Source organism: Pleurodeles waltl, unplaced genomic scaffold, assembly GCF_031143425.1.
Source record: "Pleurodeles waltl isolate 20211129_DDA unplaced genomic scaffold, aPleWal1.hap1.20221129 scaffold_73, whole genome shotgun sequence".
Taxonomy (NCBI): domain Eukaryota; kingdom Metazoa; phylum Chordata; class Amphibia; order Caudata; family Salamandridae; genus Pleurodeles; species Pleurodeles waltl.
In genome coordinates, this window is record NW_027150394.1 from 2297267 (window position 1) to 2441445 (window position 144179).

The 144179-nt window shown below is 47.1% G+C and overlaps 1 protein-coding gene across 2 annotated transcripts; it reads left to right on the top strand.

Annotated features, from left to right (window-relative positions):
- The first annotated feature begins 19708 nt into the window (after positions 1-19708).
- On the top strand, positions 19709-94983 carry LOC138281245 (uncharacterized). 2 transcript variants are annotated; one of them, XR_011200888.1, is made up of 9 exons: positions 19709-19822; positions 56709-57038; positions 59287-59544; positions 65842-65961; positions 67780-67878; positions 68509-68661; positions 71457-71567; positions 78757-78840; positions 91924-91944. XR_011200888.1 is itself a non-coding variant. In XM_069219567.1 (9 exons), the coding sequence occupies exons 1-9, from the start codon at positions 19765-19767 to the stop codon at positions 92694-92696; spliced, it is 1362 nt and encodes a 453-aa protein (XP_069075668.1). In that variant the 5' UTR covers positions 19709-19764; the 3' UTR covers positions 92697-94983. The 2 variants fall into 2 exon arrangements, 1 of the variants encoding a protein (XP_069075668.1); XM_069219567.1 differs by lacking the exon at positions 71457-71567 and adding an exon at positions 92549-94983 and having other exon boundaries at positions 91924-92035.
- Positions 94984-144179: the final 49196 nt, after the last annotated feature.

Below are 144179 nucleotides of genomic sequence, written 5' to 3' on the forward strand. Positions count from 1 at the left end.
ATAGCTCGTCTTGTCTCTTTATACATTGTGATTTAATCCAGGAATCTCTTTCATCCTCCCTGACATTACTTTGTAGTGCTTTTAGTTCTTCTATTGTATCTACGACCTTCAAGGCAAATGCTTCAGCTGGTTCGAGTTCTGGTTCACTTATTGTATTCCAATCATCCCTTAGCAATATACAGTTCAAAGCGCAAAATCTTGCGACTTGATCTGCATAGGCATTTCCCAGAGACACATAGTCCTGTCCTTTCGTGTGAGCACTGCACTTTACCACTGCAACTTCAGCTGGCACTTGAATGGCATGTAACAACTCCCTTATTCTCTCCCCATTTTTCACTGGGGATCCTGAAGAAGTCAGGAAACCTCTCTGTGACCACAGTTGTCCAAAATCATGCACAATCCCAAACCCGTATTGGCTATCAGTGTAAATGGTGACTTTCATCAATGCAGACAATTGACATGCTCTAGTAAGGGCCACAAGTTCTGCTACTTGTGCAGAATAGACTCCTTGGAGCCATCCCGCTTCCAAGACCCCTGTCACAGTACATACAGCATATCCTGCTTTCAAAATTCCCACCCCATCTCTTAGACATGAACCATCAACAAAAAGAATTTGGTCATTTTCATCAAGTTTTGTATCTTTGATATCCGGTCGGGGTTTTGTGCAAAATTCAGTCACCTGAAGGCAGTCATGCTCGACGTCTTCAGCGTTCTCAATTTCAGCATGTTCTCCAGGAAGCAAGGTAGCTGGATTCAACGTAGTGCACCTTTTCAGCTGCACATTCGGTGAGCCCAGAATAGTCGTTTCATACCTTGTGAGTCTTGCTCCAGTCATGTGCTGCGTTCGGGAGCGGGTCAAAAGTATCTCAACTGAGTGAGGGACCATGACTGTTATTGGGTGTCCCATCACTATTCCTTCACTCTGAGTGAGGCTGATACCAACTGCTGCTACGGCGCGCAAACACCCTGGGAGTGCTGCTGCAACCGGATCCAGAGTAGCTGAAAAATACGCTACTGGTCTGTTTACGCCACCATGGGCTTGAGTCAAGACAGACAAAGAACATGCATCACGTTCATGGCAAAACAATGTGAAAGGCTTCGTGTAATCAGGCATACCTAAAGCCGGAGCCCTGCACATGCACTCCTTTAATTCAACAAAAGCATCCATCTCATCCCCTTTCAGTTCGATCTGATCCAAGGCATCCTTCTGGGTCAATTTCAGTAGAGGCTTTGCTAGAGACGAGAAGTTGGGAATCCACTGGCGACAGTATCCCACCATTCCCAAAAACTTCCTCACCTCCTTCCTTGTCTTTGGTGGACTCATTTGAAGTACACTGGTAATTCTTTCCTTCATTATTTTCCGTGACCCTTTCTCTATCTGGTGACCCAAGTATTTCACTTTCTTCTGACAGAACTGCAGTTTGGAAGGAGACACCTTGTGTCCATTCCCTCCCAAATGGTTCAACAGAGCAATGGTATCGGCTGTGCAGCCACTTTCTGTTTTTGATGCAACCAGTAAGTCATCAATGTACTGTACTAGGGTTGACTCGAATGACAATTCTAACTCTTCCAAGTCTTTCTTTAGAACCTGATTGAATATGGACGGTGACTCAGAGAACCCTTGAGGAATTCGACACCAACTGTATACTCTGTCTAGGAATTTGAAACAAAAGAGGAATTGGCTGTCCTCATGAAGAGGCACAGAAAAGAATGCTTGTGACAAATCGATGACTGAGAACCACTCAGCTTCGCAAGGGATCTGAAACATTATCACAGCCGGATTCGGTACAACAGGGCAGCACTTGATTATGATGTCATTTATTTTTCTCAAATCCTGTACAAGTCGGACTTTCCCACTTGGCTTCATTAGTCCCATTATCGGTGAATTACATGGGCTGCTTAATACTTCTTTCAGTACTCCCTGCTTCACAAATTCGTCAATGAGTTGGGCAACTTTCATGAGGGTATCTTGTGGCATGTGGTATTGTGGGGTCTGGGGAAAGATCGCATTGGGCTTTACCATCACTTTTACTGGTTCTACTCCTTTCATCAATCCCACCTCTTTCCCTGTCATGTCCCACACTTTCTTTCCGACTGTTTCCCGTAGTTCTGCTGGGATATCTTCTTCAGTTATCATTGGTAAAAGACAAATCAGAGGATACTCTTCGTCAACTGTTTCTATCTCATCCCCCTCTACACTGTCCTCGTCTTCCCCATCATTGCTCGTCTCTATTGTTATTCCTTCGTTTGAACATATGATCGAGCAACCCAATTTACACAATAGGTCTCTTCCTAACAGTGCAATCGGGCTTGAGTCACACACCACAAACTGATGTACCCCTTGATAGTTACCAATGTTGACTGGTATCGGATCTGTTATTGGGTTCGTCAGATGCCTGTTTGCTACTCCCACCACTTGAACTGTCCTCCCTGAGAGTGGCAAATTTGGTACTTCACTGCTCTTAACAGTTGAACGTGTGGCTCCCGTGTCAACCAGGAATGAGACACGATGACCCATTACTCTTCCTTCTACGTACGGACCCCTTTGATCAACTTCTAAAGATGCCGCAAGCACACAATCTCCTTCCTCTTCTGAGCTTTCACTCTCCCATACATTGTTTATTCCACTCTCACTGTGTAATGGGAACTGTTGTACTGTGCCGTTTGTGCTCATTACCTGACCCGTTACCTGTGGAGGAACCATCATTTGCTGCTGACTCATTGGTGCCAAAGGTATTTGCATTTGCTGATTAGGTACCATAGGTAACTGCTGTTGCATCGGCTGCATCTGCGTCATCTGCACACGGGGCATCTGCATCTGCTACGGCTGCATAGGTTGTAATCCCTGCAATTGGTTTATGGTCTGAAAATTTGGGTTTAGACCTCTCATTTTTGGTCCTCTCATTGTCTGAAATGCATTGACATCATTGTTTTGCTGACCAACACCTACACCTGCACCTGCACCTTCCTGCACCACCATCGGACACTCGCGTTTCCAGTGACCTACGTTTCCGCACGCGTGACACGGCATCACCTTTTTCATTGCCTGCACACCCGCCACAACAGTGTTCAAATCTGGACCATTATTCACAAAACCTCCTCTACCTCTGCCTCTGCCCTGTGGCTGAAACGCCATGTTTCCTTGCAACTGCGGCTGCTGTTGCTGAAACACCATGTTTCCCTGCAACTGCGGCTGCTGTTGCGGTACCTGCTGTTGGAACCCTTGCATCCCTGGCAACCCTTGCAAGCCTGTCTGAGCCGCCTTAAGCTGCATCATCATCACCTTCTCTTTCAGCCTTTTCTGTTTCACGTCAATTTCGTCGCTACAGTATTTCGCATAAGTCAAGACTTCATCAATCGGTTTCGACTGCCAGCAGATCAAATGCGATTTTATCATCTGACTTATCTCTGGTCTCAGCCCTTCCACAAATCTGAACACAAAATGAAGCATATCCTTCGCCTCGATTGCTTCCGTGCCACTGTAATTCTTGAACGCCTTCAACAACCTCTCATAGTAACTATGAATCGATTCTTTAGCCTCTTGGGCAGTTCGATCAATTTTCTGCCAATCCACATTTTTCGCGGCAACCTTCGTCTTCAAATGCTCGATCACCTTATAGTACAGACACATCACCATAGGTGATGGTGCACCGTCTCTCTGTCTCTCTCTGGTTCACTTGTCGGCCAACCTACAGCTCTTTTGCAATCCTCCCACAAATCTGCCGGAACCACAATCTCGAATAAAGTGTTCAGGTCTTCCCAGAGACATTTGGCAAGCTTCACAAACCTATCAGTCTGTTGATACCATTCGATCGGCTTCTCTCTCAGTTTGGGAAAATCATTCGTAAAAGACTGAATATCGCTCCTGTGCCATGGTACATGTACTAATTTTCCCCCTGCTGTCTCCCTCATTGGTAACATAGTTACTGTATCACTACTCTGCGGTCCTTTCTCATTGTGCTCTGTGGCACTGTCCCTCCTCTTATCCTTCCTCTTTACCCATCTGCTTTCCCACTTGTCCAAGCACCTCCACACTTGGGCACTCTGCAACAATTCTCTAAGGTGTGCCTTCATGCCTGCTGACCTCATGTGTTCAAAATCTGTGGTCCCAAAATCCAACCTGTAGCTCCTGCTCAAGTGTTTCGTCTTGCCTATGTCAATCCCATTCCTGTCTGCTACTTCCTGCAAACTTTTATGTACCTTGTTTACTTCTCTCGTGATCTTTGGACATAGATACCTCAACTCCTCTTCCGTGTAGGACTCCAACCTGTTCACGCCCATATTTCCTTCCACCAATTCTTGTGCTTCCATGTTCAGCCTCATCCTGCTCAAGTAATCGTCTCCTTTCCCACTGTCTGAACTTTGTGTGGAATTTAGACTGTTGAACCACTGTGTCAGCTGTTGCGCATTTACCCCCATCAGTGTAGCATTCACATCGACTGCCATCGATGGTTGTGGCAACTTTTCAGTGTTCGATGTTAATGGTATTATCAGTGGGGGGCTCGACCTCACCAGTGTTGATTGAGCGCATACGGGACTAAACTCCATCAAGGACCCAGACCCAGTTGGCTGAGCCACTATCGGGGTTATCCCTGGAGTGTTTTCTATGCACTTTCTTTCTGTCCCATTCTGCAGCATTGGTCCCTGACTGCTCATGCCTAAGTTAGGCTGACTATACAGAGGTACCACTGGACCTACGGTAATGGGCAGTGATATTGCATCTGGATTTTGTCCATTTCCCATATTCTGAGGCATGTTCATCCCCATATTATGGGCCATCATTGCCGGCATGCCCATCTGACTCCCCGTCATTTGAGCATGAACATTTCCTCCCTGCATCTGCTTTTGAGGCATCATAAACTGAGTTGATTCAGCTTGTGCCATTGTTGGGTTGTAACCATTCTGTACGCCCCTTACGGTTGGATCTAGAACCATCCCTCCATTGTTGTCACTGCTGTAGTACCCTGGCATCTGCGGCTGATAATGTTCTGCTGGTTTCAACACGGGCACATCTGGATACATTCTCCTGACTTGCGGTATCTGTGGGGTGAGCAGTAAGCTCGGATCCTTAGATCCCGATGGTACTCCTGTATTCTGCGTTTCACTGTTCTGTACCGATGCCGGAGGGGCAGAACTGGTACTTGGACCTTGTCCATTCTCTGCATAAGGTGGTGGACGGTCGTTCAGCAATTGCATTATCAACTCCTCATCCTCTAACTCCTCTTCTCTTCTCAACTTTTCCTCGTCCTCTCTGTCCTTGGAACACTTCCTGTCTGTCTTACAGGTAGCTTTCTTACCTGTCTCCTCTTCATCCTTAGTAATTGCGGGGAACAATTTTATTCCCTCCAATACATCTGACCTCCACACCTTCTGCGCATTATCCCACCTAGCATCCGCTAGTGACTTTTCTACCTTCCTCATCCTTGTTTCAAACTTGTTTTTCTGTTGCTGTCTAGCCATGAGTTCCCAGATTGCTAGAGCCTCAAACTGTGCTGGCCTTGGAGGCACCTTCATGTCATACATCGTGAATCTCAAGTTCTCTAGGACCCTTATATTGAATGTCCCATGTATCGGGAATGCTACGCTCCCATGTTTCTCTGTCCACTTGTGCCATTGCTTTAGCCAAAGACACGGAGCTACCCCTTTTTCCTCCATTACAATGTAAGCTGGTGTACCCTCAGGCGGCGTTTCCTCTCCTACGCTCGCTTTAATGTATGACTCCCCCTTCATCGCACTCCTGAATGCTTTAAGGAATTTCATTTTCTCGTCTTTTAATTCACAAATTTTATAATCAATAGATCACTGTTATTCCACAAGATTTGTAATCAATAGGTGACTTTAATTCCCGGAATACTCTTCACCTGCCTTTCCCCTTCCAATCGAGTGCCACGGACTGCGTCCAATCCGTGCGCGACCCTTCTCTCCAACCAACCTATCCCAGCGTGGCTCTTAGTGACGTCACACTCACACACTGCGGCTGACAAAGCCTCGCGGCTAGTCCTCCTTCACTCAGTTCCTCCCGTAACAACTTTTTGCATATATCGCGAGCTACCAAAACTAAAACAGATCTGTCGGTTTACTACAGGAAGGGTAACACAGTCGCTTCAGGACCTTAGGGACCTTTCACTAACCTCGGCCACTATTCGATCTCTTTCACCAGCCTCGGCCGCTATTCCGTCTTTCTCAGTCCCCACATTCGCAAGCAAATCTGACCCGCAGACCTACTCTCAACTTGTCAATGATCTGTTCTAGTGCACTTAGAATCTTGTCAAAGCCCGAAGTCGAAGTTTCTTTCATTCGCTAACACACGTACCGACTCGTTGACCACGCCCGATCAACCTACTAAACCGCCCAGACCACAACATGGATCAACATACTCCGGAGTCTCTTGACCTCGCAGGGCCCGTCTCAACAACAACAACCACGTGGACCTTTTTATGCACAAAGCGCCAGACGCACATGAAGTTCGACGACTTCCCTACTCTCACACTCGGAGCCGCACCTCCGCTATCTCTATGAAGTTCGACGACCTCTCTACTTCTACACTCGGAGTCGCACCTCCGCTATCCTTAAAAGAAAATCCTCGCAACCTTTTCACACACTCTGCGGCAATAAGCTGTGCAAGCGCAAAACCCTAACTTCACTCATACCATCACTAGTACCGCCAACGCTGATTCCACATCTCCTTTCTCTCCATTCGCAAGCTTCGAGATCCCGGCAAAGTCGCGGTGGACCTAGCCCATCATCATCTTGTCAATTATTTTCATCCAAGAAAATCTAATTCAACTTTTCGAATGAGGCCTCAAAATGCGTAACCGTTAGTTCGACACCATGTACTCTAATGGTACAGGGTCCCAAAAGACGTAACCGTCCTCTGCTACCATGTACTGATAGAGCGGAGCGGAGTAACAATTTACCTACGTTTGGACGCTCTTTAGGCCGATGAATCTTTTGACTTAGTGGGAGCTCTCTGTACTCTTATATCGATCAGTCGCATCCAATCAATAATCAATAACGAACATAAGCAACACCTTGAACAACATAACACTTAACAATTAGTCCAGAATACATTTCGGCGGACCCTGACCTTTCAGCCAGGAATAACCACACCAGTTTATTGCAAAGTTAGTGAATTTATTTCCCTATATTAACAAAGCTAGCACAATATAGATGTGTCTCAACACCAAATGATAAACATAAATGAACATTAATAGCTGTCCATATCGTCGGAACAAGTGTAATCTATGTAACATTTGAATCACAAGGCATTCGATAGTGGCAATGCAAAGCACTAATACGATAATCTGCAATGGGCTAATTGCGTACATTTAGTCAGCATAACAAGATCTCCAATTGCATCGTGCGACATATGGAATCCTCATCTAACTTCAAATTAGCATCAGCATGTGGGACTTCATGCAAAAACAATTTAGCAACATCAATTAAGAAAACTCCTAGCTAGGGTCCTTATCAAAATCAGCAGTCGGTTACCTAAAAGGAACACAATGCAATTTTACAATTTCCTTTCATATTTACCAATTCCAATCAGCAATCAATGAATTCTTCATCTCACAGGTATCGTTTCTCGATCAGCATGGGACGGAACAAAGGGGCAGGGGTGAACGGGGCAATTGCCTCACGGCGGCAAAGTAAGGCTACTACTTCATGCAAAGGGGCAAATCAAAGTTAAAGTCTCTAGGGCAAGAATCATTAAAGTCTCTTTCTCTCGATTAGAGAAAGCATCAAAGTCTCTCAAAATGGCGTCGCAGCAAAATGGGTCATAGTAGCTACGAAGTCAAAATGGCGGGATGTCCGAAGATAGAGAGAGAGCTTCCCTCTCGTGCACCTGGGTTTTATAGACAACAGTTCAAGTCCAGTAGGGTCTCCATTGGAGGGTTCATAGGTTAGCTTCAAATTGACCAATCAAAAACGACAGTTCTCAAGCTTTTACTTAATCATACATTATCCTTGGAGATGGGTACGCAAGTTGCAACATTGTCTCTCGATTAGCTTACTCTCAGAGCCTCCATTGTCCGCACCTGCAAGCCGACCTTGAATTAAGGAGAAAATATGCCATGCTGGCACCAACTTTAAGATAAGCATGTGAACAGTTTCTTGTGGAAAAATACAGCTCCAAGCAAAAATACACGTTTAATAGCACGGTGGAAAAATACGAACATCTAAACCGTGAGACCAGGCAACTAGGCCAAAGCCTCCGCTAAAGTAATGCTAAGCTAAGGCATTTCAAATAAGCAAATCGTAGCACACGTTTATGATTATGTCGGATTAGTGCAATTCTAATACACCACGTTATATAAAGCACGCGTATAAATGATGGCAAACTACTCTGAGGGCACATTTTGTCCCCGTACAATCTTCATTAATTTGGTTAATGTCACACACGATTATGTCAGCACTACGTTTATGCATTAATAAATCAAAACCTTCATTTTCTGCTTCATCAATACTGGCTAAGATGCCAGAACTCAACGAAGGTGTTATGCATGCCGCGGGGCCACTTGTTAGCTATGTTTAATATTTCACATCGTCTAGTCCACTTCACAAACTGCTTGTTTCACATGTGGAACCACAAGTAAACTCTGCTCACATGTTTTGTGAGGCTTTATTTATTCAGACACATCCTGCATTAAAACAAGCATTGGCAATGCAAGGCGTTGTGTCTTTTGTGTAGCAAGTGGAACTGCTTGTTTCACATGTAGAACCACAAGTAAACTCTGCTCACATGTTTTGTGAGGCTTTATTTATTCAGACACATCCTGCATTAAAACAAGCATTGGCGATGCAAAGCGTTGTGTCTTTTGTGTAGCAAGTGGAACGTTTTATGCAGAGCTTCAGAGCACCACAGACGTCCACCATTCCCAGTAGCAGTGCAGCCTTCCCTAAAGCAAAGAATATTAAAGGACAGGAGGCAGCGGAGGGAACATCACACGATCCTCTCACACATGCAGGACTCACACAACACGGCTAGCTGTCACACTAAAGAGGGAGTGAGAGGAGTTAAAGGGCTTCTGTGTGCAGGACCTTAACACACATGAACATACAAGAACTAAACCCATTGCAAGAAACAGGCGAGCGGCTCATGGAGCTAAAGTACATGTATGTACTCAAACTGTCTGATGAACCCTGACCCCCCCAGCAGGGGGTGCTTCATCAGTGGATGTCACATCTTACACTGGGAAGCATCCGAGAATACCACTGCTTACTGGTTGTGCAATCTCCTAGTTACTTGTCACCTACTTTCAGTAAGATTATGTTCCTCAAGTTGACATTCATGTTCTGCCTTTGTTAAACTGCTAAACCTGTATACATGGTTCTAGTGACCTAAAATGACCTAAAATGATTTTTTTTCTGTTGTCTCTCTGCCAAAAGATTAAAAACGGAGGTATATAATGCATTCAATATATCCTTTTTCATAAGATGGGGTATCAGCAGTGGAAACCATCCTTCTTTACAGAACAGGTACACCTTAGGCAGGAAGAGTGCAAGCTTCCCTCCTTCAGAGGGCAGGCAGGGGTCAGCAGCAGTGCAGGCTTACCCCATCAACGGAAACTGTGCACGCTTTGTTTCCTCACACAACAGGCTCATCATAGTCGAGGGAGAGCAAGCTTCCCTCTCTCCTAGAAGACAGTAAATACAAACATCCGTACCCCCTAGAGCGGATCTATCAGGGCAGACTAGGACAAGCTTCCATCTCACCAAAGACAGCAGGTACAGGCCTCTATTCCCCATAGAACAGATCCAGCAGAGGAGACTAGCACACGCTTCCCTCTCTCACTGAACACTACAGGCTTCCATTCCCCCTTAGAACAGATCGAGCAGGGCAGACTAGCACAAGCTTCCCTCTTTCACAGAAGATGACAAGTATAAGCTTCCATTCCCTGTGGAACAGATCCAGCACGGCAGACTAGCACTAACACAAGCTTCCCTTTCTCACAGAAGACAGCAGATACAACTTCCATTCCCCATAGAAAAGCTCCAGCAAGGCAGACTGATACAATCTTCTCTCTCACAGACGACAGCAGGTACAGGTTTCCATTCCCCCTAAGAATGGATCCAGCAGGTCAGACTAGGACAAGTTCCTCTCTCTCACAGGTGACAGCAGGTACAAGCTTCCATTTCCCCATAGAACTGATCTAGCAGGGGGGCTGGTGCAAGCTTCCCTCTCTCACAGAAGACAGCAGGTATAAGCTTTGATTTCCTGTAGAACAGATCTAGCAGGGCAGACTGGTACAAGCTTCCCTCTCTCACAGATGACAGCAGGTAGAGGCTTCCATTCCCTGTAGAACAGATCTAGCAGGGGGCTCGTACAAGCTTCCCTCTCTCACAGTGCATGTACATTTAAGACATGTGACATGCAGGTCACAGACGGATCTCTGCTGCAGGAGCTGAAGTCCCTGGGAGGAATGTGTGGGTGGATGAGTGGGTAAGTGAATGTGTGGACTCTGACAACAGCCTCACTTAGGTGATGTTTCATGTCAGCGTCCTGACGTCCTGCTTTTGTGGGAGGCCCGCGGTGTGTGTTGATTCTGTGACTTTCCACGTATTTGGAAGTCCTCGGCAGGTCATTGTTGTTACAAAGTATTATTGCTGTTATGAAATGTGTCCTGCCACAACTTTATTTAAATATAGTAGCATTCAGTGTCATTCCCTCCTCCCCCATAGTAATCTCTGACAGGCCACAGATTTTAGAATCGTCTTTAAATCGCTTCCTGAGTTTTATGTCGACTGGATGTTCATGGGAAGCCCCTGCAGTCCTCTCTCTCTCTGTTGTTCTTTGTAGTTTTCCGGAAATGCCGCAGTTGAGTTCACGGCTGATGCAAGCCCTGGAGGGGGCGGGGGAGTGAGCTGCTGAGGCGGATGCTCGAAAGCAGCTTTAGTCCAGCAGAGCCAGTTAACACATCTAACAGGGAGCGCCTCGAAGCGCACGAAGCCCATCTCCATACCCAGAAGGCTTATTAGGAGAGCTTGGGCCCCACCAATAACACGTGTGACACGCACAAGGCCACTCAAGGACAGGTGTGCACGAGGCTTCTGTGTCCCCAGAAAGACGAGGAGTGATGCAGTCTCCCCATATCAGAAATGGGGGGGGCGGGGGGGGGGGGTCATAGGCCGCCTCTCAGCAGGCAGAGCCAGGAATCCTCACATCCAGCGCAGAACAATTGATTACCTCGTGCAACACCTGCCCTTTAAAATGCACCGAGCAAGACGACTGCCCCTTTCTTCTAAAATCAGGCCACTTTGAGTAATTTACAAGGTTTGAGTCTTTTTTAATACAATAGCTACATATCTTTTAATTTTCTTTTCGCCTTTCTGTTTGTGATGACGTAGTATATTCTATTTTGTATAGTGCTGGCGGAGTCATGAGCCTCTTCAGGGCACTAATAAAAATATAACATGATCAGGAATCTTCGAGATCCCTCCATGTGGTTTATATATAGAATTGTACTCTGTAATTCATAAATGTACATTCATGTAGAACTATGGGTTTCCCAGAGCTCTGGGTGCCAGACAGGGGGTGGTAACACTGTGCCAGTCTTTCTTATGGGGTGAAGTGATGTCCTTACATCCTGTTTAAGCTTCGTATTCCTCCGTCAACTATTTTAGGATGTCTGTGATTTCAGGGCTCAAAGGAGGGCTGCAGTCAGTGCTTAATTTGAGCCGGTGCTTGAAGTGCTGCGCACCAACTTATATTTCATCAACAACGTCTGGCTCAGAACAAAAGAGAGAGAGTCTGGCAGCAAAGGAGGAGGAAGAGAAAAGAGGGAAAACAGTGACAAAAGGAGAAAGAAGCAAAGACCAAGAACCCGCAGGAGTGAGCTTAAGGGGCGGGAGAGTTTAGTGGCAGATGACAGAGGCAGGAGGTGGAATTAAGAATGAACAGCTTGGGTATTCAGCACCCCAACATTCACCATTTCTGAGAAAAACATTGGGACCCAGCACCCAGTCCTTCACATATTAAGCACTGAAGCGAATAGAAATTGGGGAGAAGCTATTCACTCCCTATAGGATTGTTTTCAGAGTTACATAACACCCTACAAGCTTCCTGTGCATAAATTTGTAGGAGGCTGGCCTGGTTTGTAGTGGGTTCCTAAGGTACTTAACCAGGACCGTTATCCCTTATTAGTTAAATGTAGACAGCGTCTAGAAGCCAGGCTCTCTAGTGGTAGCTGTGGGTGAGCACCCAAGGCTTATCTAGGAGACATGCAAAGCTCTTGCAATATCACTGTAGTCACAAAGCACTCACACGCATAAAATACAAATACTAATTGTTACAAAAATAAAGGTACTTTATTTTGGTAACACAAATGCCAAAAATACCTTAGAGACTATACTCCCTTAGGAGGTAAGTAATATACAGAGTAAATACACTAGGATGTAGAAGTAGCTGTAAAAACAGTTAGAAAACAGTGCAAATAGTGAAAATGACAATAATTAGAAATGTGCCTGGGGGAACACAAACCATATAATATACTAAAATAGTGGAATCCGAAAGTCGGTTTCCCACCTAGGCAAGTGTAGTGTGTAGAGGGGCACAGGAGTTTAAGAAAACACCAAAGGTAAGTAATAGAACCCACCCCAGAGCCCAGGAAATCAGGTGTAAATCACTAGAACACACAAGAACATGTGATAGAAGATAATGCAAGAATCGGAAGAGACTGCAATACACCAATGATGGATTCCTGGACCTGAAGACCTGTGTAAGGGGGGGACCAAGTACAAGAAGCACAGAAGAGTCCAGGGAGAACAGGAACTCCTGCTAACATGGATAAAGGTGCAAAAGAAGAACCAACAGTGAAGAACAACAGTGAGTACTGCACCCAAGGAGACGGATGCAGGTTCCTGGTTGGTGCAGATGATGTGCTCACGCCAGATGGATGATTGCAGTCTGGTATGCATCTCTGGATTCCGCCAACAAGCCTTGGCACATGCAAAGCTTGCAGTTAGCGGAAAATGGTGCTGCCCGGAGGGACCTGGTGGCCTCTACCCAGGAGGAGGAGGCAGAGGGGGCTCTCAGCAACTCAGAGAGCCCTCAGAAGACCAGACAGCGTGCACAGGAGTCCCACAGCACAAGGACAAAGAAGGTGCAAAAAGAGGTCCACGCAGCACTACACAAAGGGATTCCACACCGCCAGAGAACCACGCAGGAGGGTGTGTGTCACAGGAAGAAGTGCTAGGGGCCAGAGCTGCACGGTGCACGAAGAACTTCGTGAAAGGATGCCAAAAAGCCTTGGCACTGCAAAACACACTTTGCACAGGGGTACTGTCTTGCGTGGGGAGGCAAGCTCTTACCTCCACCAAAGTTGGACAGCTGGACTTCAGGTCCATAGGGAACACTTCAGTCCATCACCCATGTCGCTGGATCCACTCACTACTTCAGGGGAGAGGACCCAAGCCATCGGTTGCCGCTGTAAAGAGGTGCCTGCTGAAGCAGGGAAGTGACTCCTTCACTTCAAGGGAGATTCCTTTGTTCTTTTGGTGAAGGCTGAAGATAGGCAGTCCTCGGACGATGCACGACCTGGAAACAGTTGCAGTTGCTGGCAGGAGCTGAAGATACGATGTTGCAGAAGTCGTATTGGCTTCTTTGATGCAGTTTGTAGAGTTCCTGGAGGGTCCAGATGCAGTTTCTGTGGTAAGAAGGTGAAGTAAAGGATGCAGAGGATTCCTGCTGGAGTCTTGCAATCCTAATCTGAAGAACCACCCAAGAGAGATCCTAAATAGCCTTGAAAGGGGGATTGATCAGCTAACAGGTTAGCAACTATCAGGGGAGGGCTCTGATGTCATCTACTGGCACTGGCCACTCAGATGCTCCCAGAGTGCTCTGCCAACTTGAAATCCAAGATGGTAAAACCTAGGGACACTTTAGAGGAGCTCTGAGCACCACGGTTATGGGCAGGGGAGTGGTCACTCCCCTTTCCTTTGTCCAGTTTCACACCAGAGCAGGGACGGGGGCAGTCCCTGAACTAGTGTAGACTCAATAATGGAAGGAGGACTATGTTTGAAATTTAGATGAGTTGCAAATGTTGCAAACTCATGTCCATTGAATGGAGGCGCATTGGCTATCTTGACCACCTAGGGTATCTCCCAGGCCGCAAATACTCATCTAGAATTGTAATGTGACTTTGGCTTTGGTGGATGTCACTTGCCTAGCTATCAGAAACCAGGAGTATTCATCCATGATGACAATAAATGTGTTTTCCAGGTTGCAATGGACCGAAAAAATAAATTGCAACCTGGCACCAAGCATTTTTCTGTTCAGTTCAGTACTTTTATAAAACACCTGATATCCAGGCACTCTATGGTACCTGACAAAGAACCCGACCCTGAAGAATAGTCAGGTTTTCCACCTCTTCTTGAAGGCATCGGAGTTTGATTAATGCTTGAAGTTAAGGCAGGGTTGAAGCCTGCTTAGCAGGGGTAAAGGTCATGGAGCTCTGTAACCAACAAAAAGAGTCGAGACAAAAAGTTGGTAATTTCCAACACAGACATTTTGCTCCGACAGTGAAATGTTTGCGTGTCTCTTTCACCCTGTTCAGTTTAGAACATACTGCTCTCAGTGGACGTGGGGGGTAATATTGACCTTCTGTCTTGGGCTGTATAAGTTTAAAGGCCCTTTCCATCGATATCGGCCCTCTCCTGTTGGTCTGGCCTATAAATAAAGGTTGGGCCTTTAAACTGGCATATCCAATGGCTGTATAATCATACAACGTATTCGGGAGAAAGATAAGATCAGTAGAGGTAGTTCAGGGAATCAGAAAGAAAGCAGTGTAACTCCAATAAAACAGCTGAAGTGCTGTCACAGATGAAATTATGAGATATAGTTTACATCTGTGATATTTGTAGGAAAGTAGCCTCTTTTTGGCTGGTTACCCCCACTTTTTGCCAGCTATTAGTGTGCTTAGACTGTCTCCCTGGGATCTTGCTAACCAGGACCCCAGTGGTTGTGCTCTCTCCCTCTAAATTTGGTTGCCTAGAACCTTTGTGCACTCCACAATTGGCATAATGGTATCACCTTATAAGACCATAGCATATAATACTTAGGTACCCAGGGCATTGGGACACCAGGGGTTCTCTATGGGCTGCAGCATGTATTATGCCACTCATTGGAGCCCATGAAAAATGTGTCCGCAGGCCTGCCATTGCAGCCTACGTGAAAAGGTGCATGCACCCTTTCACCTCAGGTCACTACACCAGGTCACTGTAAGTCACCACTATGGCATGGCAGGGTGCAGGTGCCTATGTGTGAAGGCACCCCTGCATGAGCAGAGGTGCCCCTACGAACCCCAGTTCCTTTGTACTGGACTTGGTAAGAGCCGGGAAGCCATTTTACCCGTGTACTGGAGACAGGTATAATGTGTCCAGCTATATAGTGGTAGCTCCGAACCTGGGCTTGTTTGGTATCAAACATGTTTGGGATTGTATCCCAATACTGTTGCCAGTATTGGTTGCATGATTCCATACACTCTGGGGGCTCCTTAGAGGACCCCCCAGTATTGCTCCTACCAGTCTTCTGGGGTTTTCCAGCTAGCCCATGCTGCTGCCACCCTTCAAACAGGTTTTTGCCCTCAGACTTCTGGACCCCTTCAGGCAGGGGAAGGCAGAACAAAGGATTTCCTGTGGGAGAGAGAGGCAACACCCTCTCCCTTGGAAATAGGTGTTAGAAGGCTTGGGAGGGTGTTTTGCTTTACTGCTGGCCGAGCCAAGATACACACACTGAAAAGAGTCAAAAGTAATTTCTGGAATGCACTTCTTAGTCTGAAGAAGACATTTATTATATCACTTCGCAGGGCTTGTGAAGGAAGGTCAGTATAACCGAAAGTGAACTTTTAAAATGTGCAACAATTAAAGTGAGAACATGTACAAAGAATCTTCAATCTATAAACAGCAAATATATATATGCAAAGATCCAAACACCTATATTGGTATATGTATTCATACACAATGCAAAGCAAATAATTAATAAAAATGCATCACCCTGGGGCCTATCTGGTGCTTCATCCTTCTCCTACCAGCAAGTCTTTGACCCCGGTGCGACGGCAACGAGAAAGAGAGAAATCTACCCTGACAGGGAATGTATCAGGCATTCGACGTCTCAATCCTGATTGAGGTCTCTGAATCTCCCACTGTCGACCTGGGTCTCGTATATACCTTAAACAAGCGAGGAAGGAGATTTCTAGAAAACCCCTCCCGCTCTGCAAGAAGTATTAAACAATGCTGGCTATTTTAGATCAGGGTTGAAAGAAACTGGCCAGTTTCCCAAGGTGTCTCCCCCATACCTAAGCCGTTCCCTGCTGTACCATAAACCTTATTCTAGTACATCCTTATCTTGCTGAGTGACTCCTCCATGTTGTGTCCTTGCGCTTTGGTGAGAAAAGAACACGCAGACATGTAGAATAGAAAACACGTTGCATAACATGTTTTTTACGGAAAGATACTCGCACTTTTAACGTGGCGTTGAAGTTATGGCTAAGTTGAATACAAAATGGAGTTTGTAACTTGTGACTGCTAATGTGACGGTGGACAGCTAAGTCAAGTGCAAAGTGGTGCGACACGGAGTCAGTGGTCAAAACACAAATATCACTACAGAGGGGTCGCCTCCCCAAGCCACCTGTTTGCTTTGAAGGGCACATTTGGTGCCATCCTTGCATAAACTAGTTTGCACCAGTCCAGGGACCCCTGGTCCCTACTCTAGTGTGAAACTGGACAAAGGAAAGGGGAGTGACCACTCCCCTGTCCATCACCACCCCAGGGGTGGTCTCAAGAGCTCCTCCAGGTGGCCACTCAATTCAGCCATCTTGAAAACAAGATGTGCAGAGGCCCCTGGGAGCATCTAAGTGGCCAGGTCAGGCAAGTGACGTCAGAGAATTTCCTGATAGGTGGTCACCGTGCTTGGTGACCAAACCCCCTTTTAGGGCTATTTAGCGACTCCCTTTCGAGTGGGTCTCCAGATACGACATGCAAGACTCCACCAGGACTCCTCTGCATCACTTACTTCTACTTCTGCCCACTGGAACCGCAAATGGACACTTCAGAAACCGACAAGACAGCAACTCCCGAGACGACCTCACCTTGCAAAATTGTTTCTCCGTCTCCTTCTAGCAACTGCAGCTTTTCCTGGCTGTGCATCTTCTGGAGCCAGCAAGACTTCAGCTGCACCAAGAAGCTAGAAGGAATCTCCCTTGGAGTGAAGGAGTCACTCCCCTGCATCTGCAGGCACCTACAGCAATGATGTCCGGCTGTGTGGACCTGCTCCCCTCCAGAACTGCGTCGATCCTGCATCACAGATGGTCGCCTGGGGTTGTCCTCTTGCCTCTCCTTGCAGGACGGTACCCCTGTGCACCGTGACTCTTGCAGCAACCAAGGCTTGTTGTTTCCTGCTCCAACGGATCTTCAGACTCCGAGTAGCCCCAGCCTCGTGTGCCAGCAGTGTGGCATTTTGTTAATCCTTGATGTTTGGTGAACCTTAAGAGGCAACCGGCGGAGGGCAGGAGTTTCTAACTCTGTGCTTGACAGAAGACCTTGGGGGACCCACATGCACGGGGTTTACAGAATCAAGGAGCCAACCAGAATCCAAGAGGGCCACCGGTGCGGTGGGTATTTATGAACAGGGGCCGGACACCTGTTACCCCAAATGTCTGATATGTTCTCACAGACTCTGGATTCTCATGTGCCCAAAAATCTAATTGTATTCATTTATTTAGAGAGTTTTATAAAGTGCACACTTGACCCATGGGTCTCAGAGCGTGAAACCGTGAAACCGTGAAACCGTGAAACCTTAGACACACAAGAAAACCTCATGTAAAATACCATACTCACAAATCACGTCATACGCATAAAATAAACTCGAAGTCCAATACCATATCGCCTCTTCGCTATGCGTGATGGCACACGAAGGGCTGAAGTGAGGGCCAGGATCAGATGAGGTGAGGACTCGGCTGCCCCCATGACCGGCTGAGTCTACTGGTGGACGGGAAACCCACTGAGTGACCCTGTTCAGGGACCAAGGGATGACGGTCACTAGAGCCGTATAGTCAAGGGGTGGCCCTCCTCCTGGTGCTTGTCATAAATACGTGGAGAGAAGGGTGCTCGCCATCAACCTAAAAGTTAGAGTAGGGTTGGGAGAGTTTCAGCCCTACCAGCTTTCCCAAGGCCATGCGTGATGTGCTGCTGTAGTCCAGGATTTTTTATTGGAAATCTGGGAGTTGTAGTCTTGTTTATCCCATTATAAAACGTGACTTCAAGTCCCAGCATTCAAAGGAAAAAACCTGGACTGGAGCAGCACATCACGCATGGACCTGGGTAACTTGACAGCTACGGAGTTTAATAATCACAAACGTATTTTATGTGCCGACCAGAGTTACGCCACTTACCCTCACTAACTACTTTGAGCAAACCGGAGTCGTCCTCTCCAGCCGCACACATTTAATGTGTGTACACGGGCTACCCCCTAGCTTACCCCACATATCTGATCTGTGCACAAGGCAGTCACCTGGAGGCCCCGGCCCACCCCACTGACAGAGGGGCAGCAGGGGGTGCCTTCTTTATGTGCCAGACGTAGCCAGACCCTCCGTGGATGTGCACGATTCCCTGAGTAAGCAATGGATGGTTAACTGGGCGACATGTCGTAGGAAAGGCACCATCACAGGCTCAACATCCTGTGATCCTGGGCAAATCACTTAATCTACCTCCTGCCTAAAAACATAAATCTAACTGGTGCTCGTGTAAAGCGCTCCAGTGCCCTCGGGTCGAGTTGGTGCTATATAAGATTACAAAAAAACAAGAACTAGCATGCCAATAAGTCTTGGCAATCTGAGAGCTATAGGCATTGTCAATGTTAATGTCTTGTAGCTGTGTGTTGCGGAGTGGATTTATGTGGTGTGGAGTGGAATTATGTGGGTTGGCATGGAATTGTGTGGTGTTATGTGTAGTGGAATTATGTGGCGTGGTGTGCTTTGGAATTATATGGCTAGTAATTATGTGGTATTGAGTGTAGTGGAATTATGTGGAGGTCCCTATGAGATATATTGGCTTTGTTTGAGTGCAGTGGTGTGGTCTGGAGTGGAGTGGGAGTGTGTGACATACTGTGCTGTGGAGTCACATTGTGTGGTGTGGAGCGGTATTGAGTGGGTTGCACAGATAGACCTATATGTTGCTACTATTAGTGAGCACAGAATGGTGGTGTAATTAGTGGGCATAGAAAGGTGGTGGTTGACCCCCCTCCAGGTGCTGAAATTGGGCTGTGCTATGTTTTTTTCCTGCAGCATTTTCTAGCACCTAAAAAAACCGCATTTCTTGATTTACAGTTTCTTATATAGCGCTACGCAGCTCTGAAAGGAGTCAGTGCGCTTTACTCAGGGATTACATAGTAAAAGTTAAAAAGCGCAATCTACATTTACTGTAACCATGGGTTTTAAAGTTTAAATGAGCGCTGAGAGGGGTGGAACCAGCAAGAGCAGCATGAAGGGAATGAGATCAGGAGGGGGAGCTCACGTACGGGAGAGAGCTCAACATCCCTATACCTAAGTGTGGAGACCTTCCCTGAGGTGGCGTGATGGTATGAAGGGTCGTGGGCGGGTGGGAAGCGCGGCGTCGCAGGCCGCCTCCTATTGGCTAGGGAGGAGGTCTGACGTCAGAGCTGTCCCTCCCACCTGGATCTCAGTCTCCGCTCTCCCATCATTCAGCATCTGGCGCTGGAGGCTGCGGTTGTGAACAGAGCAGCGGAGCCCGAGGGCGCACAGCGGCACCATGGGCACCCCGTACGGCACGTGCACCTTCTGCGCCCTGCTGGGGCTGCTGGTACCAGGTAATGCAGGGGTGACCCGAGTACTGCCCCGGCTGGTAATACTGGGACCACCACATCCTAATACTGTTCACGGCTGGTAATACTGGTGCGACCCCCCACATCCTAATACTGCCCCTGGGGTGCTGCTGTCATCAGGTAATGTAGGGGTGACCCTAGTACTGCCCCTGCTGTTAATACTGGAGCGACCCTCCACACCCTATTACTAGGGCGACCCCCCACATCCTAGTACTGCCCCCCTGGGGGTGCTGCTGCTATCAGGTAATGCAGGAGTGACCCTAGAACTGCCCCCTGCTGGTAATACTGGGGCGAGCCCCCACATCCTAATACTGCCTCCTGGGGGTGCTGCTGATATCAGGTAATGCAGGGGTGACCCGAGTACTGCCCCCGGCTGGTAATACTGGGACCACCCATCCACCACATCCTAATACTGTTCACGGCTGGTAATACTGGGACGACCCCCCTCCCCCATCCTAATACTGCCCCCTGGGGTGCTGCTGTCATCAGGTAATGTAGGGGTGACCCTAGAACTGCCCTCTGCTGTTAATACTGGAGCGACCCTCCACACCCTATTACTAGGGCGACTCCCCCCCACATCCTAGTACTGCCCCCTGGGGGTGCTGCTGCTATCAGGTAATGCAGGAGTAACCCTAGTACTGCTCCCTGCTGGTAATAATGGGGCGACCCCCCACATCCTAATACTGGCTCCTGGGGTGCTGCTGCTATCAGGTAATGCAGGGTTGAACCCCCCCCCCCCCCATGCACCCCAGTACTGCACCCCGCTGATGATGAGGAGCGCAGGTAATACTGGGGTGACCCCCTCTGACCCCCTGCTGCCGTTACGCCACATTCTCTTCCCTGTTTCTGATTCAGGTGCTGTACTTGCGGATGCAGTATGTAAACACGCACACCCCATACACCCCCCCCACCCCCGCATCTCATTCTCTCTCCTTCTTCCCTCCCTCCGCTCTCCTCCTGCGCGCCCCGCTCTGTTCTGTTTGATTTTGCCTTCTGCCTTCAGGTTCCGGTATTTATGTGAATGAAACACTTTTTTTTTTTTTGGGGGTGGGGGATGATCCTGCAGCGACCCTTTAACTGCTGCGAGGTGGTGACTCACCTGGCGCCCTGCCCTGGTGTGTGTTAAACTCCCTCTACGTTTCATTGCCTGACGCCCCTCTGCCGATGGCTGCCACCGGGGGGGGGGGGGGGGGGGGGGGGGGTGTGGAGGAGCTGCTAATGTGACTCTGCCACCCCCGCACACTCACCAAAGCCGAGGACCACTCCTTACTTATAAAATATACCGTGTGCTGTTGTGGCCACCGTCAAAGTTCTACAGGACACAACAGACACAGCCCACACTTTCAGATGCGAAGTCTAAACACCGTTTCACTCGAGTACCGAGAAGTACAGCAGAGGGTGTACTGGGCATGTCTGCGACGGCACCGTGGGCATGTTTGAGGGTTAGAGCGCCTTGCTGCTAGGGCATCTGGGAGCAGCTGTTCGTGTGCATCACTGTGGCACATGTGACGTCTTCAGGCGCTTTCTTCATGAACCAGAGGAAGTATGAATGCTGTGCGGGTTACCCTCATATAAAGAGTCAGCATATAAAGCGATGCTGGGTAAAGCTGGGGTTCGGCAGCTATGCCGCCGTCCGTGGACATGGTAAAGTTTGGGCAGACCGCTTGCTGTCACATGTTACCATGTCATGTCTGCCACCCAGAGGGCAGTGGCATAGAGCGGAGTAGTGCAGAGTAGAATAGAGTGGCATCAAGTGTTGTAGAGTACAGTGGCATAGAGTGCAGTGGTGCAGAGTAGAGTAGAGTGGCGCAGCGTACAACGGCGTGAGTGGCATCAGGTGTTGTAGGGTACAGTGGCATAGAGTGCAGTGGTGCAAAGTAGAATAGACTGGCGCAGCGTACAATGGCTTGAGTGGCATCAGGTGTTGTAACGTATAGTGGCATAGAGTACAGTGGTGCAGAGTAGAGTGGCGCAGTGTACAATGGCGTGAGTGGCATCAAGTGTTGTAGAGTACAGTGGCATAGAGTGCAGTGGTGCAGAGTAGAATAGAGTGGCGCAGCGCACAATGGCGTGAGTGGCATCAGGTGTTGTAGAGTACAGTGGCATAGAGTGCAGTGGTGCAGAGTAGAATAGAGTGGCGCAGCATACAATGGCGTGAGTGGCATCAAGTGCTGTAAAGTACAGTGGCATAGAGTGCAGTTGTGCAGAGTAGAATAGAGTGGCGCAGCGTGCAATGGCGTGAGTGGCATCAGGTGTTGTAGAGTACAGTGGCATAGAGTACAGTGGTGCAGAGTAGAATAGAGTGGCACAGCGTACAATGGCGTGAGTAGCATCAGGTGTTGTAGGGTGGCTTGAGTAGCATCAGGTGTTATAGGGTACGGTGGCATAGAGTGCAGTGGTGCAGAGTAGAATAGAGTGGCACAGCGTACAATGGCGTGAGTGGCATCAGGTGTTGTAGAGTACAGTGGCATAGAGTGGAGTGGTGCAGAGTAGAATAGAGTGGCGCAGCGTACAGTGGCGTGAGTGGCATCAGGTGTTGTAGAATACAATGGCTTAGAGTGCAGTGGTGCAGAGTAGAATAGAGTGGTGCAGCGTACAATGGTGTGAGTGGCATCAGGTGTTGTAGAGTACAGTGGCATAGAGTGCAGTGGTGCAGAGTAGAATAGACTGGTGCAGCACACAATGGCGTGAGTAGCATCAGGTGTTGTAGAGAACAGTGGCATAGAGTGCAGTGGTGCAGAGTAGAATAGAGTGGCGTGAGTGGCATCAAGTGTTGTAAAGTACAGTGGCATAGAGTGCAGTTGTGCAGAGTAGAATAGAGTGGCGCAGCGTGCAATGGCGTAAGTAGCATCAGGTGTTGTAAAGTATAGTGGCATAGAGTGCAGTGGTGCAGAGTAGAATAGAGTGGCGCAGCGTACAGTGGCGTGAGTGGCATCAGGTGTTGTAGGGTACAGTGGCATAGAGTGCAGTGGTGCAGAGTAGAATAGAGTGGTGCAGCACACAGTGGCGTGAGTGGCATCAGGTGTTGTAAAGTACAGTGGCATAGAATACAGTGGTGCAGAGTAGAATAGAGTGGTGCAGCATACAATGGCGTGAGTTGCATCAGGTGTTGTAGAGTACAATGGCATAGAGTGCAGTGGTGCAGAGTAGAATAGAGTGGCGCAGCGTACAGTGGCGTGAGTGGCATCAGGTGTTGTAGGGTACAGTGGCATAGAGTGCAGTGGTGCAGAGTAGAATAGAGTGGTGCAGCACACAGTGGCGTGAGTGGCATCAGGTGTTGTAGAGAACAGTGGCATAGAGTGCAGTGGTGCAGAGTAGAATAGAGTGGCGCAGCGTGCAATGGCGTAAGTAGCATCAGGTGTTGTAAAGTATAGTGGCATAGAGTGCAGTGGTGCAGAGTAGAGTGGCACAGTGTACAATGGCGTAAGTGGCATTAAGAGTTGTAGGGTACGGTGGCATAGAATACAGTGGTGCAGAGTAGAATAGAGTGGCGCAGCGTGCAATTGCGTAAGTAGCATCAGGTGTTGTAAAGTACAGTGGCATAGAGTGCAGTGGTGCAGAGTAGAGTGGCACAGTGTACAATGGCGTAAGTGGCATTAAGTGTTCTAGAGTATAGTGACTTAGAGTAGAGTGATGCAGAGTAGTTAATGTGAAGTGTGGTGGCACAGAGGGCATTGGTTTTCAATAAAGTGGTGTAGAGTGCAGTGACCCAGAGTGGTGATGGGAAGATTGCAGAGGCGGCTCACAGGAGGATAAAAGGGGCGGGTGGCGCACGGCCAGGGGATGACAAACAATATAATAAATAAAGTATATCTTTCTTGCAGCACCACTCCTCGGTCCTCGACTGCAGGCACATGCTCCCAGTCTGCCCTGTGTCCAATCCTAACGCTGCTTTCATGCTGTTGGCAGCATGAAAGCTGCTGTAGGATTGGACAGCGCGCCCAGCCAGGGCGCTCCGAGGCAGAGTGGAAGTCTCTGCCTGCTGTCTCCAGCCCGGCAATGCAGGTTGGACAGAGCCTAGTGTGCATGTGCGTTTGGCCAGCCCAAGACGGCCAGCCAAACACACATGTGCACAAAGTGGGAGGGCTGTGGCTCCCCCTCCATCCCTGTCATCGCCCGTGGCCCTGCCCCTTTCACAAGAAAATGGTAATTGTAGGAAAGTACCATCTTGCCTGGCATGTTACCCCCATTTTTCACTGTATATATGTTGTTTTAGTTGTATGTGTCACTGGGACCCTGTTCTCCAGGGCCCCAGTGCTCATAAGTGTGCCTGAATGTGTTACCTGTGTAGTGACTAACTGTCTCACTGAGGCTCTGCTAATCAGAACCTCAGTGGTTATGCTCTCTCATCTCTTTCAAATTGTCACTAACAGGCTAGTGACCAATTTTACCAATTTACATTGGCTTACTGGAACACCCTTATAATTCCCTAGTATATGGTACTGAGGTACCCAGGGTATTGGGGTTCCAGGAGATCCCTATGGGCTGCAGCATTTCTTTTGCCACCCATAGGGAGCTCTGACAATTCTCACACAGGACTGCCACTGCAGCCTGAGTGAAATAACGTCCACGTTATTTCACAGCCATTTTACACTGCACTTAAGTAACTTATAAGTCACCTATATGTCTAACCTTTACCTGGTAAAGGTTAGGTGCAAATTTACTTAGTGTGAGGGCACCCTGGCACTAGCCAAGGTGCCCCCACATTGTTCAGGGCCAATTCCCTGAACTTTGTGAGTGCGGGGACACCATTACACGCTTCACAATGGTAACTCCGAATATGGCCATGTAACATGTCTAAGATCATGGAATTGCCCCCTCTATGCCATACTGGCATTATTGGTACAATTCCATGATCCCAGTGGTCTGTAGCACAGACCCTGGTACTGCCAAACTACCTTTCCTGGGGTTTCACTGCAGCTGCTGCTGCTGCCAACCCCTCAGACAGGTTTCTGCCCCCCTGGGGTCAAGCCAGGCTTGTCCCAGGATGGCAGAACAAAGGACTTCCTCTGAGAGAGGGTGTTACACCCTCTCCCTTTGGAAAATGGTGTGAAGGCAGGGGAGGAGTAGCCTCCCCCAGCCTCTGGAAATGCTTTCTTGGGCACAGATGTGCCCAATTCTGCATAAGCCAGTCTACACCGGTTCAGGGACCCCTTAGCCCCTGCTCTGGCGTGAAACTGGACAAAGGAAAGGGGAGTGACCACTCCCCTGACCTGCACCTCCCCTGGGATGTGTCCAGAGCTCCTCCAGTGTGCTCCAGACCTCTGCCATCTTGGAAACAGAGGTGCTGCCAGCACACTGGACTGCTCTGAGTGGCCAGTGCCACCAGGTGACGTCAGAGACTCCTTCTGATAGGCTCCTTCAGGTGTTAGTAGCCTATCCTCTCTCCTAAGTAGCCAAACCCTCTTTTCTGGCTATTTAGGGTCTCTGTCTCTGGGGAAACTTTAGATAACGAATGCAAGAGCTCATCAGAGTTCCTCTGCATCTCTCTCTTCACCTTCTGCCAAGGAATCGACTGCTGACCGCGCTGGAAGCCTGCAAAACTGCAACATAGTAGCAAAGACGACTACTGCAACTCTGTAACGCTGATCCTGCCGCCTTCTCGACTGTTTTCCTGGTGGTGCATGCTGTGGGGGTAGTCTGCCTCCTCTCTGCACTAGAAGCTCCGAATAAATCTCCCGTGGTTCGACGGAATCTTCCCCCTGCTACCGCAGGCACCAAAAAGCTGCATGACCGGTCCCTTGGGTCTCCTCTCAGCACAACGAGCGAGGTCCCTCGAATCCAGCAACTCTGTCCAAGTGACTCCCACAGTCCAGTGACTCTTCAGTCCAAGTTTGGTGGAGGTAAGTCCTTGCCTCCCCACGCCAGACTGCTTTGTTGGAAACTGCGTCTTTTGCAAATACTCCGGCGTCCGTGCACTGCCGGCAGAAATCCTTTGTGCACAGCCAAGCCTGGGTCCACGGCACTCTAACCTGCATTGCACGACTTTCTAAGTTGGTCTCCGGCGACGTGGGACTCCTTTGTGCAACTTCAACGAGCACTGTTTCACTCATCATTGTAGTGCCTGTTTCTGGCATTTCTTCGGGTGCTACCTGCTGCTAAGAGGGCTCTTTGTCTTGCTCGACGTCTCCTCTATCTTCTGGTCTAATTTGCGACCTCCTGGTCCCTCCTGGGCTACAGCAGCATCCAAAAACGCTAACCGCACGATTTGCAGCTAGCAAGGCTTGTTGGCATTCTTTCGGCTGGAAAACACTTCTGCACGACTCTCCACAGCGAGAGAAATCCGTCCACCAAAGGGGAAGTCTCTAGCCCTTTTCGTTCCTGCAGAAACCGCATCTTCTTCTGTCCAGTAGAAGCTTCTTTGCACCCGCAGCTGGCATTTCCTGGGCATCTGCCCATCTCCGACTTGCTTGTGACTTTTGGACTTGGTCCCCTTGTTCCACAGATACCCTAGATTGTAAATCCACAGTTGTTGTATTGTTGGTTGGTGTCTTTCCTGCATTATTCCTCTATCACAACTTCTTTGTCTTTTGGGGAACTTTAGTGCACTTTGCACTCACTTTTCAGGGTCTTGGGGAGGGCTAATTTTCTAACTCTCACTATTTTCTAATAGTCCCAGCGACCCTCTACAAGGTCACATAGGTTTGGGGTCCATTCGTGGTTCACATTCCACTTTTGGAGTATATGGTTTGTGTTGCCCCTATCCCTATGTGTCCCCATTGCATCCTATTGTAACTATACATTGTTTGCACTGTTTTCTAAGACTATACTGCATATTTTTGGTATTGTGTACATATAACTTGTGTATAACTGCTATCCTCATACTGAGGGTACTCACTGAGATACTTTGGCATATTGTCATAAAAATAAAGTACCTTTAATTTTAGTATATCTGTGTATTGTGTTTTCTTATGATATTGTGCAAGTGACATTAGTGGTACTGTAGTAGCTTCACACGTCTCCTAGTTCAGCCTAAGCTGCTCTGCTAAGCTACCATTATCTATCAGTCTATGCTGCTAGACACCCTATACACTAATAAGGGATAACTGGGCCTGGTGCAAGGTGCAAGTACCCCTTGGTACTCACTACAAGCCAGTCCAGCCTCCTACATTGGTTGTGCAGCGGTGGGATAAGTGCTTTGAGACTACTTACCACTCTTGTCATTGTACTTTTCATAAGAGAAAAATATACAAAACAAGTTCAGTGTGTGTACACATTGCTAAAAAGTTTTGCTTTTCCTCTTTTCACTCTTTTCAAATTGCTGAAAAGTACTTCTAAACTTTCAAAAAGTTCTTAAAAGTTTAAAAAGTTTTTTTTCTGTCTTTCTAAAAAGTTCTGAAAACTTTTTTCTCTTTTTCTATCACTTTAACTTTCTCTAAAAATGTCTGGCACAGGCCAAAATGTTGATCTGTCCAAACTTGCATATGACCACCTTAGCTGGAAAGGAGCAAGGAGTCTCTGTGTAGAGAGAGGTTTGAGTGTAGGGAAGAATCCTTCCTTGGAATTGTTAATTAACATGCTTAGAGAAAAAGATAAGGCCATAAGTGCCCCATCTGTTGAAAAAGTACCTAATAGTTCCCAATCTGATTCAGGGTCTCCCCCAGGAAAAGATTCAGGAAAGAAACTTCCTAGCCTGCCCATTACTAGACAGTCTAGCATAGTTGGTAATGATGGAGAGCCATACCATACAAATAGTGTTGTCTCACATCATAGCAAAAGCATTTATTCTCACCACACTGGTAGTGATGTTTCTGTTAGCCAAGCTGTTAGGGTGGCTTCTGTAAGGGACAGGTCTCCTTCTGCTCATTCTTCTGTGTCTAAGAATGTCCCACCCACCAACCCTGATGACCGAATGTTAGAGAGGGAACTCAACAAGTTGAGAGTGGAACAAACCAGACTGAAGCTTAAAAAGCAACAGCTGGATTTGGATAGACAGTCTTTTGAACTAGAGAAAGAAAGACAGAAGTTGGGTTTTGAAACCCATGGTGGCAGCAGCAGTATTCCCCATAGTCATCCTGTAAAAGAGCATGATTCCAGGAATCTGCACAAGATAGTTCCCCCTTATAAGGAGGGGGATGACATTAACAAGTGGTTTGCTGCACTTGAGAGGGCCTGTGTTGTACAGGATGTCCCTCAAAGGCAGTGGGCTGCTATCCTATGGCTATCATTTAGTGGAAAAGGTAGGGATAGGCTCCTTACTGTGAATGAAAGTGATACCAATAATTTCCATGTTCTTAAGAATGCACTCCTGGATGGTTATGGCTTAACCACTGAACAATACAGGATAAAGTTCAGAGAGACCAAAAAGGAGTCTTCACAAGACTGGGTTGATTTCATTGACCATTCAGTGAAGGCCTTGGAGGGGTGGTTACATGGCAGTAAAGTTACTGATTATGACAGCCTGTATAACTTGATCCTGAGAGAGCATATTCTTAATAATTGTGTGTCTGATTTGTTGCACCAGTACTTGGTGGACTCTGATCTGACCTCTCCCCAAGAATTGGAAAAGAAGGCAGACAAATGGGTCAGAACAAGGATGAACAGAAAAGTTCATACAGGGGGTGACAAAGATGGCAACAAGAAGAAGGATGGTAAGTCTTCTGACAAGGGTGGGGACAAATCTAAAAATGAGTCTTCATCAGGCCCACAAAAACACTCTGGTGGGGGTGATGGGCCCAAATCCTCTTCAAATCAGAACAAGGAAAAGAAACCATGGTGCTATTTATGCAAAATAAAAGGCCATTGGACAACAGATCCCAGTTGTCCAAAGAAAAGCACCAACGCTCCTACCACTACAACCCCTACTGCTACACCTAGCGTCCCTATTAATAGCAGTGGTGGTGGGAGCAAACCTACTAATAGCCAATCCAAGGGAGTAGCTGGGCTCACTATTGGTAACTTAGTTGGGGTTGGTCTTGTTAGGGAGACCACAGAGGCTGTGTTAGTCTCTGAGGGGGCTATTGATTTAGCCACCTTAGCTGCTTGTCCCCTTAATATGGATAAGTACAAGCAGCTACCCCTAATAAATGGTGTTGAGGTTCAGGCCTGCAGGGACACTGGTGCCAGTGTGACTATGGTCATAGAGAAACTGGTCCACCCTGAACAACACCTACTTGGTCACCAGTACCAAGTAACCGATGCTCACAACAACACACTTAGCCACCCCATGGCTGTTGTTAATCTCAACTGGGGGGGGGTTACTGGTCCAAAGATAGTTGTGGTAGCCTCAGATTTACCTGTAGACTGTCTACTAGGAAATGATTTGGAGACATCAGCTTGGTCAGATGTGGAGTTGGAGGCCCATGCAGCAATGCTGGGCATCCCAGGGCATCTTTTTCGCTTTAACCAGGGCTCAGGCCAAAAAGCAAAAAGGACAGGGAAGCTTGGATCCTGGAACAATGGACCAAGTGCTCCCTAAAGCTAGGGCTAGTAGAAGCAAACCACTTTCTACTATCCCTCCCTCTACAGTGGATTCTACTTCTGAGGAAGAAGAATTCCCTCCCTGTGCAGAACCTACACCAGAGGAGCTTGAAGCAGACACTGCTGAGCTTTTGGGTGAAGGGGGGCCTGCCAGAGAGGAGCTGAGTGTGGCACAGCAAACCTGTCCCACATTAGAGGGTCTGAGACAGCAAGTTGTCAAACAGGCTAATGGGGATGTCAGTGACTCTCACAGAGTTTACTGGGAGGACAACCTCTTGTACACTGAGGCAAGGGATCCTAAACCTGGAGCTGCCAGGAGATTAGTGATTCCTCAGGAGTACAGAAAGTTCCTCCTAACACTGGCTCACGACATTCCCCTAGCTGGGCATCTGGGACAAATGAAAACTTGGGACAGGCTTGTTCCCTTGTTTCATTGGCCTAGGATGTCTGAGGACACAAAGGAATTTTGTAAGTCCTGTGAAACCTGTCAAGCCAGTGGCAAAACAGGTGGCACCCCAAAGGCACCCCTTATTCCACTGCCTGTGGTTGGGGTTCCCTTTGAAAGGGTAGGGGTTGACATAGTTGGCCCCCTTGACCCTCCTACTGCTTCAGGCAATAGATTTATCTTGGTGGTAGTGGACCATGCCACAAGATACCCTGAAGCTATTCCTTTAAGGACCACTACAGCTCCTGCAGTGGCAAAGGCCCTCCTGGGAATATTTTCCAGGGTGGGCTTCCCAAAGGAAGTAGTATCAGACAGAGGAAGCAATTTCATGTCTGCATACTTAAAGGCCATGTGGAAGGAGTATGGTGTAACTTATAAGTTCACAACACCCTATCATCCACAAACAAATGGACTGGTGGAGAGATTTAACAAAACTCTCAAAGGCATGATTATGGGTCTCCCTGAAAATCTCCGCAGGAGATGGGATATCCTTCTACCATGCCTCCTTTTTGCCTACAGGGAGGTACCCCAGAAAGGAGTGGGCTTCAGCCCCTTTGAGCTTCTTTTTGGACACCCTGTTAGGGGTCCACTAACACTTGTGAAGGAGGGTTGGGAACAACCTTTCAAAGCTCCTAAGCAGGATATTGTGGATTATGTACTTGGCCTCAGATCAAGGATGGCTGAGTATATGAAAAAGGCCAGTAAAAACCTTCAGGCCAGCCAAGAGCTCCAGAAGCAATGGCATGATCAGAAGGCTGTTTTGGTTCAGTACCAACCAGGGCAGAAAGTGTGGGTCTTGGAGCCTGTGGCCCCAAGAGCACTCCAAGATAAATGGAGTGGTCCCCACACAATTGTTGAGAAAAAGGGTGAAGTCACCTATTTAGTTGACTTAGGCACTGCAAGGAGTCCCCTTAGGGTACTCCATGTAAACCGCCTGAAACCCTACTATGACAGGGCTGATCTCACCCTGCTCATGGCAACTGATGAGGGACAGGAAGAAGACAGTGATCCTCTACCTGATCTCTTCTCTTCCACAGAACAAGATGCTCTTGTGGAAGGTGTAGTTTTGGCTGATTGTCTTACTGCTGAGCAGAAAGATAATTGCATAAATCTCCTAGATCAATTCTCTGAACTCTTCTCTACTGTGCCAGGTACCACTTCTTGGTGTGAGCACACTATAGATACTGGAGACAGCTTGCCTGTCAAAAGTAAGATCTATAGGCAGCCTGACCATGTCAGGGACTGCATAAAGCAAGAGGTCCAGAAAATGTTAGAACTAGGAGTGGTTGAGCACTCTGAAAGTCCATGGGCTTCTCCTGTGGTACTTGTACCAAAACCCCATTCCAAAGATGGAAAGAAGGAAATGCGGTTTTGTGTAGACTACAGAGGTCTCAAATTGGTAACCAAAACTGATGCTCACCCTATACCCAGGGCAGATGAGCTCATAGATACACTGGCATCTGCCAAGTATCTAAGCACTTTTGACTTGACTGCAGGGTATTGGCAGATCAAATTGTCAGAAGATGCTGAACCTAAAACTGCATTTTCAACCTTTGGAGGACATTACCAGTTCACTGTAATGCCTTTTGGTTTGAAAAATGCACCTGCCACTTTTCAGAGGTTGGTGAACACAGTCCTGCAAAGGCTGGAAGCTTTCAGTGCAGCATATCTGGACGATATAGCTGTCTTTAGCTCCAGCTGGGATGATCACCTGGTCCACCTATGGAAAGTTTTGGAGGCTCTGCAAAAGGCAGGCCTCACTATCAAGGCTTCAAAGTGCCAGATAGGGCAGGGTAAGGTGGTTTATCTGGGACACCTTGTTGGTGGGGAACAGATTGCACCACTTCAGGGGTAAATCCAGACTATCATAGACTGGGTTCCCCCTACTACACAGACTCAGGTGAGAGCCTTCCTAGGCCTCACTGGGTATTACAGGAGGTTCATTAAGAACTATGGCTCCATTGCAGCCCCTCTTAATGACCTCACATCCAAGAAAATGCCTAAAAAGGTATTATGGACAGCAAACTGTCAGAAAGCTTTTGAGGAGCTGAAGCAGGCCATGTGCTCTGCACCTGTCCTGAAAAGCCCTTGTTACTCTAAAAAATTCTATGTCCAAACTGATGCATCTGAATTAGGAGTAGGGGCAGTCCTATCACAACTTAATTCTGAGGGCCAGGATCAACTTGTTGCTTTTCTGAGTAGGAGGTTGACCCCTAGAGAAAAGCGTTGGTCTGCCATAGAGAGGGAGGCCTTTGCTGTGGTCTGGGCTCTGAAGAAGTTGAGGCCATACCTGTTTGGCACTCACTTCATTGTTCAGACAGACCACAAACCTCTACTTTGGCTAAAACAAATGAAAGGGGAAAATCCTAAATTGTTGAGGTGGTCCATATCCCTACAGGGAATGGACTATACAGTGGAACATAGACCTGGGAGTAGCCACTCCAATGCAGATGGACTCTCCAGATATTTCCACTTAGACAATGAAGACTCATCAGGTCATGGCTAGTCTTATTGTCCTTCGTTTGGGGGGGGTTGTGTAGGAAAGTACCATCTTGCCTGGCATGTTACCCCCATTTTTCACTGTATATATGTTGTTTTAGTTGTATGTGTCACTGGGACCCTGTTCTCCAGAGCCCCAGTGCTCATAAGTGTGCCTGAATGTGTTACCTGTGTAGTGACTAACTGTCTCACTGAGGCTCTGCTAATCAGAACCTCAGTGGTTATGCTCTCTCATCTCTTTCAAATTGTCACTAACAGGCTAGTGACCAATTTTACCAATTTACATTGGCTTACTGGAACACCCTTATAATTCCCTAGTATATGGTACTGAGGTACCCAGGGTATTGGGGTTCCAGGAGATCCCTATTGGCTGCAGCATTTCTTTTGCCACCCATAGGGAGCTCTGACAATTCTTACACAGGCCTGCCACTGCAGCTTGAGTGAAATAATGTCCACGTTATTTCACAGCCATTTTACACTGCACTTAAGTAACTTATAAGTCACCTATATGTCTAACCTTTACCTGGTAAAGGTTAGGTGCAAAGTTACTAAGTGTGAGGGCACCCTGGCACTAGCCAAGGTGCCCCCACATTGTTCAGGGCCAATTCCCTGAACTTTGTGAGTGCGGGGACACCATTACACGTGTGCACTACATATAGGTCACTACCTATATGTAGCTTCACAATGGTAACTCCGAATATGGTCATGTAACATGTCTAAGATCATGGAATTGCCCCCTCTATGCCATCCTGGCATTATTGGTACAATTCCATGATCCCAGTGGTCTGTAGCACAGACCCTGGTACTGCCAAACTGCCTTTCCTGGGGTTTCACTGCAGCTGCTGCTGCTGCCAACCCCTCAGACAGGTTTCTGCCCCCCTGGGGTCAAGCCAGGCTTGTCCTAGGATGGCAGAACAAAGGACTTCCTCTGAGAGAGGGTGTTACACCCTCTCCCTTTGGAAAATGGTGTGAAGGCAGGGGAGGAGTAGCCTCCCCCAGCCTCTGGAAATGCTTTCTTGGGCAGAGATGTGCCCAATTCTGCATAAGCCAGTCTACACCGGTTCAGGGACCCCTTAGCCCCTGCTCTGGCGCGAAACTGGACAAAGGAAAGGGGAGTGACCACTCCCCTGACCTGCACCTCTCCTGGGAGGTGTCCAGAGCACCTCCAGTGTGCTCCAGACCTCTGCCATCTTGGAAACAGAGGTGCTGCCAGCACACTGGGCTGCTCTGAGTGGCCAGTGCCACCAGGTGACGTCAGAGACTCCTTCTGATAGGCTCCTTCAGGTGTTAGTAGCCTATCCTCTCTCCTAAGTAGCCAAACCCTCTTTTCTGGCTATTTAGGGTCTCTGTCTCTGGGGAAACTTTAGATAACGAATGCAAGAGCTCATCAGAGTTCCTCTGCATCTCTCTCTTCACCTTCTGCCAAGGAATCGACTGCTGACCGCGCTGGAAGCCTGCAAAACTGCAACATAGTAGCAAAGACGACTACTGCAACTCTGTAACGCTGATCCTGCCACCTTCTTGACTGTTTTCCTGGTGGTGCATGCTGTGGGGGTAGTCTGCCTCCTCTCTGCACTAGAAGCTCCGAAGAAATCTCCCGTGGGTCGACGGAATCTTCCCCCTGCTACCGCAGGCACCAAAAAGCTGCATGACCGGTCCCTTGGGTCTCCTCTCAGCACGACGAGCGAGGTCCCTCGAATCCAGAAACTCTGTCCAAGTGACTCCCACAGTCCAGTGACTCTTCAGTCCAAGTTTGGTGGAGGTAAGTCCTTGCCTCCCCACGCCAGACTGCTTTGTTGGAAACCGCGTCTTTTGCAAATACTCCGGCGTCCGTGCACTTCCGGCAGAAATCCTTTGTGCACAGCTGAGCCTGGGTCTACGGCACTCTAACCTGCATTGCACGACTTTCTAAGTTGGTCTCCAGCGACGTGGGACTCCTTTGTGCAACTTCGGCAAGCACCATTTCACGCATCCTCGTAGTGCCTGTTCCTGGCACTTCTCCGGGTGCTACCTGCTGCTAAGAGGGCTCCTTGTCTTGCTCGACGTCTCCTCTATCTCCTGGTCTAATTTGCGACCTCCTGGTCCCTCCTGGGCCACAGCAGCATCCAAAAACGCTAACTGCACGATTTGCAGCTAGCAAGGCTTGTTGGCATTCTTTCGGCGGGAAAACACTTCTGCACGACTCTCCACGGCGAGAGAGATATGTCCACCAAAGGGGAAGTCTCTAGCCCTTTTCGTTCCTGCAGAAACCGCAGCTTCTTCTGTCCAGTAGAAGCTACTTTGCACCCGCAGCTGGCATTTCCTGGGCATCTGCCCATCTCCGACTTGCTTGTGACTTTTGGACTTGGTCCCCTTGTTCCACAGGTACCCTAGATTGGAAATCCACAGTTGTTGCATTGTTGGTTTGTGTCTTTCCTGCATTATTCCTCTATCACGACTTCTTTGTCTTTTGGGGAACTTTAGTGCACTTTGCACTCACTTTTCAGGGTCTTGGGGAGGGCTAATTTTCTAACTCTCACTATTTTCTAATAGTCCCAGTGACCCTCTACAAGGTCACATAGGTTTGGGGTCCATTCGTGGTTCACATTCCACTTTTGGAGTATATGGTTTGTGTTGCCCCTATCCCTATGTGTTCCCATTGCATCCTATTGTAACTATACATTGTTTGCACTGTTTTCTAAGACTATACTGCATATTTTTGGTATTGTGTACATATAACTTGTGTATAATTGCTATCCTCATACTGAGGGTACTCACTGAGATACTTTGGCATATTGTCATAAAAATAAAGTACCTTTATTTTTAGTATATCTGTGTATTGTGTTTTCTTATGATATTGTGCAAGTGACATTAGTGGTACTGTAGTAGCTTCACACGTCTCCTAGTTCAGCCTAAGCTGCTCTGCTAAGCTACCATTATCTATCAGCCTATGCTGCTAGACACCCTATACACTAATAAGGGATAACTGGGCCTGGTGCAAGGTGCAAGTACCCCTTGGTACTCACTACAAGCCAGTCCAGCCTCCTACAGTAATGAACAGTTTATTTTAGTTTTCTTGTAAAAGTTTTGCAGCTGTTGCTGCTGGTGGGGGTGACACTCCTCTGCCATAGCAGAGAAGCTTCCCCTTGCGTAGAGTGCAGTGACACAGAGTTGATTGTTTCAGAGGAAAGTGAAGCGTGTAGAGTGGTGTAGGTCAGGGTAGAGTTCAGTGTCATAGAGGGCAATGGGACAGAGGAGAGTGGCAATGAGTTCTGTGTCGTGAGTGTAGCCTTGCAAGTTGCAGTGGCGTAGAGTACACTGGTGGAAAGTAGGATAGAGTAGCATAGAGGGCAATGATGTGCAGTGATGCAGAGTAGAGTGTCAGCGCAGAATAGAGTGGGACAGAGCAGTGGCGTAGCATGCAGTGATGCATAGTAGAATAGAGTGGCACAAGTGGCGTAGAGTGCAGTGGTACAGAGTAGTGTGTGTAAAGTGCAGTGGCATATAGTTCATTGGTCTAGAGTGGCATAGAGTGGAGTGGCGTAGAGTAGATTGTTTCAGAGTAGAGTAAAGTGGTGTGGAGTAGTGCAGTGTAGACTGCAGTGGCATGGAGTAGTGATGTAAAGTGCTTTGGTGTAGTGGCATAGCGTGCAGTGTTGCAGAATAGAGTGGAATAGACTGGTGTAGAGGGCAGTGGCAAATTGTGCAGTAGTGCGTAGCAGAGTGGGATAGAGTAGAGTGGTGCAGAGCAGAGAGATGTAGAGTAAAGTGGCAAAGAATGCAGTAGAGTGGCGTAGAGTGCAGTGAAGCAGAGTGTATTGGCATAGAGTGGAGTGGCGTAAAGTGAAGCAGTGTAGAATAGAGTGACGTGGTGTGGGGCAGGTTAGATTGCAGGGGCATAGAGTAGATTGTTTCAGAGTAGACTGTAGTGCAGCAGAGTAGATTGGCGTAGGGTAGAGTAGCTAGCCTGACCTTTGACCTCTGTCTTTGAATGCACAGCAAATGTGCCAAGATAAGAACAAGATTTAAAGGCTTGTTTACAGAAATCCAGTATTGACTGAAGAAGACAGTAAATAGGGTTTGGGCAATGGAAGGGATGAACTCCCTCACCCTGGACAGCCGAAAACAAGTAGAGCCAGCAAACAGAAAGCAATCAAATATGAGTGACGAACCACAAAGTCAGTGGTAAGCAGTGGGGCGAAGGCATTCCCATGGAAACTTTCCCAATGCCCTAAAGATGTTGTTAGCAAAGCAGACAGCACAGGACTGGACCTAGAAAGGAGACATGCATTGGAGGACTACTCGAACAAACACAAGTCTGAATCTTGCTGTCTCCTTAATAGAATCAAGCTGGCTTGTGTTACTTCTATATATACATTCATAAAGTGCTTGTGCAAAATTAATCTGATATCAGGTCTGAGCAAGCCGTAAATAAGAGATTGATGGAGTAAGACCAAGGCCCAATTCTAATCGCCACTCAATGGATTAAGAGGGTCTTGTATAACCCCCCGTTAAATTCCTAATATGCATAAGCAAACTTATTCAAGTAATTTTGAAAGAAGTGATTGAGTAAGAATGATGCCCAGTTCTACTAGTTCACTCCGTAAATTAACTTCCACCTTTGAATTCCTTATACTTACTTTAGCAATTTCAAGATCATGCAGCCTTCATATTAGGAATATTTTAAATTGACACAGCGGCCAGTTTGTTTGGCTCCCCAATAAAATTAGAGGACCTATATAGCTTCTGTGAAAAGAATTCCAACATGGGGTGCACAGCCTTTTTAGAAAGTCACATTTAAGCATTGAGCGTGGGGAAGTGATCACATGTGCAACTGTTCCTTGATTAAAAATTAATAACCTGATCAATTGACTTTTCCTAAGCCAAAAACACCCAAGTTGCAGTCATAATGTGGCCTCAGAATCACAGGATCGTATGGCGTGATGTGGCGCAATGCTGAAAAACGTACAGATGTTGCCTCAGTGGCTACTTACGCCATCATGAGTGTCTGAGTCTGGAGGTTCAACAACTGAGCGAGAAAAGAGGAACTCCAAACTGAACCATGAGGTCAGACACACTCTGTGTACTGCAGTAGATAAAGGGTGCAATATTTATCTCCAGGGACCCCACACTTGCAAGTAAACTGTGTTCTGAGAGCAGCCGTTCAGCCAAGCCATCAGGTTCGAAAGGGAAAGAAGATGGTTGACATCTACAAAAAGTCAACACAAAACTAATCAGTCCTAGAGCTTCCCTTGTGTCGATTCAGCATGAGAGAAGCTCCAGGATTTGTTGGAGCAGCGCTCCCTTTGAGGCTTGGGGCCTGTGCCTGCAACCCCCCCGGCTGTTTAACACCGCTGGGATTGGTGCGGCCTGAACTACACATGTTGGGCTGGCCATAGCAAGACAGCCGGACATTATGGCATGCGCAATCCGCATTGGCACGCTTTGCTAGTCACCCTGCTGATGCCTCCAATCAGCCCTGCACCCACACTCGCAGCAGGCGGGGTGACGCTCCTCCACCCTTTAGGAAGAACCACCACTGTTCACAAACCAGGCATGCGAACGAGAGATGAAGACCTTTATGTCCTCGAGAAACTATGCTTTTTGGCAGAGAATTAGCAACTTAAAAAAAAAAAAAAACAGTTGAGAGACATTGGGGCTAGCCAGTAGTCCTGGAGCTCAAACCGGTTTATTGAGTCTGTAGATCGCAGCATTCACTGATTGACTGGGATTTGTTTGAAATGTCCTTCAAGATGTACCGACTTAATCAATCAGGATTTGTAAAGTGTATCTAATGACCCAACAGGGTATGCAAGTGCTTGCAGGTTCCCAGAGAAAGCAGTGAAAAAAAAAGGGAAAAGCAAGGAGAAGACACACGAAGGGTTAAAAAGCAAGGAGAAAACAGTGAAAACAAGATAAAAGCAAGGAGAAGACACAAGGGTTAAGAAGCAAGGAGAAAACAGTGAAAACGAGGGAAAAGCAAGGCGAAGACATAGAAAAGGGTTAAAAAGCAAGGCGAAAACAGTGAAAACAAGGGAAAAGCAAGGAGAAGACATAGAAAAGGGTTAAGAAGCAAGGAGAAAACAGGGAAAACGAGGGAAAAGCAAACGGAAGGCACACTAAAAAAGCACACACTTAGTGTATGTTCATGCATTAATTTGTTAAAGCCCAGTATCCTCACTGTAAGTAAACTATGAAGGCCAAGTTTGCACCGAAAGTGATGGAACGCAGACCATTTTTAGGTCCGTTTTTACTATGGATGCGTTCAAACGATTTATTAGCAGAATTGGAAGTAAAGCAAGACCATATGTTAATACAGATGTCGTCTTGCCTGGAATGACTTCCAACAGGGGCGGCCCTGCAGAGAGGCGTACAAGACGATAAAAGCTGTGATCAAGGCTGTCACTTTAGATTTGAGGAAGCTTTAGGAGACATTGAAAGAGCCCAGGCTATCAAAAAATGATGCCTAGATCAGTGGTTCCCAACCTATTGACTTCTGTGGACCCCCATTTTATCAATACTGGAGCATGGGGGCCCCCACTGAATCATTATTGGAACCCAGGACCCCCACTGAGTCATTACTGATAGTTGGAACCTAATATTATTACATTTTCTAAGCAGTCGCGGACCCCCTGAGGAGGCTTTGCGGACCCCAGGGGTCCCCGACCCACAAGTTGGGAACCACTGGCCTAGATATTTGTAAGAGGTGACCAGATCCATTTTCCTGGAGTTCTGAAACCAGACACCCTTTTTCCATGGTCTTTGCAGGTCCCAATGTCATAACTTTTGTCTTCGCCAAATTGATTTCCAGGTCATTAGCTTACAGCAGGACTCTAAAAAGTCCAAGGAGGTTGTGGGCCTTTAGGGGTCTTATCATCCGCATAGAATAGCCAAATGTATGTGGTCTCTTTTGAGGGCATCAACAGTTGCGCGTCAAAGACTTACCAAATCCGTCACCAACAAGTTAAAAAGAACTGGGGCTATAGCAGGGTCTTGTAAAACCCCAGTAAAATTTAGGATTTTTATTTTTTTTTATTTTTTTTTACATTTACCTCTGATTACCAGTCTTGCTGCAAACCCAAGTATGGGAATCCGCCTTTTAAAATGTGGCAGGGGATTTCAAACTTTTATTTTTGTAAATCTCTTTATTGCATTGGCTTGTGGGACAGATTCACACCTGACACACATTAACAACACTTTGTTACAGAGGAAAGAAGTCGGATACATTTCAGTCTTGTTCGTCCAGAATAAATATCCAGTGAGGGGATTTCAGACTCAATTAACTTTGCCCGTAATTATGAACACTGACATAAAATCAATAAAACGTATATAAAGTTACGATTTTATGTTAATTGCTTTGGTCATTGATAAGTTCCAATAATGCGATCTCTTCTTGATTCAAGTACAGGCCAAACCACCAACCTGCAAGGATGGTGACAAACTCCCAACCCTGGTCCATTGAATGCATGGATTGTGGTGACGCACATGATGACATCATCAGCATTCCAGGCTAACAACAGGCCAGATGCAAGTTTAAAAACAGCAGCCATCAGTGTCCATAAAGCCAGCAGAGTTTGCTCCGTTCCTGTTCCACGTCAGAATCCAGTTTTGAGTAAAGTCTAGAATTAAGGGCCTGACATATCTAAACCAGGCCCTAAGCCTGGTTAGATCTCCAATCCGAGGGGAGGGGCGTAGTGAAAACCTCTTCACCCCCCCTCGGCAGCTTTCAAGAAGATGGGGTTCCTCATGGGCCTCTTTACTGCAACAGGGCAGAGAACACCTCATAATTGGTGCTATAAGGAAATGCCAGATTCAGTGAAGAGGACGAGAAGATACATTTAAGGAAACGGGGACAACGGGGGCAGATGATAAAATAGGAAAGTAAGAGGAAGCCAGGAAGAAAGAGATGGGTAGATAGGAGCGAGAAAGAAAGGTGGGAATGAGGGTAAGAGACATGGCTGAATGGGTGGATGAATGTGAAAGGATTTATAGGTGGATGGACGGAGGGATGAAAGAATGAATGGATTGCAGAGCAAATGGAAAGGTGAGAGTGTGAATAGATGGATGGGCAAAATAATCAGCTGACGGTTAGATGGATTTATTGATGGATGGATGGATGTTTGGACAGATGAATGCATAGCGGATGGATGTGTGAGTGAATTGCTGAGCGGAATGGCCCATGGACTGACGGAATGGTGAACGATTGAATGATGGGTGAAGGTATGAATGGATGACAGAATAGAAATGTGAAATGGTGGGTATAAGCGGATGGATAAAAGGGTAATAGGATGAATGTATAGATGCTTGGATAAGAGTCAATGAACCTATTTTAGGGAGAATCAGGCTAATTTCCTTTGCTTGCAATGACACCATCAGCGCTTTAATTCAAAGGAGGGGGCGGGGTAGTATTTTGATTTTCTGGCTATTTCCTCCCTTTTACCCCTTTTACACAAAATACTTAAAATGACAAATGCAAGACGAACTAATTTCAAAAGTTTCCAGAGAGGTCTAAACTATTCCTAAATTAATATCTAAGCAAACTGAGGCAGAATTGTCGATTCCAAAAGAAAAGCAGATTTTCAGTGTTTCTTAAGTGCCAGCTACGGCCCCTTCCAAACTGTAAAAACACGAGAAATGGGTCCTTTTCCCCCTGACTGAGGCCGCCAGGAAGAATATAGATTCCATGTAAACATGGGCACGAAATATCTCTGTATCAAACGTAGGTAAACTTTCAACAGGGGTTTCCTGGAAGCAAATACAACTGTCAGCAGTTTATTTTTAGCTGCCATTTAGGGAATCTCCCGCTGGTGTAAAAGAACGAGCTGTTAATGTACATTTTCTCCTGCCTGAGTCTGAATGGAAATTTCCACCCTCTTGAAGATAGCGCCGTGTTTCTGCAGACAGCCTTTGTCAGAAGGGATGTGCTATAGAAACCTCACAGGGACGCGAAATAACACGACAAATACAGTTGCACCAGTGGTTGCTGCTTTGTATTGTATTGTAATATTTATCTAGCGCTTACTGCCGCTCAGTGGGGCCCCGAAGCGCTTGCCTACACGGAGAGGACCCTACACAGTGCAGGGTGTGTGGTTGGAAAGGTGTTTCCGTGTTCTGCTCGCTGACCACCAAGAAGCGGTTGGTTATCTTGTTACGGGACGCAGCGCCTAGTTAATAGGAAGGGGGTAACCTGGCCCAGAGAGGCCAGCATCTGTCTGTGATTGTTTGTGTCCCTTTGAGGTAGGAGCTGGTTTAGTAATCCGGCCTGTACTGTTACTATAGAAGCAGGGCCAGGGCATATTGTTTGCAACTGATTACAACCCCCCACTGGGCAACATGATGGAATGGAATGGAATACCACCTGGAGTGATTAGCCTTGGCTGAGAGTGAATAAACTATTCCACCCTTAACCTTTATATTTTTCTGTGATTTAAAACCCAGCATTAATACCCTCTTGGTCCATTATTGTCTCAGATATAATCTCCATATAAAACACGGGGTCATACATGATGCCAAGCTCACTGCCTCCCTTACCGGGGGCCGGGGTGGGGTTGGGGGGGTGTCGGGTCCAGCCATGCCTAGGACCATGGAAAGCAGCTGGCCTTTTCGCCTCTGGCCATATCACAGGGAGGGCATGCCATCCTGTGCAATCAATAGCAGAGTGGCACCAGGTAGGACAACATGCATACAACATCCATTTTAGGACATCCTCATTCCTCACTCCTCATCCCTACTTCTCATCCATCATCCCTACTTCTCATCCATCATCCCTGCTATTCCATCATCCCTATTTCTCATCCATCATCCCTACTTCTCATCCATCTAACATCATCCCTACTTCTCATCCATCATACATCATCCCATACGTCTCCTCCATCATCCCTACTTCCCTCCTATCATACATCATCCCTACTTCTACTCCATCATCAATGCTTGTCATCCATCATCCATGCTTCTCATCTATCATACATCATCCATCATACATCATCCCTGCTTCTCATCCATCATACATCATCCATGCTTCTCATCCATCATACATCATCCCTATTTCTCCTCCATCATCAGTGCTTCTCATCCATCATCCATGCTTCTCATCCATCATACATCATCCCTTCTCATCCATGCTTCTCATCCATCATCCATGCTTCTCATCCATCATCCATGCTTCTCATACATCATCCCTGCTTCTCATCCATCATCCATCGTCCCTGCATACCATCCATCATCCAACATCCTTACTTCTCATCCATCATTCTTACATCTTCCATCATCCCTACTTATTTAACTAAGTGTTTTTCTGTTTACACAGGCCTCTGCAGAAAGCTCTGCAGGTTTGGAAAATACAGGAAGCACCAGCTTGGGCCACAAATCAGCTCTTGGAGAAAGGGTTACACAGTTCATCTACAGTTCAACGAAAACCTTTGTGGTTTCAGAAAAGAAAAAAAAACAGCTCTGGGAGATAAAAGCAGCCTCAGATTTAAACACTTTATTTGCTACAAATAAAAATGAAACCAGAAAAGATTTGGATGAATTAGATTGCAGAGCTGGTTTTAAACGTTTTCTTTCTACATATGAAGCTGAAACCAGAAAGGTTTCAGTGTTCTAGAGTATAGTGGCATAGAGTGCAGTGGTGCAGAGTAGAGTGGCACAGTGTACAATGGCGTAAGTGGCATTAAGTGTTCTAGAGTATAGTGACTTAGAGTAGAGTGATGCAGAGTAGTTAATGTGAAGTGTGGTGGCACAGAGGGCATTGGTTTTCAATAAAGTGGTGTAGAGTGCAGTGACCCAGAGTGGTGATGGGTAGATTGCAGAGGCGGCTCACAGGAGGAAAAAATGGCGGGTGGCACACGGCCGGGGGATGACAAACAATATAATAAATAAAGTATATCTTTCTTGCAGCACCACTCCTCGGTCCTCGACTGCAGGCACATGCTTCCAGTCTGCCCTGTGTCCAATCCTATCGCTGCTTTCATGCTGCTGGCAGCATGAAAGCTGCTGTAGGATTGGACAGAGCACCCAGCAAGGGCGCTCTGAGGCAGAGTGGAAGTCTCTGCCTGCTGTCTCCAACCCGGCAACGCAGGTTGGACAGAGCCTAGTGTGCATGTGTGTTTTGCCAGCCCAAGACGGCCAGCCAAACACACATGTGCACAAAGGGGGAGGGCTGTGGCTCCCCCTCCATCCCTGTCATCGCCCGTGGCCCTGCCCCTTTCACAAGAAAATGGTAATGAACAGTTTATTTTAGTTTTCTTGTAAAAGTTTTGCAGCTGTTGCTGCTGGTGGGGGGTGATGCTCCTCTGCCATAGCAGAGGAGCTTCGTCTCGCGTAGAGTGCAGTGACACAGAGTTGATTGTTTCAGAGTAGAGTGAAGTGGCATAGAGTGGTGTAGTTCAGGGTAGAGTTCAGTGGCATAGAGGGCAATGGGACAGAGGAGAGTGGCAATGAGTTCTGTGTCGTGAGTGTAGCCTTGCAAGTTGCAGTGGCGTAGAGTACACTGGTGGAAAGTAGGATAGAGTAGCATAGAGGGCAATGATGTGCAGTGATGCAGAGTAGAGTGTCAGCGCAGAATAGAGTGGGACAGAGCAGTGGCGTAGCATGCAGTGATGCATAGTAGAATAGAGTGGCACAAGTGGCGTAGAGTGCAGTGGTACAGAGTAGTGTGTGTAAAGTGCAGTGGCATATAGTTCATTGGTCTAGAGTGGCATAGAGTGGAGTGGCGTAGAGTAGATTGTTTCAGAGTAGAGTAAAGTGGTGTGGAGTAGTGCAGTGTAGACTGCAGTGGCATGGAGTAGTGATGTAAAGTGCTTTGGTGTAGTGGCATAGCGTGCAGTGTTGCAGAATAGAGTGGCATTGACTGGTTTAGAGTGCAGTGGCAAATTGTGCTGTGGTGCGTAGCAGAGTGGGATAGAGTAGAGTGGTGCAGAGCAGAGAGGTGTAGAGTAAAGTGGCAAAGAATGCAGTAGAGTGGCGTAGAGTGCAGTGAAGCAGAGTGTACTGGCATAGAGTGGAGTGGCGTAAAGTGCAGCAGCATGGAATAGAGTGACGTGGTGTGGGGCAGGTTAGATTGCAGGGGCATAGAGTAGATTGTTTCAGAGTAGACTGTAGTGCGGCAGAGTAGATTGGCATAGGGTAGAGTAGCTAGCCTGACCTTTGACCTCTGTCTTTGAATGCACAGCAAATGTGCCAAGATAAGAACAAGATTTAAAGGCCTGTTTATAGAAATCCATTTTTGTTTGAAGAAGACTGTAAATAGGGTTTGGGCAACAGAAGGGATGAACTCACTCACCCTGGACAGCCGAAAACAAATAGAGCCAGCAAATAGAGCACAATCAAATGTGAATGACGAACCACAAAGTCAGTGGTAAGCAGTGGGCCGAAGGCATTCCCAGGGAAGCTTTCCCAATGCCCTAAAGATGTTGTTAGCAAAGCAGACAGCACAGGATTGCACCTAGAAAGGAGACATGCATTGGAGGGCTACTCAAACGAACACAAGTCTGAATTTTGCTGTCTCCTTAACAGAATCAAGAGGGCTTGTGATACTTCTATACATACATTCATAAAGTACTTGCGCAAAATTAATCTGATATCAGGTCTGAGCGAGCCATAAATAAGAGATTGATGGAGTAAGACCAAGGCCAAAGTCTGTTCGCCACTCAATGGATTAAGAGCGTCTTGTATAACCCCTGTTAAATTCCTAAAGTTCATAAGCAAACATATTCAAGTAATTTTGAAAGAAGTGATTGAGTAAGAATAATGCCCAGTTCTACTAGTTCACTCCGTAAATTAACTTCCACCTTTGAATTCCTTATATTACTTTAGCAATTTCAAGATCATGCAGACTTCATATTAGGAATATTTTAAATTGACACAGAGGCTAGTTTGTTTGTCTCCCCAATAAAATTAGAGGACCTATATAGCTTCTGTGAAAAGAATTCCAACATGGGGTGCGTAGCCTTTTTAGAAAGTCACATTTAAGCATTGGGCATGGGGAAGTGATCACATGTGCAACTGTTCCTTGATTAAAAATTAATAACCTGATCAATTGACTTTTCCTAAGCCAAAAACACCCAAGTTGCAGTCATAATGTGGCCTCAGAATCACAGGATCGTATGGCGTGATGTGGCGCAATGCTGAAAAACGTACAGATGTTGCCTCAGTGGCTACTTACGCCATCATGAGTGTCTGAGTCTGGAGGTTCAACAACTGAGCGAGAAAAGAGGAACTCCAAACTGAACCATGAGGTCACACACACTCTGTGTACTGCAGCAGATAAAGGGTGCAATATTTATCTCCAGGGACCCCACAATTGCAAGTAAACTGTGTTCTGAGAGCAGCCGTCCAGCCAAGCCATCAGGTTCGAAAGGGAAAGAAGATGGTTGACATCTACAAAAAGTCAACACAAAACTAATCAGTCCTAGAGCTTCCCTTGTGTCGTTTTCAGCATGAGAGAAGCTCCAGGATTTGTTGGAGCAGCGCTCCCTTTGAGGCTTGGGGCCTGTGCCTGCAACCCCCCGGCTGTTTAACACCGCTGGGATTGGTGCGGCCTGAACTGCACATGTTGGGCTGGCCATAGCAAGACAGCCGAACATTATGCCATGCGCAATCCGCATTGGCACGCTTTGCTAGTCACCCTGCTGATGCCTCCAATCAGCCCTTCCTCCACACTTGCAGCAGGCGGGGTGACGCTCCTCCACCCTTTAGGAAGAACCACCACTGTTCACACACCAGGCATGCGAACGAGATATGAAGACCTTTATGTCCTCGAGAAACTATGCTTTTTGGCAGAGAATTAGCAACTTTAAAAAAAAAAAAAACATTTGAGAGACATTGGTGCTAGCCAGTAGTCCTGGAGCTCAAACCGGTTTATTGAGTCTGTAGATCGCAGCATTCACTGATTGACTGGGATTTGTTTGAAATGTCCTTCAAGATGTACCGACTTAATCAATCAGAATTTGTAAAGTGTATCTAATGACCGACAGGGTATGCAAGTGCTTGCAGGTCCCAGAGAAAGCAGTGAAAACGAGGGAAAAGCAGGGAGAAGACACACAAAGGGATAGGAAGCAAGGAGAAAACAGTGAAAATGAGGGGAAAGCAAGGAGAAGACATAGAAAAGGGTTAAGAGGCAAGGAGAAAACAGTGAAAACAAGATAAAAGCAAGGAGAAGACACAAGGGTTAAGAAGCAAGGAGAAAACTGTGAAAACGAGGGAAAAGCAAGGAGAAGACATAGAAAAGGGTTAGGAAGCAAGGAGAAAACAGGGAAAACGAGGAAAAAGCAAACGGAAGGCACACTAAAAAAGTTAACACTTAGGGGGTCATTCCGACTTTGGCGGGCGGCGGAGGCCGCCCGCCAAAGTTCCCCCGTCGGAAGACTGCTCCGCGGTCACAAGACCGCGAGGGTCATTCCGACTTTCCCGCTGGGCCGGTGGGCGATCTCCAAAAGATCGCCCGCCGGCCCAGCGGGAAAGCCCCAGCAAAGATGAAGCCGGCTCCGAATGGAGCCGGCGGATTTGCTGAGGTGCGACGGGTGCAGTGGCACCCGTCGTGATTTTCAGTGTCTGCCAAGCAGACACTGAAACTCTTGCTGAGGCCCTGTTAGGGGGCCCCTGCACTGCCCATGCCAGTGGCATGGGCAGTGCAGGGGCCCCCCAGGGGCCCCACGACACCCGTTCCCGCCAGCCTCTTTCTGGCGGTGTAACCTGCCAGGAACAGGCTGGCGGGAAGGGGGTCGGAATCCCCCATGGAGGATTCCTTTGGCCAGGGGAAAACCGGCGGGAAACCGCCCGTTTCCCTTTTCAGACCGTGGCTTTACCGCTGCGGTCAGAATTGGCCAGGAAGCACCGCCAGCCTGTTGGCGGTGCTTCCGTGGTCATTGGCCCTGCAGAGAGGCGTACAAGACGATAAAAGCTGTGATCAAGGCTGTCACTTTAGATTTGAGGAAGCTTTAGGAGACATTGAAAGAGCCCAGGCTATCAAAAAATGATGCCTAGATCAGTGGTTCCCAACCTTTTGACTTCTGTGGACCCCCATTTTATCAATACTGGAGCATGGGGGCCCCCACTGAATCATTATTGGAACCCGGGACCCCCACTGAGTCATTACTGATAGTTGGAACCTAATATTATTACATTTTCTAAGCAGTCGCGGACCTCCTGAGGAGGCTTTGCGGACCCCCAGGGGTCCCCGACCCACAAGTTGGGAACCACTGGCCTAGATATTTGTAAGAGGTGACCAGATCCATTTTCCTGGAGTTCTGAAACCAGACACCCTTTTTCCATGGTTTTGCAGGTCCCAATGTCATAACTTTTGTCTTCGCCAAATTGATTTCCAGGTCATTAGCTTACAGCAGGACTCTAAAAAGTCCAAGGAAGTTGTGGGTCTTTAGGGGTCTTATCATCCGCGTAGAATAGCCAAATGTATGTGGTCTCTTTTGAGGGCATCAACAGTTGCGCGTCAAAGACTTTTACCAGACCCGTCACCAACAAGTTAAAAAGAACTGGGGCTATAGCAGGGTCTTGTAAAACCCCAGTAAAATGTAGGATATTTTTTTTTTTTTCATATTTACCCCTGATTACCAGTCTTGCTGCAAACTCAAGTATGGGAATCCGCCTTTTAAAATGTGCCAGGGGAGTTCAAACTTTTTTTATTTTTTTTTGTAAATCTCTTTATTACATTTACTGTTTCATTGGCTTGTGGGACAGATTCGCACCTGACACACATTAACAACACTTTGTTACAGAGGAAAGAAGTCGGATACATTACAGTCTTGTTCGTCCAGAATAAATATCCAGTGAGGGGATTTTAGACTCAATTAACTTTGCCCGTAATTATGAACACTGATTTAAAATCAATAAAACGTATATAAAGCTACGATTTTATGTTAATTGCTTTGGTCATTGATAAGTTCCAATAATGCGATCTCTTCTTGATTCAAGTACAGGCCAAACCACCAACCTGCAAGGATGGTGACAAACTCCCAACCCTGGTCCATTGAATGCATGGATTGTGGTGACGCACATGATGACATCATCAGCATCCCATGCTAACAACAGGCCAGATGCAAGTTTAAGCCCAGCAGCCATCAGTGTCGATAAGGCCAGCAGATTTTGCTCCGTTCCTGTTCCACGTCAGAATCCAGTTTTGAGTAAAGTCTAGAATGAAGGGCCTGATTTATATCTAAACCAGGCCCTAAGCCTGGTTAGATCTCCAATCCGAGGGGAGGGGGGTAGTGAAAACCTCTTCACCCCCCCTCGGCAGCTTTCAAGAAGATGGGGTTCCTCATGGGTCTCTTTACTGCAACAGGGCAGAGAACACCTCATAATTGGTGCTATAAGGAAATGCCAGATTCAGTGAAGAGGACGAGAAGATACATTTAAGGAAATGGGGACAACGGGGGCAGATGATAAAATAGGAAAGTAAGAGGAAGCCAGGAAGAAAGAGATGGGTAGATAGGAGCGAGAAAGAAAGGTGGGAATGAGGGTAAGAGACATGGCTGAATGGGTGGATGAATGTGAAAGGATTTACAGGTGGATGGATGAACGGATGAATGAATGAATTGATTGCAGAGTAAATGGAAAGGTGATAGTGTGAATAGATGGATGGGCAAAATAATCAGCTGACGGTTAGATGGATTTATTGATGGATGGATGGATGTTTGGACAGATGAATGCATAGCGGATGGATGTGTGAATGAATTGCTGGGCGGAATGGCCATGGACTGACGGAATGGTGAACGATTGAATGATGGGTGAAGATATGAATGGATGACAGAATAGAAATGTGAAATTGTGAGTATAAGCGGATGGATAAAATGGTAATAGGATGAATGTATAGATGCTTGGATAAGAGTCAATGAACCTATTTTAGGGAGAATCAGGCTAATTTGCTTTGCTTGCAATGACACCATCAGCGCTTTAATTTAAAGGAGGGGGCGGGGTAGTATTTTGATTTTCTGGCTATTTCCTCCCTCTTACCCCTTTTACACAAAAAACTTAAAATGACAAATGCAAGCCGAACTAATTTCAAAAGTTTCCAGAGAGGTCTAAACTATTCCTAAATTAATATCTAAGCAAACGGAGGCAGATTTGTCGATTCCAAAAGAAAAGCAGATTTTCAGTGTTTCTTAAGTGCCAGCTCCGGCCCCTTCCAAACTGTAAAAACACGAGAAATGGGTCCTTTTCCCCCTGACTGAGGCCGCCAGGAAGAATATAGATTCCATGTAAACATGGGCACGAAATATCTCTGTATCAAACGTAGGTAAACTTTCAACAGGGGTTTCCTGGAAGCAAATACAACTGTCAGCAGTTTATTTTTAAAAGCCATTTAGGGAATCTCCCGCTGGTGTAAAAGAACGAGCTGTTAAAGTACATTTTCTCCTGCCTGATTCCGAACGGAAATGTCCACCCTCTTACAGATAGCGCTGTGTTGCTGCAGACAGCCCCCGTGCCGGCTTTTGTCAGAAGGGATGTACCATAGAAACCCTACAGGGACGCGAAATAACACGGCAAATACAGTTGCACCAGTGGTTGCTGCTTTGTATTGTATTGTAATATTTATCTAGCGCTTACTGCCGCTCAGTGGGGCCCCGAAGCGCTTGCCTACACGGAGAGGACGCTACACAGTGCAGGGTGTGTGGTTGGAAAGGTGTTTCCGTGTTCTGCACGGTGACCACCAAGGAGCGGTTGGTTATCTTGTTATGGGACGCAGCGCCTAGTTAATAGGAAGGGGGTAACCTGGGCCCAGAGAGGCCAGCATCTGTCTGTGATTGTTTGTGTCCCTTTGAGGTAGGAGCTGGTTTAGTAATCCGGCCTGTACTGTTCCTATAGGAAGCAGGGCCAGGGCATATTGTTTGCAACTAATTACAATCCCCCTATGGGCAACATGATGGAATGGAATGGAATACCACCTGGAGTGATTAGCCTTGGCTGAGAGTGAAAAAACTATTCCACCCTTAACCTTTATATTTTTCTTTGATTTAAAACCCAGCATTAATACCCTCTTGGTCCATTATTGTCTCAGATATAATCTCCATATAAAACACGGGGTCATACATGATGCCAAGCTCACTGCCTCCCTTACCGGGGGCCGGGGTGGGGTTGGGGGGGGGTGTCGGGTCCAGCCATGCCTAGGACCATGGAAAGCAGCTGGCCTTTTCGCCTCTGGCCATATCACAGGGAGGGCATGCCATCCTGTGCAATCAATAGCAGAGTGGCACAAGGCAGGACAACTTCTCATCCATCATCCCTACTTCTCATCCATCATCCCTGCTATTCCATCATCCCTATTTCTCATCCATCATCCCTACTTCTCATCCATCTAACATCATCCCTACTTCTCATCCATCATACATCATCCCATACGTCTCCTCCATCATCCCTACTTCCCTCCTATCATACATCATCCCTACTTCTACTCCATCATCAATGCTTGTCATCCATCATCCATGCTTCTCATCTATCATACATCATCCATCATACATCATCCCTGCTTCTCATCCATCATACATCATCCATGCTTCTCATCCATCATACATCATCCCTACTTGTCATCCATCATACATCATCCCTACTTCTCCTCCATCATCAGTGCTTCTCATCCATCATCCATGCTTCTCATCCATCATACATCATCCCTTCTTCTCATCCATGCTTCTCATCCATCATCCATCATCCATGCTTCTCATCCATCATCCCTGCTTCTCATCCATCATCCATGCTTCTCATACATCATCCCTGCTTCTCATCCATCATCCATCGTCCCTGCTTACCATCCATCATCCTTACATCTTCCATCATCCCTACTTATTTAACTAAGTGTTTTTCTGTTTGCACAGGCCTCTGCAGAAAGCTCTGCAGGTTTGGAAAATACAAAAAGCCCACAGCTTGGGCCACAAATCAGCTCTTGGAGAAAGGGTTATACAGTTCATCTACAGTTCAATGAAAACCTTTGTGGTTTCAGAAAAGAAAAAAAAACAGCTCTCAGAGATAAAAGCAGCCTCAGATTTAAACACTTTATTTGCTACAAATAAAAATGAAACCAGAAAAGATTTGGATGAATTAGATTGCAGAGCTGGTTTTAAACATTTTCTTTCTACATATGAAGCTGAAACCAGAAAGGTTTTGGGTTGAACTGTAGATGAGCTGTATAACCCTTTCTCCAAGAGCTGATTTGTGGCCCAAGCTGTGGGCTCCTTGTATTTTCCAAACCAGCAGAGCTTTCTCCAGAGGCCTGTGTAAACAGAAAAACACTTAGGGGGTCATTACAACCTCGGCGGTCTGCCTTGCAGATCGCCGAGGTTGCAGGAGCCAGAATACCGCGCGTGCTGGCAGTATGGGTGGGTCCCTATTATGACTTTTCCGCTGGGCCAGCGGAAAAGTCACATCAACATTGCCGCCGGCTCGTAATAGAGCCGGTGGCAATGCTGATGTGCAGCGGGTGCAGTAGCACCCGTCGCGCATTTCACTGCCCGAAATTCGGGCAGTGAACTGCGTGACAGGGCTCTGCCTGGGGGCCCCTGCACTGCCCATGCCAAGTGCATGGGCAGTGCAGGGGCCCCCAGGGCCCCCCTGAGTCCCCTTAACTCCAGCCTCTTCCTGGCGGTGAAAACCGCCAGAAACAGGCTGGCGGTAGGGGAGTCATAGTCCCCAGCCCTGGCGGATTATCACCGCCGGGGCTAAAGTGGCGCGATACCGCCGGCCCCGGCGGTGCGACCGCGGTCCAAATACGCCAGGAGGCACCGCCAGCCTGTTGGTAGTGCTCCGGTCATTTTGGCCCTGGCGTTCAAAGACCGCCAGTGTCATAATGACCACCTTAGTTACATAAAATGAAATATTGTGCAGCCTTGATTTCACTGGAAACAAACACACAGCTGCATTTCCTCTCCTCCTTCTTCACCCAGCATGTGCAATAAGAAGCGTGTTTTTCAGTGAAATATAATGCAGCTCTCTTTCATAACTCTGATTGGCTGTTCCCAACCCATCAGTGTGATGGTGTGTTTCACAAAACTGAAAATGTGTTGGTATGACTGAGGGATGATGGATGAGGAGTAGGGATGAGGGGTGAGAAGTAGGAATGATGGAAGAGAAGTGGGGATGATGGAAGAGAAGTAGGGATGAGAAGGAGTGTTGAGGGATGAGGAGTAGGGGATGATGGATGAGGAGTAGGGGATGATGGATGAGGAGTAGAGGATGATGGATGAGAAGCAGGGATGATGGAAGAGAAGCAGGGATGATGGAAGAGAAGCAGGGATGATGGATGAGAAATAGGGATGGAAGAGAAGCAGGGATGAGAAGTAGGGATGATGTATGATGGATGAGAAGCAGGGATGATGGAGGAGAAGTAGAAATGATGGATGAGAAGTAGGGATGATGGAGCAGAAGCAGGGTTGAGAAGCAGGGATGAGAAGCAGGGATGATGGATGAGAAGTAGGGATGATGTATGATGGAAGAGAAGCAGGGATGATGGGATGAGAAGCAGGGATGAGGGATGAGAAGTAGGGATGATGTATGGTGGATGAGAAGCAGGGATGATGGAGGAGAAGTAGAGATGATGTATGATGGATGAGAAGTAGGTATGATGAATGAGAAGTAGGGATGATATATGATGGATGAGAAGTAGGGATGATATATGATGGAAGAGAAGTAGGGATGATGGATGAGAAGTAAGGATGATATATGATGAATGAGAAGTAGGTCTGAGGGATGAGAAGTAGGGATGATGGAAGAGAAGCCGGGATGATGGATGGGAAGTAGGGATGAGGATGTCCTAAAATGGATGCTGTATTGCTAAATAAACTGACATGTTGTGCAGCCTTGAATTTACTGGAAACAAACACACAGTGGCCTTTCCTCTCCCCCCTCTTCACCCAGCACATGCAACGAGGGAGCTGTTTTTCAGTGAAATAGAATGCAGCTCTCTCTCATAACTGATTGGCTGTTGCAATGTATTTCACAAAACTGACAATGTGTTGGTATGATTGGGGGATAAGGAGTAGGGATGATGGATGAGAATTAGGGGTGGTGGATGAGAATTAGGGGTGATGGATGAGAATTAGGGGTGATGGATGAGAAGTAGGGATGATGGTTGAGAAGTAGGAATGATGGAAGAGAAGTAGGGATGATGTAAGAGAAGTAGGGATTATGGATGAGAAGTAGGGATGATGTAGATGGATGAAAAGTAGTGATGATAAATGAGAAGTAATGATAAGTAGGGATGATGGATGAGGAGTAGGGGTGAGGATGAGGGATGAGAAGTAGGGATGATGGAAGAGAAGTAGGGATAATGGATGAGAAGTAGGGATGATGTATGTTGGATGAGAAGTAGGGATGAGGATGTCCTAAAATGGATGCTGTAAGGCAGGGCAACATGCAATGGATGCCAATACACGTTGGACCCCTCTGGCACCACCAGCAGGGTGGCTCCACATCACTTCTGCAAGCATTGAATGTTGCCTGTCCCTGCAGAGGGGGTGAAGAGGGTGGAAATAGTAAAGGGGTGTAATATACATTACTCAGGGCCACTGGAATTGTGTGGCAGGAGAGCACCAAATTGGGGCAGGGGTGAGTAAGTTATGCGGCAAGAAAAGGCAAATTATGTGGCCTAATGTGGCACATTGTTTGATAGCACTCGTCCATTATTTTGTTATTTTTGTACACATGGTAATACTGTCTGGGTAAATATTTCACCTCAGTAGTATCAATTTAACAACTAAGTGTAGAAATAAGCAAATTAAAGATGACCATTTAACCTATGCGAGCGGCCTTCCACTGTGCCTGAACATATGTTGCTGAATTTTTTGTAACTTTTGATCCGTTTGAGCTAGAAACAAAATTTGTTTTTTTGTTGAAATCTGCATATTATGGAGCAGATGATGGATTATGTGGCAAATTCATAATTATGTGAAAAATGCTGTGACAGCAGAATCACATAATTCCAGTGGCCCAAACATTACTTCTAGAATGATTAAAAGCAGCACACTTAGATGTAAGTGCCCATTGGCAGCAGCCTGGATCATGGGGAAAGCATGAATGCTGTAGACAACATTGAGACCCACAGCAAGTCCTTGGTCTACTCAAAACACGCCATTTGCTGCTCTCTGAAGGGTCATGCAAAATCAATAGGACAGATAACTACGAGTGCAGAAATGTGTTAAAATCAGTCCAAAAATGGAAATACATCCATGCTGTCTAAACTTGTCTAGTTGTAGGGATTAGACTAAACATCTTGCACCTTTGAAGGTAATCAGTAGCAAAAGGGTTGTGGCCTTTGATCGTTGCGTATTAGGTTTTGGGCTTGTGAGCTCTTTTTTGATTGTCCAGAAAAATCTTTCTGGAGCAGACAGAGAACCACGTAAGAGAGTTTATTAAGAAGGAAGATTTTGCATGGTGAAGAGGTTTCCCTTTATGTCTATTCTGAGTTTGAAAGGTAGGTGATTACCTCCATCTGCCCTCGGGGGCCCACACATATTTATTTATTGTTTCAGATCGTTGAGCAGATGTGAAGTTAATTGGATCTCTTCAGTTTAGAGGTGGTGAAAGCCTGTGGGCCTGGAATGCTGCAGATATCAATATTCTGTTGTGTTGCCAAGTTCCTTGGATTTGAACCACATGCAATGTGAAATGTGTCCTTACAACTCATTATTTGCGCTCACCCTTTACCTTGTTTAACATGGAGCACTGCTTGCCCTCAAAGCTCTACTGGCAGGTGAAGTAAGCACCAATTAGCTTTTACAATTCTGAGCTATGCTTCCCTCTAGGACCAGGATGTCTCTGTACATGCAGGCATGTACACATGGTACTTCTATGCTGTATGTGATTGTAGACGTTTAATGAGTAATTTGAATAGGTGTTGTGAATGACTTCATCAGTGATACCACTAATGTTAGGGTGAACTGTGCTGGGATGAGAAGCAGTGTACTCCCTCCCCCTTGTGTTTAAAAGGCTCCCTCGAGCTGACCAGCTCCCCTAGGACGCACCTGTGTGCCTGTGGAGTGGCACTGTGACCTGTGAGGACTTGGGCAGCATTTCAGGGGCTGTTTACTTTCTGAAGGTGGTGGGATATCAAACCCTTGTGGTGCCTTGCTAGAGTGTACATAAGGATGCTGACATGGTCATACAAGGGCCTTGAGTTTTATTTAGGTAAAAAAGCAAAAAATGTGTTGTGAAAAAGGTGGGATGAATAAAAAATGGAGAAAAAGCAGTGACCTGGGCTTTATGTCAAGGTACGTTTGTTATAAGTGTTGTAGGCATTGACAAAACCATTTATGTTTCTGAGGATCAAAGCATGGATCACAGCAAATGCACACGTTTACACTCTAATGAGAGAGCAGAAGTTAGTTGGTAGGTAAAATTAATAATAAAATGTGATTTGTAGAGCACAAGGCTGCTTCAGTGAAGTGTCCCAGCTCTGGAATACTGACAGCTAGACAGGTTGCCCTTACAGCTAGAAGAGAATCAACCATTTCCGAAAAGCCAGGTCTTCAATTTCTTTCTGAAAAGAGTTTGAGGTGGCTACCCGGATACCTGCTGAAAGAGAATTCCAAATTTTTGATGCAAGATAACTGAAGGCACAGCTTCCTGTTCTGGCTCTTTTGAATTTAGGGATCAAAGCCTATTTTACACCGGTCGATCTAAAGTTCCTTGTCGGAACATAGACTGCAGGTACTTGGGGCTGTGAGAGGCGAGGCCCTGTGCAAAAGCATAGAGCCTTAAAAGTAACTCTGTGCTTTACAGGGAGCCAGGGCAGTTTCCTCAAAGCAGTGCTGATGGAGGGGGGCTTGGGGACCTTGAGCTATGTCCTAGCAGCCATGCTCTGAGCTCGTTGCAACCTGCTGAGGCGGGACTGCGATACACCCAGCTAGAGGGCATTGCAGCAGACCAGTGCCTGGAGTACAGTTTTCTTGGCAGCTTCAGGCAAGAAATGAAGAATTTTCTTCAGGAATCTTAGTATCCCAAAACATTTTCCTGAAAGAGCATTGACTTGGGCATCAAAGGAAAGTTTATCCTAAACCTGGTAACCCTGGTTTTTACCTTGGGCTTGGGAGGTGGTGGGAGGGCCAGGGCATTCAGGCCACCATGCATTGGACAAATATTGCTCTGCTCGCCCAGGACCAGAACCTCTGTCTTCCCTGCATTCAACTTCAAGCAATTTAGGTCCATCCAGGCAGCGACCTCTGATGTGAGGGAACTAAAGGCAGGAGCGAGTTTTAGACTCCATAGAAAGTAGTTTGAAAGCCTGGAGTGTAGGTAGAGGAGATGTGTCCTCGTCTTGCCTTACTGTTCCTACGTCTGATCTGGGTGGGGTTTCGATTGATGAGATGCCCTCGTTTGAAGAGTTGATCTTCTTGGTAATGTGGCCATGAATGGTCCTGTGTGTGGGGCGTTTCCATGGCAGTGATCCCCCTGCGAGTCAGCCGTCTGCTTCCACAACTGAGCTTGCATGGTCTACTCTTACTGAGGAAGTTTTGTTTGTTATGGTAGTTGGAAAGGCAGCCACATCCCAAACACTAACTCTACTTTTCTCCCTGAATTGACCTCCAGCAGATGCAGCACATCCAGAGCCGACAAAGCTACAGGTCTATGGTCACCATGGATCCGACGTCCTGTTCCCCGGGGTAGAGACAGAGCTGCAAGGAGAAGGGGTGCTGGAGTGGCATGTCAAGAAGGCTGGAAATCGGGAACCTCAGTGGATCCTGACCTATCACTATGGAAGTGATGAGCCACAAATATTCCAGAAGTATCAGCACCGGATCATCTTTTCCGTTAACAATGCGTCACTGAGGCTACTCAGCCTGACCCCCCATGATGAGGGCCTGTACATCCTGCACTTGATGTTTGTGGATAAGAACCATGTCCTGTTGAAAGTCATTGGTAAGAATGGAAATGCTCTGGCATTTAGTGTTTTGCTGTGGGTGTTTGGATTTGTTTATGATGATGCTTGGTGGGGGCAAAGGTGTGCGCTTGTGTTGCAAGATGTCTCTCTAGTTTACAGATCAGGGAGAATAATTTACAGATTTATCACTCCGTTATATTCCCGACGCCGGTGCTTGCCCCGCGGTGAATGGCTTTTATATATATATATATATATATATATATATATATATATATATATATATATATATATATATATATATATTTTTATGGGGATGATCCCCCACCCCATAACTCCGCTCCTTTCCCCACCCTGTACACTGACACTTCACCACCTCAAGCTGCAGCACCCTTGAAAGGTCAGTCAGCTTTACAAACGCAGTGAAAAGTCCACATTATGGGGAGAACCTGACCCCTTAAACCCGGTTTACACTGACAGCAAAGCCATAATCCAGGAGTCTCGTCAAAGCCACAAACCTATAGGCTCATGACCAAACCACAAACCTAAAGGCTCTTGTCAAAACAAAGTGCTCTTAACCTTTCCCCAGAAAGTATGTAATTAGTCCTCATCTTTGAATTATTTAATGTTCATGTTTTTTGGCTTTCCAGGGAGGGGGAGGATTAGATGATGGGGTGACTCACTTTCTTGTTCTTACGCAAGGAAACGGCCTTCAGGAGGCAGTATGATCATCCAGCCAGTGTGGGTGCAGGGGACATTCAATCTAGTGAATACCCACAATGGAGCTATAATACTCACAAGTAAAGTCACTTTCATAAATGCCATCCCGGCGCAAGGATTGTTTGATCTGCTTTATTTGTCACTTGCTCAGTGGTTAATGCACATCTCCTGTGCCCTGTGGCAAGTCCTCTAGATCTGCTCTGTGCACTTGAGCACAGGGCACTTGTACTGGCTCAACCAGGCATGGGCTGCAGGTTGTAGATGGGACCCAAGGACCTCTTTCCATGTCGAAAATGGGCATTGTGTGGGGTATCCCAGAGGTCTAATGGTTACTGCTGAGAGAAGTCTAGGTAAGAAAGCTGAGTGTTCTGGGTGGCTGGGGGAGTATGTTGTGAGAAGATGTTTGTTTCCAGAGGGCAGATGGGTGTCCAGGGGGTTCTTTGATGCTCGAGACAAGGACTCCCAAGCACTAGCCCTAGTCAGAGGTGGTTTCTGCCACTCAGTATTCTGGAGTGGGACCCTCGGACCACAATATCTCTGGTCTGCTCCAGACTGCCTTTGGTCCCAAGAGCACATGGAAAGAACTATTGGTTGGATATGGATTCTGGGAAGGGTCTCATGGACCACATTATCAATTGGTCTGCTCCAGACTGCCTTTGATCTCAAGAGCACCTGGAAGGAACTATTGGTTGGGTACGTCGACCCTGAGAGAAAAAGGAGTGAATGTTTCTCCTTCGACTAGGATGCAGGCTGTATTAAGTCTTAAGTGGTCTTTAATCGAGAGGCTTTAGTAGACGAAAGGTCATGTCATCACTTGTGTTGCCAATGATTCTCAAGAGCGAAGGAGTCAATTGTGCTGCTCTGGCTGTTGGCTGTTTTGTTTTACAAAATTTAGACAATAGTGATGGGGAGCTGAGAAGTGAAAATGAGTAGACAGTCATCCAGTATCAATGTGTCTCATGCACATACGTCACCAATGGGTACCAAAGTGGCTTCTCCTAAAAGGGACTGGTGCATCTTAAAGATCCTAAACAAGTTTCCCAGCTGAGGGCCTCTTGATAAGGCTCGAGAGCAGGATATAAGCATCATCACAGAAGGGTTGTTGTGGCATTTAATTCATTGCGTGGAAGGGTGAAGTATTCATAGGAAATAAAACTCATCCCTAAATAACCTGGAATACTAATTTGAAATGAGCTGGACAAATATATTCCTTCTTTGAAGACTTTTGTAAGCAGTGAGGTTGTAGGTGTGCTGCGCCTACCTGCACTTGGCTCATATCCTAACCATATTTGAGTCCATTTCCCCCCAAACCTTTTCTATAATTCAAGTAACATTTCTTATGTGTGTGTTGTGTTCCCAGTCACAGCATCTATCAGTACTCCGGACAGGAGAGACTCTTTCTGCACTGCTAGCCAACAGCACTTTCCATGCTCGGATTTTCAACCCCATCCTTTTAATGGAACAAGCAAAACTACAAGTCCAGAATGCATGTGGTGCTGTTCACAGCTTGAGAGCTGATGGTGCAGATCTTTAGGTTCATGATGGTCTATCTTCTCTCTGGAACCCTAGAGCCCATTTCTGAGGTAAACGTGATGAAAATCCAACCGAGTAGTGAATCTGGTGTCCGGCTAATGTGTGAAGCTTCAGGTGACGTCTGGAACCTCACGTGGTGGAACAACGGGCGAGAGTTGATGCAGGACATCACCCGTGAGGGAAACACCTCGGAACTGGTCATCAAGGAGGTAGGAACAGGCTCCTACATCTGTGTCGCCTGGAACCCAGTCAGCCAATTGCAGACCTCCTACCAGATTACCCAAGAAAGCGCTGGTAAGTTTCTAGCCTCAAAGAAATTTGACATTTTTTGTTTAGCATTTCGCGACCCATAGGATCAGTTTTGTGCAAATCATTTGGGTGACACAATTTTAACTTTGTGTTCTTAGCATTGATCCATGGAGGCATTGTAAATTTCTTACTAATCGAAAAGTGTGAAGTGCAAAGTATATTTTAGATATGCCTAGACATTTTTGCTCAGATCTGGTGTTTACTTGAACCCAACACACTCATTGCAATATAGTTTGACTTGCTCAGGTACTGTCTTTTTGGGGTGGTATTAATCGATGTAATGCAAACAACTAATCGTCTGATACACCCTCCGTGAGGACTTCCTAGGGCCCAGGTTCTTTGAGGGCACACCTTTAAGTTCTGATGGTGAATGACCGTGGAAGACTCCAACCCCATCACCTTCTTCCAAAAAAAAACAGTGTTCTGTTAGGCAAAGGCCACACTCCAACTTTGATACCACTTGGTTTCCTAAAAATTGATAATGTGGTCAGTCATTTATGTGCTCTAGAATAAAGGTTCTTAACCTTTTGACTTATGTAGTCACCCACTGAATCATTACTTGAAACTGGGGACCCTACCTGAGATATTATGGGAGTCAGGGACCCCTGGCCTAAGCAATTTGTATGATATGAACCTCAAAAGGATATAGAAAAACAAGTACGCACAAAACAGATGCTCAAATATTGAAATATTTTGTTTAATTCCCAATCAAATATTAAAAGTTTTCAAATCTTCAGTTTTGCTTATTTAAAATGTATATACTTAATTTCAATATTATTTAATTTAGCAAAACTGTCATTGACACCCTGAGTAGGCTTTGAGGACCCCCAGTGGTCCCCGGACCACAGGTTAAGAACCATTGCTCTAAAACTATGAAGGATGTAACAGGCTAGTAACACACCATCACCTCCGGTGGTACCTACGACTGGTTCTTTAGCAGGTTCTGTGAGCACTCCCATTGGTTGCAGTAAGGATGGTTGGTGGCTTTGTGTTACGTGATGAAAAAAATCCTTTATTTTCCACCTACATACCAGCCGTGCTGTCGTGCTCCAGAGGAGGATGTAGTTTGTGGAAGCATTAGCACTCAACATCCATTTTATTTATTTATTTATTTATTTAATGCGTTTTTATATAGCGCGGACTTTACCCGAAGGTGTCAGAGCGCTTCACAATAGGCAAAGTAAAGATACAAGAGGAGAAGAATTACAAGTGAGCCTGTTACAAAAACAAACGTTACATTACAAGAGGCAAGTGATAATTGTGCAGGTATCAAGAGCAAAAAAATACATGAGGTAGCAAACGATACGTTACGAAAGGAAAAAGTGACGTGTGTAGGTTACAAGAGCAAATAAAGTACGAGTAGAGGTAAAAAAAAAAAAAATTGCAATAAATGGTAGACACTCAAACATTAAAACTATAGTTACGTTACATGAGGCACTGGTGGCCGTTGTGCATGAATCAAAAGCAAACAAGATATAAGAGGTAGCAAATGATACGTTGTAAAAGGAAAGGTGCCGTGTGCATGTTACAAAAGAGTACAAAATACAGGTAGAGGTATAATACTGCACTAAATGGCAGACACTCAAAACACAAAAAAACACCCTGGGAAGGCACTTCTATAGGCATGGAGAACAGATTTTCCCATAATGGAAGGACTTCCTTCAGAAAACAGAGGGCTTGAATTAAATTTGGAAGTGTCTTTGAAGGAGGAGAGCTTTGAGGTCAGTTTTGAAGGCCTGGGAAGAGGTGGTGGTCCGAAGCTGAGGCGGAAGTGAGTTCCAGATTCTCACCGCGTTGCCTGAAAAGGATTGGGCCATCGATCTTTCCTTCTTGAAAATGGGAGGTTCAAGCAATAACTTTTCTGCATTACGTGATGGTCTGGAGCCCCCATAGAGTTTCAGTTTATTCACCAGGTATCAAGGGGAGGAGGAGTGCAAGGCTTTGTGGGTGATACATTCAGTTTTGTAGATAGATCTTGCCTCTATGGGAAGCCAACGGAGGGTGGATAAAATGGGTGTGATGTGGTCGCTTCTTTTGGCCCCATATATGAAACGAGCTGCTGAATGGAGAATAGACTTCAGGGGGGAAAGGTGGGATTTGGGAAGGCCAGTAAGAAGAGAGTTGCAGTAGTCCAATCTGGAGAGAACCAGCGATTGGACCAGGGTTTTAAGGTCGTGCTCCGGGAAGAAGCGACAAATCCCCCATGTGCTGATCTTTACCGTGGCCACCACTCTGTTGTCCGAGTTTAGTTTTGGAGACTATAAATCCATAGAAACACGTTTCATGGCACAGTTATTAGTATCCAGTCGGTCTTGGTTTTCAAGAATGAAGCAAACTGGATGGATTTTGAGATCTTGTTATAGGGAGCATGGGGGACCTGGTTGACACTTTGTGAAGGAAACGTGTGCAATTGTTCGGTACAGAAGAAACTGATGCTAGTAGGTGAGGGTTCATGCACCGCACAGTCCTCAGTAGACATGTTTACCCAATGTATCCTCCATGTGCAATGCACTCTGATGGGTGAAGCACCTGGGCCCTCCACTGTGTGGTGGCATACCACCAAAGACACTCGTACTGTGCTTGACTTCACTATCCCATTAGGGCCCAAGTTGACATACATCGAGGGATAATGGCAGGGAGGGGAAGAGTCCCATCACCGCTGCTATACCTAGCAATAATAGATTACTAGTAATCAAAGATGTGTGCCTTCAGTTCCTATCCCGTGGAGCCCCTCTGCTTTCTGACACTACACTTCCATAATACCCTGCTGCCCACTGCCACAATGATGCTGTTGTTGACATGTTGAGGACTAGTGTGGGAGATCTGATAGACAGAAGTGGAGGAGGTGATCTATGGAGAGAGATGTTTGTGGACGGGGGAGATGAGGGCCAGGTAATCATTGGGTATCCCCTTTAGTGAGGTGTCAGACAATGAAGACAGTATGGCCGACCCATCCATTCCTGCCATTTCTCATCCTTCTGACATGTTGGCCTACATAGTGCGGAGCGGTACGTGTCCACTTCGCATCTGTTGCCCCTTATGTCTGTCTGAGGCCGTGTTCAATAGATCTACTGTTGTCTTGTAGACTGCAGATTGGAGTCAGTGGAGACCCACCAAAAGGTCTTAAGCTCTCTAGAAGCCAAGAGTGTCCCATCTGCCATTATGGTTGAGTTGAGGCCCAGTACATAGGAGAGGGAAGGGTAAGGCGCTGGGGTCTTGTAGGAGGCTGGCCTGGCTTATAGTGGGTACCTGATGGTACTTACACCCTGTGCCAGGTCCAGTTATCCCTTATTAGTAGATTATTAGTGTTCTTGCAGCTTAGGCTGATAGAGGTAGCTGTAGCAGAGCAGCTTAGGCTGAACTAGGGGATTTGCAAAGCTCCTACTATACCACTTATATCATATAGCACTATATCATAAGAAACACAATACTCAGAGTTACTAAAAATAAAGGTACTTTATTTTAGTTACAATGTGCCAAAAATATCTCAAAGGATATACTCCATTAGGAGGTAAGTAAAATACACAGAATCTACACACAAACCAAAATCTGTAGAATACAATAGGATGCAATAGGCCTAGGGGAAACACAAACCATATACTAAGAAAGTGGAATGCGAACCACTTAGGGATCCCAGGCCTAGTGTAGTGTGTAGAGGGTCGCTGGGAGTGTAAAAAAACAGTAAGGGTGTTCAAGATACCCCACCCCAAAGACCCTTAAAAGTAGGAGTAAAGTTACCCTACTTCCCCAGAAACACACTAAAGTTGTGATAGGAGATTCTGCAAAGACCACAACAGACTGCAAAGCACTGAAGACGGATTCCTGGACCTGAGGACCTGCAAAGGAAGGGGACCAAGTCCAAGAGTCACAAAAGTGTCCAGGGGGGGCAGGGGCCCACTAAACCCAGGATGAAGGTTCAAAATGGCTGCCTCAGGGTGGAAGAAGCTGAAGATTCTGCAACAATGGAAGATGCCAGGAACTTCTCCTTTGCACAGAAGATGTCCCACGGCGTGCTGGAGGATGCAGAGTTGTTTCCACACAGAAAGACCACAAACAAGCCTTGCTAGCTGCAAAGGTCGCGGTTGAAGAAAATGGGTGCTTTCCGGGCCCAGGAAGGACCAGGAGGTCGCCCCTTGGAGGAGGAGACAGAGGGGACGCTCAGCAACACAGAGAGCCCATGCAGAAGCAGGCAGCACCCGCAGAAGTACTTGAACATGGGTTCAAGACAACTGAGCACTGTGGTCATCTGAACACTACAAAGGAGGGTCCGACAAAGCTGGTGGTCAACTCCGCGAGTTGAGCAATGCAGGATGGGGACCTGGGCTGGGCTGTGCTGTGCACGAAGGAATCCTTGCAAAAGTGCACAGAAGCCCTAGCAGTTGCAGTTCACGCAGTACAGAGGATTACTGTCTGGCGTGGGGAGACAAGGACTTACTTCCACCAAATTTGGACAGATGGACCACTGGACTGTCGTGGTCACTTGGATCCAGCTCCTGTGTTCCAGGGACCACGCTCGTCATGATGAGAGGGGATCCAGAGGACCAGTGAAGCAGACGTTCGGTGCCTGCGTTAGCAGGGGGAGGATTCTGTCGACCCACTGGAGATTTCTTCTTGGCTTCCAGTGCAGGGTGAAGGCAGGCAGCCCCCAGAGCATGCACCACCAGGAAACAGTCGATAAAGCCACAGGATTAGGCACTACAATGTCGCTGGTAGTCTTCTTGCTACTTTGTTGCAGTTTTGCAGCCGTCCTGGAGCAGTCAGCGGTCGATCCTTGGCAGAAGTTGAATAGAGAGATGTAGAGGAACTCTGGTGAATTCTTGCAAGTCGTTATCTGAGGAAAAGCCCACAGGAGAGACCCTAAATAGCCCTCAGAGGAGAATTGGCCACCTAGTCAGGTAAGCACCTATCAGGAGGGGTCTCTGACGTCACCTGCTGGCACTGGACACTCAGAGGCCTCCATTGTGCCGTCACACCTCTGCATTCAAGATGACAGAGGTCTGGGACACACTGGAGGAGCTCTGGGCACCCCTGGGGTGGTGATGGACAGGGGAGTGGTCACTCCCCTTTCCTTTGTCCAGTTTCGCGCCAGAGCAGGGGCTGGGGGATCCCTGAACCGGTGTAGACTAGTTTATGAAAGGAAGGCACCATCTGTGCCCTTCAAAGCATTCCCAGAGGCCAGGAGAGGCTACTCCTTTGAGGCCCTTAACATCTATTTCCAAAGGGAGAGGGTGTAACCTGTCTGTGGGTTGGCAGCAGCGGTAGCTGCAGTGAAAACCCCCGAAAGCCGGTTTGGCAGTACCTGGGGTCCATGCTGGAGCCCTGGGGATGCATGGGATTGGCACCCCAGTACCAGATTTGGCATAGGGGGACAATTCCATGATCTTAGACATGTTACATGGCCATATTCGGAGTTACCATTGTGAAGCTACAACAAGGTTTTGACCTATATGTAGTGCACACGTGTAATGGTGTCCCCACACTCACAAAGTCCGGGGAAATTGCCCTGAACTATGTGGGGGCACGTTGACTAGTGCCAGGGTGCCCTCACACTTAGTAACTTTGCACCTAACCTTCACCAAGTGAGGGTTAGACATATAAGTTACATAAGTGCAGTGTAAAATGTCTGTGAAATAACGTGGACGTTATTTCACTCAGGCTGCAGTGGCAGTCCTGAGTAAGATTTGTCTGAGCTCCCTATGGGTGGTAAAAGAAATGCTGCCGCCCATAGGGATCTCCTGGAACCCCAATACCCTGGGTACCAAGGTACCATATACTAGGGAATTATAAGGGTGCTCCAGTGTGCCAATTAGAATTGGTAAAAATGGTCACTAGCCTGCAGTGACAATTTTAAAGGCAGAGTGAGCATAAGCACTGAGGTTCTGGTTAGCAGAGCCTCAGTGACACAGTTAGGCACCACACAGGGAACACATTCAGGCCACAACTATGAGCAAGCAGGATTCCAATGAGACAGGCAAAAACAAACTGACACACAAGTAGAAAATGGGGGTAACATGCCAGGCAAGATGGTACTTTCCTACGGGTCTGTTCTAGCTGATAGTATTACTTATGTGTGTGGTGAACCCAAAGCTTGTTCTTTACTAATGCAATGGTTCTTTCTTTTCATTGGCTGCCAGTGATGAGGATACATGTAAGTATATTCATTCATTGAGTCACATCTGTGAATGGACAGTACACTTAAGCTGTATATAAATATTTGAGTCCTGGCATGGGATGTCCCCTTTATTAACACATATGATCCTGCTTCTTGTTTGTGTTTCTCAGTGACCCTATATGTCGTGGGTTTCCTGATTGCTGCAGTAGTTTTCAGTCTTCCCGTCTACGTAAGTCAGATCTCCCACCTCATCTGCCAGACGCCATGTTGCGAACCTGTGAAACAGAAGGGTAAGTTTGTGAAGTATTTGTTGTGGCGGATTGTACAAGGTCGGGTGGGTGGGTCGAGGACATGGGTAGGATTCTAGGTAGAATGGATGGGTTGGAAGTGGGAGTGTTGAGTAAGGGTTGATGGAGGCGCTACGTTTAGGGCAGAGGTTGTCTTCAGCGTGAAGCGTTTGGCTCACTTTGTTCTCTGACCACCCAACATTATAAAGCAGTGGCGACCAGGGATACAAGGTCTTTGAACTGAGCCTGCCATTTTGGTTGTCTGCAGTGGGTACAATGTAAGAAGCAATGTCATACATGTTCAGTGGGTGGGTTTCGAGTAAGATTGGAGTTCCTACACTTGTGGGAGCCATGCTGTGCACCATTCTGGTGATCCCTGGGAAGAGCAGTTCTGATCTTGTGTGACGTGAGCAGAGAGTTCAGCATATTTGTGATCCATGTTAGTGCAAATGTGAAACCGGTCTGAGGCACAAATTAAGGTGTCTGAGCTATCATTCACAGTCACTCGCTCTTTGAAGTAATGATCCTGTAATCACTTACTCAATGTCCCAGGCAGATGAACGTGTTGCTGCTAACCCCGGAAACATGTGTAGCACAGTCAAGGGAACGAGCCCAGAGTTGTGTTGGATTGATTGGGCAGCTGTGGAAAAGGATGATGAGCTGAAGATAGAATGGGACAATAAAATGAATTTTTTATCTTAGGGTCCCTCACTGAATGAGCCATCACAGAAGAGACGAGGGACATGAAAAGACATGCAATTTAGAACAGTGGTTCCCAACCTGTGGTCTGTGGACTCCTGGGGGTCCACAAAGACTACTCAGTTGGGTCCTCGACTGCTTAGAAAATAAAATAATATTAAAAGATTAATAAAGGGTATATACATTTTTAAAAAAAAGCAAAATGCAAATCTGAACATTTTCAAATGTTCTGTAAATGTAAAGGAATTTAAAATTGGAAGGTAAAAATTAAGTTGGTGTTCTCATTTTGGTTCGTGGAAGCAATGCATTGCGCCAAACAGAATGTGCTGTGGATGACTAGTGTTTTTTTTTTTAAATATTTGTTTGACAGTTAAATAAATGATTAAATGTTTTGTGTATTTGTTTGATAAATACTGTATTTTTGTGTAGTGTTTTGTGGTTCAAGTCATCGAAAATATCTAAGCCGATGTCTCCTGCTTCAAGTAATGACTCAGTGGGGGTCCTCGGATTCATTGGGGGTGCCTGGGTTCCAGTAATGATTACGTGGAGGTCCACAGGAGGAACAGCTGGTATAGAAGATATACATTACTTTGGCTGACCTTCTAAGGGAAGCCTTTTGACATCACCCGTAAGAGTACTGAAGCCCAAGAGGGGGTTCCTTCTCTACACACTACAGTGACACGTAAGCTTCGGAACCATGTCTGGTCTAGGAGACAAAGGGACCTCTATAGCTTCAATTATTATTTGTAAATAATTGCTACTATGTACAGGGGCCCAAAGAATTCCCTAGGACGCTCTTTCTTCCTTCACACTACACTTCTTGTCACTTTATCTCATGAGTACCAAGACCGCCTCGTCTGGAGTCCACCTCATGCCTTTCTCCCCCCTCTACACTCCCTCTCAGGCTCACTCTTCTGTTCTCTTTACCCTCTTGCTCTGGGTCAATGTCTGTGGCTGAAGATTAAGCCCGCTTCCCCACGGATGAATGTTGATGCCCTTGCAACTACCTGTGTGCATTAGGCACTGCCTTCATTGAGACTGTGGTAAGGGTGATGGGGGCTTGGTTTACTTTCTTTGTATTGCCACAGTAACCCAAGACTGTGTTGTCTTCCATCTGAACAGTCGATGAGTTTGGGCTCGCATCTTTCATCTGCTGGATCCTCTTCTTGATCTGTGCCGTGGTGTCTGCCTGTTTAAGACTGATCTTCTCAGGCTCATCTGGTGAGTAGGAGTACTGAGTTTAGAGGGACAATAGCTGCTGCTTCAGCAGGAGTGTGTGTGGGGGGGGGAATGTGCGTGGGGGAATGTGCGTGGGGGGATGTACGTGGGGGGATGTGTGTGGGGGGAATTTGTGTGTGTGTGGGGGAATGTGTGTGTGCGTGGGGGATGTGTGTGTGTGTGTGTGTGTGTGTGTTTGTGTGTTGGTTGACATGCACTGGACTGGACATCATCGCTGATTAGGGGTGGGTGAATTTGCTTAGTGTCTTTTTATTCTTTTATGATAAGTGTAAATCTCACAAGAACATTTAATGCTGGAACATTTACTTTGTCTTCTGCACAACAAACTTCAGTATTCAAGTGGGCATAAAGTAAAAATGTATAAAATGAAATGCATCATAATGGAAGTTGAAAACCTTTCATAGTAAATTTAGGTTTGGGGAGGTGATGTGTGCGTTGCAACACCCAGAGTTTTTGCGTAACCACAATGATGTAGTCTTTAAGTTGATTATTTCTGTTTGGACCCCTATGGCCTCTGTGTCCATGCCACAAAGCTGTAGCAAATCTTAGACTCATGACTAATGTGTAATTGATGTGCATACTTGTTGTTAAAAAACAATCTTATTTTTGTAGCTTGTCCAGCCTGTAAACTTGCCTTCTTGGTGGCTCTGGGAAGCAGCCTTTGCATGGAATTCTTGTGGTGGTTGCTCAAAACATGGACCAAGTCACAAAGCCAGGAGAACTGGATGAAAGAGATGAACCAATGGATAGTCAAACATATGAAAGGTACAAGTGTGCATACCTACCATAAACATATGGAAACTCTGGAACCAGAAGGCCTGGGTGCCACTACATCATGGCTCTTGAATGGACCAGAAAGGGCTTCTATGTGCATGTACATCAAGTCACTAACATTTGCAGCTCTGACCCGCCTGCTTCTAGTGCATGCCCGCATTTTGTGTGCTAGCATTGGTACAAGAACTATTTGAGACCAGCTGTCCATAATACAGAGCAAGCACTGCCTTCTCCCAAAGGGGCTACCAGATTTCATCAAGAAGAGGAGTCAGGAGGTATAGGGTGCATGGATATATAGCTCCATGGAAGTACACAGTACCAGGGGGCTCAGAAACGAGGTGCTCTACTGAGTACCTGGTCATTTGACACTCCCTGCTTTAATATGGATGTCTGCTTCACAGGTCACACTCAACTACGTAACCCCTCGTTCCATGGAGATGCTAAACAAGCCTTCCTTCCTAGTGCTGGTTACTACAACTTGTCTCGCAATCCTTCAGGTGAAGAGAAGGGGTTGCCCCCAGGAGTTCTGCACAGTTTCCTTATTGACAACCATTGTCCAATGCAGTAATGCTAGTCTGGTCTGGACGATGAAATTTCCCAGGTAGCGACCTCTGCTCGCTGTACATACACCATGGTGGAGCTACCATGTTGGTGATGAAGGGTGGCACCCTAGCAAGTGGTTGGCTTTTCCTGTTGATCCCATTTCCCTGGCAAATGTACATCACAAATTGGGCATCGAGAGACCGCCTCAGAGTCCCCTTCTATCTCCCGCCATCAGACCATATCTTGATGAGAACTATCTTCGAAACTAGCCCTAGAGTACGTGACTCTGGCCTCCTCAGTCCCACAGTAGTGTTTGTAGACTGTGTCAAACAGCGAAGTGATGGAAGAAATGCTTGAATCAATCTCAGCCATTGGCCATCAGTCAGGCCACATTCCAAACCATTGTCTTTTGTCTACTGTGAAGCCCAAAAGATAGGTACAGCCACATGTAAATCAGGCTTGGTCCCTCTCCAGTGGGGTCCAACACGGTGCCTAATGTGAGCCGGTGGTTTCTGGTGCTCTTCACCAGCACTTAATTTTCAGCACCAGCACTAATGACAGCTGCCACATAGCGGTGCTGTTTGTGTAATTTAAAGATGGCGTGTGGAACTGTTTTTTTTTTTAATAATGAAAAGGAACTAATACAAGTTACCAACACCATTCATTCTTATAGCTTCGGGGGGGTGTTCAAAAAGCCTAAATTGTCACACTTGTAGCAGTGTGATGGTTAGTAGTTCTATAGGTGCTGGTATTGGCAGAGCTGACAGTGCAATGGGTGGTGCAAGCTGTGATGGCCTCCTGAGTAGGGCTTTTGCACTTATTATTTTTTTTAAAGAAATTAAGCACTAGAACAACCCATCCTGAACTGCAAAGCCAGACCCTCGCCAGGTGTGAACACAGACAGCCACAGGCCGGTTTAGGCCTGCATAGGCCCTGTGAGCACCCGGCCCCTGCCGGGCATACCCATCTCTAGGGCATCATGGAAAGAATTAATGCATTAATCTCCTCTTCAAGTTCATTGCTTGGGGCCGCATTATCCACCTTCTTGTAGCGAGTGGCAAATTCAAAGGAGTTCACTTTTCCATGTCTGGGAGAGGTTGATTCTAAGGTGGGCACATCAGACATTCTTTATCGCTTGGGCCAGAAACATCAAAGTATTGTTCTTTATCACCAGATCCCTGTTCCTGTTCACTAGAGTGCAGGCACCTGGCATCCTTTTATCACATCTGGTGTACTTTAAATGTCTAGGTGTAAACAGGAAGCTAGTTCCAAGTCCCGCAGGACCATCCACACTCCCAGCCACAGTAGGACCTGTGCATCGGCCAGTCAAAGCCTTGGCCCTATTATAATTGCTTTGGCAGCTGCCAGTCAAGGGGACACCACTCTCCTTGCGTCTTCTGTCACTGCTCATACTATCCCAGCTTTGTCCGCCCAAGACTAGACACCCCAGCATGACTGTCGGACTTCAGGCCGGTTCCAACTAATTGAACTAAGAGACTGCACATGGTTGAGCGGCACTTCTCATGGCTCAAGAATGACGGTGAAGCCTTGTTCATTCAGGAACCGCCTCCTGCAGGAGAAAACTACATCAATGCTTTAGTGACCATATTGTTGTCCTTCAAAGACCCTCGCCAGCTGTCTTCATGGAGCTCGATACCTCAGGCCAGATAATAATTGAAGAGCCAGTGACTGAGATTCAGTCAATAAAATCAACTATCTTACTGGTCACCGGATGATGCTCTATCCCTGCAGACTTGCAGCCTCTAGTATGGGCACCACTAGGGTAACTGAAATGAGAACCTTCTCTTCTGATCTCTGACAGTAATTCATTTCTGTCTCAAAAATCATTGTGTCTGGTGCCCCTTATAACTGCCAGTGCATCAGCCAATATGACACTTTGTGTGACCCATATATTGTGATCCACTTGGACACGGTGGAGTGGTGGGCTCTGAACAGTGTTGTCCCTGAAGTTTAGACTGAATTCCATCTGATCAACTAAAGACTACACCCAATGTTGTTTCTACTCCTAGAACCTTTCTCTGTCAAGTGCTTGTAGCCTTTGTCTGCAGTGATGCTAGTCTAGCTGTGTCCTAGAGCTACTATTGCTAAATGTATAACTACTAGTGTATCCGGCTGTCCCAGTTCACAAACTGTCTCCACCCAGTGTCTAAGCACACTTCAGGTAACTATGGCAGCTCCAGGCGCCAAGGAACAAACCTAATTGACTTATGTTTTTTTTTTAGGTCGCAGCCTACCAGACGGCACAGCTGTCTGGTTTACTAAGGACCTCTTAGGGACATTCAGAAATGTGACCTAGGAATGCATTCTGCCCATTGCTTGCCATTGGCTTTGTGGTTTGTAACTTCTATTTTCTTTCTTTCCATTTGCCAGCTTTATTTGCTTTAGACTGTCCAGCTTGAGTTTTTACCTTCCCTTTCCCAAACCTTATCTACAGTAACAAGTAAGCACTTGTTTACCTTTCTTTCTCTGACTTCATAGTAAGAGGATTTATGTGACAGTCTTGCTGGTTACTGAGGGTAAGAAAGAGTTTTTCTTCTAGCACAGGACAACATTTAAGTGAACTTTGTAAGTATTTGAGAATATATCCGAATTAGGAAAACAAATGAAGCACATTTTTTGTTATTTCCGAAGTGTTTTGGAGACAAATACTTTAATATAATCACAACAAATCATTACACTGAGTGATGCAATTTCCACATATTTTCATCTGTGCAGTGTATAGTTTTATTAGTAAAACAGTACGTCTATGCAAATATTATGGTATTTTCAATTGAAAATATGTTGTTTGTACTGACAGTGTGCTACCACAACGTGAATACTCCAATCTACGCTACTCCACTCTACTCTGTACCATTCTACACCACTCTACTCTGCACAACCCTACTTTGTACCACTCCACGCCACTGCACTCAGCACCACTCCACTGTGTGCCTCTGCACTCTATGCCACTTGATGCAATGCCTCTTACTCTACCATGTACCAGTCTACTCTGTGCTAATAAACTCTTTGTTACTCTACACCATTGCACTCTTTGCCACTGCATTCTACACCACTCCAATCTACTCTGCACCAATCTACTCTGCGCCACTGCCCTCTATGCCACTTGATGCAATGCCTTTTACTCTACCATGTACCACTCTACTCTGTGCTAATAAACTGTCACTCTACTCTACACCATTGCACTCTACACCACTCCAATCTAGGCTACACCACCCTACTCTGCACAACTCCACTCTGCGCCACTGCACTCTATGCCACTTGATGCAATGCCTCTTAGTCTACCAAGTACCACTCTACTCTGTGCTAATAAGCTCTGTCACTCTACTCTACACCATTGCACTCTTTGCCACTGCATTCTACACCACTCCAATCTAGGCTACACCAATCTACTCTGCACAACTCCACTATCTGCCACTGTACTCTATGCCACTCTACAACACTGCACTCTATGCCACTTGACTCCCCCCTGAGCTGCTCCACCCTGCACGAAAACACAATACACAGAGTTTCTAAAAATAAAGGTACTTTATTTTTATGCCAATATGCCAAAAGTATTTCAGTGAGTACCCTCAGTAAGAAGGTAATATATATACACAAGTTATATGTACACAAACCAAAATTAGGTAAGTAATAGCAAGAAAAGTAATGCAAACAGTGTAGAATCACAATAGGTTGCAATAGGAGCACATAGGTATAGGGGCAACACAAACAATATACTCCAAAAGTGAAATGCGAACCACAAATGGACCCCAGACCTATGTGAGCTTGTAGAGGGTCACTGGGACTGGAAGAAAACAGTGAGGGTTAGAAAAATACCCCACCCCAAGAAAAGTAGGAATAAATTACACCTACGACCCCCAGAGAGCACAGAAGTCGTGATAGGGGGATTCTGCAGGAAGAACAAACACCAGCAATGCAATAACAGTGGATTTCCAGACCTGAGTACCTGTAAGACAAGGGGATCAAGTCCAATACTCGCGACAGTGTTGAGAGTGGGCAGGAGCCCAGGAAATGCCAGCTGAAGATGCAAGGAAGCTACCACCTGTTGGAAGAAGCTTGGAGTTCTGCAAGAAAGAAGAGGACTAGGAACTTCTCCTTTGGAAGACGGATGTCCCCACGTTGCGATGGAGCTTGCAGAGGTGTTCCCACGCAGAAAGATTGCAAACAAGCCTTGCTAGCTGCAAGGGTTGCAGTAGAGGTTTTTTGGGTGCTGCTGTGGCCCAGGAGGGGGCGCCCAGCACCTCAGGCAGCCCTCACAGAAGCAGAAAGCACCCGCAGAAGTACCCTAACAGGCACTTAGAAGAAAAATGAACCAGAGTCCACGCGAAGTCACAAAAGGGAGTCCCACAATGCCAGAGGACAACTCAGAAGGTTGTGCACTGCAGGACGGAGTGCTGGGGACCCATGCTTGGCTGTGCACGAAGGAAATCCTGGAAGAGTGCACAGGAGCCGGAGCAGCTGCAAATCACGCGGTATACGGCTTTGCAGTCTATCGTGGGGAGGCAAGGACTTACCTCCACCAAACTGGACTGAAGAGTCACTGGACTGTGGGAGTCACTTGGACAGAGTTGCTGTGTTCCAGGGACCACACTCGTCAGGATGAGAGGGGACCCAGAGGACCAGTGTTGCAGTCTTTTGGTGCCTGCGTTAGCAGGGGGAAGATTCCGTCGACCCACGGGAGATTTCTTCGGAGCTTCTGGTGCAGGGTGAAGGCAGGCTACCCCCAGAGCATGCACCACCTGGAAACAGTTGAGAAAGCCGTCAGGATTAGGCACTACAATGTTGCTGGTAGTCATCTTGCTACTTTGTTGCCGTTTCGCAGGCGTCTTGGAGCAGTCAGCGGTCGATCCTTTGGTAGAAGGTGAAGAGGGAGATGCAGAGGAACTCTGGTGAGCTCTTACATTCGTTATCTGAAGAATTCCCCAAAGCAGAGACCCTAAATAGCCAGAAAAGGAGGTTTGGCTACTAAGGAAGGAGGATTGGCTACCAAGAGAGGTAAGAGTCTATCAGAAGGAGCCTCTTACGTCACCTGCTGGCACTGGCCACTCAGAGCAGTCCAGTGTGCCCCCAACACCTCTGTTTCCAAGATGGAAGAGGTCTGGGACACACTGGAGGAGCTCTGGGCACCTCCCCTGAGAGGTACTGGTCAGGGGAGTGGTCACTCCCCTTTCCTTTGTCCAGTTTCGCGTCAGAGCAGGGCTGGGGATCCCTGAACCGGTGTAGACTGGCTTTTGCAGAGATGGGCACCATCTGTGCCCATCAAAGCATTTCCAGAGGCTGGGGGAGGCTACTCCTCCCCAGCCCTTCACACCTATTTCCAAAGGGAGAGGGTGTAACACCCTCTCTCAGAGGAAATCCTTTGTTCTGCCTTCCTGGGCCAGGGCTGCCTGGACCCCAGGAGGGCAGAAACCTGTCTGAGGGGTTGGCAGCAGCAGCAGCTGCAGTGGAGACCCCGGAAAGGCAGTTTGGCAGTACCTGGGTTCTGTGCTAGAGACCCGGGTGTTAGAAATGGGGTTTCTGGTTGGCTAGGGTATGCACCTCAGCCAGGCAGGACTTGCCCACTCTAGTCAGGGCAAGGGAGTTACACGTCCAAGATAACCCCTGCTCACCCCCTTGGTAGCTTGGCACGAGCAGTCAGGCTTAACCCGGAGGCAATGTGTAAAGCGTTTGCACAACACACACAGACATGTGACGCAATATCCCCACCACAAAGGAAACACAACACCATATTATATGAAAATATACTGTATTGTACACAACACAATTATCAGACCAAACATCACATATCAGTACTATCCTGCTACCTTAGCAGTTGTCAGAACGTTACACATTAGTTACTCTGCAACCTAGCAGTAGTCACAGATAACACACAGGTTACTCAGTATTCTGCAACATAAGCAGTAGTCAGGAAAACACGTTATTACGTCACAGCACTTGTCATAAGAATATCATAAAACGCCCATAGTAGGAACATTAGAAAACATATGGCAAGTAAGAAAAAAAATATTAGCAAGCATGTCCATAAAAGGAACATTTGCATACACATATGTAAAAACATCTAACGCAGGTAGGTATATATATGAATCAAACAAAAGTCTGTAGAAAGAACTTTGGATTGCAACTATATTGGTCCTTTAAACAGTACCTGGTTGGATGAAGGCACCTCCAGTGCCTAGAAGGCGAACAATGGGGCCCCCGGCGCTCCTATGCGCAAAACGGGGGCCTTCCTTATACTCTGGGGTCAGAGGAGGGCGACATGCAGCTCCTCTCTTTTATAGACAGGCCCCTCCGGGGACCGTGATTACTGGGGGCCCCCCAGGGCCTCAACCGGCCCTCACGAGGGGGGGGCCAAAGCCAGCAAAAACAACTTAGGGCAGGAGGGGGACACCACGCACCCCCTCCGGTTTAATGACAGGCCCGTCCCGGGACCTGTGATCTCTGGGGGCCCCCCGGGCCTCCACTGGCCCTTCCACCAAGCTGGGGGGAGCACAATAATGCCCATTTTACCTAACAGCAGAAAAGGAGCTTCCTGCTCCTAAAGCAGAGGCCAGGGGAAAGGGGGCCCCCGCGCCTTCCCCTGGTCCTGCCGTGAAGCCACAAGAAGATCGGACCCCTTCTGGGGCCCGAGCAGACACTCGCCTGCACATGATGCGGTGCGCGAGTGTTCTTCCAGCTTCCCGGGCCGCTGCGGTGATCTTATTTAAAGGGGCACAATGCAGCAAGGAGCCTACGAGCTCCCAAGGCTCCATAAGAGCGCTGCAATCAGCGCTATGGCAGCCGCAACAACGGAGAAGCACCCCTCGTGAAGAAATGGATGCAGGGGTCAGGGGCCACAGCACCCTACCCCTGGGGAGCAGAATCTTAAGACAAGGTCCTCAGGTGGAGGGCCCAGCTACAGGCCAGCACAAGGGAAAGGCAGCAAGTGGCAAGTCCTTCACAGTGACCAGGCAGGTCACAGGTCAGCACAGCAGCAGCAGTCCATGGCGGTTCCTGGTGAGTCCTTTCAGCCGTTGGTGTCCAGTTTCAAGATGATTCCAAGAGTCTCCAAATTGTGGGGAAAATTCCCTGTACTTATAGTCAGTTCTTACAGTGTTTTACAATGGTAGGGAGAGGAGGTTCCAGCCAGTTACAACTGGTTATGGGAGTGCCCCCTCTCTCCTTTCAGCACAGGTTCCAAACATCAGTGGGGGGTTAACGACCCTATTGTGTGAGGCCAGGGCACAGTCTTTACAAATGCAGGTGTTCCCCGCCTCCCACTTCTCTCAGCGCAGGAAGGCTATTCAGTATATAGATGCACCTCTGTGACACCTCCCCTCCTCCCTGTGTACAGGCTGTCTGAAAAGTATGCACAAAGCCCCAACTGTCACTCGGCCCAGATGTGGATTGGAGTCAAGCTGCAAAACACCAGAGTCATAAGCACAGATAAATGCGCACTTTCTAGAAGTGGCATTTCTGTGATAGTAATAAAAAATACACCCACACCAGTAAGCAGCATTTATTATCACCATCACAACCATACCAAACACGCCTACACTACCCCTCATAAATCAGACAATACCCCTTACACATAAGGCAGGGCATTTCCATTGCAATCCTATGAGAAGGCAGCACTCACAGCAGTGAGACACCAAGTTAGGCTGTTTGTCACTACTAGGACAGGCCATGCAATATGGCACATGTCCTGCCTTTCTACATACATGGCACCCTGCCCATAGGGCTAGCTACGGCGTACCTTAGGGGTGACTTACAAGTAGTAAAAGGGGAGTTCTGGGCCTGGCAAGTAAATTTAGATGCCAGGTCCCTGTGGCAGAAAACTGCGCACACAGGCCCTGTGCTAGCAGGCCTGAGACAGGTTTGAAAGTCTACTTCAGTGGGTGGCGCAAGCAGCGCTGCAGGCCCACTAGTAGCAATTAATTTACAGGCCCTGGGTATAGAGATACCACTGTACAAGGGACTTATAGGTAAATTAAATATGCCAATTAGATATAAGCCAATCATACCAACTTTAGATGGGAGAGCACCTGCACTTTAGCACTGGTCAGCAGTGATAAAGTGCTCAGGGTCCTAGAGCCAACAGCGAGAGGTCAGAAAAACCAGGAGGAAGGAGGCAAAAAGACTGGGGATGACCCTGCGTAAGGCAAAAAGTCTAACACCGGGGGATCATGGAATTGTCACCCCAATACCAGAATGGTATTGGGGTGACAATTACATGATCTTAGACATGTTACATGGCCATGGTAGTGACCTATGTATAGTGCACGTGTGTAATGGTGTCCCCGCACTCACAAAGTCCGGGGAATTTGCCCTGAACAATGTGGGGGCACCTTGGCTAATGCCAGGGTGCCCACACACTAAGTAACTTTGCAGCCAACCTTCACCAGGTGAAGGTTAGACATATAGGTTACTTATAAGTTATGCATGTGCAGTGGTAAATGGCTGTGAAATAACGTGGATGTTATTTCACGCAGGCTGCAGTGGCAGGCCTGTGAAAGAATTGTCAGAGCTCCCTATGGGCTGCAAAAGAAATGCTGCAGCCCAATAGAGATCTCCTGGAACCCCAATACCCTGGGTACCTCAGTACCATATACAAGGGAATTAAATGGGTGTACCAGTATGCCAATGTGAATTGGTAAGTTTAGTCACTAGCCTGTTAGTGACAAATTTGGAAAGCAGAGAGAGCATAACCACTGAGGTTCTGGTTAGCAGAGCCTCAGTGAGACAGTTAGGCACTACACAGGGAACACGTATAGGCCACAACCTTTTGAGTACTGGGGCCCTGGCTAGCAGGATCCCAGTGACACATAACAAACATACTTACAACATAGGGTTTTCACTATGAGCACTGGGCCCTGGCTAGCAAGATCCCAGTGAGACAGTGAAAACACCCTGACATATACTCACAAACAGGCCAAAAGTGGGGGTAACAAGGCTAGAAAGAGGCTACTTTCCTACACCAGTTCTATCACCTGCCATAAATGTCCACAAATTCTGCCTCTGTGTGCTAGGATCCCTGCAACCCTGCCCGCGGATGTTTATCTGGTGCGCCTAGGTTGTACTTCGATGCGCTATAGAAAGCTGCCACTCTAACTTAAGGCTGAATTCTGCATGTGGTCTGTAAGCATTGCTTGGTGAGGCATGTGGAACACAGCCCCATTCTCCTACAACAAGACAGTTTAAACTTAAACAAATTAGCTGCAATGAATTCACTTAAAGACATGGAAACCGAGCGTACTCGTTAGTTTAGAAAACTTCACACAGGGTGGGGCGTAGTCACCATTACGTGATGTAAACACTCACTTTCACTTGCTCTCTTGCACTGGATTAGTCACTCTTGCTCCGTCACTCATCACTTGTTCTCACTCATCGAATCACTAACCTGCTTACTTTTACTCACTTCCCTATTTTCTCGCTCACTACTAGATAACTCACCTGCTGCAATGCAGATGTTCTTTCTTTTATTGCAACTGTTTTTATTTTTTATTTCTCAGATGTGGGACTGACTCTTCTTTCCTTCTTTCCCAGGTGCTCTGACCTTCTTGCGATTGGCATTGCGCTCCCTTGTACTTGTGGGTTCCTTGTCTATGGTGCTGCTCCATTTCTGTACCGGTGAGTGCGGGAAGAAGATGAATCCACCTTGTTAGGTTATTGGGAACACGCTGTTTACACAGGATATCGGAACCAAAAATATTGTGGGACAAAATATTGTGTTTGGAATACCGAGGGCAAAACATTTGTGGAGTTAAGTTTCTATAGGTAAGCACATATAGGTAACTTGACTATATATATGCAAAAAACAAAGGAGAACTCTGGGAAGTTCCCAATTTTAGGTGGAGAGCAGCTCTAGTAAGGAGCACCCTGCAACACCAGCGACACTCTAGATTTGCTCACCTCAAATGTCTGCTTATCTAGCAAAGTTTTTAAGCATAGGATCAGCACAGTGCTATCCTCGCCGAGCTAGATAGTGACAAAGTCTCTCCACCTAAAATTGGGAACTTCCCAGAGTTCTCCTTTGTTTTTTGCAGAATTTATGCGTCACTCCAGCCCTGAAAGGGCCTTGGCTTGATATATATATATATATATATAAGGTACATAGATGTGGAGTTAAGAACAGCAAATATATACTTACCTTCTAGTTATTTTGGTCTGTGATATTTTTGACACAATATTCTGTCCACACAGTATTTTTCATTCTGATATTCTGTCAGTGATCCTGGGAACCCTAGTTACAAACATGAAATGTTGCACTATAAGTCGCCATTGTATTCAGTGTCGCAAATTAATAAATATGTGCATAGTCGGCTCAACTCCAAGTGTAATTGGATAACAGAGCATGATAGACTGGAGGGTGGGTGCAACATATATCTGAAGGGTGGTAGCTGGGTATCAGAGGGTCAACTGTAAGCATGTGGTCAGGAGCAGCATATATGTGAGGAGTGGTAGCTGGGTATCAGAAGGTCAGCTGTAAGCGTGTGTGGTTGGGTGCAGCATATATGTGAGGGGTGGTAGCCGGGTATCAGAGGGTCAGCTGCAAGCGTGTGTGGTCGGGTGCAGCATATATGTGAAGAGTGCTAGCTGGGTATCGGAAGGTCAGCTGTAAGCATGTGTGGTTGGGTTTAGCATATGTGTGAAGGGTGGTAGCTGGGTATTGGAGGGTCAGCTGTAGGCGTGTGTGGTTGGGTGCAGCATAAATGTGAGGGGTGGTAGCTGGGTATCAGAGGGTCAGCTGTAAGCTTGTGGTCTGGTGCAGCATATATGAGAGGTGGGGCAGCTGGGTATCACAGGGTCAGCTGTAAGCATGTGTTCAGGTGCAACATACGTGTGAAGGGTGGTAGCTGGGTATGAGAGGGTCAGCTGTAAGCGTGTGTGGTCGGGTGCAGCATATAAGTGAGGGGTTGTAGCCGGGTATCAGAGGGTAAGCTGTATGCGTGTGTGGTTGGGTGCAGCATATATGTGAAGGGTGGTAGCTGGGTATCAGTGGGTCAGCTGTAAGCATGTGGTCGGGCAGCAGCATACAGTATATGTGAGGGGTGGTAGCTGAGTATCAGAGGGTCAGCTGTAAGCGTGTGTGGTCGGGTGCAGCATATATGTCAAGGGTGGTAGCTGGGTATCAGAGGGTCAGCTGTAAGTGTGTGGTCAGGAGCAGCATATATGTGAGGGGTGGTAGCTGGGTATCAGAGGGTCAGCTGTAAGCGTGTGTGGTCAGGAGCAGCATATATGTGAGGAGTGGTAGCTGAGTATCAGAAGGTAAGCTGTAAGCGTGTGTGGTCGGGTGCAGCATATATGTCAAGGGTGGTAGCTGGGTATCCGGGTCAGATGTAAGCGTGTGTGGTTGGGTGCATGTAGGAGGCTGGACTGGCTTGTAGTGAGTACCAAGGGGTACTTACACCTTGCACCAGGCCCAGGTATCCCTTATTAGTGTATAGGGTGTCTAGCAGCTTAGGCTGATAGATAATGGTAGCTTAGCAGAGCAGCTTAGGCTGAACTAGGAGACGTGTGAAGCTACTACAGTACCACAAGTGTCACTTGCACAATATCATAAGAAAACACAATACACAGTTATACTAAAAATAAAGGTACTTTATTTTTATGACAATATGCCAAAGTATCTCAGTGAGTACCCTCAGTATGAGGATAGCAATTATACACAAGTTATATGTACACAATACCAAAAATATGCAGTATAGTCTTAGAAAACAGTGCAAACAATGTATAGTTACAATAGGATGCAATGGGGACACATAGGGATAGGGGCAACACAAACCATATACTCCAAAAGTGGAATGCGAACCACGAATGGACCCCAAACCTATATGACCTTGTAGAGGGTCGCTGGGACTATTAGAAAATAGTGAGAGTTAGAAAATTAGCCCTCCCAAGACCCTGAAAAGTGAGTGCAAAGTGCACTAAAGTTCCCCAAAAGACAAAGAAGTCGTGATAGAGGAATAATGCAGGAAAGACACAAACCAACAATGCAACAACTGTGGATTTCCAATCTAGGGTACCTGTGGAACAAGGGAACCAAGTCCAAAAGTCACAAGCAAGTCGGAGATGGGCAGATGCCCAGGAAATGCCAGCTGCGGGTGCAAAGAAGCTTCTACTGGACAGAAGAAGCTGCGGTCTCTGCAGGAACGAAAAGGGCTAGAGACTTCCCCTTTGGTGGACGCATCCCACTTGCCGTGGAGAGTCGTGCAGAAGTATTTTCCTGCCGAAAGAATGCCAACAAGCCTTGCTAGCTGCAAATCGTGCGGTTAGCGTTTTTGGACGCTGCTGTGTCCCAGGAGGTCGAAAATTGGACCAGGAGGTAGAGGGGACATTGAGCAAGACAAGGAGCCCTCTTAGCAGCAGGTAGCACCCGGAGAAGTGCCAGAAACAGGCCCTACAAGGATGCGTGAAACGGTGCTCGCCGAAGTTGCACAAAGGAGTCCCACGTCGCCGGAGACCAACTTAGAAAGTCGTGCAATGCAGGTTAGAGTGCCGTGGACCCAGGCTTGGCTGTGCACAAAGGATTTCCGCCGGAAGTGCACAGGGGCCGGAGTAGCTGCAAAAGTCGCGGTTCCCAGCAATGCAGTCTAGCGAGGTGAGGCAAGGACTTACCTCCACCAAACTTGGACTGAAGAGTCACTGGACTGTGGGAGTCACTTGGACAGAGTTGCTGGATTCGAGGGACCTCGCTCGTCGTGCTGAGAGGAGACCCAAGGGACCGGTAATGCAGCTTTTTGGTGCCTGCGGTTGCAGGGGGAAGATTCCGTCGACCCACGGGAGATTTCTTCGGAGCTTCTAGTGCAGAGAGGAGGCAGACTACCCCCACAGCATGCACCACCAGGAAAACAGTCGAGAAGGCAGCAGGATCAGCGTTACAGAGTTGCAGTAGTCGTCTTTGCTACTATGTTGCAGTTTTGCAGGCTTCCAGCGCGGTCAGCAGTCGATTCCTTGGCAGAAGGTGAAGAGAGAGATGCAGAGGAACTCTGATGAGCTCTTGCATTCGTTATCTAAAGTTTCCCCAGAGACAGAGACCCTAAATAGCCAGAAAAGAGGGTTTGGCTACTTAGGAGAGAGGATAGGCTACTAACACCTGAAGGAGCCTATCAGAAGGAGTCTCTGACGTCACCTGGTGGCACTGGCCACTCAGAGCAGTCCAGTGTGCTGGCAGCACCTCTGTTTCCAAGATGGCAGAGGTCTGGAGCACACTGGAGGAGCTCTGGACACCTCCCAGGGGAGGTGCAGGTCAGGGGAGTGGTCACTCCCCTTTCCTTTGTCCAGTTTCGCGCCAGAGCAGGGGCTAAGGGGTCCCTGAAACGGTGTAGACTGGCTTATGCAGAATTGGGCACATCTGTGCCCAAGAAAGCATTTCCAGAGGCTGGGGGAGGCTACTCCTCCCCTGCCTTCACACCATTTTCCAAAGGGAGAGGGTGTAAAACCCTCTCTCAGAGGAAGTCCTTTGTTCTGCCATCCTGGGACAAGCCTGGCTTTACCCCAGGGGGGCAGAAACCTGTCTGAGGGGTTGGCAGCAGCAGCAGCTGCAGTGAAACCCCAGGAAAGGCAGTTTGGCAGTGCCAGGGTCTGTGCTACAGACCACTGGGATCATGGAATTGTACCAAAAATGCCAGGATGGCATAGAGGGGGCAATTCCATGATCTTAGACATGTTACATGGCCATATTCGGAGTTACCATTGTGAAGCTACATATAGGTAGTGACCTATATGTAGTGCACGCGTGTAATGGTGTCCCCGCACTCACAAAGTTCAGGGAATTGGCCCTGAACAATGTGGGGGCACCTTGGCTAGTGCCAGGGTGCCCTCACACTAAGTAACTTTGCACCTAACCTTTACCAGGTAAAGGTTAGACATGTAGGTGACTTATAAGTTACTTAAGTGCAGTGTAAAATGGCTGTGAAATAACGTGGACGTTATTTCACTCAGGCTGCAGTGGCAGGCCTGTGTAAGAATTGTCAGAGCTCCCTATGGGTGGTAAAAGAAATGCTGCAGCCCATAGGGATCTCCTGGAACCCCAATACCCTGGGTACCTCAGTACCATATACTAAGGAATTATAAGGGTGTTCCAGTAAGCCAATGTAAATTGGTAAAATTGGTCACAAGCCTGTTAGTGACAATTTGAAAGAAATGAGAGAGCATAACCACTGAGGTTCTGATTAGCAGAGCCTCAGTGAGACAGTTAGTCACTACACAGGTAACACATTCAGGCACACTTATGAGCACTGGGGCCCTGGAGAACAGGGTCCCAGTGACTCATACAACTAAAACAACATATATACAGTGAAAAATGGGGGTAACATGCCAGGCAAGATGGTACTTTCCTACAGTGCAGCATATATGTGATGGGTGGTAGCTGGGTATCAGAGGGTCAGCTGTAAGCATGTGGTCGGGTGCAGCATATATGTGAAGGGTGGTAGCTGGGCATCAGAGTGTCAGCTGTAAGTGTGTGTGGTTGGTTGCAGCATATATGTGAGGGGTGGAAGCTGGGTATAAGAGGGTCAGCTGTAAGTGTGTGTGGTCGGGTGGAGCATATATGTGAGGGGTGGTAGCTGGGTGTCAGAGGGTCAGCTGTAAGCGTGTGGTCAGGAGCAGCATATATGTGAGGGGTAGTAGCTGGGTATCAGAGGGTCAGCTGTAAGCGTGTGGTCGGGTGCAGCATATATGTGAAGGGTGGTAGCTGGGAATCAGAGGGTCAGCTGTAAGCGTGTGGTCGGGTGCAGCTTTATATGTGAAGGGTGGCAGCTGGGTATTAGAGGGTCAGCTGCAAGCGTGTGTGGTCAGGTGCCGCATATATTTGAAGTGTAGTAGCTGGGTATCAGAGGGTCAGCTATAAGCGTGTGTGGTCGGGTGCAGCTTTATATGTGAAGGGTGGCAGCTGGGTATCAGAGGGTCAGCTGCAAGAGTGTGTGGTCGGGTGCAGCATATATGTGAAGGGTGGTAACTGAGTATCAGAGGGTCAGCTGTAATCATGTGTGGTCGGGTGCAGCATATATGTGAGGGGTGGGAGCTGGGTATCAGAGGGTCAGCTATAAGCGTGTGTGGTCAGGTGCAGCATATATGTGAGGGGTGGTAGCCGGGTATCAGAGGGTCAGCTGTAAGCATGTGGTCGGGAGCAGCATAACTGTGAGGGGTGGTAGCTGGGTATCGGAAAGTCAGCTGTAAGCGTGTGTGGTTGGGTGCAGCATATATGTGAAGGGTGGTATCTGGGTATCAGAGGGTCAGCTGTAAGTGTGTGTGGTTGGGTGCAGCATATATGTGAGGGGTGATAGCTGGGCATCAGAGGGTCAGCTGTAAGCGTGTGGTCGGGTGCAGCATATATGTGAGGGGTGGGAGCTGGGTATCAGAGGGTCAGCTGTAAGCGTGTGTGGTTGGGTGCAGCATATATGTGAGGGTGTTAGCTGGGTATCAGAGGGTCAGCTGTAAGTGTGTGTGGTTGGTTGCAGCATATATGTCAGGGGTGGAAGCTGGGTATCAGAGGGTCAGCTGTAAGCATGTGGTCGGGTGCAGCATATATGTGAGGGGTGGTAGCTGGGCATCAGAAGGTCAACTGTAAGCGTGTGGTCGGGTGCAGCATATATGTGAGGTGTGGGAGCTGGGTATCAGAGGGTCAGCTGTAAGTGTGTGTGGTTGGTTGCAACATATATGTGAGGGGTGGAAGCTGGGTATAAGAGGGTCAGCTGTAAGTGTGTGTGGTCGGGTGCAGCATATATGTGAGGGGTGGTAGCTGGGTGTCAGAGGGTCAGCTGTAAGCGTGTGGTCAGGAGCAGCATATATGTGAGGGGTAGTAGCTGGGTATCAGAGGGTCAGCTGTAAGCGTGTGGTCGGGTGCAGCTTATATGTGAAGGGTGGTAGCTGGGTATCGGAGGGTCAGCTGTAACCATGTGGTCGGGTGCAGCATATATGTGAGGGAAGATAACTGGGTATCAGAGGGTCAGTTGCAAGAGTGTGGTCGGGTGCAGCATATATGTGAGGGGTGGGAGCTGGGTATCAGAGGGTCAGCTGTAAGCATGTGGTCGTGTGCAGCATATATGTGAGGGATGGTAGCTGGGTATCAGAGGGTCAGCTGTAAGCGTGTGTGGTCCGGTGCCACATATATGTAAAGGGTAGTAGCTGGGTATCAGAGGGTCAGCTATAAGCGTGTGTGATCGAGTGCAGTTTTATATGTGAAGGGTGGCAGCTGGGTATCAGAGGGTCAGCTATAAGAGTGTGTGGTCAGGTGTAGCATATATGTGAGGGGTGGGAGCCGGGTATCAGAGGGTCAGCTGTAAATGTGTGGTCGGGAGCACCATATATGAGAGGGGGCAGCTGGGTATCACAGGGTCAGCTGTAAGCATGTGGTCAGGTGCAACATATGTGTCAAGGGTGGAAGCTGGGTATGAGAGGGTCAGCTGTAAGCGTGTGTGGTCAGGTGCAGCTTATATGTGAAGGGTGGTAGCTGGGTATCAAAGGGTCAGCTGTAAGCGTGTGCTCGGGTGCAGCATATATGTGAGGGGTGGTAGTTGGGTATCAGAGGGTCAGCTGTAAGCGTGTAGTCGGGTGCAGCATATATCTTAGGGTTGTTAGCACGGTATCAGAGAGTCAGCTGTAAGTGTGTGGTCGGGTGCAGCATGTGTGAACGGTGGTAGCTGGGTATCAGAGGGTCAGCTGTAAGCGTGTGTGATCGGTGCAGCATATATGTGAGGGGTAGTAGCTGAGTATCAGAGTTTGAGCTGTAAGCATGTGTGGTCTCATTTACAAAAGATGATGGAGTTAATTTTTTGTAGGTTTCTAATTCAATACATTTCACTTACACCTACATTTCGACAACTGGATTAATTTAGCTGGTATGTATGCGCTATTGGTGCAGCACAGCCTCACTAAAAGGCAGCACAAAGCTGTGCATGGTCATAGACAATCATGTTATTTTATCTGTTTAGTGCATACCTCACCCGGGAGGGTATCCTGGTTTTGAAGTAGAAGCTGTATGGGCTGAGCCAGGGTCGGGGTTAGGTGAAGAGCCAGGTCTTCAAATTCTTGCCGAATTCAAGAGCTGAGGAGGAGACTCTGATGTGCAGGGGCAGGTTATATCATGCTTAGGATGAGGTACGAGAAGGCACAGCCACTGGATCCGGTTCTGCGTATGAGGAAGGTGCGAGTATGGGTACGGCTGAGCAGAGGTGTCTGGTAGGTTTGTGAAGTTAACGCAGTTGTTGAGGTGCTTGGGGGCCAGTGTTTGTGTAATGTTTCTGATGCATGCATGAAGAGTTTGAAGAGTGCTCGTTTGTGGAGTGGGTACCACTGGATCTCCTTGAGATGCGGGCGGGAGGTAGATCCTGAACCTGGCTGCTGAGGTTTGTATGGTCTGGAGCCTTCTGGTCAATTGAGCGTTGATTCCACCCTTGAGTGCGTTGTGTAGTTCAGCTTGCTGGTGATAAGGACTTGGATGATGGTTCTGCAAGAGTTGGTGGGGAGCCATTTGAAGATCTTCTTGAGTGTGTGGAAGCAGTGGACTGAGAAGCATTCACTTGACTGGTCATGATAAGTTGGTTGTCAATTACTATTCCGAGTTTCCTTGCTTGGTTCCTCAGGGAGTTGGTCTGAGTTTAGCACACCACCAGGTGGATTCCCAGAGCAAGGTCCCTTTGCTGAAGATTATTATTTCCATCCTGCCTGTGTTGAGCTTGAGGGTGTTGGCTTTCATTGATCCGGCAACTTCGATGATGCATATGGGGAAATTTGGACCAGGTGTTTGGCGTCTTGTCAGAGAAGAGAGTATGAGCTGGAATTAAACAAGTGATAGGAGAGACAGATGGTTTGTGGGCTTTTACTGCATTGCAATGTGGTAGCAGAGTGTGGTGACACACTGGACTTATACAACCACCACAAGAATCTATTTGACGTCATGATCAATAAAATTAGTAGCATTGGGTTTGGTAAAGATAAACATCATTATATGTTAATAGCACCAAGAGAGGACACCTCAGGTTGAACGTATGTTGTAGAAATACGCCTGCTATGTTTTGCTATGAGAGGATCTTCTACAGCACTGATCTTGTTCTCCCTTCTGAAGTAGTAAGATCTTTCTGCAAACTCTATGCTTACTGATTTTTCTGTTGTCTCTGGTGTTCCAATGGACTGTAGCAAAGCCCCAGCTTCCTTTGAGTTAGCAAAAGTTTAATTCTTGTTCCCATTGGTGACTCCGGCCTGAATTCGAGTTTAGTGGATGAGTTACTCTGTCACAAATGTGACGGATAGCCTGTCCGCCTGAATACAAGTGCATTATAACCTTTGGCTCGTGTACTGAGGTGAACAGGATATTCGCGATGTTTATGGCACAATGTCTGTTTGCCAGATGCTAAATCAGGCCCTCAGCCGTGACCTGAAAAAGGATACATTTTCTACCTTTCTAGGTGTGGCTCTGAGTGGAATAGAGTGAGACCTGCTGGAATGGAGTTTGAAGCAGACATTCCTAAGCTGCATAAGTTTCATGCTGTTCAGATGATTTGTCCCTGTGGACAACTTGTGTTATCACTGGGACATATAGAGCGCGAGAAGGGAGAGTATAAAAGAACATTACTACCTAGAAAACCCACTTTATCAACTGTAGGCGGAACCGCTTCACTAATGTTTTTTGTTGTCAATTTGTTTGGAAGAAACGTTTATGAAAATAAATATTTTTTTTGTAAAAAAATACAGACGTACTAGTAGAGTACAGGTGAACATACATGGACTCTACTGCTACTTATTGCAACCGGAAGAGGTTAGGTGGTGGTTGCATGTGGCTAAGGGTGAGAGCGGAGGAGGTTAGTCAGGAGTTGTACGTGGCAAACAGTGAGAGCGTAAGAAGTTCGACAGGGGTTGCATGTGGTGAAGAGCGAGAGCGTAAGAGGTTAAGCAGGGGTTGCACGTGGGCAAGATTGAGAGCGGAAGAGTTTAGGCAGGGATTACAGTTGGCGAAGAGTGAGATCGTAAAAGGTTAGGCAGGGGTTACACTTGGCGAAGAGTGAGAGCAGAAGAGGTTAGGCAGGGGTTGCACGTGGGCAAGAGTGAGAGCGGAAGAGTTTAGGCAGGGATTACAGTTGGTGAAGAGTGAGATCGTAAAAGGTTAGGCAGGGGTTACACTTGGCGAAGAGTGAGATCGTAAAAGGTTAGGCAGGGGTTACACTTGGCGAAGAGTGAGAGTGATAGAGGTTAGGCAGGGGTTGCACGTGGGCAAGAGTGAGAGCAGAAGAGTTTAGGCAGGGATTACAGTTGGAGAAGAGTGAGATCGTAAAAGGTTAGGAAGGGGTTACACTTGGTGAAGCGTGAGATCATAAGAGGTTAGGCAGGGGTTACACATGGTGAAGAGTGAGAGCGGAAGAGGTTAGGTGGTGGTTGAATGTGGCTAAGAGTGAGAGCGAAAGAGGTTAGGCAGGGGTTGCACGTGGTGAAGAGCGAGAGCATAAGAGGTTAGGCAGGGGTTGCACGTGGGCAAGAGTGGGAGCGGAAGAGTTTAGGCAGGGATTACAGTTGGCGAAGAGTGAGATCGTAAAAGGTTAGTCAGGGGTTACATTTTACAAAGAGTGAGAGCATAAGAGGTTAGGCAGGGGTTACACATGGTGAAGAGTGAGAGCGGAAGAGGTTAGGTGGTGGTTGAATGTGGGTAAGAGTGAGAGCGAAAGAGGTTAGGCAGGAGTTGTACGTGGCAAACAGTGAGAGCGTAAGAAGTCCGGCAGGGGTTGCACATGGTGAAGAGCGAGAGCATAAGAGGTTAGGCAGGGGTTGCACGTGGGCAAGAGTGGGAGCGGAAGAGTTTAGGCAGGGATTACAGTTGGCGAAGAGTGAGATCGTAAAAGGTTAGGCATGGGCGTTACTCTTGGCGAAGAGTGAGAGCAGAAGAGGTTAGGCAGGGGTTGCACGTGGGGAATAGTAGGTCCACTCATTTATGAGGCAGTGACAAGAGGGCACGTAGACCTAAGTGGACATATATATGTAAGCACAAGATCTGTTTCAAACCTCTGGTGCTTCTGACTTTGGCACACTGATGATTACATGCCTGATGTTGAACACTAATAAATCCCTGTTGTAGTTTAGTGTATGCAGTGGTAGTAAAGTGAGGCTGTAGCATATGAGGAACAGTTTGGTCCTCTTTGGCTACATAAATCAGCATTGACCAAGCCAGATCTTGCTCCTGGATTGTGCATGAACACCGACACACAATCTAGGAGCTATCCATGAACACACACAGCTTATATCTATGCTGAGATGCATAGTAAAGCACTTTTAGGTATAATCAAAACAGGCTTTCAGTCACTTATGCACATATATGGTGTTACCCATGTGTACATTAACCAAATAGATCCATTATCGCATGCAAAGGTAGAGCAAAAAACCTACAGATGTGTGAGATGTGTGTGTGTGTGTGTGTGTGTATATATATATATATATATATATATATATATATATATATATATATCTTGGAGCAACCAACCAGTTATGCACACACAAGCACAGCTAGGTACATTAAAAACAAACTGTAAACACTTTGACATACACACACCAACACACATACAAGAACACCTTTACATAAAAGCAATATATGGCAAAAGGATAGTCACCCTTTTGAGTACAAGCAAAACATATAGCGAGACCAATATAAAGAGAAAACACCCATATAGCCAGCCTGCATGCATAAGGACACAGACAATGCAAGCTTTTGTTGGTGATCCCTCGATGCATCTGTGAGTAGATACCTAGAAGCTTAGATGAGTTCATGAGTGTGGTAGGTGAAGGGGAGATATTTCTAAAGATTGCGGTGGGATGAACATGGATGGATGGATGAGTGTAGCTTTGATGGGATGTGTGTGTGTAAATGGATTGGTCTAGATTGGAAAATTAACAAATAGCTCTTTTGTCCATCCGTACATACACTGACTCCCCTACATACTGTGAACTCCTGTATCCATGCAATCTTCAGCTAGCCATCAAACATTAACAGAACCACTTGCTGCCATCTCCTACAGACCCAGAAGCCCCCTGTCCTTTTCCAGGACTTCAGAACCTCAGTACAAGCACTGCCCCATCTTGATGGAAGGAATGCTGTACTAAATGTCTTGCTCAGCTTGCCTTTAGCTTGTCTCAAAGGCATTCTGCCTATAGCTGCTCAACCTTTGAGCGGCACTAAGAGATCCATTCATACCACACCCATACGAGGACCAGGTCATCTTAAGGATTTTGGGGGCATTGGGCATGTAATGTATTGGAGGCCCCTGGAAAGTGGGAGCACAGTGTTAAATTGTATTACCTATTTGTGCTAAATCAAGCCCTATGTTATCTAAAAATATTTAATTATATGTGAAAGGGTACAACACAAAACACACAGAAGTGAGCTAGAGTGAAAGACCACTTTTGCAGAGGCCCTTGGAAGGTGGGGGGCCCTGGGCAATCGTCCACTCTGCCCATGGCTTAAAACAACTATGTTGAGGGATCTCTCATGCTACCACTAGAAGCCAAAATCCAATTCAGAAAGGACTGGATCATCTACAAAGCCTCCTGTGTCAGCCCCAGCACCTATCTTAAGGGCATGTGGTGGAGTATTCAGTAGCAGAGTGTGCATTGATGAGTTTGTGTATGAAGCATGTGCAGTGGCTTTAGCTGTACGATCTAGAGGAGAACTAGGCGCTTGAAACCAAGGCTGGATACATTAACCAATGAGTGTTTTGGAATGATGCATTCATCATTCAATGTGGCCAGTTTGGTTCACTTGGTGTTAATGGAGGAAACTGAACTGTTGAACTGTGTAATAATTATTTCATTCCAAACATTAAATCATATGGAGAAATAAGGATGTGGAAAATAACTTACTTTGTGCAGATAGAGACACTTGGAGCCACATTTATAAGAAACTCAGTACTGATACACCAGTTTGCTTGCGTTGCCCCTGCCCCACCTAACACCACCATATGTGCGCCAGAATTATAAAACTGTGCACCATGACAGTGGATAGGCCAATAGCATCAGAATTTGTTATGCTATTGTGGCGCTTTGCTACACTAGCATCAAAAACTTTGACAATAGTGGAGCAAAGTGCAAGGAGACCCATAGGTTAACATGGGTGCGTCATTTTAATGCCTTTTCTGAGCAGGCGTTAAAAATGATGCCAAAATGGCACAGTGAAATCTACAAGATTTTTTCAGCCTCCTAACCCCTGAACGCCCCCCTTGCATACATTATGCCTGCGGCAAGCATAATGTGGAGCAAGGGGTCACGAACACTTTGTAAATATGGCGTAGCGAAAATCGCCTCCTTGAGCCGCATTAGGAGACAAAAAAAAAAGACGCTAGTGTGGCACAAGGAGGCACTAGGACCTTGTAAATCTTACCCTTACTGTCTCATCTGCTTGAGGTGGCCCAGAAGTTCTGGCCTCGAGCTCTTGTAGGATGGATGAAGTCCCAAAAGAGGAATTACTTCAAGGTTTTCCCATAACTTCATCTTCTCTGCATTTGGGGGACATCCTATGGTACCGCTCAGGGATAGCTGCATCCCATGGATGGTCGGTGGGATGCGAGGCAGGGTGACAGTGGAAGGCAGCGGGAGGGGAAGGCATCTGGTGTTGGTTTAGGAGATCCTTGTCATATGAAGGCTGAGTTACGTTTTTCTCAAAATCTGACATTAGAATTGCTATCTTTGTGATACAAATATCCTGTGTTAGTTACTGGCTTTGATTTTTGTTTGCAGATGTCCACGCCTATAGAAAACCATCACGCTTTGGTTGGACCGTCTCAATTGCTGTTGTGGTGCCAGTCATGGCTGTGCTTCTTATCCACTGGTGCTGTCGACCCAATGGACTGTAAGTGGATATTTCGGGAATTTTATATGGGGTGGTTGAGTGGAGTTTCTACAATCACAAAGGATTTGGCTTTGGAACTGTTTATCTCTTAAGACTGCACCACTTCCAATATCCAGCCTCATGGCTTCCCTCTACCTCTGTTAAAAAAAAATGTATTCGGTCCGAGTTTAAAGGCCGATTGAGCTGGTACTTTGTGCAACATTGTGTGATGTGTATCCATGTAGAAGTAGAAAAAATATGACTCAGCTCTACACCAAAGCAACACCTGAACCCTGACTGATCTTAGACATAGCATTTTGTGTGTTCCTAGTCTGCTGAAACCCTGAGAGACCATTCAAATGAGGGAAGGGCTGCCGATATGCATTGCCTTCAGGTTGGGAATGTTGGGAGGGTCTAGGGTGTTACCTGGACCTCCTCAGGAATATTGTAGTCCTGTCCATCTACAGTTAATTTCTGTAACTGTTAGGTCTGTTCTAGAAGTTGATACTAACTGCTTCATCCCCCCTTTCATAGCTTTGGACTGCACAACACTGACCGTTCTCCTAAGCTGCCTGGGGTTCAAGAGCGCGCAGATGACATGGAACTCGGGATACAGCCTTCCAAGGTGTCGGATCATGGATACAGGCTTGTGCCAACAGTGGATGATCCAACAGCCACTTAAAGGAGCCTGCACTGGGATGAGGTTGGCCTTCAGGGATGCTCCATGTCTGCACCTTACTCCATGTTGAGACTTCATGGATTACCTCTGAGGTGCTCGGTGTCATTTGATTGTAGCAAGGCATCCTGCGTAGCCGTTTCCTGAACTCCACTGTTCACCCAATAGGTGGGTATCTAAGTTGGCTCCGCAAGGACTGTAGCTGAATCCCACCAGGTCCCTCAGGTCCTTGTTCTTCACCAGACACAAATATCCTACTTGATCCATTCTGCACTTTGCTGTGCTGGGGTGATATGTATTTATTCAGCTGAGTGTGGTAGTTTGCTCCATCCCACTCAGAAGAAGTGGACTAATGTTTCTTTGGATTCTGTTCACCTTTTCACCCTGCTTGGATGAGGATGGTGCCTATGATTTTTTTTCAAAGAACTGGACTATTTGTCTTAGGCTTGTGTTACTGTGTCTTCTGGAGCCAGAAGGGCCCTCTTCCTCTCAATGGCTGTCTGACCGGTATCAACATAAGCTCTGTAGAGTAAAGGGATCCTGCACTTTCTGCAGAGCTTGAGTTACTGCGGAAAAACTCATATTGGATTTCTTATTACAGTCTTGAAATGTTACTGTATTGTAAATGTGTTTGTAATATATATATTTGTAAGTGAACAATGCTCAATAGAGGATGTGGTGTTAATGCCAACACTGTGAAGGTTGGAAATGGGAAACAAAGTTCGAGTCTCGGTGTCGGCTCAACATCCTATAATTCTGGGCAGATCTCTTACTCTACTTGTGCCTTACACATTTAGGATTGTGAGTTTGTGTGTTGCACTATTGCTCGTGTAAAGCGCTCCAGTACCTTCAGGTCGAGTTTGCTCTACACAGCGTCATAAATGGTGCTTGTGCCCCGACAGAGCTGTGTGGTATTGGTGCTAATTTAGCTGTATTTAGAATATTTCCAAGGGATTCCATTTCTGACATTTAACAGCAGGTCCTCTGGTCCTTTCACATCAGTGTTGGTCCCTCTTCTCAGGGGCGATGGGTAAATTCTACCTCAGCAGTAGGGGCAGCCAAGAAGAGGGTGAAGTGGTGACCTACAAAAAGGTAGTGATAGCACCCCAAAACTAAAAAGAAACGTTGACGAGAAGAGATGGACGAAGGTGAGAGGAAGGAGTAGTGCATAGATGCTATTTTGATAAAGATAAAACTACTTTTTCAACTTTGTCCTGCAGAAAACACTATGGGCTCCAATGGAAGATAACATGGAAATTAAATTCCCTCTGATCTGTTTCTAAATCGTACCATGAATGGTGGTGTAATCTTTTTTTAAAGTTTGGTGGCATTATAGTGGCCATAAAATCTAGGGTAGTGAGATAGGTCAGCCAAGGTTGGAGGGCATTGACTACCCACATCGTGAGCCAGCTCCAGAAATCTTGAGGCTCATTAGTTCGGTGCAATCTTCCTGCTCCCATCATGGGCTGGAACAGCTTTGGAAAATGTTCATGAATACCAAATCCAGAGGGCTTACAACATGCCCATGTTTGGGCCACAGGCACGAAGGGGCTCATTTATCAATATTTCACGCAGCACAGCAAGTCACCTTGGGAAAAAGAGCAGGAATGTGGCATATTTAACACAATACAACACATTCTTGTCTTTTCCTTGCGCTGGTGCGGTTTTGGCTGCCTAGTAGCAATGCAGTCACCCTTGCGCCTTTTTTGCAGCACACATTGAAAGAGGTAAAAAATGAGGATAGATAAAGATAGTACTCCTTACACCTCACCTGAGGCGTAGCATGTTGACGCATTCCCAGGTCTACCAGTAATGGTAAAACAGGGACTGATCCAAAATCCATGGGCATATGCGTGGGAACACCCACGCTCTACCTCCCAGGGCAGAGTAATGCAACACAGCAATCAGCATTGCATTACTCTAGATTTACCAAGCTACACAGGGCATGCAAGGTGGCCTTGCGTGCTTTGATAAATCTAACTGACTAGTTGCATCACCCTTGCACCCCTTTGCACGGTGCAAGGGCAACACAAATACTTGATAAATATGCTCCTTAATTTTCTGCCTCCTGCAGCAACTGCTCTGCATAACACTGTGCCATCTGGTTTTCTGTCCTCATATTTTGGCTTCTGACAAGCATTGCCCTGACCTTGCCTCAGGCACAGCCCAAGACACCACAGAAATTAGTCTGACCTCTAAATTTAATCCTTCTGAGATCTATAGTTTATCATTTGGACAAATGGACAGCTACAAAGTCCCCCATTTAAGCGGGCAACTGAACTCTGTCCATGCACTGATTCAAAATGTCCTTCTATTCAGTGTTCTGCTGCTTGAAATGGACTCTAACCCTCTGTAGGAGGCTGGACTGGCTTGTAGTGAGTACCAAGGGGTACTTGCACCTTGCACCAGGCCCAGTTATCCCTTATTAGTGTATAGGGTGTCTAGCAGCTTAGGCTGATAGATAATGGTAGCTTAGCAGAGCAGCTTAGGCTGAACTAGGAGACGTGTGAAGCTACTACAGTACCACTTAGTGTCATATGCACAATATCATAAGAAAACACAATACACAGTTATACTAAAAATAAAGGTACTTTATTTTTATGACAATATGCCAAAGTATCTTAGAGTGTACCCTCAGTGAGAGGATAGGAAATACACACAAGATATATATACACAATAGCAAAAATATGCAGTATAGTCTTAGAAAACAGTGCAAACAATGTATAGTTACAATAGGATGCAATGGGGAAACATAGGGATAGGGGCAACACAAACCATATACTCCAAAAGTGGAATGCGAACCACGAATGGACCCCAAACCTATGTGACCTGGTAGAGGGTCGCTGGGACTATTAGAAAATAGTGAGAGTTAGAAAAATAACCCTCCCCAAGACCCTGAAAAGTGAGTGCAAAGTGCACTAAAGTTCCCCTAAGGACAAAGTAGTTGTGTTAGAGGAATAATGCAGGAAAGACACAAACCAGCAATGCAACAACTGTGGATTTCCAATCTAGGGTACCTGTGGAACAAGGGGACCAAGTCCAAAAGTCACAAGCAAGTCGGAGATGGGCAGATGCCCAGGAAATGCCAGCTGCGGGTGCAAAGAAGCTTCTACTGGACAGAAGAAGCTGAGGTTTCTGCAGGAACAAAAAGGGCTAGAGAATTCCTCTTTGGTGGACGGATCTCTCTCGCCTTGGAGAGTTGTGCAGAAGTGTTTCCCCGCCGAAAGGACGCCAACAAGCCTTGATAGATGCAAATCGTGCGTTTGGCGTTTTTGGACGCTACTGGGGCCCAGGAGGGACCAGGAGGTCGCAAATTGGACCTGAAGAGAGATGGGATGTCGAGCAAGACAAAGAGCCCTCACTGAAGCAGGTAGCACCCGGAGGAGTGCCAGAAACAGGTACTACGAGGATGCGTGAAACGGTGCTCGCCGAAGTTGCACAAAGGAGTCCCACGTCGCCGGAGACCAACTTAGAAAGTCGTGCAATGCAGGTTAGAGTGCCGTGGACCCAGGCTTGGCTGTGCACAAAGGATTACCGCCGAAAGTGCACAGGGGCCGGAGTAGCTGCAAAGTTGCGGTTCCCAGCAATGCAGCCCAGCGAGGTGAGGCAAGGACTTACCTCCACCAAACTTGGACTGAAGAGTCACTGGACTGTGGGGGTCACTTGGACAGAGTTGCTGGATTCGAGGGACCTCGCTCGTCGTGCTGAGAGGAGACCCAAGGGACCCGTAATGCAGCTTTTTGGTGCCTGCGGTTGCAGGGGGAAGATTCCGTCGACCCACGGGAGATTTCTTCGGAGCTTCTGGTGCAGAGAGGAGGCAGACTACCCCCCAAGGCATGCACAAGCAGGAAAACAGTCGAGAAGGCGGCAGGATCAGCGTTACAGAGTTGCAGTAGTCGTCTTTGCTACTATGTTGCAGGTTTGCAGGCTTCCAGCGCGGTCAGCGGTCGATTCCTTATCAGAAGGTGAAGAGAGAGATGCAGAGGAACTCGGCTGAGCTCATGCATTCGTTATCTAAAGTTTCCCCAGAGACAGAGACCCAAAATAGCCAGAAAAGAGGGTTTGGCTACCTAGGAGATAGGATAGGCTAGCAACACCTGAAGAAGCCTATCACAAGGAGTCTCTGACGTCACCTGGTGGCACTGGCCACTCAGAGCAGTCCAGTGTGCCAGCAGCACCTCTGTTTCCAAGATGGCAGAGGTCTGGAGCACACTGGAGGAGCTCTGGACACCTCCCAGGGGAGGTGCAGGTCAGGGGAGTGGTCACTCCCCTTTCCTTTGTCCAGTTTCGCGCCAGAGCAGGGCTAAGGGGTCCCTGAACCGGTGTAGACTGGCTTATGCAGAATTGGGCACATCTGTGCCCAACAAAGCATTTCCAGAGGCTGGGGGAGGCTACTCCTCCCCTGCCTTCACACCATTTTCCAAAGGGAGAGGGTGTCACACCCTCTCTCAGAGGAAGTTCTTTGTTCTGCCATCCTGGGCCAGGCCTGGCTGGACCCCAGGAGGGCAGATGCCTGTCTGAGGGGTTGGCAGCAGCAGCAGCTGCAGTGAATCCCCAGGAAGGGCAGTTTGGCAGTACCAGGGTCTGTGCTACAGACCACTGGGATCATGGGATTGTGCCAACTATGCCAGGATGGCATAGAGGGGGCAATTCCATGATCATAGACATGTTACATGGCCATATTCGGAGTTACCATTGTGAAGCTACATATAGGTAGTGACCTATATGTAGTGCACGCGTGTAATGGTGTCCCCGCACTCACAAAGTTCAGGGAATTGGCTCTGAACAATGTGGGGGCACCTTGGCTAGACCAGGGTGCCCTCACACTAAGTAACTTTGCACCTAACCTTTACCGGGTAAAGGTTAGACATATAGGTGACTTATAAGTTACTTAAGTGCAGTGTAAAATGGCTGTGAAATAACGTGGACGTTATTTCACTCAGGCTGCAGTGGCAGGCCTGTGTAAGAATTGTCAGAGCTCCCTATGGGTGGCAAAAGAAATGCTGCAGCCCATAGGGATCTCCTGGAACCCCAATACCCTGGGTACCTTAGTACCATATACTAGGGAATTATAAGGGTGTTCCAGTAAGCCAATGTAAATTGGTAAAAATGGTCACTAGCCTGTTAGTGACAATTTGGAAAGAAATGAGAGAGCATAACCACTGAGGTTCTGATTAGCAGAGTCTCAGTGAGACAGTTAGTCACTACACAGGTAACACATTCAGGCACACTTATGAGCACTGGGGCCCTGGGTTACCAGGATCCCAGTGACACATACAACTAAAACAACGTATATACAGTGAAAAATGGGGGTAACATGCCAGGCAAGATGGTACTTTCCTACACAACCCCCCCCCCAAACGAAGGACAATAAGACTAGCCATGACCTGATGAGTCTTCATTGTCTAAGTGGAAATATCTGGAGAGTCCATCTGCATTGGAGTGGCTACTCCCAGGTCTATGTTCCACTGTATAGTCCATTCCCTGTAGGGATATGGACCACCTCAACAATTTAGGATTTTCACCTTTCATTTGTTTTAGCCAAAGTAGAGGTTTGTGGTCTGTCTGAACAATGAAGTGAGTGCCAAACAGGTATGGCCTCAACTTCTTCAGAGCCCAGACCACAGCAAAGGCCTCCCTCTCAATGGCAGACCAACGCTTTTCTCTAGGGGTCAACCTCCTACTAATAAAAGCAACAGGTTGATCCTGGCCCTCAGAATTAAGTTGTGATAGGACTGCCCCTACTCCTAATTCAGATGCATCAGTTTGGACATATACTTTTTTAGAGTAACAAGGGCTTTTCAGGACAGGTGCAGAGCACATGGCCTGCTTCAGCTCCTCAAAAGCTTTCTGACAGTTTGCTGTCCATAATACCTTTTTAGGCATTTTCTTGGATGTGAGGTCATTAAGAGGGGCTGCAATGGAGCCATAGTTCTTAATGAACCTCCTGTAATACCCAGTGAGGCCTAGGAAGGCTCTCACCTGAGTCTGAGTGGTAGGGGGAACCCAATCAATAATTGTTTGGATTTTCCCCTGAAGTGGTGCAATCTGTTCCCCACCAACAAGGTGTCCCAGATAAACCAACTTACCCTGCCCTATCTGGCACTTTGAAGCCTTGATAGTGAGGCCTGCCTTTTGCAGGGCCTCCAAAACTTTCCATAGGTGGACCAGGTGATCATCCCAGCTGGAGCTAAAGACAGCTATATCGTCCAAATATGCTGCACTGAAAGCTTCCAGCCCTTGCAGGACTGTGTTCACCAACCTTTGAAAAGTGGCAGGTGCATTTTTCAAACCAAAAGGCATTACAGTAAACTGGTAATGTCCTCCAATGGTAGAAAATGCAGTCTTAGGTTTAGCATCTTCTGATAATTTGATCTGCCAATACCCTGCAGTCAAATCAAAAGTGCTTAGATACTTGGCAGATGCCAGTGTATCTATGAGCTCATCTGCCCTGGGTATAGGGTGAGCATCAGTTTTGGTTACCAAGTTGAGACCTCTATAGTCTACACAAAACCGCATTTCCTTCTTTCCATCTTTGGAATGGGGTTTTGGTACCAGTACCACAGGAGAAGCCCATGGACTGTCAGAGTGCTCAACTACTCCTAGTTCTAACATTTTCTGGACCTCTTGCTTTATGCAGTCCCTGACATGGTCAGGCTGCCTATAGATCTTACTTTTGACAGGTAAACTGTCTCCAGTATCTATAGTGTGCTCACACCAAGAAGTGGTACCTGGCACAGTAGAGAAGAGTTCAGAGAATTGATCTAGGAGATTTATGCAATTATCTTTCTGCTCAGCAGTAAGACAATCAGCCAAAACTACACCTTCCACAAGAGCATCTTGTTCTGTGGAAGAGAAGAGATCAGGTAGAGGATCACTGTCTTCTTCCTGTCCCTCATCAGTTGCCATGAGCAGGGTGAGATCAGCCCTGTCATAGTAGGGTTTCAGGCGGTTGACATGGAGCACCCTAAGGGGACTCCTGGCAGTGCCTAAGTCAACTAAATAGGTGACTTCTCCCTTCTTTTCAACAATTGTGTGGGGACCACTCCATTTATCTTGGAGTGCTCTTGGGGCCACAGGCTCCAAGACCCACACTTTCTGCCCTGGTTGGTACTGAACCAAAACAGCCTTCTGATCATGCCATTGCTTCTGGAGCTCTTGGCTGGCCTGAAGGTTTTTACTGGCCTTTTTCATGTACTCAGCCATCCTTGATCTGAGGCCAAGTACATAGTCCACAATATCCTGCTTAGGAGCTTTTAAAGGTTGTTCCCAACCCTCCTTTACAAGTGTGAGTGGACCCCTAACAGGGTGTCCAAAAAGAAGTTCAAAGGGGCTGAAGCCCACTCCTTTCTGGGGTACCTCCCTGTAGGCAAAAAGGAGGCATGGTAGAAGGATATCCCATCTCCTGCGGAGTTTTTCAGGGAGACCCATAATCATGCCTTTGAGAGTTTTATTAAATCTCTCCACCAGTCCATTTGTTTGTGGATGATAGGGTGTTGTGAACTTGTACGTTACACCACACTCCTTCCACATGGCCTTTAAGTATGCAGACATGAAATTGCTTCCCCTGTCTGATACTACTTCCTTTGGGAAGCCCACCCTGGAAAATATTCCCAGGAGGGCCTTTGCCACTGCAGGAGCTGTAGTGGTCCTTAAAGGAATAGCTTCAGGATATCTTGTGGCATGGTCCACTACCACCAAGATAAACCTATTGCCTGAAGCAGTAGGAGGGTCAAGGGGGCCAACTATGTCAACCCCTACCCTTTCAAAGGGAACCCCAACCACAGGCAGTGGGATAAGGGGTGCCTTTGGGGTGCCACCTGTCTTGCCACTGGCTTGACAGGTTTCACAGGACTTACAAAATTCCTTTGTGTCCTCAGACATTCTAGGCCAATGAAACAGGGGAACAAGCCTGTCCCAAGTTTTCATTTGTCCTAGATGCCCAGCTAAGGGAATGTCATGTGCCAGTGTTAGGAGGAACTTTCTGTACTCCTGAGGAATCACTAATCTCCTGGCAGCTCCAGGTTTAGGATCCCTATGCTCAGTGTACAAGAGGTTGTCCTCCCAGTAAACTCTGTGAGAGTCACTGACATCCCCATTAGCCTGTTTGACAGCTTGCTGTCTGAGACCCTCTAATGTGGGACAGGTTTGCTGTGCCACACTCAGCTCCTCTCTGGCAGGCCCCCCTTCACCCAAAAGCTCAGCAGTGTCTGCTTCCAGCTCCTCTGGTGTAGGTTCTGCACAGGGAGGGAATTCTTCTTCCTCAGAAGTAGAATCCACTGTAGAGGGAGGGATAGTAGGAAGTGGTTTGCTTCTACTAGCCCTAGCTTTAGGGAGCACTTGGTCCATTGTTCCAGGATCCAAGCTTCCCTGTCCTTTTTGCTTTTTGGCCTGAGCCCTTGTCAAAGCAAAAATATGCCATGGGATGCCCAGCATTGCTACATGGGCCTCCAACTCCACATCTGACCAAGCTGATGTCTCCAAATCATTCCCTAGTAGACAGTCTACAGGTAATTCTGAAGCTACCACAACTTTCTTTGGACCAGTTACCCCCCCCCCCCAGTTGAGATTTACAACAGCCATGGGGTGGCTATGTGTTATGTTGTGAGCATCGGTTACTTGGTACTGGTGTCCAAGTATGTGTTGTTCAGGGTGTACCAGTTTCTCAATCACCATTGTGACACTGGCACCTGTGTCCCTGTAGGCCTGGACCTCAACACCATTTATTAGGGGTAGTTGCTTGTACTTCTCCAAGTTATGGGGGCAAGCAACCAAAGTGGCTAAATCGATAGCCCCTTCAGAGACTAAAGTAGCCTCTGTGGTCTCCCTAATCAGACCAACCCCAACTAAGTTACCAATAGTGAGCCCAGCTACTCCCTTGGATTGGCTATTAGTAGGTTTGTTCCCACCACCACTGCTATTAGTAGGGACACTAGGTGTAGCAGTAGGGGTTGTAGTGGTAGGAGCAGTGGTGCCTTTCTTTGGACAACTGGGATCTGTTGTCCAATGGCCTTTTATTTTACATAAATAGCACCATGGTTTCTTTTCCTTGTTCTGATTAAAGGAGGATTTGGACCCACCACCCCCACCAGAGTGTTTTTGTGGGCCTGATGAAGACTCATTTTTAGATTTGTCCCCACCCTTGTCTGAAGACTTACCATCCTTCTTTTTGTTGCCATCTTTGTCACCCCCTGTATGAACTTTTCTGTTCACTCTTGTTCTGACCCATTTGTCTGCCTTCTTTCCCAATTCTTGGGGAGAGGTCAGATCAGAGTCCACCAAGTACTGGTGCAACAAATCAGACACACAATTATTAAGAATATGCTCTCTCAGGATTAAGTTATACAGGCTGTCATAATCAGTAACTTTACTGCCATGTAACCACCCCTCCAAGGCCTTCACTGAATGGTCAATGAAATCAACCCAGTCTTGTGAAGACTCCTTTTTGGTCTCTCTGAACTTTATCCTGTACTGTTCAGTGGTTAAGCCATAACCATCCAGGAGTGCATTCTTAAGAACTTGGAAATTATTAGCATCATTTTCTTTCACAGTAAGGAGCCTATCCCTACCTTTTCCACTAAATGATAGCCATAGGATAGCAGCCCACTGCCTTTGAGGGACATCCTGTACAACACAGGCCCTCTCAAGTGCAGCAAACCACTTGTTAATGTCATCCCCCTCCTTGTAAGGGGGAACTATCTTGTGCAGATTCCTGGAATCATGCTCTTTTGCAGGATGACTATGGGGAATACTGCTGCTGCCACCATGGGTATCTAAACCCAACTTCTGTCTTTCCTTGTCTAATTCAAAAGACTGTCTATCCAAATCCAGCTGTTGCTTTTTAAGCTTCAGGCTGGTTTGTTCCACCCTCAACTTATTGAGTTCCCTCTCTAACATTCTGTCATCAGGGTTGGTGGGAGGGACATTCCTAGAAACAGAGCTATGATGGGAATGAACAGAAGGAGACCTGTCCCTTACAGAAGCCACCCTAACAGCTTGGTTAACAGAAACATTACTACCAGTATGGTGAGAATAAATGCTTTTGTTATGATGTGAGACAACACTCTTTGTATGGTGTGGCTCATCATCATTCCCAACTATGCTAGACTGTCTAGTAATGGGCAGGCTAGGAAGTTTCTTTCCTGAATCTTTTCCTGGGGGAGTCCCTGAATCAGATTGAGAACTATTAGGTACTTTTTCAACAGATGAGGCACCTATGGCCTTATCCTGTTCTCTAAGCATATTAAGTAACAGTTCCAAGGAAGGATTCTTCCCTACACTCAAACCTCTCTCTATACAGAGACTCCTTGCTCTTTTCCAGCTAAGGTTGTCATATGCAAGTTTGGACAGATCAACATTTTGGCCTGTGCCAGACATTTTTAGAGAGAGTTAAAGTGATAGAAAAAGAGAAAAAAGTTTTCAGAACTTTTTGGAAAGACAGAAAAAAAACTTTTTAAACTTTTAAGAACTTTTTGAAAGTTTAGAAGTACTTTTCAGCACTTAGAAAAGAGTGAAAAGAGGAAATGCAAAACTTTTTGGCTATGTGTATATACACTGACCTTGTTTTGTATATTTTTCTCTTATGAAAAGTACAATGACAAGAGTGGTAAGTAGTATCAAGCACTTATCCCACCACTGCACAACCAATGTAGGAGGCTGGACTGGCTTGTAGTGGGTACCAAGGGGTACTTGCACCTTGCACCAGGCCCAGTTATCCCTTATTAGTGTATAGGGTGTCTAGCAGCTTAGGCTGATAGATAATGGTAGCTTAGCAGAGCAGCTTAGGCTGAACTAGGAGACGTGTGAAGCTACTACAGTACCACTTAGTGTCATATGCACAACATCATAAGAAAACACAATACACAGTTATACTAAAAATAAAGGTACTTTATTTTTATGACAATATGCCAAAGTATCTTAGAGTGTACCCTCAGTGAGAGGATAGGAAATATACACAAGATATATATACACAATAGCAAAAATATGCAGTATAGTCTTAGAAAACAGTGCAAACAATGTATAGTTACAATAGGATGCAATGGGGAAACATAGGGATAGGGGCAACACAAACCATATACTCCAAAAGTGGAATGCGAACCACGAATGGACCCCAAACCTATGTGACCTTGTAGAGGGTCGCTGGGACTATTAGAAAATAGTGAGAGTTAGAAAAATAACCCTCCCCAAGACCCTGAAAAGTGAGTGCAAAGTGCACTGAAGTTCCCCTAAGGACAAAGTAGTTGTGTTAGAGGAATAATGCAGGAAAGACACAAACCAGCAATGCAACAACTGTGGATTTCCAATCTAGGGTACCTGTGGAACAAGGGGACCAAGTCCAAAAGTCACAAGCAAGTCGGAGATGGGCAGATGCCCAGGAAATGCCAGCTGCGGGTGCAAAGAAGCTTCTACTGGACAGAAGAAGCTGAGGTTTCTGCAGGAACGATAAGGGCTAGAGACTTCCTGTTTGGTGGACGGATCTCTCTCGCCTTGGAGAGTCGTGCAGAAGTGTTTTTCCGCCGAAAGGATGCCAACAAGCCTTGCTAGACGCAAATCGTGCGTTTGGCGTTTTTGGACGCTGCTGGGGCCCAGGAGGGACCAGGAGGTCGCAAATTGGACCTGAAGAGAGAGGGGACGTCGAGCAAGACAAAGAGCCCTCACTGAAGCAGGTAGCTCCTGGAGAAGTGCCAGAAACAGGCACTACGAGGATGCATGAAACAGTGCTCGCCGAAGTTGCACAAAGGAGTCCCACGTCGCCGGAGACCAACTTAGAAAGTCGTGCAATGCAGGTTAGAGTGCCGTGGACCCAGGCTTGGTTGTGCACAAAGGATTACCGCCGGAAGTGCACAGGGGCCGGAGTAGCTGCAAAGTCGCGGTTCCCAGCAATGCAGCCCAGCGAGGTGAGGCAAGGACTTACCTCCACCAAACTTGGACTGAAGAGTCACTGGACTGTGTGGGTCACTTGGACAGAGTTGCTGGATTCGAGGGACCTCGCTCGTCGTGCTGAGAGGAGACCCAAGGGACCGGTAATGCAGCTTTTTGGTGCCTGCGGTTGCAGGGGGAAGATTCCGTCGACCCACGGGAGATTTCTTCGGAGCTTCTGGTGCAGAGAGGAGGCAGACTACCCCCACAGCATGCACAAGCAGGAAAACAGTCGAGAAGGCGGCAGGATCAGTGTTACAGAGTTGCAGTAGTCGTCTTTGCTACTATGTTGCAGTTTTGCAGGCTTCCAGCGCGGTCAGCGGTCGATTCCTTATCAGAAGGTGAAGAGAGAGATGCAGAGGAACTCGGCTGAGCTCATGCATTCATTATCTAAAGTTTCCCCAGAGACAGAGACCCTAAATAGCCAGAAAAGAGGGTTTGGCTACCTAGGAGAGAGGATAGGCTAGCAACACCTGAAGAAGCCTATCACAAGGAGTCTCTGACGTCACTTGGTGGCACTGGCCACTCAGAGCAGTCCAGTGTGCCAGCAGCATTTCTGTTTCCAAGATGGCAGAGGTCTGGAGCACACTGGAGGAGCTCTGGACACCTCCCAGGGGAGGTGCAGGTCAGGGGAGTGGTCACTCCCCTTTCCTTTGTCCAGTTTCGCGCCAGAGCAGGGCTAAGGGGTCCCTGAACCGGTGTAGACTGGCTTATGCAGAATTGGGCACATCTGTGCCCAACAAAGCATTTCCAGAGCCTGGGGGAGGCTACTCCTCCCCTGCCTTCACACCATTTTCCAAAGGGAGAGGGTGTCACACCCTCTCTCAGAGGAAGTTCTTTGTTCTGCCATCCTGGGCCAGGCCTGGCTGGACCCCAGGAGGGCAGATGCCTGTCTGAGGGGTTGGCAGCAGCAGCAGCTGCAGTGAAACCCCAGGAAGGGCAGTTTGGCAGTACCAGGGTCTGTGCTACAGACCACTGGGATCATGGGATTGTGCCAACTATGCCAGGATGGCATAGAGGGGGCAATTCCATGATCATAGACATGTTACATGGCCATATTCGGAGTTACCATTGTGAAGCTACATATAGGTAGTGACCTATATGTAGTGCACACGTGTAATGGTGTCCCCGCACTCACAAAGTTCAGGGAATTGGCTCTGAACAATGTGGGGGCACCTTGGCTAGTGCCAGGGTGCCCTCACACTAAGTAACTTTGCACCTAACCTTTACCAGGTAAAGGTTAGACATATAGGTGACTTATAAGTTACTTAAGTGCAGTGTAAAATGGCTGTGAAATAACGTGGACGTTATTTCACTCAGGCTGCAGTGGCAGGCCTGTGTAAGAATTGTCAGAGCTCCCTATGGGTGGCAAAAGAAATGCTGCAGCCCATAGGGATCTCCTGGAACCCCAATACCCTGGGTACCTCAGTACCATATACTAGGGAATTATAAGGGTGTTCCAGTAAGCCAATGTAAATTGGTAAAAATGGTCACTAGCCTGTTAGTGACAATTTGGAAAGAAATGAGAGAGCATAACCACTGAGGTTCTGATTAGCAGGGCCTCAGTGAGACAGTTAGTCACTACACAGGTAACACATTCAGGCACACTTATGAGCACTGGGGCCATGGGATACCAGGGTCCCAGTGACACATACAACTAAAACAACATATATACAGTGAAAAATGTGGGTAACATGCCAGGCAAGATGGTACTTTCCTACACCCTCAAATCATTTCCAAGTCATTTCAGCCTGAAGAGTTGGTCAGAATGAGATTTTTAGATATTTGCGGCAGCAGTGATAGAAATTTGTCACATTTGTGCCTCGAGTTCCACATACCACTCTGTCCAGGCACCAACATTGAGACACCTCCCCCTGCTGCTCACCTTTCTAAACCCTTGCTTTTCCAACACTCCACAGTGAGGCACACGCTTGTTTGTCGCTGCAGGGATCCAACCAATCACTAGTGCACACTTCCCCTGCCTGGTGCCCAACATCAGCAGGAAATCACTCACTGCAGCAAGTAGCCATCAAAGGTGAAGTGAGACAGATCACCCGGATCTGGGGATCACTGTCCACAGACAGGGCCTTTGGAAACTTGGGGCCTGATTTAAAATTTGGCGGATGGGTTACTCCGTCACAAATGTGATGGATGTCCCGTCCGCCATATTACGATTCCCATAGGATATAATGGGATCGTAATACGGCAGACGGGATATCTGTCAGGTTTGTCACGGAGTAAACCCATCCGCAGAACTTTAAATCGGGCCCTCACTCAAAATACCTGTTCCAGTGCTTTAATGGCCGAGGCAGGATACTCAGTGAGTAGAACTGTAGTGAGTGAAGGCCTGCAGAGGGATGGCAGCGAATGAGCGAGCCTCCGACTTTGTGTTTAAGCGGGGGCTGGAGGATGAACGATGGTTAATTATTTGTTGCATGCTGCTGATTTCCAGTTTCATCAGTGCTGTTTTTTACTGTATTTTTTACTTATTGTGATATGAAATATATATTTTTTAAATAATTGTGAAACTGATCTATGCTTTAGGACCCTATGCACCCTGCTCCTTCCCCCCCTTTCGCTGTAAGCGATGCACTGTTCACTGAAGCATGTAAAGCGACAGAGGTTCTGCTTCCTGTATAAGTATTGTTCTCTACAAGAGGACACCCTCTTAGGCTGTGTCCTTCTGATGTTAACTTTGCTGTAAGGGACTATACTCCAGCCTTACTGTAGGAGGCTGGCCTGGCATATAGTGGGTACCTGATGGTACTTACAGCTTGCACCAGGTCCAGTTATCCCTTATTGGTAGATTAGTAGTGTTCTAGCAGCTTAGGCTGATAGAGGCAGCTATAGCAGAGCAGCTTAGGCTGTGTCCTTCTGATGTTAACTTTGCTGTAAGGGACTGTACTCCAGCCTTACTGTAGGAGGCTGGCCTGGCTTATAGTGGGTACCTGATGGTACTTAAACCTTGTGCCAGGTCCAGTTATCCCTTATTAGTAGAATAGAGGTGTCCTAGCAGCTTAGGCGGATAGAGGTAGCTATAGCAGAGCAGCTAAGGGTGAACTAGGAGACATGCAAAGCTCCTACTATACCACTTATATCATATGGCCCTCTGTCGATTAGATGTGAGTTTTTTTTTTTTTTTTAGGTTTGAACCCATGACAATCCGGGAATCTGTATTTGTGGAGGTCTGTGATTTACTGATCAAAAGTTCTCCAAATTCAACCTCTTTATTCCCGCTCTGAGCACATTCCAAACTGTAGGTTCTCAAACAACTAAACAGATGTACACCAAACCGAGCAAAGACACTTCCTTGAGCGGTCTCTCATTTATTTTCTCTGGTTTATTTTCATGTTGCTCCTTTTATTTGTACACTGATTAATTGTTTTGTTAAAGTTTACAGACATATTAATGTTTATGCTGGAGCCACTCTCAGTGATGTGAGCTGTACTCGCAGTATTTTCTCTCAGCTCTCACCCTTAGTATTAAAGGTTTTGCATAATGACCAGTATGTACCAGTCCGAACTGCTTTTACGCAGTCTTCTATTACAGATGCATGTGATGCTGTATCTGTCAGGACAGGGTTTGTGCTGCTTGGACCTGCCCAGTGGACAGAATAAATATGAAGGCCTGTTGTCCTTCACCCCAACAATTCTTTGGGAGACAGGAATTCCTAACTCAGAGTTGTTGAAGTATTTCACATTTTTAATATCATTATATGATTTGTTTTAATAACATAACAAATGCACCGACACATGTAAGAAATGAGTTGTGAACTTGCAAAGCACAGAACTTTCTTCGCTTTGAGGCCTTTGCTGTCTCCTTTCAGTACTTTTGGTCCTTCGAGCCTCAGCATCTTCCTGCTAACCTGTGGCTTTACTAGAAATAAAAGCAAAATCAAACCAATGACACACACACCACACACACCACACACACACACACCGCACACACCACACACACACACACATGCACACTCTCTCGGTTTTCAAAGTCTTCAAATATGTTGGTTATTTTACAACATGCTGTGTTTTCTCTCACTTAGTACCACTACCAATCTGTGTCCCTCTCCTTCCACTGCCTCTTAACCCCCCCCCCATGCACCCTGCTTGTCCTGTAATGTGTTTTAAGAAATCTGCCTCTCACCCCCAGTCTTAGCGAACACTCTACACCTCTGAGCACTTCCCAGTGGCCCATCCAGCCTCCTTCGATGTAGTGAGACCGTCTGAGGCCTGCGGCTGCTTCCAGCTTCTGATTTCTCATTGGTAAAGGTGGTTCACACCTGATTGAGTGCCCTGTCTTGGCACTGACCACTGGTCATATGATGCTCCTTCAATGTGTTTATTAGGATTGAAATGGGGTGTTATACTTTGCCTAATTTCCAGCTTGTGTGCTCCCTATTTTTTATAAACATTCATTCTAAATACACGTTTTTACTTCCTTGCACGCATTCATTGCATGGTGGATAGTTCTGATAGTTCACATGCTTTTATATGATATATACGTTTAGGTTTATGTGCATGTGCAGCTGGATTCAGAGGCCGATTCATGCATGTTTACATCCCTGGGTTTGACTTTTGATAAAGGTGCAAAAAGAGTATTTAAGTAGTAGGCAGAAGCATCTCAAGGAGAGAGCATCTTCAGATTTCCAGGGAAGAAAGAAGGGGCTCATACATGCTGCAGACATCTTAGTGCTCCAGACCAGGGGCTTTCATAGCCAGTCTTACCTGTACCATTGTCATAGCCACTCTTACCTGTACCGTTGTCATAGCCACTCTTACCTGTACCGTTGTCATAGCCAGTCTCACCTGTACCACTGTCATAGCCAGTCTTACCTGTACCACTGTCATAGCCAGTCTTACCTGTACCGTTGTCATAGCCAGTCTTACCTGTACCATTGTCAAAGCCAGTCTTACCTGTACCGTTGTCATAACCAGTCTCACCTGTACCACTGTCATAGCCAGTCTTACCTGTACCGTTGTCATAGCCAGTCTCACCTGTACCACTGTCATAGCCAGTCTTACCTGTACTGTTGTCAAAGCCAGTCTCACCTGCACCATTGTCATAGCCAGTTTCACCTGCACCATTGTCATAGCCAGTCCCACCTGTACCGTTGTCATAGCCAGTCTCACCTGTACTGTTGTCATAGCCAGTCTCACCTATATCGTTGTCATAGCCAGTTTCACCTGCACAATTGTCATAGCCAGTGGTATCCGTACCGTTGTCATAGCCAGTCTCACCTGTACCGTTGTCATAGTCAGTGTTACCTGTACCATTGTCATAGCCAGACTTCCCTCTACCATTGTCAAAGCCAGTCTCACCTGTACCATTGTGATAGCCAGTCTCACCTGTGCCATTGTCATAGCCAGTCTCACCTGTACCATTGCCATAGCCAGTCTCACCTGTGCCATTGTCATAGCCAGTCTCACCTGTACCACTGCAGCACAGAGTGCCATAAAAGACCCAAGCTGTGGCCTTGCATTTCCAGCCAAGCACAGCAGCCGATTATTCCAAACTGAAAACTACTTGTCATAGGGAACAGGTGTGTACATGTATGTTGAAGACCAGGTGAGTAACTCTTAGGCACTTCTGGTGCTGGTAGTTCACCTAGGGTCTAGACAGGGAAGGGGTTTCCAACTTGAATATAATTGATACCATCAATATATTGATTAATTGCACACCATCTTGCACATAGCCCTTTTCTTAATGTTTTTTTTATTTTTTATTGCCAATGCAGCAAAACAAATAAAATATTTGTAATTGTAATATGTGTTCATATAATCTGCAGTGGGATATGGCATTAATCATTATTAAAGTCTTTTTAAAATATAAATGTACTGTGTGGATTTCTTGTGTGTGCTTTTTCATGGGGGGAGGGAGAAGATATGAAATTTGGTAATAAAAGAATTCTGTAGTCTCCTAGGACTGATCCTTGCTGCAGGCTCATCCATAATTACTGGAAGGTTTGTGGGTTGAGTGTCCCCCTAACATCTGGGCTCGGGTTTGAGTGCTGGGTAAGCCTGACCCTTCAGAAGGTTTTTATGGGTCTAAATCTTGGCCGTATTTGTTGGGGCATCTGTACAAGAAAAAAAAAAAATGCATCACAGCATCAAGATTATCATCCGGTGGGTCACGAGGAGACACGTGTTTCCTCAGTCACTTTTAGTCCACCCTCCTTCTTTCCCATCCGCGCTTTTCTTCCTCCCTCAGGTCTCTCTTTGTCCTATGTGGTCCTCATCCCTCCACCCCCTCTCATTTCTCCTTCCTCCTGTGTGCTCCTCATCCACCCTGCTCTCCTGGTGCCATCTCGTTTGTGCCTCAGGGAGCAGTGAGGTTTTTATGTTACTTTTTTAATTTGCGTTACTGGCATTTCCTTTTTCATAGACAAGCTTTTTAATATATAGCTTTATGGCCCTTTTAGCCCTTTCTTGGCTGGGGCATTTCTCAAGGCTAAAACATAGGATATGGATACAATTGTCACTTAAGGAAATAATCAAAACAAATGCTCCACATCAGGACAAATGTAGAGCACCTGCAAGCTTTGTTGGGGTGGTTCTGAGGCAGCAGTGAATACTCGAAGAAGCCGGCATGAGAGTAGAAGACCTCAACGAGATAGGGATGGCAGAAATACTTTCCCCATGCATGATCTAACAATTAGAATCCTTTGCACGGCCATGATGCGGACATTTTATAGGGAAGAAGCATCTTTCTGAACACATGAACACGTTTTTCCAAGTTATCTCTATGGGCTGATCCATGTTTACGCCAACTCCCCGATAAATGAATTAGATAGTGCCTGATATACAAAACACCTCCGATTTCTCTATACTTCACTTTTTCAACCAGCGATAAAAGACATCTATCTGTACAGTGATGCAAACCCTACCTGTAGGTAACGAGAAGGAGCCGCTGATCTGTTTCCTTGTATTGCGAGAGTGTGGGTACCGTACTGTGGTGTACCTAATGAAGGTCTTTGGGATGCATTCTGAGAGGCTTTTCTTGGAAGGATGGTAAGCCGCTGGTGTGCCAGACTTCGTGGGGTATCAAGCATGGTAAGAGATGGAGCCCACCTATAACAGCAGAAGATGCTTTTCTTGGAAGGATGGTTGAGAGCTAGTGTGCCAACCTTCATGTGGTATCAAACATGGTAGGAGATGGAACCCGCCTGTAACAACAGAAGATGCTTTTCTTGGAAGGGTGGTTGACAACTAGTGTGCCAACCTTCTTGGGGTATCAAGCATGGTGGGAGACGGAACCCGCCTGTAACAAGAGAGGATGCTTTTCTTGGAAGGATGGTTGACAGCTAGTGTGCCAACCTTCATGGGGTATCAAGCATGGTGGGAGATGGAGCCCACCTGTAACAACAGAAGATGCTACATGTCACTACTGTCCGGACTATGAGGGCATTACATTGATGTAATGTGCCTCAAGCTGTTAAGATGCAAGTCCATCTCAGATAGTCAGCTGAAACCCAAATATGAAATATCTGCAACACCTGCAATTACCTGTTTAGTTCACCTTTGAAGGATTGTTCTTCCCCTACACACCTGTGGAAAAACACCACACACACCTTGGGAAGCCAGATATAGCAGCAATAGCACTGTTTGACGAAATTGCATGAAATGTGGCGGGACCTTTGCTTATTTACATAAAGTTATTTCTCTAAAATGTCATACAGGTTGTTCAAGGTTACCCAGGATCATACACAGAAACATTAAAGATCAAGGGCCAGATGTAGCAAAGTTGAGAATTGCGACTTGCAATTTGCGAGTCGGAGCGACTCGCAAATTGCAAGTCGCAATTTCCAATGCAGAACGGTGTCTCAGACACCGTCTGCGACTCGCTATGGGGGTCGCAATGACCCACCTCATGAATATTAATGAGGTGGGTCGCACATTGCGGCCCCATAGCGAGTCTAGGCACTTGCAAACATGGAGGCCTGCTGTAGTCAGCAGACCTCCATGTTCGTGACTGCTTTTAAATAAAGCAGTTTTTTTTTTTTTAATATAGCCTGTTTTCCTTAAAGGAAAACGAGCTGCACTTAAAAAAAAATCCGAAACCTTTAGTTTCGGTTTTTTTTCAGGGCAGGTAGTGGTCCCTTGGACCACTACCTACCCTGAAAAAATATTTGTGGGTCCATTCACAAAGTGGAAGGGGTCCCATGGGGCCCCCTTCCAATTTGCGAGTGGGTTACCATCCACTTGAAGTGGATGGTAACTGCGACACCATTTGCGACCGCATATGCGGTCGCAAATGGTATTGCGTACCACTCCGGATCGCAAATAGGAAGGAAACACCCCTTCCTATTTGCGATTCTGAAATGCATATTGCGGGTTGGTACCGACTCGCAATATGCATTTCTGCATAGGGAAACGCGATTAGCGAGTCGCAAACGTCAATTTTTGCCGTTTGCGAGTCGCTATCTGTTTTTCTACATCTGGCCCCAAATCCCCATATTCACACCATGCCACAAAGTGTGACATTGACGGTGCATGCCTTTTTAGGTCTAGTTTGAGACCGCATCAGCTGTTTGTCTGACATTTTATCAGTAATTGTTTCAAAAGCTCACACATTGGGCTTTGGCTCTGCTCCAGAGAACATTTTCTTTCACCCCGTGCTATTTGCTGTGTTTTTCATCCTCCTGTTGAGTGTTTTCATTCTAATGCCAGAGGGTACATTTTACACATTAAAAAGTATGCTAGTTGGATATGTATCTCAAGTACATGTTATAAAGAAATCAGTAATTTCTGTTTACTGCAGCAGTATTTGTTTCCCAGACTTGAGAGTGATCCTCCTTCTGGTGTTTCTGTCCTAATGTCTTTTTGTTGGGGCGGCCATCTTGGGGTCAGGCTGTCCTGATGTCAATGATGTCCCTTTTCTATAGCTTCACAGCAGGAGTCCTGATGCCCCGCTCCCTCCTACTCTTCTCCATATATTGTCAACCTCATTGCCGCTGTGCCCCCTGCTTCTCTCTCCATGGCTTCCCAGCCTCATTCTCAGTGCCTGACTCCCACCTCTTCTCCCCTTGTCCTGTCTTGCTCCACATGTACAGACATTTTGAAACTCTCAATATTTTGTAAAGAACCTGAAGCTACGACACAAAAGCTGTTCTATATTTCCCCTTAAAACTAACCATGTACCTTTCTCACTATTGGCTTGTGTTTGTTTTCAGAGGTGGCCACTTTGGGATTTTCTGGTCATTGTTTAAATATCTTTATTAAATTTTTAGGTTTGTATTGTCAAGCCTACATAGCACAAAAGAATGCAAACAAATCATTTCCTTAAACAATGGCATTCTATTGAGCAAACAGTCCAGTCGCATTGACGTTTTGGAATGCATTCTATTCACAACACTTAGCCTCAAGCTAAAAAAGCGATTGCAATGCCAGTTGGTCCCCCCCAGGCGATATTCATTGGCTTTGTCAATGTATTTTTAGCCATGTTGTACAGAAACGCAACTGCTGTGGAGCATGGTTGAAAGTAAAACATTTTTTAAAAGTTCTATGACGCAGTCAACTTTGGCTGCGTCAGAGCACATTTTTTTGTTTTTTACTTTCAATCCTGTACATGTACAATATGGCTAAAACATTGACAAACCTAATGGATATTGCACAGGAGAGAACTATTGGCTTTGCCAGTGTTTGTCACTCCCTTCAGCTGAGTGTTCTGATGGATCCCAATATCTGATCTGGCTCTTTTCTCCTTCCTTCTCCTTCAGGAGGAGTTTGGCGAGCATTTATGTTCTTCTATCAAGATTCTTAAGTTTGTCAAGAAGGGTTTTATTGCCCCTTTGTAGCTTTTCCTTCTATTTGGGACCCTCTTAAGGAGGCACTTGGCAGCTTTCACATACATGTTTCTGCGCAGAGTAGCTCAGTGGCCTTCTTCAGGTGATCTAGAAGGTAACTCGCAAGACTATTCAACTGGCAAGTCCTTAACAGATGTTCTACTACTGCCTGCCTCCAAGTGGTCCCTTTAAATCATGTGCAAGGTCAGACATTTAATCCCACAGAATACATAGCTGTGCTTAAATGAATTTCAACAATACCCTGCCTTCTAGGATATGCAATGCCAAAACAAAATGGAAAACTCAGAAGTCTGCAACAAATCAATCCTAGCCAAGGTTCACATTGAAGTTGTCTTCAAAACGGATTCCACTTTCTTAATTGATGGTAAGTCATACGTACGAGGAAGGCAAAATATAGATAAAAGTACATTTCTGTATATATGTATGGGGTGGTTGTAACGCACTACTTTCCACCTTAAGGAGGCCACATCACACTTAACTCCAATCAATGAAAGTTTCAAAGCTTTATTTTATAACCACAAAGCTAATGTCATGAAGACTGTGCGCAAAATCAAATTATAAAGATACATTAACACCATTGGCTGCCCAAAGCGGCAAACCAAGTTTATTCAAATTAGCATCAACACAAATAAGCATTCAAGAAGAATAATAAACATCATTAAGGAAATGATCTGGGAAACCGAGGCGTATCTCAGATGAGACTGTTAGCATTTGCTGAGCTCAATTAAGCAGGGTACATAATTTGGGCTGGACGTAGGTTGTTCCTACAAGTAACCAAATTATGACACGAATGTGTGGGGATGGACTAATACATGCGGGCAAAATAGAAAGAGGCAAACATAATTTAGAAAATTATCTATGGCTACAGAATACTAACTAGAGAAATAAGATAGGTTGTGTCAGCATGCCAGCTTCTATTCTAGAAAGAGACGTCATGGGAAATGGCAATAGCTGAGACAGATATCTCTTCTAGGGTCTGCAATTCAGTGATTGTTCATCAGCAAAGCAAGTAGATCAGCAGCAAATCCAATCCAAAGCATCATCAATAAAGGACAAACAGAGCTGCACAGAGTCAAGTGGTGTCAAGAGACAAGGAAAGACTCAGAGAGCGTCTAAAACTTACAAAGTCCATCCCTACTTAAAAACACATCATTTCTTTTGATTTGTTGATCCCGTGGCACCACATCATGCAAAGGGAGCAATGTCCAATCAATAGTCTGATATTTTATCAGGTTTGGTCTGAAGTCATCTCCTCTTTCCGTGTGAATCCAAACAATTCTGATACAATTTACTTTCACTCGCAACAATCCAATTTTGTTTCCAGTATATACAATGGACTTGTCTCAGTCCCATCTTAATCCACATGTTAATCGAAACAATTTTACTTCATGTTAAGTCCACAGGCCTAAATATTCCAGACCAAGGTCACTAACTAAAAGTCTCTGTAAAATTGAACAAAGGCCCTATTGCGACTCATGGGAACGGAATCTAATGGAAAAATTCACTTTAGAAAGAACAATGATTAATCTTTTTACATGAATACGAGCTCTGCAGGCCTAGTTATGCTAACACAAAAAATATAGATGCATTACTATACAAATATGCAAACTTATAAATTCAACATTAATAATATGCTAACAGAAAGAATAGAAAATTTAATTATAAATCACAAAACCTTGTCAATGCATCACATTAAATATGACACAGAAGTGCATTTATTTTTATGCGCCCCTCTATTTAAACTCATCAATCACACATTAAACATAAAGAATGCTAATTCGTTTTAAGGCTAGCAGTTAATCTAATGTCTAAAATATACTTTGGAATCTTTTTTTTTTTTTTTAGTACATTGTTAAATCCAGTGGGCACAATTGTGACGGATACAAATGAAAACATGAACACTTTTTGAATGTGTGTCAATGCAGCTTTTTAGGTTAGGCTGTTAAACATGAAACATAATTTGTCACCTTCTGCTGATGTCTGGGTCACTAAAAGCAAGGGGCGTCTCCTCTGTGAGGGAGGAGGAGTGCACCCCCCCAAACCCCACCCCTCAGCCAGCAGTGGCAGCTGCAAAACCTTTCAAAGAAAAGGATAATAAACTAGGTTCTTTTCTTTGAAAGGGGTGGGGCCACTGGGATGACAAGTGTGAGGGGGAGTGCTCAGCACTCCCCCTCAGAGCGCATGTGTGTTTGGCCGGCCGTCTCAGACCGGCCAAACACACATGAGCACAGGGCTAGAGCCTGCACAGACTCCCAGTCTCCCTGGGAGCATCCTAGCTGGGCGCTACCAGCCAATCAAGAGGCTGCTTTGAGCAGCATCAGGATTGCCTGCAAGGAAGGCTGGGAGCCAGTGCCTGGCTGCAGCCAGCAGCGGAGTGTGGTGTGGAGCGGCATTCAGGTAAGTGTATATATATATTTTTTACATTTTGTTAATATTCCCCCCCTTCCACCTCCATCGCTCCCCCGTGTGCCACCCCGCCCCCTTTGACACCCACAAGCCGTGATTGCTAAAAGCATTATTAAAATGTACACTCCAGCACAAGGCTATACACAGAAAAATAAAAGATCGATTTCCCATCTTCATACCATACCATGAAGTGTGAAATTCACTTAGAAGGCCATTTTAGGTCTAGTTGGGGACACCATTATCTGTGTGTCTGACAGTCTGAACAGATGACACACATCTTGAATGAATAAAAAATAGTTTGTAAAGCGCCAACAGCTGCCTCCAAGGAAGCGTCCCGGCACTAGGATAAAACAGAGAGCGACACCAGACTACACTTCTCTAAACTGAAAGGGCTCAAAGCCGGCCTTAAATGCAGGTTCCATCATTGTTGCCTGAAGATGTTCAGGGAAGGAATCCCAAAGGCTGGGTCCCCAAAGGGAGAAAGATCTTCCTCCTCCTCTGGCTTGCTGCACCCTAGGAATACATAGGAGATTTTGATTTGATGAACAAGGTGTCCTGGGGGTATATATTGTTTCACTTTTTCCTGTATGTAGACGGGACTTTTAGGGTGTACAACCCTATGAGTGACCATTAGCACCGTAAACTTTACTCTTTGCTAGATTGGTAGCCACTGCAGTTGATTCAGACCTTGCTGCTTTGTGTTGCAGTAGGTTTACCTTCCAATGGTGCTCCCACATACAGGACATTAGCATAATCTAATCTGGATGTGATCGGAGCACACACAATGTCTTTCTGAGTGACTCCTGGGAGTAATTGTATAGTCCTTCTTAAAGACATGAGAAGAGAAAAGCAGATAGCTGAGGTGGACTGCACTTGTGGTTGGGAAGATAAGGCTCTATCTAGCTGCACCCCCAGATTTCTTGCAGGTGATGCTGGGAGGGGGGGCTCACCCAACTTGATAGACCATAGTCTCCTGGTGTCCAATGGAAAAGAGTCCTCAAGTAGCAACACTTCAGATTTGCCCGAATTCACCATCCGGCTGCTGCTATGCATCCATCTACCCACGGCCAAGAGACAATCCTGGAAGATGACTGCTGTATTGTTATCCAGTTGTTGAAACACAAGTATCTGCTGTGTGTCATCAGCATACGACACAATATTGAGGCCCCACGATTGGTCTACAAGTGCCAACAGGGCCATATAGATACTGAATGGGGTGGCACTAAGTGCTGACCCCTGCGGGACACTACATCTCGTTTTTAGTGTAAGGTGGAAGCGTTGTCCACAATACCAGTCTTGTCCAATATCAGCAAAAGGATGTCATTAGACACCGTATCAAAGTCGGCTGAAAGGTCGAGAAGGATAACTACAGATTTTATGCCTAAATCGAGATAGCTTCTAATAAATTCAGTTACCTCTAAAAGGGCTGATTCTGTGATAAAACCCAAACGAAAGTCGGATTGAGACAAGTGAAGGTTATTGTTCCTTTCAATATGCCTGGTGATCTGAAGGTTTCACAGTTTTTCCAACAGTTTCCCGATTGCAGGAAGTAAAGAGATGGTTCTATAATTGCTGAGGCTTAAAGGATCTAAGTTATTTGTTTCAGAAGCGGCAACACCCACGCCTTTTTCCTGACTGATGCCTCAATTCCCTCTTCCAACGACATAGTGGATAGTGAATTAATGAGACTAAAAGACACAGCTGCCCGAGTTAGAAGATACTGAGGACAGACATCCATAGGGGAGACAGATCTGACTTGTTCAATGATTGGTTCTAATTCTGCTAAGGAAGTCTTCTCAAAAGCTGCTAGCAAGGATCCTATGCAAAGTGTGGAGCTCTGACCTTAAGTGTGTCTTAGTCTTAACAATTTCAAAAGTGGCATATATGCTTTCCACCTTCTCATAGAAAGAAGAAGATAGACTGTCAACAAGCCACCAAGAGGCAGGAATATCTTGTTTCCAAGCCTCTGGGTTTAGAAATTATTTGACCACCTGAAACATGGCCGTAGGAGCTTTGTCTGCTTATGCAATTTTTTTTAGCAAACATGTCAGCTTTTGCCTTTTTCATGTTTTTGCTAAACGTTTTGAGAGCTTCTTTCTAAGCCAATTTGTCATCATGTGCATATTCTCATCTCCATTTTTTCCCAGCTGTTTACCTTTATGTTATGTGGCTTCTAAGCTAGGAGAAAACCAGACAGCTGAAGGGGAATTTCTTTCTGTGCACCTCTTTGGGGGGGGGGGGATCAATCCCTTGCATCAAGGCCAAGTTAAAAGAACTAACTGCCTCTTCTATTCTTCTGTCAGGTTAAGATTAATTTGTGAACATAGATCCCTAAATCTAAGATAAGATGATAAGGACGAATGGCGCTAACTGACAATCTCAGGCTGTTCAGCGGACATCGTCAGGAAAAAAAGGACTAGAAAATGATCTGTCCAAATTAGGGGGGAGGGTTGCCCCTGACTAATAAGGATAAATTAGGAAAAAAAGCATCAAGTGTGTGACCTCCTTTATGAGTGGGACATTTGACTTTCTACAAATTGTTAAGATCAACATATCAAAGAATGGCTTCATGAAGGAAGATTTTAGGATTAACAAAAAAATGAATAGAAGAAATGGAAAATAGATGAGCCAAAATGAGGTAAATACAATAAGTGAATACCTAGATGCACTCAGCAGCTGGTTAAAGAAAAATATTAGAATCAATTACAAAGAAATGTGATAAAATATAAAGACACAACAACAAATTGGTGAGATTCAGGTGCAAGCAAGGATAACAGAAAATTAAGATTAATAGGAGTGTAGGAAAGTACCCCCTTTCTTGGCATGGTTACCCCCATTTTCTGCCTGTTGCCTCTGTCCTTAACTGTGTTCACTGGGATCCTGCTAATTAGGACCCCAGTGGTTATGCTCTCTCCTGTAAACTTTGGTTATTGTACCTTTTTCTTCCCACATTTGGCATGCTGGTCCCCCGTGTAAGTCCTGAGTATATGGTACCCAGGGCATTGGGGTTCCAGGGGATCCCTACGGACTGCAGCAGTTATTCTGCAACTCAGAGGGAGCCTATGTAAAGGGTTCTGCAGGCCTGCCATCGCAGCCTGCGTGAAAGGGTGCATGCACCTGTTTTCACTACAGGTCACTGCACCAGGTCACTGTAAGTCACCCCTATGGTAGGCCCAGAGAGCAGGGTGTAGGTACCTGTGTGTGAGGGCACCCCTGCACTAGCAGAGGTGGCCCCACGAACTCCAGTTCCATTTTCCTGGACTTCGTGTGTGCAGGGATGCAATTTTATGCGTGTACTGGACATAGTCACTACCTATGTCCACCTACATAATGGTAACTCCGAACCTGAGCATGTTTGGTATCAAACATGTCAGAATCATACCCCAATACTGCTGCAAGTATTGGAAGTGTGATTCAATGCACTCTGGGGGCTCCTTAGAGGACCCCCAGCATTGCTATCACCAGTCTTACAGGGTTTTCCGGGCAGCCCAAGCTGCTGCCACCCCTCTGACAGGTTTCTGCCCTCCTGCTGCTTGATCTGATCAAGTTCAGGAAGGCAGAACAAAGGGTTTCCTTTGGGAGAGGGAGGTAACACCCTCTCCCTTTGGAAATAGGTCTGACAGGCTTGGGAGGGGTAGCCTCCCCAAGCCACTGGTATGCTTGAAGGGCACATTTGGTGCCCTCCATCCATAAACCAGTCCACAACGGTTCAGGGACCCCCAGTCCCTGCTCTGCCATGAAACTGGACAATGGAAATGGAAGTGACCACTCCCCTGTCCATCACCCCCCAGGGTGGTGCTCAGAGCTCCTCCAGAGGATCCCTAGGTTCTGCCATCTTGTTTCCAAAATTGGCAGGGAACTCTAAGAGCATCTGTGTGGCCAGGCAGGTGACGTCAGAGCCCCCTCCTGATAGGTGCTCACCTGTCTAGGTGACCAAGCCCACTCTTAGGGCTATGTAGGGTCTTCCTCTGGGGTGGGTCCTCAGATTTGGCTTGCAAGAGTCCAGCAGTATTCCTCTGCATTCTTCACTTCGACTTCTGGCCTCCTGAACTACGTCTGGACCCGCCAAGACCCGACAATCTGCCTACTATGCACTACTCTAATCAACTCCACTGTCATCTATGATTCTCCATTGTATGCTATTGAATTCCATGCTGCTGCACTCTACGCCACTGCACTCTATGCAACTATACTCTGCTACACTCTATGCAATGCACTCTACACCAGTTCACTCTACTCTACGCCAGTCCACTGAGCACCACTTTATTCTGCAACACTCTACTACTCCACTGAAATCTACACCACTGCACTCTATGCTGCTGTACACTGCACCACTGCACTCTATGCCACTGTACTCTACTATGCAGCACCATAATCTGTGCTACTCTATTGTACGATGCTGCATTATCACCCCAGAATTCTATGCCACTGCACTCTGCTCTGCAACACTCTATGGTGGTCATTACAACATTGGCGGTAAAAGCCGCTTACCGCCGTGCAGAAGACCGCCAATACACTGCCGTGGCCGCGGAATTCCGCCACAGCTATTATCACCCACATCTCGGAATCCGCCGAAATTCAGACACCCACACAAGTCTGCCACACCAAAGGTCAGTGATAAACTGGCGAAAACAAATCCTCCACCGTCACGCCAACAGAAACACGCCCATGCTATTACGACCCACGAATCCACGCGGCGGTCTTTCAACTGCGGTATTCCATTGGCGGTACACACCGCTGCGCTCAAAATACACACACAACTCCAAAACACCACCACATGGGACAATTCGAAATACACACACCTGATACACATACAAACACCACTCCCACACACCCAATTCAATATAAAACACACACCCACATCACCCACAAACCCCCACAACCCAAAATTAGAGACGAAGGCAACAGAGAGAGAGCACAGCAATAGACAACCCCACCACACAGAGGCACACAACACCATCACCCACACAACATCCACGCACAAAACACCCCACACCACTACACGTCACCACACTCATCACCACATACACCACCCCACACATCACCTACACCACCCCATGGCACGCCAAAGACACCCCAGGTTTTCGGAGGAGGAGCTCAGGGTTATGGTGGAGGAAATCGTACTGTAGAGCCACATCTATTTGGATCACAGATGCAGCACACCTCTAGAGCTAGGAAGATGGAGCTATGGCGAAGAATCGTGGACAGGGTCAACGCAGTGGGACAGCACCCAAGAAATCGGCAGGACATCAGGAAGAGGTGGAACGACCTACGGGGGAAGGTGCGTTCCGTGGTCTCCAGGCACAACATCGCGATTCAACGGACTGGCGGCGGACCCCCACCTCCTCCCCACAACTAACAACATGGGAGGAGCAGGTCTTGACCATTATGCATCCAGAAGGCCTTGGAGGAGCCGGTGGAGGAATGGACACTAGTAGGTCAAATCTTAACTATCATATCCCCCACCCTACCTGCATGCCATCACATACCCCCACCCTCGCCCTCACGCCTATCACTCCAACTCCCCACAAATGTCCCAATATCACAAACCACCCATACCAACACCAAGCCCTGCATGACACAACAAAGCATGGACACCCATCACTAAAGCATGCCCACTGCACATACCCATAACACCCCCGAACCATCATCACACAAGCCCCCACACAGGCATGCTTGCACTGGGGTACACACTCACCCACCCATTGCACACCATGACACACACAGATGCAATAATCATGCTTTCATGCCCCTGCAGGACCACTACGTAATGTCACCAGACAGGAAGGTCCAGACATCTCTACCCCACCCACAGAAGAGGCCCACAGTGATGACAGCAGCTCTGGCCAACTGGATCTAGATGACCAGCCCGGACTATCGTGGGCCTCGGGACAGTCAGTTCCCCTTGCACAGGCACAGCCCAACACTGACCTTCCACCCTCTGGTAACACCAGCACAGCACCCACCCAGCGGGCCCATACCTCCGTAGCCAGGACACGTCAATCAGCTGTGTGTCCACCACTACAGGGAACCCAGGATAACCCACCACCCCAACAACAACAGGGACCTGGGGGCAGTGGTAGTGGGCACACGGTCCAGGGGACGGAGGCCCAGGAACACAGGGGAACTGGGAGGGCTGTTGTGTGACAGGAGGCGTACAGGCCAAGGGAACAGACTCTCCACGAGGCCCTCTCCTCCATCATGGGAGGATACCACCACCCCCAGGAGACGATGGCTACGGTCATGGCCAAGTTTCAGGAGACCCAGCGCATGCAGGAGGAACAGTATTTGGGGTTCAGGGAGGAGATCAGAACCATCAGCTCCGCCCTGGGCACCATCGTAGGGGTGCTGAAGGACATACAGAAGACCATGAGGGACACCGTGGCACTCCAAGGGGCCCCTGACACTAGCCTGGACGATGAACTGCCCACCACCTCCGCCGGCGCTAGTGGACAGGACGCCCCGCCACAGGACCACCACACCAGCACCCCACCCCCTGCAGACGGAGAACCACCCCGCAAGCGGTCCCTGAGATCCAGGAACAGGAGAGAGCAAGATGGCAAGACCCCGCCAGGAAATGAGACCACCCTGATTGTCATCCCACTGCCCCACTTTGTTACCCTGTCCAGATTGGAACTGCCCCAGCTCCACTTCCTATGCCCATATGGGCAGTGCACCTGTGAGACTAATAGACTGGACATTTTGCCACCCCCTCCAATAATTAGCACTTCAATAAACACCCTTGAACCACAAAACAATCTGGAGTCAGCCTGTGATTTTTAAAATGTGTATTATCTATGACAATGACAAAATCCGTTCGAAAACGTAATGTCAACATACCTATGTTACACATCACAAGCCCATGAAGGATGCAAGCAGATGACACACGTTGGTAACCACACCTGTGAAACCGTAATGGAAATGTACCACTCAGTTAGCAAGTACTACTTCAAATTGACAGACAGGATAGAGGTAGAAGTGTGAAAGTAAATGTAATAGTAAACAAATTGTTCTCACCTGTGTGTCACTGGAAATATTGCTGTATGACAGAGTCCCTGTTGTCAATGTCTTCTTCCTCTGCTTCCTCCTCATCACTGTCCCCACAGCTTTCACAACACCGTCATCTGGACCATCCTCCTGCAGAAAAGGCACCTGGCGTCGCAAAGCCAAGTTGTGAAGCATAGAGCAGGCGATGATGATCAGGCACACCTTCCTTGGTGAGTAGAATAGGGAACCACCTGTCATATGGAGGCACCTGAACCTGGCCTTCAGGAGGCCGAAGGTGCGTTCGATCACCCTCCTGATCCGCCCATGGGCCTCATTGTAGCGTTCCTCTGCCCTGGTCCTGGGATTCCTCACTGGGGTCAGTAGCCACGACAGGTTGGGGTAACCAGAGTCCCCTAATAGCCACACACGGTACCTCTGGAGTTGACCCATCACATAAGGGATGCTGCTATTCCTGCAGGATGTAGGCGTCATGCACTGAGCCAGGGAACATAGCATTTACCTGCGAGATGTACTGGTCTGCCGAACATACCATCTGTACATTCATGGAATGATAACTCTTCCGGTTCTTGTACACTTGTTCACTCCTGTGGGGGGGGACCAAAGCCACATGGGTCCCATCAATGGCACCTATGATGTTGGGGATATGTCCAAGAGCATAGAAGTCACCTTTAACAGTAGCCAAATCCTCCACCTGAGGGAAAACGATGTAGCTCCTCATGTGTTTCAGCAGGGCAGACAACACTCTGGACAACACGTTGGAAAACATAGGATGGGACATCCCTGATGCAATGGGCACTGTTGTTTGAAAAGACCCACTTGCAAGGAAATGGAGCACTGATAGCACCTGCACTTGAGGGGGGATCCCTGTGGTATGGCGGATAGCTGACATGAAGTCAGGCTCCAACTGGGTACACAGTTCCTGGATTGTGGCACGGTCAAACCTGTAGGTGATGATTAAATGTCGCTCCTCCATTGTCAACAGGTCCACCAGCGGTCGGTACACCGGAGGATTCCGCTATCTCCTCACATGTCCCAGCTGACGGTGCCTACGAAGGACAACAGCGACCACAGAGTCAACCAATTCTGAGGTATGTACCCACAGCTACACAGAACACGACACAAAATACAAAATTCTTCCTGTATATGTGTTGAGTCCAGGCCTAGGTATGTGTGACGCAGTTGTAAATGAAGCCATGTGGGCCCCTGAAATGGCGGATGCCTGACCTGTAAAGTGGGACAATGGGATGTGAGGTAACTGCGCTGGCGTTGTACACCGTCGCAGTAGGCGGTCGTAGACCACGGCTCAATGCTGCATTGGTTAACATTGGCCCCTATGGGTCCCAGGAGCCAATGCCGAAGTGCGCCGGCGGTGATGATACGCACTGCCGCGGACGTCACCGCCGCAGAAGTGACCGCCATTTTCTATCTGTTGAATCACTCGATACCTGATCAACGACAGGAGAGGACCTACACTGCAAATGCTGCTGTGACCTCGGTCTGGAAGAGACAATGGCACGTGCGTCTGGGGAAAGGGCCCCTGCCTTCACTGCACAGAAGTTGGAGAAGCTCGTGGACGGGGTCCTCCCCCAGTACACGCTACTCTATGGTCCTCCAGACCAACAGGTGAGTACATAGGGTGCAAGTTGTATGGGCTATGCCTGGGTGGAGAGAGCTGGATGTAAGTAGGAAGGGGGCAGAGTTCTGCGAGCATGAAGGAGTGTGATTGCATGTGCCACATGGCAAGGGCAGGGATGTGGGCCACTCACTTCGAAGGTGCAGTTGCTAATGGCTCTTCTTCCCCTGTACATGTCATGTAGGTCAGCGCCCACCAGAAGAAGGATATTTGGCGTGCCATCGCCAAGGACGTCCGGACCCTGGGGGTCCACCAGAGACGGAGCACTCACTGACGTAAAAGATGGGAGGACATTCGCCGCTGGAGCAAGAAGATGGCGGAGGCTCAGATGGGGATGGCCTCCCACTGTGGGAGGGATGCCTGTCGCACCATGACCCCCCTGATGTTCCGCATCCAGGCGGTGGCGTATTCGGAGTTGGATGGGCACATGAGGGCATCACAGCAGCTACAAGGGGGTGAGTACACTCTCATTCTGCTGACTTTACGTGCAGTGGAGGGGTCTGGGTGGGGGAGGTGGGCTGTGGTTTTCCCTAGGCCAGGGCGAGTTCCGTTGGCTAGGCCCCTCCGGAATGCAGGCTATGTGCCACTCCACCCCACCTCTGTAGAGTGCCAAGTACAGGTATACATGCCCCTGTGTCATCTATGTGGGTAGATGACACTCATAGACATGTAGGCCATATCCCAGGAACTGCATCTGTAGAGGCCAAGAGCACGGCGTAGTGCAGGGGGCTGCTGTGTCTGTATTGTCCGCCAACTGTAGCGGTAAGCCATGCACTTAACCTGTCTTTCTTCTGTTTCCCCACCCCTTTTTGCAGTCTCCCTGTTCTTTTGTGCATCAGCATCATCAGGCGGAGGTACAGTGGCACCGGAGCACGAGGGGGCTGCATCCCACATGGCCATGGATGGCCACACCACGGACTCAGAATACACCAGTGGGACGGAGGGCGAGGGGAGCTTCACGTCGGCCACCGGATCTGCAACCAGCGACTCAGACTCGTCCTCCGATGGGAGCTCCCTTGTGGTGGCGGCACCATCTGTGCCCCCCACTTCTAAAGGTACAGCCGCCACCCCCCTACCAGCACCGCCCTCCCAGCAGCCCCTCAGCCTTCGCTCCGTGCCCGCTCATCCAGGAGGGTGGGCATCACCTTGGTCCCAGGCACCTCAGCCCCTGCCCTTCTCACCGCTGCTGCCCTCAGTGAGGAGGCCATTGACCTCCTCAGGTCACTCACTGTTGGGCAGTCTACCATTGTGAATGCCATCCAGGGTGTAGAAAGGGAATTGCAACACACAAATGCATTCCTGGAGGGCATTCATTCTGGTCAGGCTGCCCATCATCGAACCCTGTAATCTCTGGCCTCAGCACTGATGGCAGCCATTGTCCTTGTGTCTAGCCTCCCCCCTCTAACTTCTTCCACCCAGACCCAATCCCCTGTACCCCAGCCTATCCCAAGCACACCATCAGACCAGCCTGCACACACGTCAACACACAAGGGCAGCTCAGGCAAACATAGGCACCACACATCCCACAGGCACTCACACAAGCATCACCAACATACAGACACAGCAACATCCACTGCCTCTACTGTGTCCCCCTCCTCCTCGTCTCCCTCCTCCCTCCCAGTCTCGTCTACACTCACATCTGCATACGCTACCTCTACAGCCACTACGTCCCTCTCCAGCACACCCACCACCACATCCCGCTCACGAGCAGTCACCACCCCCACTACCATTCACACGTCCCCAGTGTCGTTTACACTATCACCTGCATGCACTACATCTACAGCCAGTAGGACTCGCACCAGAACACCCAGCACCACACCCCGCTCACCTGCACTCACCACCCCCACTACCATTTACACGTCCCCTGTGTCCTCTCCCAGTGTGTCTGTGACGCCCCCTCCCAAATCACACAAACGCGGGCATACACACACCCAACATACGTCCACCTCACGACAGCCTCCAGAACATGCACCTGCACCCAAATCATCTAAAGTTACACCTCCTACCACCACCTCCTTTTCCTCCACTCCCACACCCCCTCCAGCTACCCATCCCAGTGTTCGTCAGAAACTTTTCCTGAGCAACCTTGACCTCTGTCCCACCACCCCACCTCGAATTCATAGGTCCCGTACTAGCACCTCAGTCAAAAAAAGTCTGGTACCAGTTGTGCCTGTTAGAGGTATGTGGAGTACACCGGGCACTAGGGCAGCCAGTGTGACACAGAGCCAAAGCACTGCCAGTCCACCCCCTGTAAAGCACCAGAACTTGGACAGTGTCCGACGGGAGAGGGGGAAGACTCCTGCCGGCAAAGCCGCTCACAAGGGTCCCGGGGGGATTGTCGAGTCAGCTGTGACTCCTCCCGAGGTGGGGAAGGGGCATAAGAAGTCACCACAGTCTGGGAAAAGCAGCACGGTGGAGAAGGCCGCCATCCTCCCCGCTGGCCTGGACGCCACCGCCAGCCCCATCATTACTGGTCCGGAGACCACCGCCAGAGTCAGTGCCCTGGAGGGCAGCACTATGGTTACTGGTCCAGAGACCACTGCCAGAGTCGGTGCCCTGGAGGGCAGCACTATCGTCACTGGTCCGGAGACCACCGCCAGAGTCAGTGCCCTGGAGGGCAGCACTATCATCACTGGTCCGGAGACCACTGCCAGAGTCAGTGCCCTGGAGGTTAGCACTATCGTCACTGGTCCGGAGACCACCGCCAGAGTCAGTGCCCTGGAGGTCAGCACTATCTTCACTGGTCTGGAGACCACCGCCAGAGTCAGTGCCCTGGAGGTCAGCACTATCGTCACTGGTCCGGATACCACCGCCAGAGTCAGTGCCCTGGAGTGCAGCACTATCATCACTGGTCCGGAGACTACCGCCAACGTCAGTGCCCTGGAGGGCAGCACTATCGCCACTGGTCCAGAGACCAGCGTCAGTGCCCAGGAGGGCCCCGGTAGCCACAGCCCCGCTGGGCACTGAGGGACCGCTATGCCACACACCGCTGCACAGGTCAGAGACAGCAAAGTCAAGCCCCGCTGAACAGGGAAAAGACCGCCATGGCAAGCACCGCTGAACAGGGCAAGCACCGCTGAACAGGGCAAGCACTGCTGAACAGGGCAAAGACCGCCATGGCACGCACCGATGAACAGAGCAAGCACCGCTGAACAGGGCAAAGACCGCCATGGCAAGCACTGCTGAACAGGTCAAGCACTGCCAACTCAAGCATCGTTAGCCCATGTGCGGCTGGGAGAGTGACGGAACTGGGACAGTCACGCAGAGCGTGATGCACTCTGGGCACCAGTCCCCCTCCAGAACCAGTGGAGAACAGCATCCACTACCTCAGTCCTTAACAGGATGAGGCACTCTGGGCACCAGTCCCCTTCCAGAACCAGTGGAGAACAGCATTCACTACCTCAGTCCTTAACAGGATGAAGCACTCTGGGTACCAGTCCCTCTCCAGAACCAGTGGAGAACAGCATTCACTACCTCAGTCCTTAACAGGATGAAGCACTCTGGGCACCAGTCCCCCTCCAGAACCAGTGGAGAACAGCATCCACTACCTCATTCCTTTACAGGATGAAGCACTCTGGGCACCAGTCCCCCTCCAGAACCAGTGGAAACTGTTATCCATTTGAGAGTATGTGCCTTTGCACTCCCCAGGACCAATCAGTGGGCAAACCATCCCTTGGAGAGACTTGAGAGACTGTGGCTTTGCACTCCCCAGGATGGTACAGTGGGCAAACCACCCACTGGAGAGAATTGAGAGACTGTGGCTTTGCACTCCACAGGATAAAGCAGTGGGCAAACCACCCACTGGAGAGACTTGAGAGACTGTGGCTTTGCACTCCTCAGGATGGTACAGTGGGCAAACCACCCACTGGAAAGACTTGAGAGACTGTGGCTTTGCACTCCCCAGGATAAAGCAGTGGGCAAACCACCCACTGGAGAGACTTGAGAGACTGTGGCTTTGCACTCCCCAGGATAAAGCAGTGGGCATGGAGCCCTGTCGTGGATCTGGCGTGGTGCTGTCATCCGGCTGAGGTGCCCCCCCTTCCCTTCCCCCTGAGGTGCCTGTTGTATTTCGATCTGATGCCCCTGCAGTGTTCTCTCCGTTTCTGGACAGGTATCGTGTATGGGCCTCGCCCATGCATTTTGGGCCCAGTGGTCCACGGACATTGAATTGTGCATACCTGCACTACTAATCGTGATGTATATATTTGGAATGTGTATATATTTATGTATATTTGAGCATACTCTATTTTGATACATTACAATGGTTGTACTCATTTTCTTTTGTCTTTGCATTCTTCCGGGGGGTTTGGGGGTTGTTACTGTGATGTTTGGAAATGCATTGGTGTGTGTGTTGTAGTGTGCGAGGGTCGGGGTGGGGGTGTTGCGTGTGTGTGTCCCTGACTTTTGACTCCCCCCTCCACCATGTCATAGGTGCAGTACTCACTGTTGTCTTCGGCGCCGCCGTTGCTGATGTTCGTAGAGGAGCAGGAAGACAAGCGCAGGGAGAATTTGGAATTCCGGCTCCATGGTGGCCTCCTTCCTCGTGGAGTGTGTTAAGGTGAGTGTTTTCCCATTGCAAAAGCTGTTTCCGCCGTGTTTTTATCCACGGTGAATCCGCCCCGGAAAAGGTGGCGGATTGGCCTGTTGTAATACTATGGGCGGTACTTTGTCTTCCGCCTGTCTGTTGGCGGTGACTGTCACGCTGCTTGTCTGTACCGCTGTGGCGGTCGGAGTGTTAAAGTGGCTGTGTATGTCGGCGGTTTCCGCCACGGTCATAATTCCCTTTTTTTTTCCGCCGGCCTGTTTGCGGTATTACCGCAGCTTTAACACCGTCCGCCAGGGTTGTAATGACCCCCTATGTCTATGCGCTCTACAGAAGTCCACTCTACGCCACTCCATTGTACGCCACTTTACGCAACTCTCTATGCCACTCCACTCTTCGCCATTCCACTCTACCACACCACTCTCCTGTATGCTACTAACTTTTAGCCATGCTGAACAGCAGCCACGCTGGTGTACAACAGGGCTAAAAGACATTAGCAAAGCCAAAGGTTTTTGCATAAGTGAGACCTATTGGCTTTGTCAATGCTTGTCCTAAAAAGTTCACAGAAGCTCTTCACCGCCCTCTTTTCCCTCCCATATACCCTGCAAAGAACAGAGGTAGCCCGCAGATAGTGAGTCTTGAACAATTACAGATTTTCCTTTACAAATAATTTACAGCTGACTGACACTGAATTTCTGTTGTCTGCCATTCCAGATTGTGTGTTTTGTTATGTTCCTGCAGCCACTTGTACAGCGATAGGGATTGTTTGCAGGAAGTCCCTCCATGGCAGGCTGTGTGTGGTTTGTGGCTCTGTGAAGCCCATGAGATGGAGAATGCCAGGGGAGGGGACGGGTTCACACCATGGGCTGGTGGTGTTTGTGGCTCTGTTCCTAGACTTGCTCTGTGGAGCCCATAACATGGTGCACGTCAGAGGAGGGGACGGGTTAACACCATGGGCCTGTGGTGTCTGGCTCTGTTCTCGGATTTAATCTGTGGAGCCCATGAGATGGTGCATGTCAGAGGAGGAGACTGGTTCACACCATGGGCTTGTGGTGTTTGTGACTCTGTTCCTAGACTTGTTCTGTGGAGCCCATGAGATGGAGCATCTCAGAGGGGGGGATGGGTTCACACCAAAGGCTGGCGGTGTTTGTGGCTCTGTTCACGGATGTATTCTGTGGAGCTCATGAGATGGTGCACGTCAGAGGAGGGGACAGGTTTGCACCATGGGCTCGTGGTGTTTGGCGCTCCACAACAGCCTGAGCTGATGGGGCCACCTGCAATATCTGGAAGAAGCTGGTTCTTGTGTGAAAATAGCTCATCTGCTGCTCCTGTGAGGAAGAGGTTTAGCATTTCCACACTAGCCCCTTTTCCAGCTTTACCTCTTGCCACAGCCACACCGCACAGATAACAAAACAGAACGCATCTTAATTGTTGGTAAAAGACAGTCCAAAGTTTATTGATAATTTCTTTTGCAAATACACAGGTAGAGTTAAATTACAATCTGAGTATTCAGCTCCGTTTAAGACTAACTGCTGACCGCCCCCCATCCTGAAACCAATAGAAAGCCACCAGGAATCACAGTGATGTATTATGAGCCATCCGGTGCTTGCCATTTTCCATTGGGGCTGTGACCCCCAAGCAATCCCTGAGTTGCTGCACCTGTGCCACCATGGAGCGAACGACGACTAAACCCACAGCTGTCGGGATACTGACTGTCCCTTAGTGGGATAATGGGGTCACCGTTGCATTCTTCTCATGAATGCCTATGACCTGAGGATATTGAAGTTTGCGGCCCCATCCCCATCTTTTTGGCACCAATTTCTGCTTCTTGCTTTAGGATTTCCCATTAAACTACCAAGGCTCTGGGTGGCCTACTGAGACTCTAAGTTCCCCCACCTGTGTAACTCTAAGACTGATTCACTTGCAACTAACAATCTCAAGGCCCAACCAATACTGCTAGTAAAAACTTAATTGTCGGAATCTGTCCAGTGGACCCCATTCTCTGCAAGATACCCAGGCGACCTAGCACAATGAGGGCCGTGCCTTATGAAGTCACATCCAGAGTTCTTTGTGAACTTCTCCATCATTTTGTTCACCCTCCGCCATGAGGCTTCAACCACAGTGTGTGACAAGGCAACCCGCCAATCACCCCTGGGACCTTTTTCTCTGACCAGATCCACCTACAGTCCAACCAGCGCGGCTCTCATTTTATGTAGCAGTGGACCCCTGCCCATTGTAGGAAGTTAATTTTCCCCCTACGTGTATCACCAGCATGTTGGGCACATTCTCGCATCCCCTTGCCAGGTGCCTCAATTTGGGTTCCCGCATCACCAGCGTCATGACAAGGGTATCAATCCAGGTCACTTGTAAACTCAGGCTGTGGTTCCGGTTGTTCACTCTTGCCTGTCCTGCTGCCCTGGCAACAAACAAGCATCCGATAACCCAGACTCTTCTACCTGTGCCCATCAGAAAGCAACACTTAGATAGCAGGCCCCACCGTCTCCACTCGTGTGGTCCCGTATGTGATGGAGCTGCGGAATGCCGTGTGTCCTCCTTTCAACCACCTTCAGCCCCAGCTTGCCTACCCTATTTCGGCTGATTATGTTGTTTTACCCTGGTGTCAGCGAGACCGGATCCTCGGGGTTTGCGCCTGTTCCCAATATGTCAACCTCTTGGCAGCTCCAAACTCTAATAGCCGTTATAACAAAGAGCTAAAGAATGGCCAAGTGGGGATGGGTTTTAAGTTGGGAACAGCGGGGAAGGAGACCTGTGGAAGCAAGAGTTTGGAACACAATAGCAAAGTTATCCACATTAATCTTCATGAGCTTTGTTGATAAATATCTATACTTTGATAACATGAGAGATCAAAAGCTTTTCAATAACATAACTTTTTAGTTCTGGATACTTGGAAGTAAAAGAAGGATTACGCAAACTTTCATTTAAGCATTTCCAGAATAACACCTTATGAACTGACCATGGAACTCTCTCAAGTTAGTTCTTGGAATAGTAACTATGGCATGACAAAAGTCAATTAATACATTAATTCCCAAAACATGAACAGCGAAAGATTCATGAATAATACTGTAAAGTCACACTCTGTTTTACTTGAGTATTCAATTGCCCTGAAATTAATATGCATCTTATTACTAAACTGTACATCAAGATTCCAATGCCAGGAAATGATCGTGCACTCTGACGATCTGAACTGCAAGGGTTAATTGCCAAGAATGAATTGTGCACAATGCTGCCGATTCAACCATTAAGTTTCAAATGTCAGGAAATGATTGCGCACTCTGCCGATCTGAACTGCAAGGGTTAAATGCCAAGAATGAATCACGCACCCTGCTGCTGATTCAACCATCAAGATTCAAATGTCAGGAAATGATTGCGCACTCTGTCGATCTGAAATGCAAGGTTTAAAGGCCAAGAATGAATCGCGCACACTGCTGCCGATTCAACCATCAAGATTCAAATGCCAGGAAACAATCACACATGCGATTTAATCCAAAGAACAAAACTCGAAAAATCTCAAGAAACGGAGTCGGGGGCCTAACCCGTCCTCCGCCTTACCGCCCTGCTTGAGGATCACGAATGTAATGAGGACAGTAGGCCTCCGGAACAGGAGCCCTGGAAACAGCTGCTGCTCTGCACCGGAACCTCTGAATAGTGAGCACGTGGAGCTGGGCTGGGTTCCTTAAATAGACCCAAGCCCAGCCCACCTCCACACCCAGCCACACCTAGTCAGGCTGCAGAAAAGTCTTGAAAATGAACAATATCTTGCAAACAGTATTAAAGACAGATCAATATAAATACCTGCAATGCAAGAAGTTAATATGCAATATCAGCACACAATGCATGAATTATTACATTGCACAAGTTTTGTTTCCTTGCATTATGTTGCCCCTAGTGTGCGCATTGTCCTGGAGTTGACACCTGGGAGATGTTGCCTTGTGGTGGTGGTGTTTGGAGTGGTTGGGGATGGACCGACTCTCTTCTTTCATGACCAACATGCCATGTTTCAAACATTTATCATCACACAAAACTACTTCTATACAGTCATCAATAAACTTGTACTCTGCTGTGCTCTCATTCACAGCTTGCGTGTTGAATCCCACCACCTTCTACATACACATGCTACTGCCAAACACAAGAGCTTTCAATGTCTCTCACCGTAGGTAGCATATGCCGAGGGATGCATTGGTACACCCTGGCTTCAGCTATTTACAAATGAAAGTAAACACCTACTCCAGCATCCTTAATAGTGCCTTGTTTGATACCCACACAAGTTGTAATACTGAACCCTCCATCTCAAGACAAACATTTCTAGAAAGGGGCCAGAGACCAGCACATGGAAGGGTAAGGAACTTTAGGCGGGGGTGGTTCAGGAATCAATACACCTCAGGGTTCAGACAAACCAGGAATCAATATTACGAGTGGTAGACAATATGGCACATAATCCTGGTTTGGAGGAGGTACCGATCTTCAACTTGTCTTCACACAAGTTAAGTTCTAAAGAAATTGAAGTTCTGAGTACTGGTCTATCCTTTGTGCCAACTCTTAGGAATGACCCATTTTTCACTCAAGTAGAGTTATATACATCATTCTTAGGACCTTACTACTTAAATTTTGGTTTACCAAGAATCCACATGAGGCCAGAGAGTTTTTCAGGCTTGCGATGTGCCTCTACATTTTTTCCTCCGACTAACTTGATGCCAAAGGAAATCATAACGTTTGTGAATGCAGTTCTGTTTTAGGTGGAGAAAGTATTTAAGAAACATAAATATGTGTAGTCCAACTTTACTAGAGCTCAACAGGAAGGTTATCCTCCCTAGCCAGCAATAAAAATATAGTTATCAAACCTGCTGATGAAGGAGGAAGCATCATTATTCAAGATAGAACAGATTATGATCAGGAAGTTTTAAGTCAACTACATAATCCTTCACATTACAACAAATTAAAGAAAGACCTAGCACCATCCATTAGAAGTGAAGTCCTTGAAGTGACCAATAAGGGTCTGCATGGTGAGGGGTTAAGTAAAATGGAATATCACTACCTTAAAAAGGATGAGTTTGCCATAGCAGCCTTTTATGTTTTACCCAAAACCCCAAAAGATACAAAGAAGCCACCAGGAAGACCCGTTGTGTATGACTTGTGTTACAACTTTTGGTTCATAGTCAAATGGAATTAAAAAGATTATTTTAAAAAAATGGCATTTATTAGCCTCTCTTGACATTCCACTTGAGAAACCATTATTTGCCTTCAAAAGGAGAAAAACCTTGAGAGACAGTCTAGTGAGGGCCTATATTGAACCAGAACCACACACACTGATTAACATCTGGGGGCTAACACAGAGGGTTGGACATTACCCGTGTGGGAACTGCAGTACATGTGCTTCCACTGGAATTGTAAAAACATGGCGTCTAAATGAGAGAACTTGTCAGCTGAAACATTTTACTAATTGTGGTTCTAAAAATGTTATTTATGGTATTCAATGCCCATGATCTTTGTTTTACATTGGTAAAGCAACTCAGGAGGTCAGAAAATGGATTATTCAACATCAATCCCAAATGCGGTGTAATGTTGTGAATGCCCCTATGGTTGAACATCACAATCTTATGAAACATGCCCCCAACGATTTGCACTGGTTTGTACTTGATGTTATAAAACTCTCAGAAAGACGTGTAAATGTGGACCGCCTGTTGAAGAGAACCAATGGATTTGGCTTGCAGATACAGTTAAAAAAGGGTTTGAATCAACAGGTGGAATGGCAAGTACTGGCAACGTCGTAGATGGACTATCTTGAACGGAACAGTTAATGTAATGTATTCAACATAGAGGGTTAAGGATCGTATCCTCCTTTCATGGTTCTGTGCCTGCAATTGCGGACACTGAATCAATATCTAGCAGTTCTACTAGAGATGGTCTGGTCCCTTCCAGGGTTCCTATTGTGTCCTTCTGTTTCTTATGGTTGGTATGAGGGCTATGAGTCCCTTTATCTTTACTTTCATTTCTGACATTAACTTGTATTGGTTGTTGTGGTATCTGGCTAATAATGCCCTGAGAATAATTGGTTGGGTCAATATTTTCTTCCTGGTCAATGGATAAGCTACACGTTGGGGCTACCTACAGCAGGGTTGTGAACGTAGATTTAGTATAGGAGAGCATTTAGACGGGCCATTATTATATTTAAAAATGGCCACCACAGTTATTGCATTAGTCATGTGACATGTTACAACCTGAATGCTCTGCAATAGGGATACAGATATTGTGTGTATCTTACTAACACAGACTGAGCTTATGGCCAAGATGGCTATTTTATTTATTAAGTTACTGTTACAAAAACTCTGGGTATTAGTTAGGCATTTTACCAGTTTAAGAAGACGGCCATAGTCACTGGAATGGTCACATGACCCATCACTTCCTTACTTAAACTTGCCGGGAAGGCCAGCAATGTTTGATTGTGACTCGCATGTGTTGAGCGGATGCGGATGGAGACAGACGCTAGCGGTCCCATATTTAGAAGGTACGAGTACGCTGCAATACAGGCAGAGTTTTTCTAGAGTTTATGTTGTATGACGGTTAAACAATTTTAATATTTTAATCTTTGTGGATTTGTGTACTTGGGCTTGTACGTTGAAGTCCCCTTGTGTGTTGCTACAGAGTTTATTTTTGCAACCTGTTGTAAGTAGCAGAATATAGCTATTCTAGTTGGGAGCTTGACACAGTGTAGTTTATAGTGCATGTTTGCTGTATTTTGAAAGTATTTTTTTTTACTTTCTTTGTCATGTGTTTGTGGTGTTTTCTTGGGTTCACATGGTGTGATTTGAGAGACTGCACGTACTGTTTTATAATTCATTTTCCTTATGAGTAGGCATTATTTAACAACACTGAGGGGGTTATTCTAACTTTGGAGGAGGTGTTAATCCGTCCCAAAAGTGACGGAAAAGTGACGGATTTACCACCAGCCGTATTACGAGTCCATTATATCCTATGGAACTCGTAATACGGCTGGTGGTATATCCATCACTTTACCGTCACTTTTGGGACGGATTACCACTCCTCCAAAGTTAGAATAACCCCCTGAGTTCTGATGATGGTCTGACGGACCTCTGACTGCCTCCACAGGCAGAGACGTGGACATTACCTTCTCATTTGGCAAGCTGAATTAAAAGTCCTTGATATTGCTTGAACTGGGACTGAAAAGCAGGCAATTATTGTGCAGGACTGTGTCATGAGGAGGGTTATAATCCCATCCTGGAACTGCAGTTGGGATTCAATCTTGTGATCTAGGGGGGTCATATACAGTGTTGTTGTTTATAAGATGTACATTTGTTGCATTTGTTGTGCATTTTTTTTTTTTTAACTTCCTGAATCCTATTCAGTAATATATTACATTTTAACAGTACGGAGTGGTCTTATTCATTAATTGAAGACTAAATCATATGTACACAAACTAAATCTAAACAATTTCTCTAGGTGCATTTTTAAGTGAGACATTGTTTGGTACCCTCTCACCACACATGGTGTCGCTTAGAATCTCATTATCCTAATGAGACTACTGGATTTGGGCGGCAGAATCACTTGTGCTCTGGGGGACTGAGTCTGAACCCACTGCAGGTGACACCTGTCAGCCTAATCTGGGTTTTGTTCTGGCTAACTAGCAGTTCCTCATCTCTACCCAAGAGCAGGGATGATTGGGCAACCGGGCACATGACACAAATGACTCCTCAGGTAAATCATGGTCACTCAGATCTCATCTGTTTCTCTCAGTTGCATGAGTCTCATATATGCAAGGACAATCAGGGGATGGGTATAGTTCAATAAGGTTTTATTGAAGTAACTGCATCTTAGATAATAATGCATGTATTGCAATAACCAGGACGATGAAGCATGAAAGGATTAAAAGTGTGACAGGGAGAGTAAAACAGAAAAATAATACTACCATGTCGTCACTATGGTTTTTAAGAATAGTTCCTATCTAGACTATGTTAGAGCACAGCATGTTATGGGCTACCTTATGTGTCTGGAGGCAGGATGTGGTAATGGGGATTGTTGCTATCACAGTGCAGTGCACAGTGGCGAATCAAAACGTGAGGGTGGGCCCTCCTGCAAAATACATGAAAGGCCCTCCCACTCCAGACCTAGTCTGGAGCTCTCAGACCAGTAGCCCGCTGCAGGTGCACAGTGACGAAAGGGGCCCGCTAGAGCTAGCCCACCACCCCACACTGCAGGGTCTGCTGGGGCTATTTTTCCACCACTGAAAGTACAAATTAAAATGGTACCTAAGACACCTTCACTATATTGAGAGCACAAGCTTCCATCGCACAGCAATTAGGAGATGAAAACACTCTCAGGGCCTGTTAGACCTGTCAGCTCTTGACATGGTTGCCCCTGTCTTTTTAGCATCCGACCTCCTGTTTTGATCTTGTGCTGAACTTTGTTTTTCTTGGCTTTAGGACTCTGGCCACTTTACTACTGCTGACCAGTGCTAAAGTGCAAGTACTCCCTGTATAAATTGTATGAGTAATTGGCTTTTCCATGATTAGCATATTTGATTTACTGGTAAGTCCCTAGTACAGTGCACTAGAGGTGCCCAGGGCCTGTAGATCAAATGCTACTAGTGGGCCTGCACCACTGGTTGTGCCACCCACCTTAGTAGCCCTGTAAAAATTGGCTCAGACCAACCACTGAAGTGTCTGTGTGTACCCACTTGACCAGCCTAAACTTTCCCTTTTCATACATATAAGACACCCCTCAGGTAGGCACTAGATAGCCACATGGGCAGGTTGCAGTGTATGTTTAAGGTAGGACATATACTAATGTGTTTTATATGTCCTGACAGTGAAATACTGCCAAATTTGTTTTTCACTGTTGCAAGGATTGTCTCTCTCATAGGTTAACATGGGGACTACCTTTAAATCTGATTAACGCATAGATTCCCTTTGGGAGCAGATAGACATCTGGAGTTTGGCGTCTCTGAGCTCACAATTTGGAAAAATACATCATTTACTAAAGTTGGTTTTGAGATTGTGTGCTTGAAAATGCCACTTTTAGAAAGTAGGCATTTTCTTACTTAAACCTTTGTGTGACTTTGACTGTTTGTGGATTCCCTGTCTGGGTCAGTTTGACAGTTGGGCTGTTTGTACCTCTCTCTAGACAGTGACACAAAGGGAGCTGGGGTGTAGCCTGCATATCCTGATGAGCCAGCTGTGCTAGGAGGGAGAGGAGGAGTGGTCACTTATACCTGAAAGGGCTGTGCCTGCCCTCATTCAATGCGGTCTCCAACCCCCTGGTGTGTGTCTGGGGCCTGGCCTGGGCAAGGCAGGATTTTACAAACAAGAGAAACTTTCCTTTGAAGTAGGCCTACTTCAAAGGCCAAAATGGGTGTCAGAAGAGCACCCAAAGCCAAAGACTTTAGATCACTTCTGTACATCAAGAGGAACCTCTGCCTCGAGAAGAGCTGAAGAGCTGAGGAAAAGTGGTGTCCTGCCTGTTACTGTGTTTTGTGGAGATATCCTGCAGTTGCTGCTTCTGCCTGTGCAAGGGGACAAAGACTGGACTTTGTTGTGCATTCCTGCTTGTGAAGAAATCTCCAAGGGCTTGTCCTGAGCTTGCCTCCTGTTGTTGAAGTCTCAGGGCCATCAAAGACTTCTCCTGCCAGCACCTGGACTCTCTGCTGAGACTCCACCCCTGCCAAGTGGTGCCCTATCCAGTTCCTGGGACCTTGACAGGTGAAGAGTGTGGGGAAAATATCGACACACCTTCTAAGACGCGGCAGAAAAACTACGCATGTCGGCTTTGTGGCAGAAATCGACGCTCCACCAGCATCACAGCTGGAAGATGGACGCACACAGCTGGAAAAATGACGCGCAACACCTGCTGCTGAAGGTTGATAATGTTGCAGTGGTTTTGCTGATACCGTGCAGCAGGATTTTTGACTCAAATCTTGCTGGGTGCAGAAAAAAAGACGCAAAGCCTGCCCGGACCCGAGTGCTTGCCCAGATCGATGCATCGCTCTCCTGCGGAGAGGAAAAAGGACGCACGTCAACCCGACCGGAGGAGGAGAAACGAAGCACAGTCTCGCTTGCGGGTGAGAAATCGACGCATCGTTAAACTTTACCGGCACACACTCGCCCGTGCGTGTTATTTTGATGCTACCCATCTAGTTTTTAACGCTAACAATGTTTATACTGTTTTCTCAAGGATTTAAGACTCTTTTGCTTTTAAAATTAATACCTTGTGTATATTGGATTTTTGTTGTTGTTTTGGTCTTGTTTTGTTTAGATAAATATTTCCTATTTTTCCAAACCTGTGTTGTGTTATTCTGTAGTGTTTTCACTGAGTTACTTTGTGTGTTGGTACAAATACTTTACACCTAGACTCTGAAGTTAAGGCTGCCTGCTCGTGCCAAGCTACCAAGGGGGTGAGCGGGGGTTAGCTGAGGGTGATTCTCCTTTACCCTGACTAGAGTGAGGGTCCTTGCTTGGACAGGGAGTAACCTGACTGCCAACCAAAGACCCCATTTCTAACATTGGTGATCAGCGGTTGGGATTGGACTTGTATTTGTACTTGACATACAGTGATTAAGGGTACACTACTGTTTTCAGGGCAGACTACTTCGTGACCACATACTACTTGTCTGTGATTTTGCTTTTTCTCTTTTTGGAATTTTTCCTGCTTCCAAATGTTTGGTGACCTCTGTGTTGATTTTGGAACTTTGCATTTGAAGTGAAACCTTACCGATATGCCTCAAACTGGGGATGCAAGAGTTGTGTCTGCAAAGGCTGTTTTTGAGTTGGAGAAGCTGGAGAGTTACACAATTGCTCAACTGAAATGGTTTTGTAAGGATCTTGCCTGTCCCATTAAGAGTTCTACCAAGAAGTAGGAGCTGCAAAAGGCATTGAGGGCCTGGGTGGTAGCCAAGGAGGTTGGAGGGCACACAGAGGAAGAGGATGAGGGTGAGGAGGTGCAGAGGGTTCATAATGGTGTTGTGGATGTACCTGTTACACCTGGGGGGAGGGTCTCCAGGATAGGTAGCAGTGTGTCATCCAGAGGTCTGACTCCTGCAGAGTTGCAGGACAGACAGTAGGAGAGGGGTCCCAAGTTGGAGTTAGAGAAGCTGAGGATGGCCTTAGAAGAGAAAAGGATAATCTTGGCTTCTGCGCTAAGATTGAGGAAGCTGGAAATCATGAGGGCTGAGTCCAGCTTAAATGGTGACAAGAAGAATTCTATATTCAGTGCTGAAAAAGTACACCTGCCCAGAGACGTGGTGCCTTGCTTGAAGGAGAGGGTTAATACACACCAGGAGGTTCAGGGGTATGAGGTAGCTCCAGTGATGCACAGGGTCCCTGAGGTGGATTGGGGAACTGGCATAGGGAGTCATATTCCTTGTAGTGGAAGGGACACTCTACTGGCTCGAGGTCAGAGTGGCAGGGAGAGGGGTTCCCCCCAGATAGAGGTTCTGGTTATGGAGTGTGGAGACATCCCAGAAGAGTGTGGGTTGAGTGTCGGGGCAAACCTCGCTGGGCACGGAAAAACAACACAAAGCCTGCCCGGACCGAGTTCTTGCCCAGATCAACGCATCACTCACCTGAGGAGATTAAAAATGGCTCACGCCGAGCCGACCGGAGGAGGAGAAACGACGCACGGTGTCTCTTGAGGATGAGAAATCGACACATCGCTAACCTTATCTGACGCACACTCCCCCGTGCGTGTTATTTTGACGCTACCCATGTACTTTTCAACGCTAACAGTGTTTTTACTGTTTTCTCTTTTGCTTTTAAAATTAATAACTTGATTTGTGTATGCTGGATTTGTGTCATTTTGATCTTGTTTTGTTTAGATACATATTTACTATTTTTCTAAACCTGTGTTGTCATTTTGTAGTGTTTTCACTGCTTGTTGGTACAAATACTTTACACCTAGACTCTGAAGTTAAGCCTGCCTGCTAGTGTCAAGCTATCAAGAGGGTGCGCAGGAGTTAGCTGAGGGTGATTCTCCTTTACCCTGACTAGAGGGAGGGTCCTTGCTTGAACAGGATGTAATCTGACTACCGACCAAAGACCCCATTTCTAACAGTGTCCTCATCTCTGAACAAATATGTTTACCATTACCTTGGCGAACCCACAACGGGTAGCAATTGCAGTAAACATGCAACAACCCCTCACTGCTCATTTATTAGCAAATAGCCTCACAGGCCAGGGGCATCCAGTAACATTTGTAGTTGAGGCTTGTCCAGCCTACAGAACAGAAATATTTTATTCTTGGGTCACTTTTCTAGTAGTTGATGCGAACACTAATACATTTCATCACTACACACCTGCTAACGTACCTGCATAATTTAGAGCTTCTGCATATTTTGAGATACCGCTAGCTTATCAAGACCATGGTAACTGGCTTGATGGCCCCCTACCACATACAATATTGCAAGTTAGGTTAGGTCCCCTGAGCAATGATGGTGCTACCTGGCCTTTACTGGCCACGTATACGCTGCATCCTGATGTAGCAACCTTGGAGGTAGCTGAGGTTTGCCTCTTGCACACTGAGTTTACAGCAATATACAGACTGTTAGTACAGTTTGTAATGCAGACATTAAATACTAACCCAGCACGTGCTGCCCCAGTGCAACCACAAGCAGTCACACCAGGCACTAATCCTGCGACTGAACATTCAATCATGGGTAAGGTTCCTGCCAAAAGGCAAGAGATTCCGTTTTGGTTAGCTCAAAAATAAAAACGCGCTGGAAGAAGTTTTTCCCCATATCAGTCCTCAAGATAAACATAGTCTCCCTACTATGTGCTTGCCATTTAGGATGGTTCCCACAGTAGATAACTGCAATACTTGGGGCATGGTATATGTCTAGCTCTATACTACCACACATGGTACACTGACACTTGCCAATCCTCCAGAAGTGTTAAAATAAATTCAAGATGAATACAGGGCTGCCTCGCCCTGGACTTGAGAATGCAATTAATGGGCAATTTCGCCACTGTATCTTCAATTATATTAAGTAATCTTTAAGGTGAATCAGTTGCACTAGCAGTACATATGCAGCTTCGGGACGTTCCTGTATGGGATCAAGAACGTGAGCTGCCAAAGATTATCACTGAGTCCTACTCTAGTATTGGTCGAGATAGTCTGAGGGCCAGACCCATTAAACAACAGTTACAGGGTAAATCTAATAAAGATTCTACCAAGCAAGCACCTGAAGGTTCTAAAAAATGCTGGAATAAACAAAAACAAACAGCTAAAAGAAAGGGGTGAATCTCCGCATTCAGAGACCCCTCATAATCACTACAATCTTAGAAATGGAGATAATACAAAAATGTATGACAGATATCAATATACTACTACACGTTAATCTTGTTCCTTACAGAACTCACCAGATAAACACAGTGAGAGTGGACTCACAATGGTCGTCTGAAGTTTCTGTTAAGAAAGAAGAGAAACTTCCCCAGCCAAAACCCCAATTAAAAATAAAAGTGGCAGCGATTGCTATCTGATATGCCACTCAGGAAGAGAGCTTTACTGAAGAACAGGAAGTGGGCACTGGCACTGCTAGACAGTGCGGCAGAGATCACAATAGTTCTTGGGAATCTTCAAGAGCATCTGGAGGTGAAAGCAACTGATGACTTCTTACAAGTTGAGACTGCGTACATGCGCTGCCTCACATAGTATAAAGTAACTATAGAATTAGAAAGAGACATTGAGTGCACAATAGATGCCTTCTTTTGGGATCGTGTTGTTACCATGTATGATATTTTTTTGGACGAAAAGGACTTGCCACCAGAATTTGTCCGTAATCACCCATATGGGGAAAAGGTAATTGAAGCCTCTTTCTTGCCCCTTGTTCCCAAACAGCTCAGGGAAGCTTACGCCATTGGATGGTCTAAGGGGCAGGCACCTGTGTTATATTTCAACCACTTAGGGCAGGAAAAAGATTCCCCCTATCATGTAATACCAATCAGATCCCAACCCCAACCTCAAACTCAATATCCAATAAAGCATGAAGCTAAAGTACCTGTGAGGGAAATCATCACACAACTAGAGTACCAGGGCATAATCGAACCTGTGTCTCACCAATGAACAATCCATTGTTCCCCGTAGCTAAACGGGATTATTAATATAGAATAGTCTTAGGCTACTGACATTTAAGTAGTCATACACGTACATTTGCCATAC

What these genes read in the sequence shown, in the direction of transcription:
- LOC138281245 (XM_069219567.1), top strand. Translation starts at nt 19,765, where the DNA reads ATGGGCACCCCGTACGGCACGTGCACCTTCTGCGCCCTGCTGGGGCTG. An exon ending in GCTGGGGCTGCTGGTACCAG is followed by an intron (nt 19,823 to 56,708) that starts GTAATGCAGGGG and finishes ATTGACCTCCAG; the next exon opens with CAGATGCAGCACATCCAGAG. An exon ending in GATTACCCAAGAAAGCGCTG is followed by an intron (nt 59,545 to 65,841) that starts GTAAGTTTCTAG and finishes TGTGTTTCTCAG; the next exon opens with TGACCCTATATGTCGTGGGT.